This window comes from Protopterus annectens, chromosome 1.part2, assembly GCF_019279795.1.
Source record: "Protopterus annectens isolate FY-2018-M chromosome 1.part2, PAN1.0, whole genome shotgun sequence".
Lineage (NCBI taxonomy): Eukaryota > Metazoa > Chordata > Ceratodontiformes > Protopteridae > Protopterus > Protopterus annectens.
Window position 1 is genome coordinate 1,116,480,799 of NC_056727.1, and position 144,179 is coordinate 1,116,624,977.

Here is a 144,179-nt window from a genome sequence, read left to right on the forward strand (position 1 = left end):
AACAAAATAAAGTTAAGTCATCAGCATATTGTATTATGTTGGTGAGTTGACAGTCACTAATGAATATTTTGAAATGTATTCACCCAGGTATGGAGCCTTGGGAGATTCCTATAGAGATTTGAAAGTAGGGGGAGTGGGAGTCATTCCATTTTACAGACTGTGTGTGTTTGTTTAGGTAGTTAGTGAACCAGCTAGTTTAGGGAAATGTGAGGCCTGTAAGATGTAGTCTTTTGAGGAGTAGTTGATGTGAGTTTATGTCAAAAGATTTTGACAAGTCTTGGAAAATGGTGAAGACAAAATTACCTGAGTTTTTACTTTGTTTAATGATATCTAGGACAAACAGCAGGGCAGTTTCAGTGCTGTGGTGGAGTCAAAAGTCATGACAGGTAGGAGAAAGTATTTGGGTATTAAGTAGAAAGGCTACAAATGCAGATCTATGCATTTTTCCTTGGAGAGGGGAGAAAGGATAACTATAGGGTAAGAGTTTGACAGTTCAGTCGATGTGCCACCTTTGTGTAATGGGATTATGAAGGGAGTTTTCCCTAGGGCTGGGATGTAGCTTACTATAAAAGATCCATTAATTAGGATAGATACAGAGTAGCAAATGGTGTCAGTGGTTATACTGAGGTATTCAGATGGAAGGTTGTCAGGAGATAGTGTTGTGGGTTTCAGACTTTCTAATGGATTTTTTGATGGTATTTGTTTGGATAGTTGTTAGGTTGAATTAGGGTGTGGAGCTATGGTCTGAGGGGATTAGATGGGGTGGGCATAGATTATTATTGTTTAAGTGTAGTACTTGATGTGAAGTGTTTGTTGAATTTGTCTGCAATGTCTTTGCTGGTTTCATACGGGAAATGATTTGCGGTGGGTTTTAGGCCTGGTTTTAGGAAGTTGTTTCAATTTGACAAATCCTTTTGGGCTTCTTTGCATATGTAGTGTGGTTTGTGCAGAAGAAGTTCTTTTTGTCATAACAATCTTGTACCTTTGTGCTGTTTCTGAGGCACCGATATGTATCCCAGTATCCTGGGTCCTAGGTTTGTGCCATTGTTCCCAGGTGTTGTCTTTGTCTCTCATGAGTTGTTTAGTTTGGCAGGATAGCCATGGGTCCAAATTTATTTTCACTCTTTTATATCTCAGTGAGTCCTGTTGGTTTAGTATGGTTAAGAAGGACTTATTGAAGTAACACGACAGATTCATCTAGAAGCAGACATTTGTATGATTCCCAGTCACATTGTTTAAGTGTGTCATTAAATATGGATTTATCAAAAGTAGTTGTGTTTCTCACAGACCTGACGTATAAGGGGTTTGGGGGCTTGTGGTATTATTCTCTGTTGATGTAGGTGGGGATGATTGCTGAGAAAGTCTGGAAGGGTGCTGACTAGGTTATTTTTTTCAGTACTGGATAAGAGCATGCAGCCTAGTATGGATTTTTTTTGGATACTTTGTCAAATTGGGTTGGCTGTTGGATCAGCTGAGTGAAATGATAGAGGTTAATATTATGGGGATCGGACTTTGAGTTGTTAGAAGTCAGATGGTTTCCTGGTTGAAAGCAGATAAATAGCTAAGTATGATTTTGATAGTCATGGTATTTTTTGGGGGGTAGAGGTGTAGTTGGCTGTAAGGATTTATGATTGTTTAGATGGAGTTTGGCTATTAGTATTTCTTCATTGCTGTGTTGTGTAATAGTTGGGAGGTGGGTATAGATGTGTAATTTGGCATAAAAGATGATGCCCATGGCTTCAGCCCATTTACCTTTGTGGTCTTTCCTAATGATGGTGTAACTAGGAAAAAATTATTTCTTCATCTTTAATTTCAGATCTTAACCAGGTTTCAGTGATTACTAGGATGTGGGGTTGATGGAAGTCAATCAATGCATGAAGGTCAGATATCTTATTGAAGATCCTGTGGGTGTTGAGATTATATATTTGTAGACTGGAGGAAGAATATGTTTTAGAGGATTGCTGAGTTTTTATGTAGGAGGTTTGGGTGGGTTGAGTATTGGGTTTGTTCACATGGGTCTAGTATTGGGCCAGGGTTGGGGCTTACATATCTGCTCTCTATTAGTTTATTGGGGTGGGTTATGGAGTTTATGAGATTATGGAGAATTAGTTTTGGTACTTTTGCACTGGAATGTGGGGTTTTGCATTTGATACAGTTTAGTAGTGTATGTTTTTTTAGTAGGATTTTGACTATGCTGAAGATGGATGGCAAGATTAGGGAGCTGTATCTGTGGACAGCGGGTAAGCATTTTTTGGGGGAGGAATTGGTTTGACTGTAGATAGGGCATGCCTAATTTGTAGTCAATAGGCTTAGGATGGCTAAAGTTCCTATTATGGGAAGTAGCTGTATATGCTTGTTGGGAGGTGTGGTATAGTTGTATAGAAGAGTATAGAGAATAAATGGGTGGATATGGATAGTGGAGAGTTAGGTCATATATTTTAGCCAATAACTTTAATGATATGGGGGGTGGAGAGCATTGCAAAGCTGTTTATAATGAGAGGGAGTGGAGTGTACCTAGTCCCATGAGAAAAGAATCGGGTCGTGAGCTATGGTAACGTACAAAAAAAATCTGTTTATTCAGCAGTGGTGTCATCAAAATCTAGAATTCATTATTTTTTAATCTTTTGGTTGTTTTTATCAGACTGGTTACAGGGTTGCTGCTTGCTATGTTTCTGCTTAGTTTTAATGAGAAATAGATTGAAATGCAGTGTATGCCTTGAGGTTGATGATGGAGAATAGCTGTGGGAGACAGCTGCTCAACTGAAGACAGGGCAGCCTATTGCAAGATGCAGCAGAATGTATTTAATGTATTGTTTAGCTGTAATTTAAGACCAGCTGGGTGTGGGCAGTCCTAACTTACCTAATAGCGATTGGATATCAGACATTATTTTCTTGCTGTATTAATGTCTAGTCTTGGTTTAAACCTTTTCAAGAGGTGCAATAATTGGATTGGACAAATCTTGTCTGGGAGGTGGCTGGGAGGGATATTCAGACCCCTAGCAGTAGTTGGAGATGGCTAGTTCTTAGAACAGTTGGACTTTAGCCAGCATTTTCTTGCACTATTAAAGTCTTTTTCATTTTCTTTTGGATGGTCCCATTAGGGGTTGCCATAGCGGATCATCTGTTTCTATTTCTTCCTGTCCTCTGCATCTTGCTCTGTCACACCAACCACCTGCATGTCCTCTTTCACCGGGTCTATATTAGATGAACGAAAGTTCATCTTAGCAAACGCTCACATGAGTGAATATCCAGGTACTCGAAACTGCAATTGTGGAGGGCTGTACCCCCCCACCCCCAAATATATATTCCAACTCTGAGATCGCACTACAGTGAGGAAAGGGCAAATATTCCCATCTTCACTGTACCGCGATCTCACAATTGCAGTTTCGAGTTCCGCAGTATTCGCTCATGTGAGCGTTCATTAAGATGAACTTTCTTTCATCTAATATAGACTACATCCATAAAGCTTATCTTAGGCCTTCCTCTTTTCCTCTTATCTGGCCGCTCCATCCTTAGCATCCTTCTCCCAAAATACCCAACATCCCTCCTCAGCACATGTCCAAACCAAAGCGATCTTGCCTCTCTGGCTTTGTCTCCAAACCATCCAACCTGAGCTGACCCTGTAATATACTCATTTCTAATCCTGCCTATCCTCGTCACACCCAGTGCAAATCTTAACATCTTTAACTCTGCCACCTCCAGCTCTGACTCCTGTCTTTTAGTCAGTGCCACCATCTCCAAGGTCATATAACAAAGCTTGTGTCACTACCATCTTGTAGACTTTCCCTTTCACTCTTACTGGTACCCGTCTGTCACAAATCTCTCCTGACACTCTTTTCCACCCACTCCACCCGGCCTGCACTCTCTTCTTCACATCTCTTCCTACTCACCATTAGTGCGAACTGTTGATCCTAAGTGTTTAAACACATCCACCTTGGCCAGCTGTACTCCCTGCATCCTCACCATTCCTCTATCCTCCCTCTCAGTCACACACATATATTCTGTCTTAGTCCTGCTGACCCTCATTCTTCTCCTCTCTAGAGCATATCTCCACCTCACCAGGGTCTCCTCTACCTGTTCCCTATACACTTCTTCTCCCCTTCTCAGGCATCCACTCTCTTTCCAAGATTCTCTTAAACAATCTGGTTAAAACCCCCAATGCCATCTCTCTTAAACACCTCCATGCTTCCACAGGTATGTCATCTGGACCTAAAGCCTTTCCATTTTTCATCCTCTTCATAGCTGTCCTTACTTCCTCCTTGTTAATCCATTGCACTTCCTGTTTCTCTATCCCCACATCATCCAACCTTCTCTCTCTCTCATTCTCTTCATTCATCAGCCCTCAAAGTACTCTTTTCATCTGCTCAACACACTCTCCTCACTTGTGAGTGTTTGCCTTGTTATCCTTTATCACCCTAACATGCTGCACATCTTTCCCAGCTTGATCCCTCTGTCTAGCTAATTGGTACAGTTCCTTTTCTCCCTCTTTAGTGTCCAGCCTTTCATACAACTCACCATGTGCCTTATCCTTAGACTTCACCACCTATCTCTTCACCATACACCTAATCTCCTTGTACTCCTGTCTACTTTCTTCATCTCTCTGACAATCCCACTTCTTCACCAACCTCTTCCTCTGTATACTCTCCTGCACTTCCTCATTCCACCTGCAGGTCTCCTTGTCCTCCTTCCTCTGTCCAGATGTCACACCCAGCACCTTTCTAGCTGTTTCCCTTACCACCTCTGTTGTGGCTGTCCAGATATCTGGTAACTTCGCTGCCACCCAGTGCCGGTCTTAACTCTTCCCTGAACTCCACCTTACAGTTATCCTTTTTCACCTTCCACCATTTGATCCTTGGCACTGCCCTCAGTCTCCTCCTCTTCTTCTTGATCACCAGTGTCATCCTACAGACCACCATCCTATGTTACCTAACTACACTTTGCCCTGTCACCACTTTGCAGTCTCCAGTCTCCTTCAGACTGGCTCTCCTGCTTAGGATATAACCCACCTGTGTGCATCTTCCTCCACTACTGTATGTTACCCTATGCTCCTCCCTCTTCTTAAAATACATATTCACTGTAACCATGTCAACCCTTTTCACAAAATCCACTAGCATCTGACCTTCTGCATTCCTCTCCTTAACACCATACCTACCCATCGCCTCATCATCCTTTCAGTTCCCTTCACCAACATGCCCATTGAAATTCGCTCCAAACACCACTCTCTCACCCTTGGGTGCACTCTTCATCTAACTCACTTCAAAAGTTTTCTTTCTCATCCAATGGACATCCAACTTAAGGAGCATATGCACTAACAATATTCATCATCACACCATCAGTTTCCAGCTTCATAAACATCACTCTATCAAACACTCTTTTCACCTCCAAAACACTCTTGACATACTGCTCCTTCTCTTCCCATCAACACCATGGCAGAACAATTTGAGCCCACCTCCGATACACCTATCCTTACTCCCCTTCCATCTGGTCTCTTGCATGCACAATACATCAACCTTCGTCTCTCTACCATATCAGCTAGCTCTCTCCCTTTACCAGTCATACTGCCAACATTCAGAGTTCATGCCCTCACTTCTACACTCCTAACTTTACTCCACTCCTTCTGCCTCCGGGCATGCTCTCCCCCTTTTCTTCTCCTTCAGCCAACAGTAGCCATATTTCCACCACCACCCTGCTGGCTAACAATGCTGGAGATGGCCATTATTAACCCAGGCATCGACCAATCTGGTATGGAAATCTGTCTTGCTGTCCGCATATTTGCTCTGGCAAACATTTTACACTGGATGCCCTTCCTGATGTAACCCTCCCCTTTTATCTGGGCTTGGGACTGGCATGAAGAAATACACTGGCTTGAGGATCCCCCAGTGACTCTATTAAAGTCTTCTCCTGGTTTAAACCTTACTGACAGATGCAATAATTGTGATGGGTAAATCTTGTCAAACCTGGCTGGAAAGGATATTCAGTCTTCTAGCAGTAGTGGGAGATGGCTAGTTCTCCTATGTTGAGTAGTTGTTTTCTGGGGGGGGGCTTAGATGAGTAATCTGCAAGGTATGATAGTGAGTGATATGGTTTTTAAGCAGGTAATACTGTCATAATGGATGTTATGGGGGTGGCTGAATGTGTGGAAATTGCCCTGATATGTAGTTGTGTCTTTAAACAGGCTTGTGATGCCATTAAAAAGTGAGAGGATAGGAGTGGGATTAAATGTTTGTGGATATGGGGGATGGTTGGGGAACCAGGGGTGGAAAGGCAGCAAAGCAGGCCACACCTCCCACATTAGTGGGAGGCAATCAGTCTGGGACTTAAACCCACTTATTCTGCACACTCAACCCAACAAAGGTAAACAAATGGCCTGAAGCAGTTTTGCTGTGCCTGCTAAAAGACAAAATCTAAAAGTGAGGAAACATCACTGTAAACTTGTGATAAGGCAAACCAGGCAGAACAACTGCAATGATGTACCACTGAGTGTGCAGGGATGCTTAAACATGAAAGCAGCCCAAACAGGGGAAGATTACATCAGTGAAAACAGAGGTAACCAATGTATGCATTATGTACATGCAGTCCTAGCTGGGGCCATGTTCTTATTACTCAAGCTCCGTGAAACAAGACCAAAACAGCTGCTACAATTATGTAAAGTATTTAAAATAGTATACCTGCCCTAATGCAAAAATGCATGTTTAGGATACAAATACTAACAAACAAGAACACACTATGCAATTATGTGTTCTTGTTTATGGACTCTGGATACAGAACATTGTGTGCAGCGATCCCATTCCAAAATAATAGTGCACCTCAAGAACTATGTTGCTCATGCACGTTTTCACATTCAGGATTATAGTTTTAAGAGGAACAGACTCCCCATCCACAAAAAAGTTCAGGTTTGTCCTTATTCAGCAGCAACTTAGATCTATGGATAGGAAACAGAAAAGTTACCCCAGGACTGTCCCCTGTACTACTAATGGACAGGGACAGCTCCTAAATGCTTTATCCAATGTGTGGGTTCCCTCAAATTATTTATGGTATGATCCCAGTTATTCTCATTAGGGACAATATATAATTATTGACCATGAGATTGGTAAGGCCAAATGGGATAGGGTATTTTGAGCAAAGAAGGGAAATTGGCTAGGCTTAAAATAGCCTACAAGGGCATCTAGTCTAGTACTTCATTATGACCCTATGAACCTGTAGAACTGTACAAGCCCATTTAAACAAGTCTCCTCATTCAAACTTAATATCAAATGTTCAGCCTCTCTCTCTGTCTCTCTCTCGCTCTCTCTCTCTCACTCTCTGTAGAATCATTAATTCACATTTTAATGACAGAACTGTACACTAAAACTTACACAACTGCATCTTTGTATTCATTAATTTTGTGGTACATGAGTTACTCTATTCAGGTGTGTGGAGAAGCCAGATCCTCCTGCAGCAAGTGATAAGGGATATGGCAGATAACCAGTACAGGAAGGGATGAATGTCCACTGTAGGATGCATGTGCATTTGCAGGTACACATGCATGCACACACAAATACACACACACACACACACACACACACACACATACACACACACACACACACACACACACACACACACACACACACACACACACACACACACACACATAAAAGGCCAGTTCACCAATTCAGCTACCTGCATATCATTGGAATAAAATCCTTGTAGACAATGGGAAAATTGTAAACGTTTGGCAGAGAAGGCACCCTAGCCAGGAAATGAACTGCAGAACCAAATGTTGTGAGCTAATATGCTGCTCTGACTACAATCCAGTTGACCCAGATTTGATTAACAGCTCAGGTAATTGACACAGCAGCAGGGAGGGATATGTGTTTCCATTCCTGGGAGGGTGGGTGGTCATAGGAGCATCTCAGTGGTGATCCCTGGTGGAGGCTAAGGTTGTAACTGGTGGAGCATGATCTAAAAGAGGAATAAGGATGGGGTAATGTCTGAGCTGCATATCCCCACTGCATGCCTGGCCTCTTAGCTGTCACCACATAATCCACTTGGTCGGGAGGGAGAAACAGGATAGGTCATACAAGAAAACCTTACAGTCTTTCATATGGACAGCACAATTGCTCAAGATGCTCTTATTCTCCTTGCTGGCCCTGCTGCCAATTTGGGCACCGCATGGGGGGGGTTGACTGGAGTGTTGCTAGAGCCAGCAAAGGATGTGGGGCACTGGGACCACTGTCAGAGTGACAGAAGGGGAGTAAAAGGAAACAAAAAAGTGCTGTGCGCTAATAATGCTAATTACTCTCATATTTTGGCTATAAATGTGATAACATTGACTTAATATTCAAAATGGCACCAAAGAAAATTATGCTGCTATCTAGTATCAAAAATGCATGTCATAACTGTACAGTAGACTCCATGGAATAATAATGCTTCATGGTCCTTTGCTGTATTCCTTACCACCTATCCAACATTTTGTTTTAGTTCACCACATATGCTCATAGCCATTACAGTATTCTTAGACATATCGTGTCATCATTTGATTGAACAACATGTCTTCTTACCAACACACTGTGTTACCACACTGTCTGTGAACATTCACATGAATCCTTCCAATCCTTCTCCTCCTGTTTTTACTAATTTCCATCAGTATTCCATCATGTTTGATTGTCATGTACCATAAAATCATCCCCCAATCAAAAATGGCTTTTACCATGATGGACAGTATCTTACATTGACTAGATCTCTGCCTTACATCTGCTGCTTGCTATGACAGGATCCTGTGCACCCTTGAATAGCATAATTTGGCTATAAGAGGATATATAAATGAATAAATATGTTTTATTGGAATTGCATGTTTTTTTCTGACTCTATATCTGTTTGGCTTTCATTAATCCTCTCTCTTGCTGTCCTCTTTCTCTCTTTCTCTTTTTAGGAATCACATGGTCAGGATACTCAAGTTTTCTGTTTTTTTTTTTTTACTCTAATAGTATCTTTGTAGACCTACTCTGAGCCACATTCTTGCAATCTAAGGGACAAATCTGGTACTTTGCAGTCTAGATGCTTCCCACCAAGTTATATGTGTAAGGACACAATAATCTCACCTCTGTCTTGACATCTGGTTTACCTTTCCTGTTGCATTCCAGCACCCAAGAAAATGGTACAGGAGATTTCTATAAGTGTTTGCTGCAGTCCCATACTGAATTACTCTCTGCTCATTCCAGGCCCTCACTTACACAACACTGTTACATACCAAAGCATCTGTTAAGTTTTATAGAGTCTGTCTTTAGACCACAAGCTTCTAGGGTTCGGGAATATGAGACAGAGATGCATGCAAGCTTGCAATCTTATTCTGGAAACTCAATAAATGCCATGCTCTATTTATAATGTGTTTAGTTCTGCATCAGTCACCTTACACAGGTTGTGAGTTTAGTTCATTTAAAGCTAGTGGCTATGTCTATGTTCTGATCTACTATGATTTCTTGCACATTGTCAATATACACCTGACTTGTTTCACTTTGTATGTCAGGATAACAAAATACAGAATGAAGATTTTTGTGTATTTGTTTATCAAGTATCTGAAGCATCTAAGTCTTGTATTTCAGACAATAAATGAAAATACGCAATAAAAGTCCACCAGAAGATGTCACTGTTTCCCACAGGAAACTTTTTTTTTTTATACAGAAAACTGGAACAAATCAAAATTCAGTTATAGCAGATCACACACAGTGAAATAAGACAGCCTTCAACCTGTACATATGAAGACATCTGTGAGTTTTCATATAGATAAACGTATAGTTTAAAATGATTATTACTAGAGTATAAAATTATACAGCGAAGTAAATACAGAGCATCCTTTACAGGAGACACTGAAAAGTTTGGATTACAACAATGTTCATTTTCTCTGTTCACGTCTATGATGTACAGAATGTTCTGTAATACGGTAGCGATGCCAGGTACTCTGACAAAGACGATTGTCAATCATGTCCCAAACAGACCAGGCTAATCCAGGGTTGCATGACACGAATCCCTGGGATGAAAATGTTTTTTGAGCAATGGCAAATGAAGGACCAATATGAAAGCAGATTTGCTGTTCTTGACAGTCTCTGCTGCTGAGCAAAAAAATGGCACTGAAATGCAAGATACAAGCAGCCTGTCCTTCTCCAGTACTTCTTGATAAAAGGGCACTGCCCTCAGTTGACTGACATGTAATATTCAATAAAATCAATTAAATATCATTAAAACACAGTTCAGAATATTAAATGACAGTTTGCTTTACTTCCAGCCAGTACAATTTCATCAGCTTCTCCCTTACAAGTTGTTACCTGAAGCTGTCCTACTGTGTCAAGGAACCATTTATGGTTCCTGCTTTACAATCTACTGAAGCTCATAAAATATGAATTCTTATACCAAATGTTTGCATTCTAAGCAGCTGCAGTAATTTGTGGGGGAGGACTTGAGGGGATATTTGATTATATCATACACAAACCTAGCACATAAACAGCAGGCCAATAATTGATATCAGGTCATTTCAAAACATCCAAAGGTAGACTAGAATTACCAATATATCAGAAACAAACCAGGCATCAAAGGAGCTTCTAGAATCATATTTGAGCACTGTCAACTAACTATAATTATCAGAAGTTGGAAAGAGGGCTATAGAGAGGAATATATATATTCCTTATTGAGCAGCATTTTGCAATACCCTCATAAACTCTTTCATTTGACATAAACATTAAGAATCAGAAATTAAAGTTGATTAAAGAGTGCAACTAGGTTTTATGCAAGAGCTAAATGATTTAATCAAATGACTTAATTAAGGCTACAAAATAAGTATGCTGTGGAAATAGTGGTTGGGCTTCAAACCTGAGTAGGTGTTCCTAGTTATGAGCATTGAAGTTGCAATTGCTTAGTCCCACTGATACTTATGAGTGGTCATCCTTTCCATTATACACGTTCAAGACCAGTGCCATTACTGCTATTATTATTGTTTTATTGTTACTACTGCTACCATCAACTTATTATGCTACATTCTAGATCTCAGTAAGTTCAAGCTTAGCACATACATCTGAACTTCTTTGCTCAAGAATTCTGTATAGAGCCAAAAATAATGAGACAAATGTCCAAAATTAGGGACAATTTTTAAACGTTACTCTAGCTTGCTTAATAAGTTAATGGGCTTTGCATCAACATGTATTTTCTGAACAATAACAAGTATGAAACCCTAATGTCTAGCCAGAGGTATAGCTAGGGCAGGGGGAGGGGAGTGGCTATTCCAGGCACAAGGAGCTAAGCAGTAAGATCCACAGATGATTATGGTGGGTAAGTACATACTGGATTTCAGAAATAAATGCTGATAATGTATTTGTGGGATACTTTATCTGTTGCAAGCTGCTTATTACATTTGCAGCTAGCAGCTTTCTAAATGTTTATAGCAAAAGAGCTTTTTTGGGGTACTCATATTTACGAAAACCTTTCACCATTTTTTGCTCCTTAACTTAGTGTTGAGAGGGGCAACAGATCAGAGAACTGCTCAGGGTACCAGTAACCTGGCTCTGGTTCTGTGCCTGTCATAACTGACTGGCCATAATCCTCAGTAATGTTCTAGAAAAATCAAAAAATTTTATGGAGAACAATGAAAAAAATAAGAGGTAAAATCAAGGGTGCTCTTCCAAACCAGGGCAGTTGAGGGTAAGGTTTAGCATTGCTGAGCTCTAATCAGAAGTGTAGCTGGGCAGGTGAGAAGTAGGGAGCTACCCCAGGTGCAAGTTGTTAGGGGACACATTCGGGAGATGTCGATTGTTCAATAGAGCACTAATGCCATTCATAAATTAATGCTGATAATGCAATTACAGTCAGTACTGAAGTGCTTTATCACTTCTTGTGTGGTAAAAGATGTACACTTCATACTCATTTGTACATCTGACAATGTGGCACTCCTCCAAAAATTACTTTAACAGCAGCTGAAACGTGGCTTCATAACTCACAACTCATGCACAACCCTATATAAAACAAACTACTACTGTTTTTGTTCAAATCCCTCTTCCATGAAAAACAAAACTTAAAGACTTCTCTCTTGATAATATAACCATTGAAGCCACTTCTCAAAGCAAATTATTAGGGGTGATAATAGATAATAATCTTAAATTCAATCTGCATGTACAATTGCATAAGAAAAACTTGAGATGCTTTACAGAGCCAAAAACCTTCTCACCGACACAACTAAAGCTACACTTGCCACTACGTATCTCCTCCCCACACTTCTTTATACTGCGCCCATCCTTACTAATCTCCAAGCATCACAGCAATCAAATCCTGAGCAAGACTATAACAAACCTGCTAAAATTGCAGCAAATACCCCTTTCACCACCTACTACTTTATAGCACTAAAAAGCCTAAATTGGTTAGAACTACCCAGTCAACTAACACATACACTTCTTACCACCTATACAATTATCCAAAATCCATCTGTTTGTCCAGCACTAAATAACATTCTACACAACTATGTTCCCATTTGGTTATTAGGATCCAGTGAACAACACTCCTGTCTGTCCACAAACATCAAATCTGCTAGGCATAGTCTGTACTCATACTATGCTGCTAAGGCCTGGAACTCCTTATCTCTATCCATCAGTTCAATACCCCCCACCCCCCAGCCTGGAAAATCATTCTGAAAGACTTCCTAGGCAAAAGCTAGCTCTGTTCTTTCTCAACACTATGATAACCTATATTTCTAAATGTGAGCTAAGACCCATTCATACCTTACATCTCCTTACTCTCACGTCTTCACTCACTTCCTTACTTCTATCAACTTCTCTCCCTGGCTTTGTCTCTAAATAAACCATAAGCCTGCTTTTCTCTCACTTTGTATTAACGTTCCTATTTGTATTATACTATCTTAACTTTAATTTCTCTATAACTGGCTAAAATGTATCTAACTATTAGATCATTGTCATATAACTCGTATCTATTCTTAACCAATGTTTTCATATTAAGTTTAATTTGGTATAATTATTTAAATGGTATTTTTAAAGACTGAAAAATTATTGCTCTTAAAATGTTTTGTAATACTCTGGAGCTTTTCTATGTGGGCCTCCACTGAAAATGGGCTTCTACCCAGTCAGACTTTCCCAGTAATCAAATGTCAATAAATAAATAAATTAATAAATATAACAAGTAATTTGCTACATGATTGTAAGAGAGCTTTATTTATTTGTTTATTGGTATGAGAGACTCTTTTTTTTTTTAATTGCCAAAATTTAAAAGTTGAGGGATTGCTAGATTGGGGATCAGCATGGGGCACCATAATAAGTAGGTATGCCTCTGACTTTAATCACAGCGGTGAAAGAACTAAGATATATTGTGGTGGTCTTCAAACCATGCTAGATGTGGCCAATACTATTACAATACCTTTGGGCTCAGTGATCTGGAAGAGAGCTAGGTTTAAGTAATCACATATTACTGGTTATTTTGTGTTATTGGTACTTCACATAACTTTTCTGAGATTCGTCCTCAATGGTATACAGCTATCCATTCCCTTACTATGGGAATTCTACAGTAAAGTGCTTCCTATTTGAGAACAGATTTAGATGCACTGTCTGATCACCACCATCATTGCTCACCACTGAACGATACACCCTCTCACATATCTTAATGAATAATCTTTGCAACATCAAATGTGCCCTATTAGAGCTTGTACTCACATTTCCTAAAAAGCCTGGGATATGCTCCAGAGTTTGCTCTTCAGGGATGTTATCACTTTACACACAGCTGTTCCAGACATCCATAGGCACACAAGTGGCCACCTTTCCTCTTTCCAAAATGAGTGATGTGCCCCAGCTTCAGTCAGGATCCCTGCTTCTGTTGAGTACTGTAGCGAGTTGATGTGTTTTTATCAACATAAAGCATGTCAACATCATATGGATCAACTATTATAAGACCTGCCACTCTGCTTCATTCCTTTAAAAATTAGATCTTCTATTGAGTCAGTGACTTATACAGTGTTTAGCATAGCTTTTTACTCCTGTGTTACAATTTTTGAAACAGCTTTCAGCATCATCATGGGTGCAGCAATCAACCACAATTGCTGCATGCAAGGGGTTGCCACTTCAGCTACTGCCTTTTGTGCATCCTACTCTCTCTATGCATACCTGAATGCAGGCCCTGTGTTACATCAGATGAGTCCTGAACATCCTCCAAAACAGTTATGTTTTCCTATGGTTTTGTAACAGCTATCTGGTGCATACTGAGTACACTTTTTTCCTGATAGTTTTCCCTGATCTGTTAGCTGTAACTTGCCTGTGGGTAGGTGTCAGGCTGTGGTCTGTAATCCTCCTTTCTTTTTGGGTGGCTGGATTCATTGATCATCTTTAATCACTGGTGGCTTGGCCAGCTTCTTTCTCATGGTCCTGCTGCAATATTTTTGTTCTAGGAGCAAATAGTGGTTATCTTGACTGCCTCAATCTCTACAAAATAGAGACTGTTACTCAGTTCTCTTGAATTAAGAAACAACTTTATTTGGTAGATGATCTCTGCTTGCATTGTCAACGTAAAGCATGTTTCAAGCATCTTACTTTTATTATTGGCATAGACTGCCCCTTAAAAAGCCTAGCTTCTTTGTAGCTTTATGTAGAACAAGAACAGGGATAAATAGTTTAGTAAAAGTCGAGCATGACCTGTGCTGCAGCCTCATTCATTTCCATACTGACCATGTAAATAACTTACAAGAGCTTGACATATCTGCCCATAAGCATAGCTGTTTCAACCAGAGCCATGGGCCAGTGCTCTGAACCAGCATCCCACCTCCCCTTCCCTTAGCTCTTCAAATAAAGAGTAAAAAAAAACTCCTTACAGGTAGATCTATGCCCTAACCCAAGCTCTTCCATTAAACAGCACAAAAAAAAGACATTCCTTCTACTGGCACACTAATCAGGTGGCCAGATGCGTGACACACACCCCTCCTGCCCCAGCCATTCAGGTTTCAGGTCCCATTTCTTTACTCTGCCCTCAAACTCTTCCTTCAACTTATTTTATGAATAAAAGTCTTCTTTTAAACTGCAGTAAACTGCTACAAATGCAGCAACCAGTTGCTACAGTTTATACCATGCCTGCACAGAGAGCTACAGCCCTCATGTTTTAGTTTTAAAAAAAATCTTCTTTTTAAACTGTAGCAAACAGTTGCTATAGTTTATACTCTGCCTGCACAGAGCGCTATGGCACTCTGTTTTAATTTAAAAAATGTCTTCTTTGTAAACTGTAGCAAACTGCTTGTTCAAGTTTTGATTTTTTGTGATGCCTGTTTGCTAGAAATGTATCAAGCAGTTGCAACAGTTTACATCCTGCCTGCAAGAGTCACTATGGTGCACATGTTTTAATAAAAAAAAAATCTTCTTTTTAAACTGTAGCAATCTTCTTGCTACAAATGTAGCAAACAGTTGTTGAAGTTTATAACTTGTCTGTACGGAGTGCTATAGTGCTGAGGTTTTAAGTCAAAAAACAAAAACACCGTAGCAGACTAGACCACACAAAGCACTAGAGCGCTCAGGTTTGACTGCAAATGTAATACAGACTTTTAAAAGCTGGTATTGCATTAAAGACAAATTGTGATTGGCTGATTGTGCCCCCAAAAATTTGCACCTGGGGCAATTGCCCCACTTATTCCCCCCAGCTATGCTACTGTCTGTCCACAATTTAATTCATGCAAACTTAGATTTTGAACCCTTTCAAACTGACATGTGCCAGTGATCTCTTCAGTTCTGACTGTTACACATGCACTAATGATGTTAAAACAACTGCTTATGGTTCTCTCTACCTGAATATTATTTAATTTTGAGCCCATATATTGCATCCATTAGTCCTCTGGAAATCCTATTAAGGTCACTGAGTTATGAATGTAGGGCTTCAGACAGTATCATCATAGACCCCTTCAGTGACTTGTCCTACATCATTCCAATTTTCCTGCTATTCCCATAGGCACCCTCATTCACTTGTATCCTGAGCCATAGCTGGAACTTTATGCCACTGTCTGATTTTAGCACCTCTCAACACTAGAAAAGGTCCCTTTTCTGATGAGGTCCTCCTCTTCTCCTAGGGAGGAGTGCCAGATTCTAATTGACTATATCCTCACATTCTACATGACAGCAAAAAAAAAGTCACTTCTACAATCTGCCACTCCTTCCTTCTAGGAGGAATACTAGGTTCTAACATTCTCATGCTTTACTGTAGTTGGAGGGTGGCATAATGATTAAGGTGTTTACCTTACCAGACACAAGGTGGAGGGTTTGATTGACTATATCCTCACACTCTACATGACAGCAAAAAAAAAAGTCACTTCTACAATCTGCCACTCCTTCCTTCTAGGAGGAATACTAGGTCCTAACATTCTCATGCTTTACTGTAGTTGGAGGGTGGCATAATGATTAAGGTGTTTACCTTACCAGACACAAGGTGGAGGGTTTGATTCTCACATAGCCTAATTGGCTCAGCTTAAAATGGCTCCCAAGAGCAGTTAGCCTAGTACCAATCTATGAATGAATGAGTCTTGCATGCTTAAGTGTGAAGAAACAGATCTATCAATCGTGCCCTGTATCACATTATGCTCAGAGCTGCTGCTCCCTTCATCCCACCCTCACTTCATTTCTGCCCTATATTGCAGTGCTTTTATAGTTTGGTGTGGTGCAATGAAGTCTGCATATGGTACAAATGTGCAAGTTGATATGCACAGAGGATAATACTGTATGATATTTATATGGAGCAAGTAATGACTGTAATACCATGTACATGGAGGTGCTTTCTATCCACTAACATGGACATAAATAATTGCATAAAAATACACAATTGAGAACATGTGTTTAAATGTGTGTACTATTTGCACATATAACAAAAGCCTTTCTCCTAAGTACACTACAGTTATTGCATTCAGTGTTTATGACATTTATCTCACATTTCCTACTTCATACCACAGTTTATAAAATCCATTATTCAGATGACACTTTAAAATAAGATTCCATCTACTTGATTTGGTGGTAGCTTATGTGGATGTTGATAACATGATATTTACTGAATGTAATGCAATAGCTGGTTCATTTGGCATCTGGTGCCACTCTCTGATAGTAGGGCCCCATCAACTAATGCCATCACAGTCTACTGTCCCTCATGTTTATGTGTGGAGAAATAATAAAAAAAAAAATGCATCGGATAATCACACACCCTAACATTCTGCACCCAGAATGCTTGATCCCTCTTCCCACCCTAGCCAGGCTTCTGCTTGTACCTATTTAAATCCAACAGCATTCCAGTTTGCCAGCTTCTAATTTACTCTAACATGATTTCTCTTCTGAAAGAACGTGTATGCTATTGTTTTATCTGTACTATCCTTTGCGTTGGTAAAAAAAGATTTCTAAACTTAAATGCAGCTCTTTATTCAGATTTGTACTGCACTGGCTTTCTGTCATTTTAACATCATAGTAATTTTATCTGAAGCAGACAAAACAGATATTGCACTTGTAATTATCATTTGGGCAATTAACTCAGTGTTCCACATTTTATTCCATTCTTTTATACTCTTCCTTGACCTCTTCTCACTGCACACTTTCATGCTTTATAAGTGCTGCTCTTCTGGAATTACATAATTTATAAACCATTACAATTTATCTTGCATGTTTTCACTTTCTCTTGTTAAATCAATGTTCTGCTGTCATGATGTCAGTATCACTGCACCTCCACCAGCAATATCATATCAGATCTTAACTCAAGCTTAAGTCAAGTAGTGACATTCAGTTTGAAAACTGGTTCATTCCTGCTGCCAGTCATGCAGCAAACTACCCAGGGTGGGAACTCCTAATCCCCTAACAGGCTGTCAGTCTGATGTCTGTCATGTTGTGCCAGTCTGAACAGATTCAGGTTGGGAAGGGTCTGAATAACAAGGTCCCTATTAAGCCTATATTAAAGAGTAGACCCCTAAAGCACTAACATATATTAGTATACTTTTTGGTATAGTTGCATTCAACACATATACAAAAAAGGGGTGGGGTGCGAGATATACTCCTCTTTTCATGTTCTATAGGTTTTTAGACTTATGTATAACATACATTTTTTTAGGTATATTTTATGTGGTATATGTATTGTGTTGTGTCATGTTTTTAAATAATATTTTCTTATATATAATATGGAAGTGCTTTTATTATAGTAGCTGTATCTTTTGTTAGAATACATGTGATCTAACATGATGTCTTTGATCATGCACTATATGACTTTAAGAAGCGAGTGCATGGGGCAGGTGCTTTAAATTAGTGATCGATGGTAATAGTATATAAGTGTAAACACTATTTTAAATATGTATATGTCTGAGGAAGCAGTGGGATACACTGCAAAAGCGCTTATGTTTTATTCCTATTCTTTGCTGAATAAAAAGAGTTTTTGTGGAAGCCATTGGTTGGACTTGCATTCCGCCTGTTTGTCTTTGATATATATTAATATGCTTTTTCCAAAACCAAGTGACTTACAAACTATTAGATGGAATCAGGTGAAACCTTAGGTGATGGTACAGACAACTGTTATATCAATGTTTTGCACTATACGTTGCACATCATGAGAGATATTTTGTGTTATGTTGTCAATTATACATATAAGTGTATTTTTTCATATTTCTGTAAATATATCAGTAAACAAGCATCCATAAAGGAACTTCTTGCTGTCATGAGAAAGCTCAAGATCTGCTGAACAACTTGCCCTGTCAATATATGTCTAGGTTATACAGTTTCCTTGATGCAAAAGTTCTTTGTGAAATATTATTTACTATTTATTTATTTTACATTTGTTTACCAGGAGTGTCCATTGTGCCAGAATGAGCCCATTTTCAGTGGAGGCCTAGGGAGAAAATCTCCAAGAAAACATGAGTACAACATACAGTAAGACTGACATTAATACAGCATGCAATTAAGTTACAAGTTGGAGTAAACTACTATTAGCTACAGTGAGTTAATATTAGTGAGACATATAATTATTGGCTTATATGTATCTAATATTTCATTACTTATGTACAGACTGTGAATGCCCTATTATCATTGTAGAAGAACACTTTTTTTTTTTTTGCTGGTAACACTGCTGTTTTGACCTTTTTAATAGCTTTTAATGTTCACAAGATATTTATTAGTTGTTGGCTTATTTTTTTAGTTTAACTTCATTTTTCAGAAAATGCTCTGGAATGCAAAGATGTATGTAGGCTGCAAAATGTGTTATAATATTCCACAAATCAGTGGTATTAATAAGATGATAAAAAGTCTGAAAGATGCTCATTGGATTTAAATCTTCGATTGCTTTCATTCTTCCTTTAATACCCAGTGCGTGACAAACACTAAAATGTGTTTTTTCATGGAATATCATGGTCAATGCACACAGGCTCATTTTTATACATTTTACTATAATTCGGTAAACAGTACCTGCAGAAAATGGTGCTCGTTTTCAAACAAAATGTATAGTTGAATCCATGCTTTGCTTTGGCAAGAAGCTGTCTTAGCTGATAGTTCCTTTTAAAGAACTGGTCTACCATATATTATCTAATTATCTGAAAAGCCTAATAGAGCTAAAAGTATCTCACTTTTTATTTATTTGTTTACTTACCATTTCTGTCTATCCTTTCATCATATCCCCTTCTTCCAACATCAACCCCAGATACTCAATTATACCCCACATTGACACAATGAATACAACTATGATTGTTCCCTAAGAAGTCTTATACTACCTTCCTACTCAATCTCCTATCCTTCCCCTGATTCATTTTACTTATATCTTCACTAGTTTTAATTTCTGTTACTCACCCTGACATCCTATACTTACATAGCCTACACATGTCCTGTACTTACATAGCCTACACATGTCCTGTACTTACATAGCCTACACATGTCCTGTATGTACATAGCCTACACATGTCCTGTACTTACATAGCCTACACATGCCGTACCTTCTCTGCCTGCAATTTCTAGGCAAAACTATTCTGATTACTTCCTGTGAAATACTGTATGAGGTACTACATGTTATATTTTTACCTGTATGTTAAACTACATGATAACTAATAGATATACATTTTTCTATTTTTTCTTTTGCAGTATTGTACACACTAAATACTTGTTTGTATCACATCTGGACCCATATGATAATTTATATTTAAGTTATTACAGTATATCTGTGTTCTGCATAAACTTGTACCACTGGAGCTTTTCTCCCCAAGCCTCCGCTGAAAATGGGTTTCAGAACCAGTCAGATTTTCCCAGTCACCAAATGTCAATAAATAAATAAATAAATAAATTTGGTGATTGAGCTGAGCATCACATTTTTAATGTTTATTAAGTGACAAACTTTGAGCATTATACTACAAAATTTGACTTGAGTAACAACATTTATCAAGAAAGCAGTTGGCATATCAATATTTAGTTTACCATACCCTGTGATTATGGCTGTGATTTCATGAAGTTAACAAGGTAAACTCTTTTCACCCCAGTAAACAGAACACATGCAGTATAACACTGGTAGAGAAGTATTTATCCATCTTGTTTGCGAAATTAGACAATAAAAGGATGTTAACTCTGACTGATGTCTCCAGAGGATTAATTCTAATTTTGTTTCTTTGTGTTTTTGGTGTCTTATCTTCTATTTTTACTGCAATTGTTCTACATTGACTAGTGTTAAGATCTATGTTGGTTTAACAATAAACTATCAAATTAAAGCAAGCAAAGGTGTAAAGAACCAGGGAACACCCTCTCACAGTTTGTATAACTTCTTGATATGAGAAAGATGCATATTCTTACTGAACAATGGAAAAGGTAAAGGTGAGTACTTCTGAAATAATAATAATTAAAAAAAACTTCTATCTTCTGCTTGCTGCTTCTAGTAGTAACTTTAAAGCCTATCACAGTATTACCTAGTGGAAAATCAACAATGGAGGCATAAACACAATTTTTTTCATTCGTTGGCCCCGGGTTTTGAAATCAAAAGTAGAGATGAACATATACACGCACACTAATACAAGTAATAGAGCAGTAGGGTGCCCTTGTCAAGAACTCTACAGCAGACCTGCATCCATACATATGGTTTTTGATAATGTGATTTCTTATTCACTCATAGCAAGAAAAAATGAAATTCTATATTTAAAAAATCCCTATAATATCAAAAAGAATACTTTGGTCACATCATCTATTGACTAGCTCTGCACTAGTGGGTGTAGTCTATGACTGGAATGTCTGTTTAATGAGTTTGCCCTACTACTTTATGTGCTGGGCAAAAGTTACTTCTCTTTTACCTCAAACACCCTGTCACTCCTTAGATGGTTATGTCCCTTGTTGGCTGGAGACTCTTCACAGAAAGCAGTTTCTGACATCACCTCAGAGTTATTCAGTACCTTCTGACATACCATGCTACACATAATTAGATCACCGCTATTGCCTTTATCAACTCTTCTCAGAAGGAACCAGAGCACAGAGTTCTGTTCGAAGAACATTACAAAAATGAATGTCATGTTTCCGTTTGCAAAGTAAAACAGGACAGTAAAATCACAGAAATTAAAGCAACCTAGTTAGTCTTCAGATGATAACGTGTTTCATTTTTTTTAACCCTAGTCACTGCCGGAATGTTTCTCTGAGTTCTGTAATCGGACTAATTGTAATTAAATTTTGAAAATGTTTCCTCTGCTCCTTTTTCATTTCCTCACTCTGCTACTTGAGATGTTGTCTGCATATCTCAAGGAAACTCAGCAACTCTAGGTCACATGATCAAAGCTGCTTCGACACTAGGCAGTCCCTCCACTTTTGGCCAGAAAAGAAACGCATCATGTCCAGGCAGATTAAGAAGCATCTTTTAAGTCCGGACTTCCTACAGGTTCCTGTGGGTTTTCAGCTGTTGGTGACTGCATATCTGACTCTTCTACAAAGAAAGCAATAGGAAAAGACATGTTAACAACAAAATATTTATGGGCAATTTATTATATTCCACACAAGACCATCATCATACACAGTGGAGATTTTTTAAAAACAACATGCCACACTCATTAATACTAAGCACATTCTCTTTAAATTGTCTCCTGCATTGCCGTCTCCAAGTAGTTGAGTTGAATATGTTAGACCAAACATACCTAGACTATGTGACATTTTTTAAGAAAGTGTATGGACTCATTGCATTTTCAACTAAGTAGTTGGGAGCAGACATGTACATCCATCCCAGAATACTTCCTACTCAAACAGTACACACTCCACATTCTTAGTGTGTGTGTGTGTGTGTGTGTGTGTGTGTGTGTGTGTGTGTGTGTGTGTGTGTGTGTGTGTGTGTGTGTGTGTGTATCAGATGAACGAACGTTCACTTACCTGAATTTCATTTACTTGAGATGACAACACCGAACATTCAGTTCATCGAAGTTTTAATCTGGGAAAGAGGCAGATGGCCAGCATTTTAAAAAAACATACTGAAACACGTCAAACCCACACAAGTGGAGGCTTCAACCCCCCCCCCCCACCCCCTAACTAAATATACAAACTCTGAGATCACACTATAGTGGAGAAAAGAGCAAATTTTCCCATGTTGGCCAACTGCCTCTTTTCCCGGACTAAACTTGAGTGATGTAAATGTTCGTTGAATTAAATGTTTGGTGTTGTTGTGTCACATAAGTGAAATTCGATTAAGTAAAATTTCAATCTACACAAGTCAACCCAAATATCTATATCTATATATATATATATATATATATATATGGGTCCCCTATGAAATACCAAATGCTCAGAATCCCGACGCCCAAATTACTGAGACCAGAAGCCCAATACCCCACATTACCGAAAGACCAGAAGCATGAAATTCAAAATCCCGATGTTAAGGGATATTGATTTAGCGCTTCTTCAGTTGCGGTTCAGGTAAGTATCTGTGTGTAAGTGTGTTTGTGAGGGGCTTTAGTGCGTGTTAGTGTGTGTTGTGACTGTGGTATGTGTGTGTGAGGGACTGTAATGTGTGGGTGTGAGTCTGCCTTGTGTGTGTGTTTGTGCAATCTCTGAGTTAGAATATTAAAGTAGGGGGAGTGCAGGAGGGGCTTGCCCCCCTGTTTAACTATAGTGTAGGATTAATTGTTTGGGTTTGGGGGGACACTGTGTGTATGTGTAAGTGTGTACTGCATGTGTGCTGATCATTCGCGATTTTGAATTTCGCGCTTATGGTCCATTAGTCTTCTCGTCTTTCGGGTATTTGGTCTCGGGATTACGGGCATCGGTATTGTCAGTTTTCGGTCTTTCGTAGTGAACCTACATATATATATATATATATATATATATATATATATATATATATATATATATATATATATATGCACACACACACACACACACACACACACACATATATGTATGTGTGTGTATATATATATATATATATATATATATATATATATATAAATTGATATATATATGTATATATATATATATATATATATATATATATATATATATATATATATATATATATATATATGAATATATGATACTTCAACTTTTGTAGAAGCCGTACAGAAGACCTCTTTATAGAAAGTGCCTAACATTTCATATAGTCCCCCGTTCTGCTGAATCATAGCATTTTAATGAAATATTCAGATATCAGAATAGAAACCGTAGCTTCATATCAGTATTGAGAAAGAAAAACATACTTATGGCTACAGAACATAAGTTGCTCTAGTAAGCAAGGGATATCACATAGTTTTTATTCTTTCTGCCTTTAAAAACAATTAGAATCTATAACTTTCTGGATTTTTGGAACAGCTTTTTCCATAACTTTATGACAAGGCTGTACAAGGACTGTTATGTATGTGTTGAGCTTTTTGTGTAAGTTTGCCTTAATAGATGAATACCATTTAAAAAGCACTTCAAAAAAGTGGAAAAATATTTATAATCAAAGAGCTGTGGAGGATAAAGATGAGATAAAGAGACTGTGAGTTGTTGAGTTGTGTGAAGGAAAGCTTTGTACTTTGGGGTCACGATTGGAAATATTGCTTTTGCTAACACTCTTAGCTCTAAAAATCTTAAAGATTGTGGACAGAAGTCAAATGAGTGATTTATTTTAAACAGGAGCTGAGAGTGAAAGCTTGCAAGCAAGTTTGTGCTTTTTGACTGTTATATAAAAGCCGAAAAGGATTGTGCTTTTGGCTGTCATTTAAAAGCTTACAAGTTAAGTTCATACTTTCTTGTTATTTTAAGCATGTACTAAATTATGCATAGTAGCTAGAAGCATGAATGAGCTGCTGCCTATAGTCAAGGGTAAAGAGTTTGAGTCCTTCCACCTCTTTTATGGCTACTAGACAGTGTTTTTGGGTCACCCCTGAAAGGTGGCACTTGTGCTAGTGAGCTTAATCAGTTACCAAACTTTTTTTTTTATTAATCGACACTCTTGGCTCCTCATGTGCACTTTGTGTCTACACACACACACACACACACACACACACACAAACAGAAACACACACACACACACACACACACACACACACACACACACACACACACACACACACACACACACACACACACACACACACACACACACACACACACACACACACACACACACAGAAACACAAACACACACACACACACACATACACACACAAACAGAAACACAAACATACACACACACACACACACACACACACACACACACACACACACACACACACACACACACACACACACACACACACACATATGAAAACTTGAAGCATTATATGGTGATTGCAATACAGTGGGGATTCGGGAATTTATCCTTCTTCCCTCTGTACTATGATCTCAAAGTTAGTATATATAATTTCCAGGAGGTGTGGGGGTGCATGGGGTCTTGCCCCCTGAAAAATGTAGATTTTTGTTATTTTGTTTTGTTTCATTTGAGTTTTTGGAAAGTCAAACATATGGTCTCAACCACATTAAGTTCGACCCTCCAAAAACTCAGTCATCTGACATAAACCCATATAGACACACACACACACACACACACACACACACACACACACACACACACACACACACACACACACACACACACACACACAAACCATTGAGAACACAGAAAGTGCAGCATATTTATTCACATTTTCGCTATTTATTTTTACCAAGTATAGGAACTTTTCCACAGACATTTTCTTATCAACCATGACAAGGGCTCAGTACATTGCTCATTCAGAGTAAGTGCAGAAACACCTTCCTCCCCCAACATGATATGGATGATTAACAATTAGAATGCATCAACAAAAGCACTCACATAAACTGTTTTATCAGGTAGCGGCACAGACTCTGGGTACGACCTATGAGCACAACACTACAGAATGCATAGTCAAACTCAGACCTGGTCTCCCCAGATCACCATTCTATCTACTCTTAGCATTAAGCTAGTGAAACAGCTGGAAACTGTCCAGCAGTTTTAAGTGACATCTCTCCCTCATGCAGACGTGATTTATACACCAACAGACAAATGAACCTAGAGGAAACACAGCTACACATGTATATTTATTTATTCACACTTTATTTTTTCCTAAGTAAGTGGGCTGGTTCTAAGACCCTTTTTTTACCCACAACTAAGACTCATTATGGACCTTAGACAAAAGTGTCCTTTTAGGAGGCCTGGTTCAAGGAGTTTAATGACTCACTTTTTCCTTTCCTCTTTTTTATTTGATTTATATTGTATTGTGATGGAGAGGAGGGGTTGTAAGATGTTTCTGCACTTAATACTGTAGTGAGCCTTGATTGTGAATAAAAAAAAATCTAGGGACCAACCTACTTTGTAAAAATAAGTAGTGAAAATGTAAGTAAATGTATACACAAATGAATAGTTGTACTTCCTCTATGATGACCACAAGGGCCTTTTTAAGCCTAGCCATGCATCCAAAATCTCTGACAACTTCTGGTACCCTTGGTAGGATCAGCAGGGGCTTTTGTGATTAAAAACATACAAACAGGGACCTGGGAGATGAATCATTTACAGGCTGCCTGTGTCCATTAGAGTCATAGGTGCTAAACCAGGGGTAAATTTCCAGCTCTCCATCCAGTTGTCCAAGTTACATTTGAACTGGGATAGGAAGAAAGGGTATGTGTCTGTCTCTCCAGCAGGTCTAATGTATATCTATGATAAAGTTTAGGTGTTTAGAATAGTTAATTCTAGTGTTGTTTGTTTTGCAGAAATGAAGGAGGTCCATCAGAGTGGGGTTCCAAAGAAGCCTTGTATCCAGGAATAAATCTCCTGCAACAGCCTGTTAGAGGCAGAATACAAGATGGGCTTTGAGGCAGTCTTCAAAGGACATGTTATTTATGCCCTGTATTCTTTTAGTGCAAAATCTCTTTGGATATTCCGATTGTTGGATGTGCCTAGTTAGGTACATACCAAAGAGGGACTGTACTCAATGATAGGTCTGATGAATGCTGAATACAGTGGTACAATGACCTCCTTGGACCTAGATGCCATATCTTTGTTTATAAATCACACAGCATTGAATGATTTCCTCACTACCATAGACATGTGATGGTTGAAGGCTATATTACTATTTATGTGTGTTAGGGGTGTGTTGTCAATATGGAAGTTACCGAGGTGTCCAACTTCCTGAAGGATACTATTATGCATTTCTTAGCATTTAGTTTTAGTCTGTGGTTCTGATACCAGTAATTTGTCAGTATCAGCTCTTTTTAAGGAAATTTAATGTTGGTGGGGGGAGTCTATGACTGCTCTTAATTTGCAGTCATTTGCGAATTTGGCCTGAAAAAGGCACTTGACATTGGCCTTAACTTCAGAGAATTAGATGCCGAAAAGAAGCAGTCCCAGGACCAATCCTTGAGGGACTCTGCTGATGACTGGCATCTTTGTACAGGTGGATTCCTTAATTCTAACTTCCTGAGTCCAGTCTATGAGCCTGCTGGCACTCTTCCAGGTGACAGAAGGTTTGATACCGAAGCTCTTGATTTTGTCAACAATGCCTGAGGGTGGGATATGTTGTCAAATGCCTCGGCCAGGTCAGCATAGGCATCAATTGCTTTGGTGACTTTCTGAAAAAAGTCCACCAGGCTAAATAGGCATGACCTCCCCTTAAAGAAACCCAAACTGGGCTAAGTCCAGTGTCTGAAAGTTTCATATGTCATTATCAATCATTTACATGATAATTCTTTCCATGACTTTGCATATGAAACTAGTGAGACTTACAGGTCTGTAGTTTCCCGGGTGCATAGATGACACACCTTTGTGTTTGGAGGCTATGGTTAAATAGTTATTTCAGACTCCCTGATATGTCATGTTTCATGCCATTTAGAAATCAGCCAGGGATATCATCACGGCCCATCAATGCAGTATTCTTGGCCTTAGATAGAGCATCAAGGACCTGTTCCCTGACAGTTGGGGGAGCTACATTTAAAAATGAGCTCAGCACACAATTGAATTACCTCAAATTTGGCTTTGGTAGACTTTATTTTTTCTCTGAGTTGTTTGTTTAGTTTGATGAGTGCTTTTATCCTGCTAGATGCAACACCTCCTACTTTTTCCCATGATTTTCTTCTTTCTGTTATATGATCTATTGATGCTGTGATTCCACAAAGGTGGCTTGTTTTCTGAGTTAGTTCTGTACTTATTCCTGATGTGCACAGTGGCATCTATGCAGCTATTAGCATACCTGCATAAGGTTTCTATGAATAGTTCTGCAAAGGCAGTAGTGTTCTCAGGGTTTGGGAATGGGCTTGAAATTGTGCCAGGTTATCACTTAATAGTAGGAAGTTAGCCTTAGAGTAGTTCTTGAATGTTCCATTGCTGGTTGGGGTTCTGGGTTTTATTTGCACTTCAAAGGAGGCTGTTTTGTGGTCTGACCTTATCAGATAGGACATCACACCAGTAACTGTCTAGTACTCTCTTGTACTAGTGAGGACTAAATCCAGTATATTTGTGACCCTAATTGGAGTACTGACATCTGGTCCAGGGAGTTTGTGTTTACAAAGTCCAGGAATCTCTGTGCCTATACTTTTAGTGTCATATATAATGGGTGTATATCAGAACATCGAACACCCATAATCTCGAATCACACAACATCTAACACCAAATCTCGAACGCAAACAATGCAGAAAGCTCAAAATTCAGAAAACAGAAATCCCGGACTCCCATAGTCAGCCCATGCAAAGTTACACACCCTGACGTCACTGGGAAATGTGAAATGTGAAGAACGTCTGCTACGAACCACTGTTCAATAGCAGGGTAAGAAAGACACATAACATCGGAATGTTACATGTGAATGTATTACCTCTACTGTGGTGCGATCTCGGAGTTGGTATATTTAAGTAGGGTGTGTGTAGGGGGTGTGGGAGGCAAAGCCCCCCACATAATAGTTTGTAGCTTGTTTGTGTATTTTAGTAGTAAATAGTGTAAATATTTTGTTGTTTGTACATAGTGTGTATGTAGTGTGGTAATTGTTGTGTGCTATTATGCTGGTTTTGTTTTTAATATTTACTTTCTGTTGAGTGGAGTAGAGTACTGAATGTTTATGTTTGTAGGGTACTTGCATTAGGTGGCTGGGTTGTGTTTTGATGGTTTAAGAGGTGTGGTGTTTGGTGTGTTACGGTTAGGTGAGTGTTTTTGTTTGTACATTCCATTTTCAAAATTTTGAGCTTTCGGGGTTGTTTGCGTTCGATGTTCCATGTTTGATGCTGTGTGATTCGGAATTTTAGTCTTTCAATGTTCCGATATAAACCCTATATAATTACCAGTTAATACCGGGTAAATAAATTCACCCAATAACATGGTATTGGTTTGGATAGCGAGAGACTCCAGTAAGCTTAAATATGTGTTATGGATTTCCTGGGTCATGAAGGGGGACATATAGCTTTCAAGGAAGTACAATGGGAATTTTTCTATGGTGATTTGAACATGGAGAGCCTCAACTGCATTGCTCTGTTTGACTAGTCTGGAGGTACATTTATTTTTGATGTAAATCAAGACACCTCCACCATTAATCCCTGCTGTGTTGTAGCTGTTCTAAATGTGTGGAAGGCGTTATAGTGTTGTCTTGCTGAGGTGCGCTCTGAAGGGTTCCTATTACCTGATCAAATGCTTAGGTTAGCGAATACGTAAACGTCGATCTGGTAACAGCGAAAGCAAAAAAACACGAAAATTCTCTTGGCCGTTATGTGGATTTTGCCCCTTTCCCCACTGTAGAGTGATCTTGGAGTTGGTATATTTAGTTGGGGGTGGGGGGCATAGCCCCCCCCCCCTTAATTTTGGTTTAAATTTTTTTTTTTGTGGCCGAGGGAATTCATTCCCTACATTAAATCGGCCGTTGGCTGTTTTAATTTTTCGATATTACCAAGTCGATGTTTAGGTATTCACTAACCTAAACATTTGATCAGGTAATATAGACTGCTCTGAGCTTTAAACCACGTCTCAGTAACTACACAAATGTCACTATTTTCTAGGGTGAGGAGACCTTGTAGAGAGTTTTCTTGTTTAGACTCAAACTCATGACCTCTAGTTTACAAAACCAAATTTTTAACCACTGCGCTATAGAACTTCATAAGCTTCCTTCCCTTTGCAAAGCAGAGGATACATGAGAGAGAGAGTGCATGCTCACTGATGCTTCAGTGCCTTGGTCAGCTCCCAGTTCCTTAAAAAACCATAGAGGGCCCAGACAGCGTTTGAGTCTTAGTTGAAGTACAAAGTAGTTTAGTACTGGTAATCCTAGACTTTAGCCAGGGCCTTTGCTTCCAATTGACATGGCAATTTACTTGAGTCCTTTTTCAGGCAACTTGTTGATGAATTACCTCATTTTCATGCCTTTGTCTGCTAATACATATGTATTATCTAACTGGAGAATTTAATGGCCAGCAATCTTATGATTCACACAGATACTAAACAGATTAAAATATACAAACTGCACAGAATCACTAAACTGCTCAACTGACAAAATTATTTGAGTGCATTATCTCATGACCACTAAGGGTATAGTCTTTTGAATCACATCTCTGATACTAAGCAGGCTAAACATACAAAAGGTACACAATATAAATCCCTAAACTACTCTCCTAAAATACAGTGGTTGAATTTTCAGATTACAACATAGGCAGAGAAAATGAACTGACATTTCTGTTCATCACAAGCTTCAGTGTAGCTTTTTCTCTCTTATTCTTTGTTCATTCAGCTATTCAGCTTGCATAGTTTTTTTCAAAGAGCAACAACAGATACAGGTAAATTGAGGGTTCACTTTTACCTGATAATGAGCATGCTTTTCTATTCTTGGCAGTCGGCATACAATTTTTTTAAATTTTTCTTTAACAGCTTTAGCTTCCTGGCCTTGGAATAGTTACAGATATTGCAATTTCAAGGCAGAATAACTCTAGTTTCTGTTTCATATATCTGCTATATGTTTTACAAATATGTCTAACTATTGTTTTTTTCCAACCAGAATGTGTTTATAGACTTCAGTTACAACTTTTACATACTCGTTTATGACTTCTTGTTCAGTGTTGGGCTTCACAATGCCGAGAGCTGCATGCCAAAAAAAGACCTAAAATGCAGCAGAAGAGTAAACATCAAACATGCTTTTTAAACTTGTTTTTAAAGGAGTCTAATTTTCCAAAAAACAGACACTGCTCAACCACACGAGAAGGTATGTAAAAATATTTAATGTCAGCTGCTAAAAGACAAAATGAGTTTTTACATATGCTTCTTCAGGTCTAAACGTTTTGTGTGACTCTCAACAATTACTTTTAAAGGCTGTTAGATGGTCACATGACATATAACAAAACTTCCAATTAAAATAAATACATGTAAAACAAGTATAGACATCTTCTGACATAAAATTCTATAAATAAAACAACTGAAAAAAATACCAAATATGGTTTTAAACCTGCAAATTCATGTTTTAAACCTCTTTGTTTAAGGACAGGTTTTAAAGAGGTTGCACTGTTTAATCCTATCCATCCAATTCTAAGATCTACTTCTGCTCTCTTACTTCAGTATTATTTTGAATGTCTCCACGTTGTAAACTGGGGCATATTAAGTCAACAAACACTTAAATTTATGATTTCTCCCTTTCTGTATCACATGTTTGGCTTGAGCATTTGTTCATATTTCTTTCTCTGTATCACATCTATGTCCATATATCCTATTTTTTAACATTCTCTTTATTGATTTTAAGAAAAAAACCACACTTACAATTCTTAGTCACTAAACATAAATACAAACTACATATCAAAATAACTATGTACAATTCTCATCTATATCATAATGAATAAAACTCATGCAAATTCCATAACATCATGTCATAATCAGGTCTAATACAGATTTCCAAAAATCCTCCTGTGAAGGTTGTTGCTTCATGGAATACCACAAATATTTGTGTGCAAGTAATTGCTTACTAGCTACTTGCTTAAAACCATCCCATGATAGTAAATTTCTATTTTTCCAATTTAATGTGATGTAGCATTTTATTAGCATAAAAATAGGTATTAGCAGATGTATATGTTTCTTTCTAATTCCTGGTGGGGGAATATGTAGGAGCGCAAATTTCCATGATAATTTTGTTTTTTCATATCCCATTTTTTCTAACTTAACCCTTAAAGCACACCAAAGTTTGTATGAACATTTACAACTCCAGAATATGTGAATGATATCTACCTCTTGAAATGGGCAAAATTGGCAGTTTACTGGAATATCCTGGTACAACTTACTTAAAATATGGGGTGTGTAGTAAGCATTGTTGAGAATCATAAGTTGCGTATATCTTAGTTTGTGAAGGGGAAAGAATTTGGAGAACTTTTAAATAGCCTGTGCAATTTTAGTGGATGTAATCGTAGGGTCCTGTTGACTCCAATAACTAGAGTGAATAGCTTCTTTGTTGCATTTCATAGAAATGATGACTTTATATACATTCAAAATAATTTTTTTTCCATTGCAACAAATCCCATATGGTTTTACATGTAGAGATATCTGAATCTAAGATATTACTGCCATCCCAGAATTTATTACACAACTCCTTCAGTTGCCTTATAATAACTGTGTATTTATGTGGGAAATTTAATTTGTCCCTCATACTGATTGCTGAATCAAATTTAAATGGAAGAAAATCTAACACAGCTTTATCCCTCAATAATAGGTAGGAATTTAGATCAATCACCCTATCATTTAATTTAAGATTGGGGTTGAGGTGAATCGGCTGGAGTGTCATGTATGTGGAGTATAAATTCAGGGACTCAAACAGATTCTGAGTAATTATAATTTGCTCCTTTAGATCCTTATTCACTTTATAGATCCTCCTATTTTTCTTATTTAAAAAAGGTAGAGCCCTGGGGTTAAGCTGTAATGATTTAGCATAATTGTAATATAGTTTCACCCATATCGGGCACCACTTATTTGGATCCTCCTTATATTCTGCAATGGTAATTAATCTACTACATTTGTTAATTTCATAATATAACCTGAGGTCTGGAAGTCCCACACCTCCTTTATCCTTACGATAAATTAGTTTCTGATAACTTATCCTGGTAGGTTTTGGGTGCCATAAGAATTTCGATAAAACAGTTTGGTTGTTTTTGAAAATTTTCTTTTGAATGCATGTGTTAGATGCATTAAATATATAAAGTAACCTCAGAAGTACATTCATTTTTATAATAGCCACTTTGGATAGGAAAGGAAGCATAAGTTGTGTCCATCTGTCCAGGTCTTTTTGTATGTTAGACCACACACTACTCGAATTCTCTCGATAATATTTATGAGCATCCTGGAAAAAAGAAATTCCAAGATAGTGTAGATGGTCTTTAATTTTAATATATTGTGGGGTAAAAACACTTGGGTATTGTGAATAATTATTTAAAGGGAAAATTATCGATTTATCCATATTCACCTTATAATGAGAGAACTTAGAGAATGTATCTATTGATTTTATTATTTTATTAAAATCTGCGTTAGGAAGAGAATAATAGATATTTAAATCATCTGCATAAGCTGAAAATGGAATTTTTGTATTAAATAAAATCGGGATCTTATGAAAAGTTTTTTGTTTTATTAGTAAAAACAGAGGCTCAATAAATATATTAAATAAGAGGGGTGAAAGGGGACAGCCTTGTCTTACCCCATTATTAATTTCAATTCTCTTTGAATTACATTTATTTATTTGCAAAGTGGTGTATGCCCTCAAATGAAGGGTGTTAATATACTGAATAAATTGTTTAGGCATGTTAAAATGCGGGAAGATTGCTGCTAAAAACTCCTTATTAATTTGATCTAAAGCTTTAGAGGCATCAATAGCTAATGTGTATATAGGAGTTTGTTTAACCAAAGAAAGCAAAATCATTGCCTCAAGAGTAAGTGTTTGATCCATAGTCTGCCTCTGATTAATAAACCCCGATTGTTCTGGAGATATAATATATGTAATAACAGATCTAAGTCTATTAGCCAATATAGTCGCCATAATTCTCATATCTAAATTAATAATAGAGATGGGCCTATAGTTATGAGGATTAGTCGTGTCCAAATTTGGTTTAGGAAGTAAAATAGTTCTAGATGCGTTTAAATGTGGGTCCGTAATACCAAAATGTGTAATGTATGCAAAAAGATGCCATAATATAACTGAAATTTTTGTAATAAAACATTTATAAAATTCGGCTGAAAAAAACATCTGGGCCTGGTGCCTTATTAGATTTCAAACTGTTAATTGCTACTTTGATTTCCGCTTGGGTAAAGTCAGCCAATAATAGGTCTTGTTGCTGTTCACTGATTTTGGGGAATGTTAATTGTTTGAGAAATAGATGCAAATCCTGTTCCTTGTATGACAGAGGAAGGGGATTATAAACATTTTTATAAATTTCTTCAAAAAATCGCAATTATATCTTGTACATTTCTATAATTTTTATTTTGAAAAGTAATTTCTGAAATATTGGGTATAGGTTTATGATGATTAAGTAGTCTTGCTAAAAATCTGGAAGGTAGTTGGACCCAGTGTGAGTAATTGGCTATACATTTTGTCTCCTGAAACAACAAGTTCTCTGCTTGCAGTGATAGGAGTTGCCGTTGAAGTTGAGATATATTATTTTCTAAGTTCGATGAGTAATTCTTTTGAAGTTCCAAGTCAAGTTTGGTTATTTCTTCCTTGATATTATTCTCTTTATTAAGGGTATTTTTCTTATGAAATGAGGATTTATTAATTAACACCCCTCTAATCATTGCTTTTGTGATATCCCAGATTATATCTATCGGTGTATTTTTCTCTGAGATAGAAAGTATACATTTATCAAGAAGATTGTCAATTTCTTGTTTAATATCATTTTTTTAAGTAGATTAGGATTAAAGCACCACGAAATAGTCCTGTTTTTTAGGGAATGATTGTATAGCCAGTCAATAACCAAAGTGATTCTAGAATGGTCTGAAAAAAACCTAGGTTCAGTAATAAATGAAAGTACATAAGGGAAAAAAACATCAGAAATCAAAAAGAAGTCCAACCTGGACCAACACTTATAACATTGTGAGAAAAAAGTAAACCCTTTATTAGGCCGCTGTGAAGAGAAGTTAAAATATGGGTCAAATAGATTGAAATCACTTTTAATTTCACTAATTGCAGTAGAGGCTTGCATATTAAACTTAGATTTCGTGTTGGTTCTATCTGACTTAGGGTCTTGAATTGAATTCCAATCACCCCCCAAAATGTAGTAATGATTAGGGAAGGACTTACAAATATTCATCAAAAAATTTTGTTGAAAGGAGCACAGGGTATAAATATTGACAACTAAAATTGGTTTATTTAGATGAGCAACTTTAGTTACGAAATAACACCATCTACCTTCTGGGTCTGAGTCTTGCTTTATAATATCGTGTTGAAAAGAATTTTTAGCAATGATAGCAACTCCTACCTTGTTAGTTTTATTTCCCACCACAATAATAGTTTGAATCCATTTTTTTCAAAGAGGGATACCACTGCTCCTTTACTAGATGTGTTTCTTGTACCATTACAAAGTCCAGATTCGCCTTAAGGACCAAATGTAGAAAGAGTTTTCTTTTATTATCTGCTTGCAACCCCTTTACATTCCATGAAGCTAAAGACCACATAGAGTAATTAAAACATGTAATCTTACGTTAACTCTATTAGATGTGTTGGAAAATGAAAACCATAAAGAAGGATACCATGAATGACACAAAAAATTTGGACATAGATGAGAAACTCTCCCACACGCAACCCTGTGCCTACCCACTATAACTCCTAACGTGGAAGAGTGAGGGATACGTCTACGTCTTTGAAAAATACCCATTAGGTTAAAAAAGTAGTCTAACTTTTTTATTTTTGTTACATTGAAAACATACCTTGCTAAGTATCCCAATTCTAAAAGCCTATCATTATAGAGCATAGAAAACTGAACTATCCTTAACATCTAACCCTATTCCACAGAAAAAGCATAAAACAAGGAAATAGTGAGAATCCCGTAACATTCAGATATAACAGTACCAACCATCATTAAAAAGATCTGTCCTATTTATACTTTTAATATATGACATTACTATTAGATGTAGCTTAAACTGTTGGGATTACGATAGTTATGTCTAAGAAGCAATAGAGTCTAAAATGCATTCTTAGCCAGATAAATAATATCTATATGTAAAAAAAAAAAACATATGAGACTCTATGTATAATAGTTATGTGTTACATTAAAAGACTTAACTTTGACCATACACTTCAAGGATATGCCTCACAATGTAGTAAAAATGCAATAGCATAATAGAACTCACAAGTAAATAGTTAGAGATCTAAATAAATATTTCCTGCAAGGTCACCATATAACAAATGACATTCTTGTAGATTGCATATACATGTCTCATCACAAACCATAAACAAATTGGCTTTCATATAATAGTATCCAGTCCATTTACGAATATGGCCATTTTCCTTTTGAACTAAGCTTAAACAAATCCAGCCAGATCACACTGAATATTCCCTTCGTTCGCAGTCCAGCCTCCTCTACCTTTAAATAGCATAAGAATAACAATGATCCAGTCAATGTAACTGAAAACTCAGCATGAGAATTCTTGATGCGATGTAGCGCTCTATCTATAATGTCTAAAAAAGAGATGCAGCATAGTTCGCGATGTACAACTAGTACCAAAGACACAGCAGTAGCTACAGCATTACAGCGCTCTTAAAAAAGACACCTTTACTCACCAACAGATCAATTAAACAGCAAAGAATAAAAAAAAAAAAAAAAAAAAAAAAAAAAAAAGACGTAATAAGGGTCCTCCATCTGTTATACCTCTTAAAATAACGACAATAGTGAACCTTTAAATATCGATCAGTTATTTTGCTCCACTGAAGAATTGTTCCCATTCCTTCGAATGTTCGTAAATTGAGATGAATTCCTGCCCTTTAAGCTGCCTTGCCTTTAAGAACCTGGTGCAGCCTGGGAAAAAGGTCATACGTGCGTAGAGGTCGCGCAGCAGCACAGAACCATTGGGAGCTGTAGTCTATCAGCCTGCCAGTCGCTCACGAAGAAGCCAGGCCTGTATAACCGTCACCTACGATGGGTCAAGACTCACTGGACCACTTTTGAGAGAAAAAACCACGAAGGTATGTGTAATCGCGACGATAAACTGCAATATAAAATGTTTCTGGCTATGTTTATGGTGTCAAGCAGGAACAATTAATATCATACGACTTAGGCAATCCTACTGGCTTAATCCGGATGAAATTTGAAAAGTTTAATAAACAATGTCGTTGCTTCGCTTTTGTTATTTATTTGGTATTTAGTTCCTTGAAATGAGAACTGTAATATATTGGGGAATCTCATTTGAAATTGAATTTGTTTATTAATCAAATAAGCACAGAAGGGGGCTAACTTTTGTCTTTCTAATTTAATTTGAGGTGGCAGGTCTTGGGAAAGGCTGATCTTATACCCATTCCATTCAATAACTTTTTTAGATTTTGCAGCAAATAATAGTCACATGCTGAAAGTTCAATAGTTTCACATAGATAATTCTTGGATTATTTAGTACTGGAGAAGGTCTAAGTGCCCTATGAGCTCTTTCGATGGTAATTTGTTTTGCTTCTAAGTCGCTTCCTAAGAACAGAGAGAATATTATAGTTATTGTTTCCAACAACTTGTTTTGCTCTATAGTTTCAGGGATGCCTCTTAACACGATATTATTGCGTCTGGATCTGGCTTCAAGGCCTAATACTTTCTTTTGCAAATCTTGAATAGAATTTGTATTGGCATCAGAAGATTTTTGTATGTTCTCTATTTTGATATCTTGATCCATAATTTTAGACTCTATTTTATCCATCCTGGTAAGAATCTTGTCTATCGAAGATCCAACTGTTTGTAACTGGGTAGATAGGTTTTGAATAGCCTCCTGAATAGGCTGCAGAGCTGTTTTCAGATCCTCTAGGTTGGAAGTCTCAGTTCTAGTCTTTGGAGTATTTTTATTAGTTTCTTGAGATTTATTTGTTCTGGCTCTTTTTGAAGTACTGTCCTTTTCCGGTGAAACTAATGAAGAAAATTTTGTTTTTGTAACTTGACTCTCCATGGAATCCAACTTGAATGACATCTTCTTTCTTTTCTTTTGAGATATTATAGTAGTTGTTTTTCTGTATTGTGTTTAGATTTAATCCGGCCTGAATGTTTTCAGCACCAGAGTTTCACATGTGGTACACACTCCACATCCAATCGTCAGCAATCTCAACAATCAGTTGAAGCCAAGATGTTTTTAACCCCACAGGTAAGTAGATCAGATTAAATGCTTCCCGAAATGTGTTAGTTTGATTGTAAATTATCGATTCTCACTATCATTTGATAAGAAAATATTTTGAGAGATAGCGCTTCTGTGGATCAGCACCACCTACAGGACAGCAGCCATCTTGAACTCTTGTCATATCCTATTTTTTAACTGTCAATTAGTTTTGCCTGTATAAAATGCATCACATTCATAGGCAGCCAAGCTTGTTTGTTTTACAATCTGCATAATGACTAAAAACATATTTCTTCCCTGTTCTGAAAATGTAACTGGAAATCTAAATCCTTTAAGTACATTTGCATTTTTACTTATATTTTCATCCCCTTTACTCTCAGTCTGCTCTATTTTTTGGTTTACCTTTTCTGCTACTTGACTGCTTCTAGAACCAAAATAATATATCATTTTTCTCCACTCTTTAGCAATGTTTCCAATTTCTCTCAAATGCTCAGGTTTTTAAAACCATTTTCTAAATTTTTAATGTATCCTGTAACTTACTCTGTTCACTAATGAGCATTTAAAGTTTTAACATCTGTACTTTCACTGTATTGATAAAATCATAAGGGAATATTCATGTTTTGTCTATGTAGAAACATTTCCTTCATACAATCTTTTCTATATACACTTGCCTTAAGTTGTCCATTGGATTCCTTAGCTATATTCACCTCTAGAAAGCAAGCTATATTACTGTAGGTACTTAGAGCAAGGCTCAAAAAGATGTTTCTAAAAAGTCTTTAAATTAGCAAGTGGAGTAATATTTTGAACAGTGTTTTTCCTGATGTACCTTTTCAGAACATTTCATGTCATTTTATATTTATTGGTATTTTCTTGTTTTAATATTACATTTGCCTGTATTTTGTAATACTGTTTTTTTTTTATTTGATTTTTAACATGTTTTTAAACTTGTTTCCCTGTATTCTTTTTGGCCTTCAAACGTTAATTTTCAGTTGATATTACTTTTTTAAATTTTTTATTAACATATTTATGTGGCGTATTCTCAGACATCTGCAGTGTGCTCATGTCCTAAAAATGAGATTATGCAGCTAGATGGAGATTCATAGAGAACCACATACTGCTATGGGGCAATGGGTCAAAACAGGCAGAAAAAGGGGGTGCACAAATAATGAAATGCAATCTAATGAGTGTGTAATTACATGCAAATGAGGATAGGCAAAGCAAGTCATGGATTAATCATTAGGTGTAAAATGGTGTGAGTGTTTCCAAGAATAAAGGCAATCAGCACTCCAAAATGTTTTTGCATTCTAACCAGAATACTGGAAGCTGTAGCAATGTATGTAAACAGTGTTTGCTTAGCTTAAGTAGTGGTTTCCCAGTTGCATAATGTGGCCACTGTCACAGAAGAAAGTGGTGCCATCAGAAGATAATCTGGCAAAATCTAGAAGACTGTCTGACAATATCTGACAGACCTACAGGTCTGCGACTGGCTGTACATTGCTAGAGACATTATATGGGTAGGACCCAGAGACTGGAACTGGTGGAATGCATGGATTTCCTATATTCATGGATACCAAGGAACATGTAACTCTTACATTCCTTAATACATTCCTAGATATTTTGCTTCCATATGTAAATGACTGGCTTTGCCGATACATCAGGGGAGAAAGCACCACCATGTGTGGCTTCTGTGATATCACTCAATACTCTGAGGTTTTAGGTTACATTGTACCTATGTGGCAGCATTATGTCAACATGCAGGGTTATGATTCCATCAACTTCCAGGCAGTGAGAAATACAGAAAGGCTAATAACACATGTCCACACAGCATCCTGGCAGTGTTTATGATTCCCACATATGGCATCCAAGTAATCTATACCACACTTCACACACAGAGATGCCCTGCAGGGCTACCTAATAGAAAAGATCAGGCAAAGTTTGGGACAGGCTGTGCTTTGGGACAACAACCTATCTTCCCATCTCCCTGTTACACTGGGAGTCACTCAGGGCTCTATTCTTGGCCCCCTCCAATTCTCAATTTATATAAATGACCTTCACCTAGCAATTACTCAAGCTACCTGTATTCAATCCACAGATGATTCTACAATAATCTGCTCATCTAAATCCTCATCTGAACTGCAGTCCTTAACCCAAAAAATGTTTACCATAGTAGAAAAACTGTTTTTTACGTCGCCTCCTCTTGAACAAGACAAAACTTTTACTCTTCACACCCACCCGCAAATCCACCCCAATAGACTTCTCAGTCCTATCCAATAATGGTACTCTTATATCTCCAGATCTTACCACTAAACTTCTAGGAATAACAATAGATAACAACCTTACCTATGAAACTCACATTAACAACACTATAAAAACTGTTAATAGGAAACTGGGCTACCTTTATAGGATTAAACCATTCCTTACTCCACAAGCCAAAACTTCTATTGCCCACACCCGTTTAATCTCCACACTCCTCTATGCTTCATCCATATACACAAATCTGACAAAAAGCAACCTCAACAAGCTGTCAAACTCTTATAATAGCATTGCCAGATTTGACACAGCCTCCTCTTTCAGGACCCACCACTGTCATAATCTGAAACAGCTAGGCTGGTTAGAGCTACAAAATCAGCTCCAATATAACCAACTCACCATTGCCCATAAAACCTTCTTTCAACCGACTAAAACTCCAAAACTTTCAAGCCTTTTTACCCCATATAAAAACCTTAAGACCTTACGCTCATCTAATAAATTACTAGTATCCACAAGTAAAACCAACAATATCGCTGGAGACTCTCTGTTCTCTAATGCTGTTGGATAACACTGGAACCAACTTCCAAATGAATTGACATCACTGCCCTCTTTATCACTATTCAAACAAAAACTGAAACTTTACCTAAAAATACACTGGTTATGCCCCTGTACAAACCCAGACTAATCCAAAATGTCATTACTATCATCCTCTGATGACCTATTACTTCTTATCTACTACTTTTACTATCAAGGACTGGTCCATATCAGTTCCTTATTCTATCCTAAATGAGCATGTTTTTTTTTTAAAAAAATCCTTGGGAATAGAGTTTCTAACAAACTTATCTAATGTTCTGTAATATTTTTCTGTATTCAACTGTTGAAATGTTATGTAATTATCTGTAAAACAACTTCTGTACATGCATTTTACATGTTAATTATTTTACATGTTAATCATTTTTATTTGAAGCTTATCTCCCTGGGCCTCTACTGAAAACGGACATATATCCAGATATACTAGCCTGGTCAACAAATGTAAAATAAAATAAAATAAATAAAATAAGTAAAATAAATGAAATAAATAAAGTTATGCCTGCATGGAATCCACAAGACATGGTTTAACAGAACTATGGCTTCAAACATGCTTAAACCAAAAACATGGTAAAGCATATTTGCTTGACCTGAAGCTGCAGCCCCATGCACGAGTGCATTTAGGCTGCAAAGCAAGAATGCATTTGGCACAGCTTGCCATTTACTCATGGCATGCTGCATGCTGCATAACATGATTCAGTATCAGCAAACAAGCTAGGCATCATCTCCATGACTATTCAACAATGGAGAAGCAGCTGGACATATGCAACCACCTCAGCATCCACAGATGGCAGCTCGCAACAGCAGTAGCTGTACATCACTCCTTCAGATGGAGTTGTGCATAGTATGTTCAGCACAGACAAAGCAGTAGCATCAAAGCCACCTTTATAAGCTCTGCCATGTACACAGTGGCAGTATAATATCAGATGTTGATGCTTGCAGTGTTATCTAATTACTAGGTTTGGAAATGTATGGTTGGATTGCGCTGTAAATCAGGCATCTCCACTTATACCATACAACAAAAGGTGTGTGGTGAGGGTCACAGTTATCATTTTCACAAGTGCCTAGGCACTCATGGCAGTCTATACTGCACAATACAGTGGGATGACTGCAATGGGAATTTGAGGGAGAGGCATTAAGGGGCCATCCTGTGTAGACCCAATACTGTGAAGGCTGTACAGGCCCAGCTGCCTTCCTGTGTATGGATGTGGTAAACCCGGAGAAGCAAGGCCTGTATGGTGTTCATAGCAGTATGTGGGGTGATGATACCTGAGCTGTACACCTTCTGATAGTCTTTATAAGGGACCGTCATGAGTATTATAGTCTTTATAAGGGACTATCACAAGTATGCATACAAAAACAGCCATTGGCCATAATTGGATGCATTGCATCAATGGTGGGAATGACTGATATTCTCATGGGGGGGGACATTGTAGGAATGTGTCCCACCATGCAGCACAGAAGGATCATGCCCAGTCTCCACTGACTCCATTTCCATGTGTGTAGCTGTGGACTGTATCCAGATTACACCCCTGCACATCTGTTGGATGAGATGAGATTTATGTGCATGTCAGGGGCTGTCTGCAGCAATGGAAGAGGTTATGCTGCACTGTTGGCTCACTGTACAATGGGCATTTGTATGTCAGAGCCAGTGCACTCATAAGCCTCTACTAGGCCACCACTAGCTGTAGACTTGACACTGAATAAAGCAGAGGTCCCTCTGGGTGGGTAGTCAGTATGCTACACCATGCAATTTATTGGGAAGTGTGTGAGGGGAGGCTACAGTGTTGTCTTGGCAAATGGGTGTATGCTCACCCATGAGACAAAAAGAGGGAGACAATGTCAATGTATCATGAAAACGTGCAAGGATTGGCCTTAGCTTGCTCTTGCCCTGAGCTCTGTCAATACAACTACTCAGCCACCATGTCATAATGGTTGCCTTACAACTCCCCATGCCCTGTGGCACACATGCTACTGACAGTTGTTGTCCCACAGCCAGATATGAAATACCTACCTACAACAGTGGTTTCCTGTGTCTACATGACTGATGTTCCTTTGAAAGACAGAGTGAGTGGTTACTGCCAGCACCATTGAATGAGTAAGCTCACGATGTTAGTAAACCTCTAGTAGTCTGGGTACATACCTGACTAATCTTCAAGAGAGCTTGCAATATCTGGCCATCTCCATAGCCTGTGTCAGTATGTTTGTAAATGATGCCCGTCCCCTTAGCATCACCATATATTGATACCAAAAATGATTCCTCCTCGGTGAGTCCTGTCACTTTCCATTCTGCTTCTATGTTGTTGAAGACCTTTATATCACATCATTTACATGCTTCCAGAATTGATGTATATTGCAGTTCCTCTCACCCACAACATTAACATTATGCACCACAGTTTCCACATAACATCACACAGAGGCAGGTGGGTACCCTGTTTCCTAAACAGTAGCTACCCATATGTGCTGAGTGTTGTAACAAGACATCATTCTATTCAGGACAGAACTTGTCCAGCCTCTGCTGTATGTCACTTTTGGATGGCATGTGTACACCCACAAAGATAAGATGAATAGATCAAAGAGGCTTGTGTGGGTACACAGAGGTGGCTTTGTCTTAGAAAAATTTGGCTGGTACATTATGACATGGCTGCATACAAAAGGATGGGCATACTGTGGGGCCCTCACATTCTGCACACTTCCTAACTCTACGCTACTGGAGAGTGGGTGGCTGTCTAATGCCAGTGGACTACCATTCTGTTCTATGTTTACATGTGAACAGGTATATGAGGCTATGGCTAGAAATGCTAGTGTTACAAAGGTTATGGCAACCTGGATGGGGGTATGTGTAGCTGTCCTATGGCAGTGGTACTATCCCCTACTATGTTTGCATGTGAACAGGCACACAAGTTCTATGAGTTACAAAATGCTGGTAATACAGAGGGCTGCCTTGACGGAGACAGTTGGATGTTCTGTGTTAAGGAGCTGTCCTGCCCTACTAGGTTTATATGTGAACAGGGGCATCAGTGGAGTAGGGCATGATTGTAGATGTCTGTTATAAAATAAGTAAACCTGACTAATATTGTTATCCTAACAACAATTTGGTTACTAGCATTCAAATTGGAGATATTCTCTTACCTGTGACTTTGCACATGTATCTGTTACCACACTAATAGAGATTCCCGCGAGCCTCTTGTGGAATATTTCGTATGTTGTGCTGCTTCTGTGTTAGTAGAATATGATTTTAATTGCTAAAATAAGTCTGATGCTTGTTCTTGATGCAAAATTTGGCATCCAAAAATGGAGGAGTGCCTATAAATGTCATTAATAAGTGCTAGTTTGCACCTTATTTATGGTAATGAGGCCAGGTTCCACCTCTGTTTATGAATCTCTATGTTTCACAGATAAGTACACCTGCAACATGAGGCATAGGTACATTCAGCTGCATATCAACAGCATACCATACATGACTGCTCATTCATGAAAGCACTTTATGTACACAAGTCACGGATCTATAAGGGCAGACTACCAGTGGTTTATGGTGGTTATGTGGGTCATAAATCTCATACTGCCATACTGGCTTGCTATGCATTCATACAGATGGCTAACAATGGTAGTGTCCCATGCACAGCACCTCCCTGATGTACAAAGGAGAAGGAAACAATGCACTGTCTCCCCAACAACTAGTTCAGGTAATAGCTGTTGGAGCCTTGTGCAGATCCTTTCAGGAAGGTGGATGTTTGGTATGACTTGACAGCTCTGTTGCATATCTCTCAGCTGTCCAGAGTTTTGTAGAATATCCAGATTTTTGGTTCATATTTTGGTCTGTGGTTTTCTGGCAAATCACTGGGATGATCTGAGGACTGAAGTCACTAAATAATGACGTACATTTCAGTTTCAGACTTTAAATCCTTCAGAAAATGTATGTTAAAACAAATCCTGTTACTCTAGCAATTTTATACATTTATAAGAGCAATATTTAAAACATTCCCTATTTTTGTGCCTTTGTCCCCCCATTTTGTCGGGCTTTGTCCAGACTTCTTGCATTAAGAGGTTGAGAGGTATGCCCTGTTGTCTGTCTTAAATGGCATCCTTCATATCAGTGAGCAGTGCAGGTACTGGTATAATGACTTAAACTGCTCTCACCCTGAAGATTTCTGTTTGTGAAAAGTATATTTTAGGCAAGTATGCCCCAAATGGTATAGCAAGCATTTCATGTCTAATGTGTACAGTTGTGCATTTAGAGAACATAATTTTTCTGGTCTTATCAGCTGTACTACCAATTCTCAGCTTTTATTTAATTCATCAGATTTCAAGATATTCCAGACTGACTGCTGTGGGTGAATGTATGTCTGCTGTTTGTGCAGTTTGTGGCAGCTGTTATGTTTTAGTACTGGGATGTTTGTTGGACTGTGTACAGAGTTGTGACCATGGAGTATATTGCACTCCATTTCATGTTTCTGTATTATCACACATAGGTGTCACTGGTGTACTTAGTGTAGCTGCATCTGCTTCCGTGCAGCTAACTACATTACTACAGCTGCTTCTGATCATTTGTTAATATCTATAATAATGAAGACTGCTGCCATGCATTGGAATCTCAATGCTTGTTGCTGCTGTGTATATGCACATCCTGTTTTGTTCTGTACTGGGTTGTGGGAATAATTTTAGGTGTCTGCTTACACAAATGTGAGGAGAATTACTGTTCTGTCTTTTGTGTACCTCCATGCTCATGCATTTGCTTGCCTATCCCTTTTGTCTTTCAACACAGCTAGAGTGTCTGAGCGGAGGTGCTTCATGCCTGAGCTGATTTTAGTTGGATTGGAGTACTGCTGATCCCACTACCACTAAGAAAGTGACTATTTAAATTAGACTTGAGCACTTTCAAGCTGGTTGTGTTACAGTGCTGCTGGTTAAGGTATTTTGCAAAGCTTTAGAACCATTTCTGCATTTTAACTTGTGCTCTCTGCTTCTCTAAGGCTTATTTATTTGTTAACCATGTGTAGATCAATGTGTGTGTATGTACCTTTAAGAAGTTATCCAAGGGCTTGCACGAGTGTATAAATACTGAGCATGTGTGAGCCTGACTGCCATTTTGTAGTAAGCTGTTGAGATGTAAGCATGTGTGTATGTAAGGTCTGTCTGTTAATCAGTTCATTTATATTTTATGATGCTATTATCCATCCTGATGTGTTTCTGTGTATTAAAGCATCTAAATGAACTACCCCACCTGCTTCTCATCTATGTTAGAGAGGGATGAATGACATGGTGTCAGAAGTGGCATGTCTAAAAGGGCATGGTGTTAAAGGAAGTATGACTAAAATGACATGTTGCCAGAAAGGGCTCCAGTTTCTTCAATTTAAGTCCAAGAGCACCTGGTTGATATTGGAGGAATATATAGGAGTGGATCATCCCTACTGCATGTTTAATTCGCAAACAGGTCAGAAATGAATTTCAGATGTTAAAACTTGCTCAAGCTACTTCTCATTCACAAAATATAAAACGAGGCATACAGAATGCTCTAAATGATATTCTAATAAAATGATATGTCCGATACTGATAAAAAATTCAAATTACTATGGAAAATGTTTGAAAAGTCCAAATTGCATAAAATTAATAAAATGAAAGAAACGGCCACATTTTCACTAAGTAAGTATTTTTCATATTAATTAAAGATATCCGAGTTATCAGAAGTGTATAAAGTGTTCACATGTTTGTGCAGTTTTACAGTAAAGTTATTTCACAAAATTTATGGTGCATCTGAACAGTTTGTATGTAGATAATTACAAGGGCCATATTCTCAGTGTGTTTGTGCATACTTTGTTGGCACGGCAGTCAGATTTAGAAAACCCAGTGCACTTGTGTTTGACAATAATATTGCAGAGAACTGGAGAGTGTTTGAGAAAAAGTGCAATATTTTCATACAGGCTGCAGTTTATGATAGAGATGACTGTACAAACGCATTTATTCTAATTAATTTAGCTCGGTCAGAAGCCATAGAAAGGGAGCATTTTTTTGCATATGCACCTGCTATCATTGCAGGAGAGGGAGAAACCATCATATTGTTGGACCAGCTGAGTTAAGGGAGGACCCTGAGTGCTTAAAATATAAATTTAGAGAAATGTGTAACCCCCCCAGACAAATGTTACAATGTAAAGGCACTTAGTTTGCACAAGGGATCAAAAGCCTGGTGCAACATTTGCAGCATATATAGAAAACTTGAGAAATAAGGCTAAAACATGCAGGTTTGGTGATTTAAGGGATGAGTTGATAAAAGACAGAATTCTGTGTGGTATTAAAAATGATGCTGAGAAAGATTTTGCTTCATGACAGTGATTTAACTTTGAATAAGGCCATTGAGATTTGTCAGATAAACAAGCTCACAGAAAAGCACACAAATATGCTTACAAATGAGCGATGTATACTTCCAGTAATTTCTAGAGCTCATGTTGATAGTATGCAGTGTGTGGTTAAAAGAAACAGGCCTAAGAACATGGCAGACACTGTAGCCCCTGCAGCACCCAGTGGTAAACCCCAGAGCTTTCCAGCAAATTCTAGAGTTTGCCCAGTCTCAGTGAAGCATAAGAGTGAGTCAGCAAACTCAAAGCTTGGGCCTCCACATAGTTTCATTGCCAACTGTCATAATTGTGGTGGAAATCATGAATCTAAAAGGGAGAAATGTTTATCTTTTGGTCAGCAATGCCACAAATGCAATAAATGGAATCATTTCAAAAGGTTTTGTAACTCAAAAGGCCCACATTATTTTATTAAAAGGGAACATTTTAAGAAATGCGTTGATCAATTAAAAAGCTGCAACCCTACTCTTTATGTTGGTGGTGCGTCACTGCTTCATGAAGCAGTCAATATAGTAGATTTAAGGGCAAAGAATGAAGTATTTTGTACTGTTTGGATAAATGGCAAACCCAGAGAGATCAAAGCTGATACAGGTTCCAAGTGCAATGTTATGTCAGCAGCAATATTTACTAGAGTTTGTCATGGTGAAAGGCTTGATTTAGCAAAGTGTGCAAAGCTTGGTGCTTATGGTGGTGAAGAAATTCAAACTGAAGCCTCAGTAGTGCTTTCATGTTACTCTGTTGGGAGATGTCACGACTTGTCATTTTATGAGGTCATGTGGCATGTCCAGTCATTATTAGGGCTTAGAGACACTGCTTTCATTAATAAGGACGTCCATCATGTTAGCTTAAAAGATCAGAACTCTAATTTCACCCAGTATATTTTTTCTACCTATGCTGATCAGAAACATCTCATGTGATAAACATATTGGTTCACCTGCTCAGAGACTTCTATCGAGACAAACCAGAACCACAGTGTGAAGATAGGTGAAGGCTTCCAGCCTAGCCAGATAGCATTCTGTAGATAATTCTGTCATTTGTACATATTAATATAAGCCACAGGCTTCTTCTCTTAAATGGGGAAAAATGTTGATAAATGTTAAACTTCAAAAATGTAACAACAGTGCACTCTGCTGTAAGAAAGCTAAGTCATGCATTTTATGACTGTCTTTCATCTTTAAAGTCAGCTCTGATATTTCTAGATGAAGGAATTATGCCTATTGTTTTGTGGCCAGAGTTAATGGCTAGAATTTACATGTATAAATGTCCTTTATTGCTCTTGTTTCTGACCAGGTGTAAAGAATGTAAATGTAGTTTCTGTTAGCCTGTGACCACCAGAGAAGTGTGAAGAATAATGTCATGTGAAGCAGCTCTGTTATCAATTTAAAATGAGAGAATCAGAGAGCTCAGAGCATTTGTCTTGAGAACATTCAACTCACCACTCTGCCTGTTCTATACGTAAGTTATTTAGAACTGTGTTTCCCTTAGAAATGGCTAGGAATTAGAAAGATTAGACTAAGTGTTTTTCTGTGTGATGTCAGAACTTTTCTACGTTATTATTTTAAGTATTTCTCTGTGATCTCTGAACTCTTGACTGGCACTGTGTAGTAAGAAGTATTGCCTTGTGTTTTTATTATTTATTATTAAATATTTTTAAACCTTTCAACTGTGGCTGTTTTGCGTAGAGATCATTTAAACTCTAAGAGTACATTGCATATATACAGTGATACAGTAACAAGCCACTCTAGTAAGTCTTGACTGTTCAGTCACACTTACCATTTGGATAATAATATTGCACACTAATAACTGGACACCTTTTAAGGGCCTTTGAGTAGCGGATAAATATTAGCTGGGTGGTGACAGTGATTTCTACCGTATAGTCTGGGTAAAAGGGGCACAGCTGGAGGACCTGTGCCAGCCTTCCCCAGGAGTGTCTGTGTGGTTGTATAAACTCTTATCTCAAAGTGTGTGTGTGTGTGTGTGTGTGTGTGTGTGTGTGTGTGTGTGTGTGTGTGTGTGTGTGTGAGCTACTTAGGAAGGGACACAAAGCACTGGTTGGATAGAGAGGGTGCTGGAGGTTTTAGCTTGCCCAGCTGACTGAGATCTTGACACTATAGCTGTGCCAGTGGGGAGTCTTATTGGGGACCTGGAGAGGAAGGGAGAAACCAGCCCCAGACTGACTGTGATCTCTGCGTGCTCTTAAGGGAAATTGTACTTTACTGTGTGTGTATTTATTATGCTTTCCCTATATGGACACCCCTCTCTTGTGTTAGTGGTGAGGACTGAGGCTCCTTGATTGCTGGGCCAGTGCATGGGCATCACATTATAATTGTTTGGCAGTGGTGGGATATCCACACCACACATTAATTGGTTGGCAAATACTAACTGGCTTGTAGTGGTGTGGGTAGAGTGAATTCTTGTAGCTTTTGTACATTGATCACTGAAGGGGTTTTGTGCTCTAAATCAGCCACACAGTGAATACTCAGAGTTCAGATCACAATTGTTTTATTTCTTTTGCTAGCTTAGTTAGTCAGGGAGAGCAGGCAGCATGTAAGCAGAGGAGTATGGAAAGCTGACAAGGAGCCAGCTGGCTGAGATGTGCCAGGCTAGGGGACTGGTGCATATAAACTTGACTAAGGCAGACATGATCGCAGCTTTGGTCACAGTTGCATCAGAAAACAGCAACTAGGAGGATTATCCAAGTGGCAGTGGAGATTTACCATCCTCAGAGAATGGACAGCTCAACCTTTCTGGAGCTAAAGAGACTTGAGTTGGAGGCCAGGCATTTGGAAATAGAAGCAGCTGAGAGACTGACATGTCTGCATGCTGAGGAGAATGACAAAATGCTGAAGCTGAGGAAAAGGAGAGGCAGAGGTAGCATGAGAAGGAGATGCTGACTCTTTGCCCAGAGTCATGGAGGTAATGAGGAAGGGAGTAACTGGACCCCAGAAGCACAAAAGGTCAGTAATTTTCTTCTGCAGTTTAAATAGGGAGATAATTTTGATAGTTTCATTCATATGTTTGAGAGGGTATGTAAACAGTACGATGTTGACCAAAGGCTCTGGGGACGGTTCCTGATCGACTTACTCCATGGAAAAGCTGTAACTGTGTTGTCTTAACATGCTGATTTGTGAATATTTTGATTATACTGCTGTTAAAAAATTACTTGTTAGAATGTTTTAACCTAGCACCTGAAACGTATAGGAAAAAGTTTCATGAGCATAGACGCAAGGCAGATGAAAGTGTGTGTGAATATGTTGCTGAACTGAGCACTTATTTTCATAGGTGGGTGAGTGGATGTCAGGTCACCACTTCTGAAGGGCTGGTAGACCTTTTGGTGAGGGAACAAGCCCTTAGCACTTTGCCTAAGGACATGAGGATCTGGTTAGCTGACAGACAGTGTGCTACTTCAAATGAGTTGGGGAAGAAGGGATACCTATACCTAGCAAGCAGGGCATCCCTGCTCAGGAAAGGGACTTCCAGTACTGCACTGGGTCTAAAGGAACACATGGTGGGTAGCACAGACTGCCACAACAGAATCTGCCAGTAGCAGGGGAAGCCACTAGTCCAGGCACACGTTCAGGACTTAGGGTTAAATGTTTTGAATGCAACCTGTGGGCCATGTGGCATACAGATGTCCATGGAGGCAAGGTGGGGAACTAAAGGTGAATGAGCCAGTAAGTGGGGAAGACAAAATGCCAATAGTAGGTTGTCTTGAGATAACAGGGGTACTGAACTATCATCCTGCAGATGTCCTGATAGGGAAGGATTTGGATGAGACAGTAACATGTGTTTATGCAGTAACATGCAGTCAAGCTAGGAGACAAGCAAGTGGGTCTGGTAGCCTGGGGGAGACCCAGACAGACTGCATACTTGTAGCCAGGACTGGTGAGGTGGTTACTTTGGGGAGGCAGCTATTCTGTAGCAGTGAAACTGAAGGTGAGCCACAGCTGCTTGTGGGTACTAATGTTCCCTTGGACAGAGTGACTACAAAGGTAGAGGTGAGTAGTAGTATCCAGGCTGACAGTGAGGTACCACTGTCAGAGGATGCCAGACTTCCTGTGGAAGGGGAGCTGGGAAGGGTTACAAAGAGAGAGTTGTGACAGGCTCAGCTCTCAGACCCTACATTGCTAGGCCTGAGACAGGTAGCTAGTGGGCACCTGATTCTCAAGGGAAGGGGATTCTGTGTACTGGGACAAAGGGTTACTGTATAGAGAGTGGACCCCTGAGGGAGGGCTAGAAGGTGAGAGGGTACAGCAGCTGATAGTGCCTAGAGCCTACCATCTGGCACTTCTAGCCATATCCCATGATATTTCCTTTGCAGGTCATATGGGCATAAAACATACAAAGAGACGTATTATACAGAACTTCTGTTGGCCTGGAATTTCCAGAGATGTAACAGGGTACTGCAGGACCTGTAAGCAGTGCCAAAAGGTAGGCAGGTCAGGAGACAAGGTGAGAGCTCCTTTGATGCCTTTGCCTGTGATTGAGGAGCCATTTTAGAGGGTAGCTATGGATATTGTGGGGCCTCTGAATACCCCAAGTTCCACAGGGAAAAAGTATATCCTAGTGGTAGTGGATTATGCTATACGATACCCTGAGACAGTGGCTCTGTCCTCCACTGAGGCAGAAAAGGTGGCAAATGTTTTGTTAGAGATTTTCAGCAGGGTATGTTTCCCAAATGAAATACTGACTGACAGAGGTGCCAATTTCATGTAAGACCTGCTGGCTCGTCTGTTGAAGTACTGTGGGTAAAGCACCTGAAGACCACCCCCTATCATCCTCATACAAATGGTCTTGTTCAGAGGTTAACTCTACAATCAAGTCCATGCTACGGGCATTTGCAGACCAGTTCAAGAGGGAGTGGGACAAATATTTGCCCCATCTGTTTGCTTACAGAGAGGTTCCCCAGGAAACTACAGGTTTTTCACCCTTTGAGTTGTTGTATGGGCATAGGGTGAGGGGACTTCTAGATTTAATTTGAGATGAGTGGGAAGGTGAGTGTGAACCTCACAAGGTGACTGTTGTGGCATATGTCCTAAACCTCAGGACAAGGCTTAGGGGAACTCATGGGATTGGTCTAGGAGAAGCCCAACAACAGAAAAAGGTGTGGTATGACAGGAATGCTCGAGCTAGAGAGTATGCTGTGGTGCAGCAGGTAATGGTTCTCATTCCTGTCAGACACAACAAGCTGCAAGCAACTTGGGAGGGACCCTACAAGGTGGTAAAAAGGTAAGTGATGTTAACTACACGGTGGAACTGCTAGATGGAAGGCAGGGGCACAAACTGTACCATGTACAGCATCCAAGCATCCATGGGACCGGACAACATCCCAGGCTGCATTTTACATGAACTTCAGAATGAACTGGCTCCCCACTTAAACACCATGTTCAATAATAGCCTTGCATCAGGCTTTGTGCCCACTGAATGGTGCACAGCAACAGTTATCCCACTCCATAAAGAAAGGGGGAGCCACCACTGATCCCGGGAACTATTGACCTATTAGCCTGATGATCCTGATCTGCAAGTCCATTGAACATATCATCATGGAACTCATAAACAAAGACATTGGTAACCTCCAATCTCTGGATCCCACCCAGTTCTGGTTTGTGAAAGGCAGATCATGCCTCCTGAACCTGATCGAATTCTTTGAGGCAGTCACCAAAGCTGTAGATGAGGCTAAGGTGGTTCACACAGCCTATCTTGACCTCACCAAAGCTTTCGACACCATCTGCCATTCTGGAATTATAGCTAAACTCACTAAATTAGGTATAACTCAACACATCACAAGATGGGTTGCCAACTGGCTCACTGACAGAACCCACACTGTAAAAGTTGCAGACTCCAAATCTGATCTCAAAGCAGTGACAAGTGGAGTACCACAGGATTCCATCCTGGGACCTCTCCTGTTTGGTATCTACTTCTCTGATGTACAGGCTAACACAGAAGACCTTTGGCTAATGAAGTTCGCAGATGACTGCAAACTAGGAGCTATAGTCAAGTCCCCAAATGATGTGGACATCCTACAGAAGAGCCTCGCTGAGACAGATGCCTGGTGTCAGAGCCATGGCCTCAAGCTCAATGCCAAAAAGTGCAGTGTCATCCCCTTTGGTAAAAACTCTGTACCCTTGTACTACCACATAGGCAGCAATCTATTTAACACCGAATGTGTGATAAGAGACCTTGGGACCCAGGTGGACAGTAGTCTCTCCTTTGATAATCACATCACCACAGTAGTCAGGAAGTCCTTCTATGTGGCACACCTCATCATAAAAGGGTTCTCATCCAGGAAAAAAGAGGTCATTGTTCCCCTCTACTCAACACTCATTAGACCCATTATAGAGTACAACGCCCCTTTTGGAATGTACCTCACAAGACATCTGCAGCAGCTGGAAAGGCCACAGAAGTACCTTACAAAGAGGATTACTGGCCTCAAACAAATGCCGTACACTGACCGCCTCAAAAAACTCCAGCTTTACTCCGTATCATATTGCCTACTCTGAGGTGATCTCTGCCTAACATATAAACCTATGTCAAACCCAGAGCTGTTGGACATGCTACACCTAAAGAAATCCCAATCCTTCCGAGCTACATGCTCTAGGGACCTAAACCTTGTCACCACAATAAACAGAACATGCTGGTGGGATAGATTCCTGTCCCAGAGACTTCCCATTCTCTGGAATAGGCTACCCATCTATGTCAAGCAAAGTTCTTCATTAACACTCTTCAAGAAAAATCTTGATGAGTGGATGGGAAATAGGAAATACAGCCCAGGGATCACATCTGTGTCTCTGCTCAACAGTGGCACAGGAAAATAACTTTCTTGGGTGGCGTAAGCCAGGGAACCTTGTTGGCTAGGCTTACGTAGGCCATTGGGCTGATAGCCTAGTACCTACCTATGAACCTATGCTAACATGATGAAACCTTATCATGATAGGTAGGCCCTTGTGCTGAGCATTTGCAGTGTATTGCAGGAGGAGTCTGAGGGAGATCTGGTGACTGATCTCCACAGTGAGGCTCGGACTGACACCTCAGTGGAAGGGGTAGCAATGTCCCAGCAGCCATCTCCTACCCAAGTTCGAGAAATCTGAGCAGTGGTACAGGAGTTTGGAGAAATGTTCACTGGGAAACCAGGGTGCACCCACCTGGTGTAGCACCAGGTGGATACAGGACTCAAAAGGCCTATTAGGCAGGTCCCTTATAGGGTGCCTGAGAGAGTCAGACTCTGAGGGAGGAGATACAGGAGATGTTTGAACTAGGGGTGATCCAAGAGTCCAACAGTCCCTGGGCCTCCCCAGTGATGCTGGTGCCAAAGAAGGATGGCAGCACCAGGTTCTGTGTGGACTACAGGAAATTAAATAGTGACACAGAGTCAGATGCTTACTCTATGCCTAGAACAGATGAGGCCCTTGAGCAGCTGGGTGGGGCTAAGTATCTTACAACCATTGATCTTACCAAGGGTTACCGGGAGGTACCCTTGACTCCCAGTGCTAGAGAGAGGTCAGCCTTTGTGACTCTTTTTGGCTTGTATGAGTTCACAAAGATGCCCCTTGTGATGTAAAATGCCCCATCAACTTTCCAGAGGCTGGTAGATCATATCCTAGCAGGAGCAGGAGGGTTTTCCCTTGCTTACCTAGATGATATTGCCATCTACATCCATTCCTGGCAAGAGCACCTTCAACATGTCAGGGAGATGCTGGGTAGACTCCAGAGGGCAAGGTTGACCATTAAGCCGAGGAAATGTCAGGTGGGTATGGCAGAGGTCTCCTACCTAGGACATAGAATGGGTAGTGGTAAGATCAGGCCAGAACCTGCCAAAGTGGAAGCCATTCAAGCATGGCCTGCACCTGTTAACAAAAAGCAGGTGAGGGCTTTCTTAGGGACAGCAGAGTACTACAGAAAGTTCGCCCCCAGTTGCAGTACCATAGCTGCTCCCCTCACAAACCTGACAAGGAAGAACAGGCCAGATAAGGTAGTGTGGACCACAGCAAGTGAGTAGGCATTTCAGAAGCTTAAAGAAGCTTTGGGAGGACCCCCTGTGTTAGCCAGTCCAGATTACAGCAAATAATTTATTGTGCAAGTGGATGCTTCAAACCATGGGTTGGGGCTGTACTTAGCCAGACTTCTTCAGAGGGAGAAGAGCACCCAATGGTTTATCTCAGTCGTAGACTCCAACACAGGGAGGAATGCTATGCAGCTGTAGAAAAGGAATATCTAGCTATAGTATGGGCACTGCAGAAACTTCAGCCTTATCTGCATGGAAGAAAATTAATTGTAGTGACAGATCAAACCCCCTAACATTGTTACTCAGAGCCAGCCAGCAAAATGTCAAGTTGCTAAGATGGAGCCTAGGGTTTCAAGCATATGTGTCAGTGCAGCACCACAGTGGGATTAGCAATGCCAATGCAGATGGGCTCCCAAGACAGGGAATGGGGCAAGGTATACTCAGATAGACCTAACCCTCTCAAGCAACGTTTTTCAAAGGTCACTTGAAAAACTAGTCTGAGTTCTCCAGGGAGGGGGATATGTGAAGATAGGTGAAGGCTACCAGCCTAGCCAGATAGAATTCTGCAGATAATTCTGTCATTTGTAAATATTAATATAAGCCACAGGCTTGTTCTCTTAAATGGGGAAAAAATGTTGGTAAATGTTAAACTTCAAAAATGTAACAACAGTGCACTCTGCTGTAAGAAAGCTAAGCTAAGCATTTTATGACTGTCTTTGATCTTTAAAGAAGGCTCTGATATGTCTGGATGAAGGAATTCTGCCTACTGTTTTGAGGCCAGAGTTAATGGCTAGAATTTGCATGTATAAATGTCCTTTATTTCTCTGGTTTCTGACCAGGTGTAAAGAATGTAAATGTAGTTTCTGTTAGCCTGGGAATACCAGAGAATTGTGAAGAATGATGTCATGTGAAGCAGCTCTGTGTTTTCAATTTAAAGACAGAGAATCAGAGAGCTCAGAGCATTTGTCTTGAGAACATTTAACTCACCACTCTGCCTGTTCTATATGTAAGTTATTTAGAACTGTGTTTTCTCTTAGAAATAGCTAGGAATTAGGAAGATTAGACTAACTGCTTTTCTGTGTGATGTCAGAACTTTTTTATGGTATTGTTTTAAGTATTTCTCTGTGATCTCTGACCTCTTCACTGGCACTGTGTAGTAAGTAGTATTGCCTTGTGCTTTTATTATTTATTATTAAACATTTTTAAACTTTCAACTGTGGCTGTTTTGTGTAGGGATAATTTAAGCTCTAAGAGTGCATTGCATGTATATAGTGAAATTGTACCAAGTCACTCCAAATAAGTCTTGACTGTTAGGTTTACTTACCATTTGGATAATGATATTGCACAGTAATAATTGGACACCCTTTTAAGGGCCTTTCAGTAGCTGATAAATATTAGCTGGGTGGTAGCAGTGATTTCTACCGTATAGTCTGGGTAAAAGGGGCACAGCTGGAGAACCTGTGCCAGCCTTCCCCAGGAGCGTCTGTGTGGTTGTATAATCTCTTATTTCAAAGTGTATGTGTGTCAGCTACTTGGGCAGGGACACAAAGCACTGGTTGGACAGAGGGGGTGCTGGAGGTTTTAGCTTGCCCAGCTGGCTGAGATCTGGACCCTATTGCTGTGCCAGTGGGGTGTCTTATTGGGGATGTGGACAGAAAGGGAGAAACCAGCCCCAGACTGACTGTGATCACTGTGTGCTCTTAAGGGAAATTGTACTTTACTGTGTGTATTTATTATCCTTTCCCTATATGGAAGCCCCTTACTGGTGTTAGTGGTGAGGATAAAGGATCCTTGATTGCTGGGCCAGTGCACGGGCATCACACACAGTACCAATCAGTAGTCAACTATTGATTCCATGTGTCAAGAAAAACAGGTCAGTAAAAACCAATCTGTTGAAGAAGTGGTTAATCCAGAAGTCCTACGATGATAAGACCAGCAAACTGCTCAATCCATTATGAGAAGGAGAAGTGGTAAGGATGCAAATGTCCAAAGGTTATGATCAGATTGAAGTCGTGAAGAACATTTGCCCAGAGCTGAGATCGTACATTGTGGAATCTCGAGGAGCAGAGTTTAGGCAGAATTGGAAACATTTGATGCTGGTGTCCGAGCCAATACCACAGCACATAGCCTGTGAGAGAGACTCTTTATCTCAGAGTGAGTTGTCTGGCGTTCCAATTCCAGAGGAAGTTCCAGAGAATATTCCCATTCCTGTGATGAATCCAGAAGTTCCTGATACAAGTTGTTCACTGAAGACTGTCCCTGTTGCTAAATTCAGTTCAGATTGTTATGCTACCAGATCTAGTCCTATCTCCAGACCATGATAAATACATGGCAACTTGGACATGAACATTGTGTTTGTTTCCAATGTCGATAATATGCATGCCTAACTCCAATGTTATTTTTACTAACGGCAATCTTTTTAAGAGGGAGGATGTAGATCAATGTGTGTGTATGTACCTTTTAGAAGCTGTCCGAGACTTGCACAAGTGTATAAATATTGAGCACATGCAAGCTTAACTCCCATTTTGTAGTAAGCTGTTGATATGTAAGCATGTATGTATGTAAGGTCTGTCTGTTAATCAGTGCATTTATATATTATGATGCTGCTATCCATCTTGATGTGTTTCTCTGTATTAAAGCATCTAAACAAACTACCCCGTCTGCTTGTCATCTATGTCAGAGAGTGAAGAGCGACACAATGTAAGCACATTTGGCACAAATGCATCATTACAGGTATGACCAAGTAGTTTTACCCAATTAAGTGACTTGCTCAAGGTCAGTCAATAAACAAAATGAGGCTGCAACAATCAGAGCTAAGACTAAACAAATAATCTTATCACCTCATAACTTTACTTATTTCTGATAAAATCCCAAACAAACTTGCATCAGGCAGGTTCCTTCTCCATTATATTTCCTGCACTGTGCAGTTGCTACTTTTACACAGACATCATGGCAGACATACTTATGAAGCATACAAGCAAGGGAGATGAGGAAGTGCTTAAGATGAAACAATGCAGCTGATAATGTAATCATAACAACATTGTGGAGTGTCTGACTATAGGTTCTAGTCAAATCACTGCTGTTTTTCCTTTCTTTGTTAACACATTTTCTACCCTGCCTACACTTCATTAGATATTGTATTCAAATCTTTTCAAAAACAAAAGCAGTGATACAGGCTGGTTTCCTGTAATCAGTACCACAGTAACCACAAGTCCTCTCACGGTCCACTTTCTTTGACTGCAAATTGGTTTTCTATTATAAGTGCCACAGTAACCACTAAATAATCCTTTCTTTTTTAAATATAGTCAAACTTTATTGCACAAAACACATTTACATATCATCTCTGTTGAAATATTCATGTATGGTGCACTTTATCAACTCCAGTGGCTGACCCACTTCTGTTTATATCCTTGACTATAGGTATCTTATCTTTTTCTTTAGACAAAGCCCAAAACTGGTGTTTACATTTGATTTAAGTTAAATCCATATAGTATATTATGTTCACATGCAATAGTCATGCATGGTACACCATATTTCATCAGCAGTTTGCTACGTCCAGGGCCAGCCTTAGGATGATTGGGCCAATTAGACACAATAGGGCCCTGGACCCTAAGGGACCCTGCACTTGTCAGAATCACAGCTAAAAAAGTTTTCCCTTTGAAGACAAAAAAAAATCTACCAGCATTACAGGAATGAAAGAATGCAGAAGCATATAACAACAACATTCCCTACCCACACTTCCTGGCCTTGGTCAATGAGACAGACTTTCCAGCAGCGTGAGCTCTTCCAATGTGAGAAACTTACCAGTCACACAAAAAGCATGGCCTTTTTTAACCTCAAAGAAGATGAAGCTGACTGATCTAAGAGCACAGTCTTTTCACTGAATGTATAGTGCAGTGCAAATAGGGAAGCCATTACAAAGTAGACTTGGAGGAAGCTGGTAGCAGTCTTTCCATTTTTCAGAAATGCCTGCAGGCAGAGGTAGGTAGCTAGGTGTGTGTGTGTGTGTGTGTGTGTGTGTGTGTGTGTGTGTGTGTGTGTGTGTGTGTGTGTGTGTGTGTGTGTATGTGTGTGTAAATATTCTGTTTCTAGATCACAAATTATTTATGGTGTAAACCAAATGTTTGATTTATTTGGTATGAGCACTGGTTTTCTTGTTTTCTTTACTATTGACAACATGTTTATTGTTTGGCTGTGAATAAACTGGACAGCATGACATCTGTGGTTAAGGTTAAAATTTTAATTATAAATACATTTACTTTACTGTGTGTTTTACAACCACAGAGGTGTGAAATGCATCACATTTTGGTTACATCAGCTTATCTGGCAGTTAGTGCAGATGCGTAAGGCTATGAGCTATTAATCATCTGCTTCCTGTAATGCAAGGTTTGATTCCTCCAGCCTTTGTTTGTCTTTTGTGTGACTCACCAAGTCACTTCACCAGGCAGCATTCCTAGACTGCTCTTGAAAAGTAATGCTTGTGCTCAGTGGGCTGTCCCAAACTGCTAGCAAATGTGTTACACATTTTGGAGGAATTTAATAAAGCATACATGGAATTATTTTCCATGTAGGGCATAGTGGGACACTACTTACAAGAAATAAGCAGATATGCGATCCAGTAAAGGAGCTGAGGAGCGTGCACAAGTGTACAAACACGGAAGTGTCCATGGCATGCAAATCACTTCATAAGCAGGTGAAATGCATGCAAATGAGGGTGGTGGAGCAATCCAGCAAGCAAATAGGCAGTCCTGCAGACCCCATATTGCTGTCCATAATGTACACAGAAAAATTCAGTGTACAGGATGTTAAAATGACAACAGGGGCAGTAAAAGTTACTTAAAGTGTCAGAAATAGCATAGTGGACACAGATACGTGAAAACTATCCACGGCATTCCCAAAACTGTATGGAAAATAATGTAGAATAGTTTTTTTTTTTAATACCTTGGGTATATTAGCGAGGCATGCCACAGTGCGCAAACATGCCTTTATGGAAAGAAAATATATAAAATGAGTGTAAAAACCAGAATTTGTGAGTGTGTAACAGTAATGCATTTTAGGACCCTGTGTGGAGTATGTACAATGTTACACAGCTGCGGTTGCTAACAAGTCAGGGCCTGGAACCATGTAGTTTTTAGGTTCTGTGCATGGATCTGTATGCAAATGAGCTGGGGCTACTGAATAGCACAAATGGGTATCTGTGTCTGCAGATCCCATCTGTGTAGACACAGAACCGAGTTGATGTCTACAGAAGAGGTAGCTGACATCAAAGGGGTGTGTATCCGATTGCTTGCAAGCTCATTGGAGCTCAGCAGTGCCTGTTTGCACAGTGCACCACTGAGCTAAGCAGGGGGTGTGTACACTGACTGCTAAGATGTGTTTATATCTGAGGCATGTGTTTCATTGTGTTTGCATGACGCACCACTGTGCTGAGCATGACTTTCCATGGAGGTGTGTCTACGGACTGCTAAGCTCTATTTATCTTTGTTGAGCGGGTTTGTGTGATGTGCCACAGTGCCCAGCAAGGAAGGCTATCAAAAAAAAAAATTGGCTGAGAAAGCGAATAATATATTAATTATTGATGAGCCCTGTTTCACTTAAACTAGGGCCATTAAAACCCGTTAATGATGTACTTGGCAGGTGGAATGCATCATAGGTAGCCAATTACATAGGCTACTCATACAGTAGAGCACTATAAAGTATGCATACACCCTACAATCTGATTTCTCCCTCATACTCTGCACTATTGCAGTACAGACTTGGGAATTTTAACTGAGAGAATGCTAGAGGCTGCTGCAGGTCTGCTAAATACATATGCACTAGATGCTGAGAACAATGCAGCTGCTGCTGATGCTGACCATAAGCCTAGACTGAGAAGGAGAAGGGTGTTCAGGCCCAGGGTAACCCACCAGGAGACACATGAGCTGGAGATTGTAGAGCGCTACAGGGTGGACAGGAGCATACTACAATAACTCACTGAGCTCTGCCAACCTCAACTGAGACCCAGAGCCATCAGAGGGGAACTCATCCCATTGGAAACAAAGGTATGTATAGCCCTTAGGATACTAGCTACAGGTACTTTCCAAAAACCAACTGGGGACATGATGGGAGTCTTACAAGCATCTGCTTCCAGGGTACTCCATCAGTTCCTGGATGCCATACTACCACATGCCAGTGAGCACATTTATTTCCCCAACCCTTCTGAGGAGGACAGCAGTATGCAACTCTTCTACCATGTAGCGCACTAACTTGAGGTATTGGGTGCCACAGACTGCACTCATGTACACATCAAGACACCACCCATTGAGGAGGGGAGAATCTATGTCAACAGCAAGGGGTACTACTCCATCAACTGCCAGGTCATGTGCAATGCCCGGGGCATTATCCTGAATGTGTGTGCTGACAGCCCTGGCAGTTATCACAACTCCCATATCTGGCATGCATCACAACTGTACCAGATGTTTGCTAGCGGGGGCATCCCACATGGCCATTTACTGGGGGATGCTGGCTACGCATGGGAACCCTAAATGATGACACCCATCAGAAATGCAAAAACACCCACTGAACAACACCATAATGAGGCACACACACAAACTAGGAACATCACAGAGCATATGTTTGGGCTGTTTAAATCATGGTTCTGGTGCCTCGATATATCTGGTGGAGCCCTCCGGCCAAATGTGCACAGATGTTCACAGTATGTGCCATGCTATACAACACAATCCTGTGGAAACAGCCGCAGCAGGATCAGCAAAGGGAAGGGATACACAGCCCCCCAGCAGTGCCTATGTCACCACAGCTGCACCCACAGTGGGACTCAGAGGAGGAACCCCCTGAGGCTGTCCCTGTAGGCAAACATAGGCATGCCCAATATGCCCTGGCCTTGGCCAAGAGACAATGCATAGCATATGCACTGACAATCTAGAACCCTAGAGACTGACACCTTACTCTGACTCACATACATATTAGTAAAAATGATGTCAGCTAGACCACGCAACATGTACCTCACCATGTATTGGCTGTGGACTGCATGCATCAGACAGAGGTAGCCCAGAACTACAGGTCTGTCACCTGCTGCATTCACAAGGTAAGTCACTCTCCTATACACCACATGTAAGGGGTACTACAATATGGTAGCATACATATGGACCTGCTGCATGTATGCAAGGGAATATAGTGGGCTATCTATAGTGTGCTACTGGGCTACTTGCAGAGATCTATAGTGGGCTATTGGGCTGCTTTTGCAGATCTAACAGCCACTTGGGACAACAGGTACTCTGTTCACCAGTATGTGCCCCATGATATCCACTAGGCCACATGGCTGTAAACTCCATGACAGTATTCAAGGGAGATACCAAACAGTGGGGTCACAGGACAGTTGCATGACTGTTTGTGCCAGCAGAGCATGGGCTGGTCATCCCCCACCCAAACACATCAGTGCTCCCATACAACTGCTGTAACAGTACATCTGCAATGATATACCAGCAGACCAGACAATTTCTAAATGTTGGTCATACTGTGAGGAATGAAATATCTCTGTTTGATGGCTGGCGTGGCTCACTGGGCCAGGGACAATAGCATGGGTGATGATGATAATAGTTCGAATCTGGCCGTATCCAAGATCTTTTGCATGTGAGGTACTCATATAGTGGTATTCCCACTGACTGTCATAATTCCTCAGTCTGTTACTGCAACAAAGGTGGTCAAAGCCAGAGTGCATGGGGGGACAAAGGGCCATACCTACAGACAGACATTATACACGCTTTGAGTAACCTAGCAGGTGGCTAGTATAACAGCAGGCTGCAACAGGTCTGATTAGCTGCAGGATATAAAGGCCATCACTGAAATCTGTCAGTAGTTACAGCAATTCAGTGACTGCTGTTTACACTATAGTACCAGAAAACCACAAATGTATGAGGAACAGAGCAGACATATGGGGCAAATGCTGGACATTCTGCAAAAACATGTACAAAAAGAGGTATGCAGACTGTCACCCTGTGTGTGGTGTAACATCATGTACCCCAGTCACAGCATACCTCTCAACCTCTTAGAGCAGGAAATCTGGCCAACGGAACAAATAAAATTGGGACCAAGGCCCACATATAGGGACAGGTTTTAAATATTTGCTGTTGCAAATGTAGAATGTCATTAGAATAACAGGTCTTGCATTAGCATGAACCTCCTGATGTGTATGGAGTCTGAAACTCAAATGTCTGTCACTATTTACTGATGTCAATCTTCACAGATTTGCCACTAATTTGCCAGAAAACTACAATGTTACATAAAATGGATCAAACATATGAAGCAAAATGCTGGACAGTCTGTGAAGCTTTGTACAGTTGTGAGGTATGAGTCACATATTAAGGTCAGCAAACAGGCGGGGAATGCCTTGGACAATGTCAGGGAAGTGCAGTACTGTGATAACAGGTGCAGCAGCCAATGGCCTGCGGCACACATAATCGTGGACTGGAGTACAGGTAGCTCTGGCTTGCAGTCACCTTGTAAGTACTGACACTCACACTGGGCAAGCTCCTACACTTAGGTAACTTGAGCCCAAGTCTGTCACCTCTACCGCCCAAAGACCTATGTGAAAATATGTCTGTATTTACATACAGCTACTTATACATATTTGTTTCTCCCTATCCCCCTCATGGTTGATGAGTGTATCTATCAGTATGTGACACACACACACACACACACACACACACATATATATATATATATATATATATATATATATATATGGTTTACTATCAATTTGTCGATCACAACTTGTGCGATTTACAAAATGTCGAGAGAGCCGTATGTCGACTCAAAACATCGACCCAAAAAATGTCGGAACTTACATCAGCGAATGCTATACAGCATTCGCTGTTGTGAATTCTGACATTCCAAGCCAGATTGCACTATAGTGGGGATCGGGAAATGTACCCTTACCCTCACTGTAGTGTGGTCTCAGAGTTTGTATACATAAGTGGGGTGGGTGGGGGGGGTGCAGGTGGGCTTGCACCCCCCTGGAAATATGTAATGCAGTGTGGCAACTTTGACAGGCAGACAGTCTGGGAGTCTGCTTCTTGTTTGAAAATGTTGATATCGACATTTTCAGACATCTGGTTCGACATTTACGTTAGTCGATGTTATGGGAACCGACATTTTGGTTCGACAACATGACTATTCGACTGTGTTACAGTCGACAAATTTATAGTAAACCATATATATATATATATGAATATGATAACAAGATATATGTTGTGGCACCCGTGCCCTGGCCCAGCAATCAAGGAGCCTCAATCCTCACCACTAACAGCAGTGAGGGGTGTCTCATATAGGAGGAAAGGATAACAAATAAACACAGTAAAGTGCACTTTCCCTTAAGAGCACACAGAGATCACAGTCAGTCCAGGGCTGGTCGCTCCCTTGCTCTCCAGGTCCCCAAATAGGACTCCCCACTGGCACAGATATAGGGTCCAGATCTCAGCCTAGTGGGCAAGCTAAAACCTCCAGCACCCTCTCTGTCCAACCAGTGCTTCGTGTCCCTGCCCAAGTAGCTGACACACATACACACACACACACACACACACACACACACACACACACACACACACACACACACACACACATATATACACACACACACACACAAACTTTGAGAAGTGTTTATACAACCACACAGACACTCCTGGGGAAGGCTGGCACAGGTTCTCCAGCTGTGCTCCTTTTTCTCAGACTATATGGTAGTACCAGCTGCCAGCACCCACTAATATTTATCAGCTACTCAAAGGCCCTTAAAAGGGTGTTCAATTATTACTGTGCAATATTATTATCCAATTGGTAGTATAGCCCAGGGCTAAAGCTATTGAAGTGGCTTTGTACAAAAGGCATGCAAGTACTCTAAAAAACTTAAATTATCTCTACAAAAACAGCCACAGTTAGAAGGGTTTAAAAATATTTAATAACAAATAGCCAAAACAAAAGACAATACTTTTTACTACACAGTGCTAGTTAAGAGTTCAGAGATCACAGAGAAATACTTAAAATAATTCAGTAGTACAGTTCTGACATCAAAGAAAAACACTTAGTCTAACCTTTCTAGTTTCTGGCTATTTTTAAGAGAAAACACAAGTCTAAGATAACTTACATCTAGAAAAAGACAGTGCTGGTGAGTTGGATGGTCAAGACAAAAATGCTTAATAATCTCTGATTCTCTCTGTTTTTAAAATCACATTCCTGGTTCCCATTACATTATTCTTCACACTTCCCTGGGTTCCCAGGTTAACAGAAACTACATTTACATTCTTAACATCTCCTTGTGTTATCTTGCAGCTGGTCAGGAAGCAGAGCAATAAAAATACACTTGCATGTTTAAATCTAGCATTTTAACTCTTGGTTAAAACAATAGAAAGAATGTCTTCACCTAGACCGTCCGGAGACAATTTTAAAGATCAAAGATAGTCATAAAATACTTGACTTAGCTTCCTTCCAGCAGATTGCACTGTTGTTACATTTTTTTCAGTTCCATGTGTAACTCTATTTTTACCATTTAATACAACAAGCCTGTGGTTTACATTAATATTTACAAATGACATAATTATCTATAAAATTCTATCTGGCTAGGCTGGCAGCCTTCACATATGTGCAGCTATAGAAACTACAGTGATAAATTTAAGGAGACATCCCTAATTTATACATTTATATAAATATGGGTTGGGATGTACGAATGCCACTGCATACCGTGGAATGCTGAGGTTATCCACACTTACACATCACAACAATTGCCTGACGGAACCAGACTAAGGCTGCAACAGTACCTAAACCACTTACCCACAGACCCCTTATCCTGAAGACTGTCACCCTATAGACAGACAAAGGTACACAGGTGGTGTAATGTACAATGGCTGCAACACATGCTTGGACAGGCCATATTGTCCCTGGCCACATGTCCGACTATCAAACTGCAAACAGCCACATATGGCCAGAATGGCAAGTGTACACACATAGCAGGGATATTACCAGGTATCCTACCCATAGTACACCAGATGCAATAACAGTACCAAGCAGCATCACTCTGAGGCCACTTTACATACTCCACAAATACTGTGACTGCATCAACATGTACAACAGACATAACCTGTGGCACATGTGAGAAGTACTGCGAGCTGTAATGTGTAATCCTAGATAGGTACATCATCCAGCTCTGTGCTGTGTATCAATATATCCCCCACAACACTATGGACATGCCCATATGGGCTATCTCCGTTCAATGGTATGCATTTTATGGCTCTGTGACTAGCTGCTGGCCTCTAAACTCCTCCTCTACAAGCCCTGCTGATGTCATCCACCTTAAGGGCACTGGCTGACAATCTAATAATAGATATACTCCATGGTGCATGTGATAAGTACTGCAAGCTATAGTGTGTATTACTAGATAGGTAGGGGTTCTACTCTCACATCATCCAACTGTGTGTGTATGTGTGTGTGTGTGTGTGTGTGTGTGTGTGTGTGTGTGTGTGTGTGTGTGTGTGTGTGTGTGTGTATCAATATATCCCCCACAGCACTATGGACATACCCACATGGGCTATCTCTGAGCAATGGCATGCATTCTATGGCCCTGCGAGTGGCTGCTGGCCTCTACATACCATCCTCTACAAAGGCCTGCTGATGCCTGATGAGCACTGCCTGACAATCTAATATCAGATAAACTCAGTGGAGCATGTGATAAGTACTGTAAGCTTGAGTGTGTAACAGTAGATAAGTAGGGATTCTAATTTCACATCATTCAACATTCAGGACAGGGAAAAATAAGAGGATGCATCAGAGACATTCTGTAAACTTAGGAACAGGTAAGATGTGCGTGTGTGTGTGTGTGTGTGTGTGTGTGTGTGTGTGTGTGTGTGTGTATGTGTGTGTGTGTGTGTGTGTGTGTGTGTGTGTGTGTGTGTGTGTGTGTGTGTATAAATATATCCCCTTGCAGCACTAGAGACATGCCCATCTGGCTATCTCTGTGCAATGGTTATGTATTTTATGGCCCTGTGACTAGCCACTGGCCCTAAATTGCCCTCATCTACATATGCATAATAGATGTCCCCCACCATCTAGATTTGTACGTGTAGAATATCCAGGAAACATATACAAGGGTAGCAGACCTTATCACAGGGTATGAAAGCATGGTGATGCTGACACACTGTCCTACACATATGCACCTAGGGAGCCATGCACGTATACTGGAATACCTTGCTGATGTCATATATCCGCTGTGCTGCCTTGCCATCCTGTGCCACCACGTGTTCATAGTTGAACCACTCAGACTCCTGGGACAAAAACATACACAAGTCCGTGACACACTTGTCATTCTGCAACAGTACCACCAGGGTACCATTAGGCAATAAAGATACACAGTGTTTGATGTGTAGTCATGACACATGCCAGCATACAGTACCTGTATCGGCCCAGAACAACTGCCATGACATAACACTACAGCACTACACAAACACGTGTAAAGTAGTATAGTCACTCTGTGCATCAGACACATATTTGCAGGTCCCTGCATCAGTGGCATGGATGTGGCACAGGTACCATTACATGCACAGGGTGTGGTGTGGGGTTGCCAGAGGCCTAGGCTGTGCCAAACAGTTGACAGCATGTATTTGAGTCAGGAAGGAGTGCTGCTAAGATGGGCCATGAAGAGGTGCCATGTGTGTCTGTTGGTAACCTGCATGTGACAGTGGTGTTGGAGTGTGTGCCTATACACAGTCAAGCCCAGTGCAAGCCCTTCATGTGTGTGTATGGTGGACAGATGTGGACCTTATATGGTAGAGCGGACAGTTTATCATCTCTGGCCATGAACACGGGAAATGGCTTCAACAGGAGTAGCATGGACACTACCATGCTCAAGGTCAGATGAGATGCTAGTACCTGAGGGTGACTGCTGTCTGCTGGGCCTGTGTCCCCCATGGGACCACCAAGGACTATGTGCCCATGGCCTGCCATGTAGTGGCGTGGACACCAAACTTCCCTCTGTAGTGCTGGAGGTATTGCCACTACGAGAGTGTAAGTGTGCACAGCCACATGGGCTCTCAGCAGATGGTTTTGCTGGCCTACGTCCACATGTCTGACACCCAACTCCAACCAGATGTCCCAGCACAGACAATGTGTGGTCAAAGACAGACATTGTCTCAGCCCATCGTCTGTCCACTACATCAGTGAAACTATCCACAGCATCACCAATGCAGTGGAGACAGTCACGGATGTCAGACTGTGCTGCATCCATAAGAATAAGTATCCATCTGGTGCTGTGTTCAGAACATGCCTTTGCCTCCATGACAGTCTGAAACATGCTTCAAGTGACCCGTGATGTGACACCTGCAACAGAAGGTGGATGGGCAGCACTCCTCCTTCAAGCACCCCTGTCAATCTGCCTGTGTGGAACCTCTCCAGCTCTCTGGCTATGGCCAGTATCTACACTCACTGACACCATAGTTCTCCCACTGTCCTGTAATATGTCGCCACCCTCTGACTGTTCAATATCTGTGGCCTCTGGTAACTGAATATGTATAGGCATACTGAGTGTGTGCAGGGACAATGGGGGTAGAAGAGGGATGTCAACCGCTGGGACAGATTCAGCCCTCAACAACCCGATCTTTGCCTCACTATGGCCACCATCATCATCAGAGTCTGATGAGACACTGACATCAGGTTGGGAGAGGGACAGACTCCAACCCCACTGTTCAACTGTGAGAAGCAAGGCAAAAGCAGTACATTACCACCTGCACTATTATGTATGGTAATCCACACTCATATAGATGAGGATCCACAACTGCATTACACGTCCCACATGTTCTCATTTCTGATTCCATGCACAACACACAAACTCACAACAACATGCAGGCCCTTTATAACATGCACGTCACCAACATCCAGTTAACATTGCCAGTACAATACACCTGTGAGGTATGCAATATGACAGTCTGTATGTGATAGAACTACACATAACACCCAATACACCTATCTTGAGAATGATATGCCAGTTGTAGTATCATTGCCTCAGGTATGTACCATCACCCTATTGTGTTTGAATGGGAATCTTGCAGTAATTGCCATAGGTATAGCAGGCTGCATTTGCTCATAACTATAAGTGCAAACAAGTTAATATTTGTACAAATACACACCTGTCATTCCCTAGGCTATGCACTGTGGTTAACTGCTCCGAAATGGAACATACAACTATTCTACTCTGGCTAAGCATAACAGTTGTGCATAAGGCAAAATAGCAGCCGTTAACTTTCATAAAGTATATATGATCTGTAAACAACAGTATTACACTTACCAGGTACAGGACCACAGCCTCTGGCCACACCTGATGGATCTATGAAAAGGTGAGGGAGAGGTATTGCCAACAACACCAAATGTTGCAGTGCTACAAGGTAATATGTGCGTATATCCACATGTATTGCTGACATTCTGAGTATGTATGCACAACTGTGCATAAAAGCCAACCCCCTCCCCAATGCAGATAGACCTAACACCCATATAGTGGTATAGAGAGCCTGCCAAAATGACTGATACAGTATTATACTGGTGAACATAGTAAGCTTACCAGGATGCTCCTCTGATGTGGACACTGTTACACCCACCTCCAGGATGTATAGCATGATGGATGTCTGGGAGCTGTTGGTTGATCCTAGGTTCACCAGGAATTCCTCTGTGGCCGAGAGTGGTTATTCTCTCTCATGCCCTCGACCGGAGGCAGGGTAATCCCTGGCAACAGCAGCTACCCTTTGACATGCAGCATTGACCATATCCATGGCCCACTGTCGGACCTGCTCGTAGGTCCTATCCTGTTGGGCAATCTGATTAACAGTCCTCACAAGGTCACCCCACAAGGCCGCCTGCTGTTCGTGATTGTGGTGACCCCTGGAAAGCAGGATGTGATGGTGGCGTCTGACGGCATTCAGTATAGCATCATTCTCTGCAGATGAAAATGGTGGATGTCTCCATCAGTACATCATTCCTGCAAGACAACAAGAGAGGAGCACATTACAGGACCAGATACATGGATGTCCACTATGTACACACCCATAATGGTTTGCATTATCCACTGCTCCCTCACATGTCATATCCCGCAGTCTGGCAACAGACTACATGTGTGGCTATCACCAAAACAGTAGCAATACTGCGTAATGTCTCTGTGTCCCATAACAGATTCTGCAGTATGTATGTACATCCGTCACTGCAGTCTATTGTGATGTGTACCCTATGGGAAGATCCCCACTAATATGTCATACTGCCACTGTCGGACAAATAGCAGTGTGCTATTACAACAACTATATGGGGACAGTCCAGCAACACCAGTGTGCCACAATGACAGAAAGCAATGCAAACCTGTTGTAGTATATGTTCCCTGTAGGCATCATACCTCTCAGCTATACAGATGTTTGCAGAATATCAACATGTTTGCCTCACCGATGTGGTCCTTTTTGCACAAACTTGTGGATGTCTGACAAATGGTTGCCCAATCATTAATGGTTGCTGTCAGAAAATTAAAACAGAATCTGACTATCATACGTCAGACCCCTCAAAAAACACTTATGCTACAGTAATATCTGTTAGTCTATTCACATTCTTACTTTGTATGGCCAATATGTATACTCGGTCACTGAGTTTGGGCCTTTGTCCGCCCCATTAATTATGGCTTTAACCTGGTTTCTTGCTGTAGGAGGTTGAGAGGTATGTTAGGCATAGCTCTCAACCAAACAGGGATGAATGTCCACGAAATAGGAAATTAGCCAGAGTACATCAGGGATATTCAGGGACACTTTTACAATCTTAGAACTATTTATGTGTGACATTGACAGATTGAGAGGAGGTGAATTACAGTACATCATTTGATGTTACAGAAGTGTACATCCTTACTTAGTGTCACTATGTCTTACATGTAATCCACTATCTTTACTACAACAGCTGACCATTGTAGGAGGGATTGACAGGGGAAGAGTGGAGATGTAATTCAAAGCAGGCACAGTTGAGAGGCATGCCTGTAGATATTGGACAGCATAGTATCACTGACATGTCAATATCACAGATCTAATACAAGCTTACTGTTTTAATCCCTATTCCCCCATACTTCCATCCTCTCAACTGTATCCCGTTTTATGGGCAAATCTAGTACATACTTGGAAAAGTGATGTATTCCCTTTTTTGAAGCATTCCTCTGCAAATGCTTTGCACATATGCTGTCTGTGTGAGTAAAACCACATGCAGACCCGTTCCCCATAAGCAGTTGCTTGTCTTTTGTTGGTAATGCTCATTAACAGGTAATTGCCTCTGCACTAATCTGTGGCTCAGAATTGCTAATTGCATCCAAAACAGCTGAACTGCACTATCATTAGCCAATGACATGGCATCACAGTGCAATACATAAGGCCTTTATGTAGGTCTTGGCCCCTTTCTTAGTTTTTGAGATGGCTATTTATTACTGAGGTGTGGAGACTACAGCATCGCTGAGGGTAGATACAAATACTGTCCACTGTAGAGATGTATGAAGTATGTCCACATTTTTGCCTCATATGTTTGGTCAGTGTCCCAAAACATTGTGGTCATCTGGCAGTTCACTGGCAAACATTGTGGGTTGAGGTCAGTAAGGGGAAAGATACATGTGAGTTTCACACTTCATACCCATCAGAATATGCATGCTAATGCAGTAGCTGATATTCTATCAACTATCTTTGTAGGGGCAAACTGTTAAACATGTCCCTATCTTTGGACCTCTGCCCCCTCTTTACATATGGTTGTGTCCAGATCCCTTGCTATACAAGGTTGGGAGTTATGGTCAGTCTGTAGCAGCTGCCATAACATACAGCTGTGTATGCTCCATGATGTAGCTGCTGCTGCAGCCTAGGACATATAGGAAGGAGTGTGAACACTTTGGAGGACAGCAAGTTGTACATGTAACTATGGCAGCAGTGGCAGCCTTGTCGTTACAGTAGAGCCAGGGTATGGGTACCCTTTACAGTCCAATCAAGGCATGTGCTCAAGGTATATCTGTTATGCAACAGTGCCAATAGCAGAGTACTGGTGACATATTGGTAGGCTATAAGAATATGTGCAGTGTGCCCCTACCTGCAGGCCTTTGCCTTGCAAAACTGGGTAGCAGGTAATTCAGCAGCAGTAACATATGGGGATTAAAACTGCATGACTCAGTCAATACTTACTGTCTTCACAACAATGTAATTGAAGTGCAACACACTTGATTTGAACCCAAGACTGTGTGTGGCAAAATGTACTGTATGTAAGGCATTTAACAGACTGAGCTGAGTCAGTGCTGCAGCAGGTGTATTTGAAAGATATATGTGCAGACATACAGGCGGTGACAGATGTCTGAATCCATCAGTATGTGCGTGGCTTTCAAAGGCAGTTTTTCTGCAACAGGGTCCCAGCTGAACATATGTACTTTGCCAGTGATGCCTCAGCAGGTGTGTTTAAAGATTTTGTTGATAAAAGGGAACATTTACCTGCTATTCCAGGCCTCACATACTGCCATTATTATATATTTGGCTGTCTACTAGTGTAGTTTTGCATCAGAGTCACAGGTACACTCCCATTTTTCCCATTAGGTTTAGTTACAGTCTGTCAGTGGCATTCAGTATGTTTTGCTGGAAACAGCTGTTTTAATTAAGAGCTGTGTGGTGTAGTGGGTTAATGCAGTAGGCTATAGTTGACAGGGGCCAACTTCAAAACCTGGCAGAGGTGATTATTTTGTACATGTGCCTAACAATGTGAGAAATGCATAAGATCATTAAGGCTCATTAAAGCTCATTTAAGTGGATTTCCGTGGTGTGGGACTTTGCACCGCATCCTGGTACTTTGCTTAGCTTCACGCAAATCCACGTTAAAAAATTAAAAAAAGAAAAGAAAAAGGGGGTGATAGGACAGTGGTGAAATGGTGGAAGCAGGGGAAAAACATAGTGAAAGCAGGTAGGGATGTGCAGGAATGATGTAGGAAAGAACCATAGCTATTTCTTGTACAGCAATAGCTGTGCATTTTGACAGATTTTATGGATGAATTTGGACTCTCAAACCCTAGAGAAAGGGGTGAGGACAACATAAATGTGTTGTCAAGCCAATTGGACCACATTAGCTGTGTCCAGTGGAGACATGTGCGAAATGGAGAGCTATGTATGGGGCAATATTTTATTTTTGGGAGACAGGTGCCCATTTTTTTTTTAAGGAGAGAGTTGAATATTGGGGAAGTGACTAAGTATGTGTGGGAAGGTAAGTTGGGTAGGAGAGGATGCAATTGCAGATAGACAAGACAGACAAGACAGCAGACAGGTGGTGTGTGACATATGAGGGGGTAAACACCTTGGATAGGGAGGGTGTTGTGAAATCGTAGACACATGTGCCTCCAGACAGCAGCAGCATGAATGACATCCACACCCATGGGTAGTTGACACTGCTCCCTTACTGCCCTGAAGGTGGCTGTCCTGCAGCCTAGGTGCCAGGGCTAGCCTTCCCCATCAGATTGGCCAGTGTGCCCTCAATCTGTCACAGGTGATGTTCATAGCTCTGATGAATGATCCTGTGTACCATGGCTGGTAGTTGCTGTTGGGTGACTACTGCCCCTCTGCCACCACTCCCAGGAAGAAGCCAGGCCCCATCACCTGAGGCAGTTCCACCTGATGATGGTGCAGGGGCAGTGGAGGGGCACCACCAGCCTAGGTCCCAGACATGCCAGGACCCGGTGCAAAGGCCAGCTGAGGTAGGGCAGGCAGATCATTGGGAAACCTACCTTGTCATGCTGTGGTGATGGAAGTATAGCAATAAGTATATGTTAGTTATGAAGAAAACCATTGTTAGTAATAACAGCATGCTAGAACATTGGAAATAGTCCCATTACATTTTAATGCATATTATGTGAAACACAACAATAAATAACAGAACAGTCAGTATATTAACAGCATGCCAGTAACAGTTACGGCATAAAGCCAACAAAATAGGTAATTCAACAAGATATGTTAATATGCAACCATTTTAATATATAACAATAATAGAACACATGCCCCAAAATAAAGTTTAATGTAACAACATATGTTAATAGTAAACCATAACCAATAAATAACAATAATGAATAAATGAAGATAAGGGGTGGGGAGAGAAAGAAATACAGTCCATTAATACCATTATAGGCTATACAGTTGACAACAGTACTGCTGTCTACTCTACAGGTCTGTCCTTCCTTTATGTATAACAGTGCCCAATAGCTGCTGTAGCATGTACATACCTCTCAAGCTATCCACATGGAACAGTATGGGCCAAGCAGTAACAACTGCAGGTACACAACTTCACAGAACACTTGTACATCAGGTGGATCTACATAACTACTAAGGTGTTCTGTGGGTTGATATGGTAATACTTTGCTATTTACATAATCATGTTGATGATAAATCTGTGACAGAGAGATTATGCACTACTAATTACATTACATGACAGCGTGATACTTGAGAGACATGTCATGCCTTGCTTGGCAGGCATGGAGATAGAACCCAATAACAGTGACTGCAGAGGACATTTGCATCAAAAGTATTAACTGACTGCAGCAACCTTTGACAGGCACTCCAGGCATATAGCCATACCAAAGATAACACATTTTATTTCTTTTCTTTTATTTTATTATTATACTTATTTCCTTTATTTTATGCTGTATTTTCACATTTCTGGTAATGATTATAACAGTCTGTGACATCTGAACACACATATTATTTACTCATAATATTGGCTACCTCACCATTTACCTGTAGTTCCTGTGGAGAGAAAATCTGTAATAATTACGTGACTGATACTGTAATATTTAGTGCTACACAACACTGGATTCAAACCCTGGCCTGTGTGTGGCAAAATGTACTTCATATAGAGCATTTAACAAACTGAGCTACTGAGTCACTGCATTCAGATTATGTCTTGGTGAAACAAAGGTAAATTATTTACAAACTTGTGGGGCATTCACTGCCTGAGCTTCTTGGACCCAGGTGTCCAAGAGATCCTCCTTTCTATGCTTGAGGTCATCATGGTGGTGATGAACCTGCTCACCTGTGTGGGGGATACCTGTTACACTGGTGAGTTCATGGCCAGCTGGTCCCAGGCGTCTGCCTTGCACTCTGAGCTCTGGAACCCTCCCTGCAGCAGCCAGTCCTCATGGTTTTTCACCAGGAGTCCAATCATGACCTTGGACTCCTGAATGCCCCAGCGCTGTACCTGGAAGTGCGTACCCTCTCCAAAGCTACCCATAGTCACTACACAGGTAGAACTCCAACAGAGTATGCTGTATCCCCACCTAGTCAGCTTAATATAGCCTGTATAACCACCATTAAATGCCATTGGGCAACATTTAAAAATGTGGAGCATCACGTAGCACCATTCAAACCAGATCAGCTCAGACACACAGTGCTTAGCAGTGCTTCATGATGCACAAATCAGCCAAGCAGTGCATAAACATTATCAGCCATTATTCTGTTTATGCAATAATTAGCAGGTCTTAGCAGAGCTTAGCTGCAGCAGGCCATAATTTCAGAATAATTTGCATGATCTGTATTTCAAAAATAAATGCTTACTTGCCCTTCCATGTATTCAAACCCTACACCTACTGCACATGAGGCCATAACTCTACCCATTTAGCTACCTGGATATATGGAATTTTGCTATACCTTTACATATACCTCTGAGCTACATTTCAGTATTTTCAATTGGTTGTAGTGTATCCAGTCTATATGTTATCCATGAAACAATGCAAAAGAGATTTGATTATGATTATATCTGAGAAGCGCATACAATATATTTTCATTCTATGTGAAGGATGATTTACACATGGGATCTATGTATTATATTTATATTTATGATAATTTTCTATGATTGATAGGCTACTGGAAACCTGATATGTGATTATTGAATGACAGAAGACTGTAGAAACTGAATGGGCGTTCCGATGGGCGCATTGAGCTTGTATAGCCAATGTATGGAACGGAACAAACAACTGTTTAGCATAAATTTGGCACCAAACCTTTAATCACAGAATTACTTTGACTCTATGTGATAGGCTACAAGTGGTCTTTTCAATAAGATGACTGGATACACTACAACCAATTGAAAATGTGAACTAGTGAAGCTATGATGCAAATTATCCCTTAATGCTGTGATTTTATTGGTCATTTCTTTTTATAAAATCATAAGTACTAGTCCTAAAAATTTCACGATCTGAAGAAGGCTAGAAGCCAAAAGCGCTTATCCAGTTTGTAAGGACTATTTTGCTAAGACTCTTAGACCATTTTATTTCATTTTTATTTTAATTACAGTTCAATAAATTTTGAACTTTTATTTGCTGTTTCGCATTGGATTATTTGCTGTCTACACAAGATTTTTGTCGTGGTGGTTTACTGGAGGTTCATCTTGCTTTTTTTCTCTCTTTCCACTGATAAACCTTTAACAGTGTAAGAAGAGTTTTTTCCTTCAATGATTCTATAACCGTTTTCCATCGCTCTCCCTTGGCAACGTTGCATGATTAATATACATGATGTGCTGCCGAGGGGGAACCATGTACATGGATACAGTAACATTCCATGTAGGCTCTATGCTATGCCTACATGGATTTTATTAAATTCTAGGGATTTATCTTTTTAATTCCTTCACCTTCACGTAATATTAATTAATGCTTCACTATATGTCATTTGACTGTGTATCCCAGCATATCTGTTTTAATTCAATGGGTTGTCAGATCTATTTTCAATAAACGTGAGTTTACTGTTTCTCACGTTAAGTTTGATTTCAACATGAGAGTGTACTGTTTGGCAAATGGGTGTCAGTGTTTTTTTTTGTAAAATTTGAAATAAAATTTGTAAATTAAATCTATAGCTCTTTGATTATTATAAAAAGTAAAGAAGAAAAAAGTATGCACCCTGACAAGCTTGAACAGCATTGTATGGTAACTGGGGAGATACAGCCAAGTAATGTGATACATATGGATGGGGTGATTCATTATACTGCATATGGCCCCCTTTGACCATTATATATATCAACTGTCCAGAATCTTGCAAACTGTCCCCAACTTTGCCTCAACACAATAATACCAGACTTTCATATTTCTTATAGATCTAAAAATGAATGTTGACTCAAAACATGATGTTCTATTAACTGTTTAAGTGAATAAGAGTAATATATAAATATTTTACCTAATTTTAAGGCTTGGTCCAGAATTATTGAGCAAAAAAGTTGAAAGGTATGATCAAACATGTCCCAAACTGGGCCTTTCAGTTGCTAAAGCCAGCACTAGCTGCTTAATTTTCTACCCTATCCATTTCCCCACATCGGTTTCCATTTAGGCTTACCCTCTTCTTCCTCCTAATATGATGCCCACTCTTGTAGTTTTCTAATACTTTCCATTGTGTTTTCTTTTTCCTTCTCTGCCCTCCTCTCTTTTCCTCATTATTAGCAATATCTATTTTCTATTTTTAGCAGTTAGCACACTTGCCTTTGGTGCAAAAGGTTGTGTGTTCTATTCCCACACCATTACTGATACTGCAGTGCAGCATAAGGGGGGTGCTGCACTCCTGAGTGTGTCACCTTTCAGATGAGATGTTAAATCAAGGCCTTATCTTTTTGAGTTTGTGGTAGCTCAGGTGGATGTAAAAGATCCCAAAAAGAGTAGTCCTTTATTGATATATCTATCTATCTATATATCTATCTATCTATCTATATATATATATATATATATATATATATATATATATATATATATATATATATATATATATATATATATATATATATATGGGTCCCTATCAAATGATAGAAAACTCATTTGATGGAAAATCATTTGGCTGAAACCAAAACATAGAAAGCTCAAAACACTGAAAACTCATTTGACTGAAACTCAAAACACTGAAAATGCTATATGCCCTTTTCCCCATGGTGGTGCGATCCTGGAGTTAGTGTATATAGATGGGGGGTGAGGGCATAGCCCCCCACATACTTCATACATTTTAAACCCTACACATGGATACTTATAACTACAATGAATAACTGTTTGGAGAAAACAATATTTACATAAACTATGTGGGGGGCTATACCCCACATCCCCTATTGTGGGGGGCTGTGCCCCCCACCCCAACTATATATACTAACTCCAGGACTGCACTACCGTGGGGAAAAGGGCATATAGCATTTTCAGTGTTTTGAGTTTCAGTCAAATGAGTTTTCAGTGTTTTGAGCTTTCTATTTTATGGTGTCAGGGAAGTGAATTTCTATCAAATGAGCTTTCTATCATTTGATAGGCACCCATATATATATATATATATATATATATATATATATATATATATATATATATATATATTTACAAATTAATACAATATTTTATATAATTTTCATTTTCATTTTTAACACATCAAACTACCATTCATATACTTTTATATCACCCATACTCCTTTTTCCATAACCATAATCTAATTTTCTTTAATATAAGTGACAACAGCCAGTTTCCATTAACATGATTTCATTAAGTCTTTCATTCCATAATACTCAAACTATATAAGACACTTTCTTATTTAAATCTACTTTCAGCTTTTATTTGTGTTTTATTAATATCCCTTTTCAATCATAACCATATTTATATCCTCATTATTTTTGAAATAAAAAAAAAAATCTATTTATAATTTATTGCTCAACTTTTTAACTCTCTCAAATTTTTTAAGAAAATGCTTTCTATTGTTTCTGCCTCTCCACAAAACAAGAATATTCTTTCACTTTTCTTTTTGTAAGGCATATTTGCTGTTACTGGTATTTTCCGTATTTCCAATCTCCACAGAAAATAATTTTCAGCAACATTGTCTACACAATTTCTTTCTTTATTTACTTGCTTTACTTCTGGAATATTTTCCCATAGTTTAATACAATAATGTTTCCTCATGTTATTACACCATGTTTTTTCCATTTCATCAATCATTATTTTTTGTTCTTATCTTTTGTTGGTAATTCTTTATTTCTTCATTAAAACATTCCTTTTTTCTTTCATTACTTCTTATATTTTCCCACAGATTTTTTTTTATTCTTATACATAAGTAAATCTGTCTCTAAGTTCTCATTTTTCATTTTTTCATTTAACCACTTCAATACCTTATACAGTTTAATGAAGCAGCAAACTATTGGGTTTATCATACATAATGCTAATCTGTATGTTTATAATGTGAACATATCTTTTATTTCCTTCATTATTATATCCCATCCCTTCTTATTTTCTTATTTATCAAGATGTATCTCTAAAATAGATATTTCTATCATAGAGAATCATATATCTGATATTTTTTATGTCACCCATTCCTTTACTCTTTTTTATTAAGGGTCATATCTCTTTCCTTTAAACTTTTAACTAATTATATAGCTTATCTCATCTAGTCTCTGCCTTTAGTTGTTACAATAATAATATCTGCATATGACATTATAACTGGGATTTCAACTTCTGTTTAATTTTTATAATTTGCATTCTTCATTTTTTGATTTACTTCTCTAACTTTTGCATTCATGAGTAAAACAAATAATATACTACTCATAGGACACCCCTGTCTTATACCATTCTCCACATCTATTTCTTTACTTAGCAATCCATTGACTAACACTCTTATTTTATTATTCTTATAAGCTGTTCTACATACTTGCTCGATATTATTGTTAGCCTTACATATATCAGGGCCAGCCACCCGGCAGTGTCAACCTTGGCTCTAGATGATTGTCACTGTTGAAGTGACACCCTGACTCAATGTAAAAAAAATGAGAAAGGGATTGTGGGTGGATGGATTATACATATCCATTATTTTCCAGAATATATCATTCTTTATTAATATCAGTTACCATAATTGTTATATCTTTTTTCTTTCTATTTATATAATCTATAATTTCTCTGACTATAATTGGTAATTATTGGCATCCTTTTTCTTTTATACTATCTATGCTTTTCTACAGTATATATTGCATCTTGTTCTCAAATCTCTTTTGCATTGTTTTCATAGATAACATATAGTCTGTATTATTTAGAACTACTGGTCTCCAGTTTGTTATATCTTCCTTTTCTCCCTTTTCCATATGATGTTTAATACACCACTACACAACTCCTTACATTTCAAACCTTCATTTAACAATTCATTGAATACACATATTAAATATTTTTCTGTCATCTTTCTAGATTTTTATATATTTCAAACCCATTACCATCTGGCTCAGATGATGATTCAACTTTTCTAATTCATATACTATTATTTCTTTTTTAAATTCCTTATTAATTTGTTCAGATTTTTTTTTTTGCTTTCCATATCTTTATAATCTCTCTTTTTTGGTAAACATTTCTTCTACATATCTTACAACAATTTCCACAATTTGTTATTGACCTTTCCTTATACTGACTTCTTTATTTTTCATTTCTTTCAGTATACTACTGTTCTCTGTCACTATCTTACTTAAATAAGGTGAAACATCTTCTTTTCTTCATTGTAAACATACCTTATTTTATACAATAATGCTTTTTGTTATACATTTATTTTTCCTTTTCATAATAATCTCTATTATTATTTTCTAAGTTATTACATTTCTATGTATTTTAGCATAATCATGCTTTTCTTTTTTCTTTCTTTATTCTGCCAAAACAGTTAGCTTTTTTATATTTTCTTTTAAAAACATCCACCATTCTGACCAATTAACATAAAATGCTTTCATAGTAATATGATCCTTCCATAACTGATTAACATCTTTCTTTCCTTTTTCATACCATTCCTTTTCGTTTATTCTTTTTATACCTTTTCCTATAATTTATATGCTCTTTATTATGGTATATTTTCAAGCATATTGCCAACAGATCTGAGACACCTGTTGCAACATTTTCTTCTTCCTTTATACATACTCCTAATACTAAAAATATCCTATTTAAAAATTTAAAGTACTTCTCCTGTAAGTGCTTATTTTATTATTCCATATAACTATTTTTCCATATTTTATTACTGCCATCATCTTTTTTTTATATCTTTTCCTCTTTTCTTTCTATTTCCCATTAAGTCACAATTGCAATCTCTTATAATTATTACAAATACATGCTCCAATATTTTCTGAAATAGATTCTTTCTTTCTTTAATATTCACATACTTATATAAATCAATAATTCTATACACTTTTTCTTGCCATCTTATATCTGTAATTGTCAAGCTTCCCATTTTAACTAATATAACATCCAATATTTTTACTACTCTTCTACATAAAACTGCGCTTCCTGAACACTGTTCATTCCCTATGTTCCATATCATTTCCCCATCCCATATATTTTGTGGTTGTAATCTTTCTTCATATGTCAGAATTCATCTGTCTTCCAGAATAATCACATCAGCATCACATTTGTTATACAGTTCTAAGACTTTTATCCTTCTAGTGATATTTTTCATACTATCAACATTTACTGAAAGAATTCTTAAACTATTCCTTTCCCAATTTCTTACTTTAGGAGATATAATCCTATACTAATTTCTTATAAGAAATTATTTATATATTGTCTTTCTTCTTTTCCTTTATATTAATGACTTTAAATTTTATTTTTCTATCCTTTTGTCTTCCAATGGAATTACATTTTCATGTTACCATTCTCTAACTTATATCTTCTTCATTGCTAACTTTGGTTTCTATCTTTAATTTGTCTCTTTCATTATTTTTCTCAGTATCTTACTTTTTTCTGAAATGTATTTATTTCTATCTCATCGTCATTCCTTTCTTGTTCTTTCTCTTTACTTTGATTTATAATACTGAACTCATTCTCTTTTTCTTTACAATCCATCCATAACTGACCCATTGTTACATTCATAACATTCAAGTTTACATTTTGTTTTTGCTTCATGTCCAGTTTTACCACATATATAGCATTTCTTTTTGTCACAGCTATTAACTAAATGCCGTTATTTTTCACAAAAATAATACATTTTTGGTTGTACCTTATATTTTACAACAAACTTGTTACCATCAACATTTACAACACTTGGAATATTTACAATCTTTTCCATTTCTGTTTTCAGAATACCATTACAATTCCATACCCCAGTCCATAAACCCCTATTGTTATAAACTTCTGAAATGTGTATTATTTCTTTACATATATTTGTAAATGTTCTTTTAAAGTCTATCTTTTCACTTTGGTTTGAAACTGTATGTGAACTTTCATTTTAGTTTCCCAACAAGATGGTTTTATTACACATTTATTCCAAATATTGTTATTTTGTCATTTTTCATATTCACACAAAAATCTCTCAATACCTTGTACAGTCTCAAAAAAGTCACAAAATGTCTCTTTGTTAATCAAAATAAAAGCTCTTAGCTCTTGTGCTTTTATACCAAAAGGTAAAATTACATTGTCCCATACCTTATATCTGTTTAATTCCTGATTTTTTTTTGCTTTGTATTCTTACCATGAACATTGTTTATATACTGTCCTCTTTTCTTTTTTCTCTTGCTCCTTCTAATGTAAGTGTTACTGTGTCTACATACATTTTCTTTATCCGTTGCGGCCTCCTTCTGGCATTCCCTCTATGTTGCCTTCATGTATTTTCTTCATAATGTCCACCCATGAAACTTCATTCTCTGGTTTGCTTTGATTTAACATTTCTTGCAGTACATTATCCTGTGATCCTCCCAATAAGAAGGTTGTAAATGTATACTCTTCTCCAACTGTCTCCTTGGTCTGATCAAACAACTTTCTTTGAAATGCTTCTTCTGAGTCTTCTACTGCTACATTATTTTCTCCCTACTGTTGGTTTTCCATCTTGTGCACCATTGTCCCAGCCTCCTCGCTGCTAGGAATGGGACGTGCACACATACTCGCATACACTAACACCATGACTGCCAATCACAAGTAGGGGAAGTTCCCTGATGCCCTGGCCACATTTCCCCTAATAGTATAACTACCACCTCAGGTCTCCCCCGAAAAGAGGTTACTAGCCTAGTGGGACTAACCTGGCCAACAAAGAATAAATGAATAAATTCTAGTCAGTTTCTGCCATCTTCTCTTCCTGGCCATGAACCTCTTGCTCAAGTACTGTTTTTGTCCCCTCCCAGTTTTGAGTGATGATGGTTTAAACTACAGTACTCAGTAGTCTGATAATGTTCATTTCACTATCTTTCCAAATGCTGTCTTCTTTCTTTATGCCCCATATACAGAATTCCTAGATATCCTCTGCTTCCTTTTGAAATATGTCTCCCCAAATCCTGTGTGCCTGCTTTCAGATTTCTTGTTCCCACTTAAACATGTGCATCATTACTGTCTCTTCATTGTGACACCTCTAGCATCTATTATCCTCTTTTCCACATTCCTTTACCAATTTCTTGGGGGTTAGATGTCTTCTATGAAGTATTCTTAGGCTTTGATCTCCCACTCTGTGTACTTTCTGAATCTGCCCTGTTTTGTTTTTAGTTACTGTCCTGTAATTCCCTTCCATCCTTCCTTCCTCCCCAATTCATTCTCATTCTCTCTTCTTTGACTTTGTCCCTTTTCCCCTTAATACTTCATAGATCCATTTGGTCCTTTTTTCCCTAAATTCTTCCATTTCCTCTAGAATGTCATTCTAGCTAATTTTGCCCTCCCTTCCTGGATTTTCCTTTCTCCTGTTTCCTTCTCTGTATTATTATTCCAGGTCTCCCTGAATACAATGCAGTTCCACCATTTGGCTTTTGGTATTCTTTATATCTGTATTAACTCCTACACTGTTTTAAAATTTTCAAAACTTTAAAATACCACCTCTATGGCCTCTGATATACCTGTCTGCTTAATCAACAGTGCTAATCATGCCCTCTTTGACCCCCCCAAAAAAGAACTCTTCAACTTAAGCATGACCACAGTGTATGCACATGAGGTATGAGAAATGGCTATGCTTATCCCATGCTTATATCCATTCCATACAAAGGTCTCCATTTTAGATCCCAGGAAGTACTGACCATCAGCCTAACAAACCTAATTTGCAAAACCATGTCTATACTACATCTGATTTCTTAAACTCTGATATACAACAAAATCTTAATTCTTCAGACCTGCAGCAGTATAATTTTGTCAAAAGGAGATGATGTATACTTAAAATTTCTTCAAGAAAGTCACTGAAGCTGTAGACAGCAGACATATACAGTTCATGCAATGCAACCAGATCTGGCCAAAGCCTTTGATAATATTCCCCATGCTAGAACTACAAATAAGATTCAATGCCTGAATGTAGTCCCTTATGTTGTAAGATGGATGGCAAATTGGCTTGTAGAACCTATGTAGTTAAAATAGCAGGTACCTCCTCAGAAAGAAAAAAAAAAGGTGGCTAGATGCATTCCTCGGGACCCCTTCTGCTTAGTATCTGCTTGTTGAATCTGCAACCATTACTCGAGATCTATGACTAACTAAATATAACAATGGCTATAAGCTGGGTATTGTCATTCACTCACCAGCTAATACCATGTTAGTACAGCAAGGGCTAAACCATGCAAATCAATGTCATGTAAGAAACAGGCAAGTTAGATGAAAATAAGTGTAACATTATCACCTTTGGTAAACAACTCATAATAGTAGCTTACATTATAGGTATCATCCCAATCCATCATCATAATGGTATTCAGACATCTCCGTACCTTTGCAGGCAACTCATAATTTTTTAACCAAAACGTACCAGAAGTACTTAAGAAATCATTCTGTTTAGACCAGTTAATAAGTACAGGTATGTCATCCAAGTCAAAATAAGTTATTGTTCCTCTATACTGTACCCAGATTAAACCTATTGTACAATATAATGCCCCTCTTAATAGGTATCTGTAGCTAGAAAGACTACAAAGGTTCCTAACTGAAATGATCACTGGACTAAAGACCATCAGCTAAAAAGACAGCCTTGGAGTTCTGCCCCTGTATGCTGTCCCTTAAAGACTCCTGTGCAGTGATTTATATTAAGCAATATCTGCTATTAGTGACCCAACCATCTTTACTCTCCTACACCACCACAAAACAAATGGTTCCATGAGCACTCAAAGTAAAGACCTGAGTCTTCATCAAAACACAAATAAGACAAACTGGAGAGATACATTTATTACACAACCCATCTGTGTTATAATCTCCTGGTACATAAAAAACAGAGAGATGCCCTTGATTCCTTTAATGCAAACCTTGACAATTGGATGGGAGCCCATAAATTCATCCCTGTCCTGATTTGTTTTGCTTAGCTATAGGCAGGAAGTGCAATATGAGAACAGATATTGAGAAGGACTGACTCTCTCTTGTAAACTCTGTGAATCTATAAATGTGTGTGGTCGCGGGTAACTTGATCATAGAAATATGTTACTCGAAAAAAGTTATCTAGTAAACCTCAAGATAGGACATGGAGAAAAATCTATGTGAATCGAAGTCAGAGCACAATTTACATCTCAAAAATACACTTCTGCCATATGATAACACTCAACATACCAGCATTTAAACACACTACATGTAGATTAGTGTTTTCTTTGTAGTGAATGGGCATTTGAAGAGTAGAAGCATCTTAGCATTTCCCAGTACAAAGAGCACATATAACTACAAAGAACTCCACGTTCCAAGAAAGAGTACATTATTAATAGGGGGTTACAATATTTAAGACCTAAACCTATGTAGTCAAGATCAAAACAAAGCTGATTCTGGATTTACTTATGTTAACTGATTGTGTAAATGACTGTAACTTTATTATCTGGTTAAAATTCAAAATGGTTACAACATTCAGAATAAAGCTGAAGTTGGCCATGAGGTCAATCTTATCCATATAGAAAGTAAAAGCAGAAAGAGACTACAGCTCTGAGATTCTTCTAGATGAAATAATGGCTGCTGGAAATGAAGTATTTCATGAAAGCCATTTCATATCACAAGTAGATGTGGATCAAACAATCTGTAAATCAAGTGTTTCTTTAGTGAAATTAACGTCCCAAGGCAGAAACAGATTACACACTGGAAGCTTAAACTGAAAGAAAAGTCCTCTTTGAAAGAGCTTGACAGGCACAACCATATCAAACGACAAAATACTTCACTCACCATAAAACTATAAGTGCACATCAAATGCACTCACAATGTGACCTAAATTATTCGCAAGAAAGAAAAGGCGAGCAACCATGCCAGGTACATTCCACAAAGTGTTCCCATATAAATAGTACATATTTTCAAAGGAAGGTTTCTTAATAGCCTTCAGCTACAAATTTATTAACATGATTATTACTAAGCACAATGCAATTAAATAAAAAAACAAATAAAATAAATATGTCAAAATTCAAGTGAAATACACATGAATAAAAATGAAATAAAAAGCAAAGGATAATCATAATAGTGCAATAAACATGGTTTAAAGATATTAAATCCAAACTATCATATATAAATGCACAACTGTCAGCTCCTATATCTTTAATGATCAGAGTAGCATAAACCCATGAGATATACAGAAATGTAAGGCCCAGTGCCAAAGATAGGGTAACAGCTGCAGTTAGTCATTTGCAATCAGACTAGCGCTGACAACAAGAGTAGTGACACAATGGTAAAGTAAAACGGTTTGAACTAGTCAGTTCTCTGCTTTTGGTTACTCTTAAAAACCAGTCCCTCACCTAGAAAAAGTACATCATGACCATCCATAGCCATGGGGCTAAATATGTCCTTCAAAGTCATAAAGAAAAGAGACAAAGTCCTTGGTGGACGAAACAATGAAAATGCTACTAAGGCCTCCAGGTCAACAGACCCCTAAGAAATTATAAAAATTGACAGCTGTCAGCCAGCAGTTCTTATGTGTCAATTAATGAAGCCAGAAAGGCAACAACACAGGCAGATAACAGTACAAGTTAACCATCAAACAAAATGAAAAACAAAACGTTTTTAAATCAAGTTACAGACCCTAAGGCAGAAAGATCCAAGGAAGGGATGAAAGGTAGACTATCAGGTTTGAGGTTTCAAAAAAACCTGACAGCTGTCAAATCACAACATTATTTCTTCAAGCTAATATAAAAGAATGATTTTTATTTGCTGTTTTAATGTAATGACAGAGGGAAACTGGGAAGCTGAGGAATGATTGCACAGATCTACTAGGCATGTATGAAAGTCCAACATCACTGGGTTAAGATGAAACATTGACTCTTTTTGTCAACCACTTCAGATGGAATGTAAACTTTATTGAATGTACTTTTGTTAGAGATTAATGAAGTGGAAAATAATATTACCTGGTCTTGAAAGGGCAATTATAATCAAGATCAGTCTGTCCCTTCTTACTTTCAGTGGCACTTTCTGGAGCAGTTGAAACTGGAGAAAAGGTATACAGAAGAGGTTAAATCAATTGATTGAGGATTACAAGTCCTGAACTATCAGACTTTGATTTGAGGATGCAATACTCCGGGAACTAGGTGTTGGCTAAAAGGTAAAATGGTCACCACACACTGGTTTCTTTCAAAGGAGGAAGAGTGAATGAAAACTGCCAGAAATATTCCCCACATTGCAACCCTAGTAGAATTTCCTACTGAGACGATCCATGTCCGAAATGACATGATATATATACACACACACACACACATATATATATATATATATATATATATATATATATATATATATATATATATATATATATATATATATATATAGGAAGAATTTGAAGAGGTTGTTATGCCAAGGTAGGGATTTGGGTACCAATGCCATGAGGACAGGAGTGACCCGCCACTGTGGCACTTGTAACTTTTGTGGTCTGATTAATACTTCTGAGACCTTTAACCATCCTGATTTAAACAGAGCATTTACTTTTCATGTAGATGCCAGCTGTATATCCACAAATGTGGTTTATTTAGCTGAGTGTGTTCACTGTAAGTCCTTTTATGTAGGGAAGACCAACAGGTCCTTACGTGAGAGGATGAGGGAACAAATGTACAGTATTCGGGTACATTCTGATCATAACGCTCTATCGAAACATGTTGCAGAGTGTGGTGAGACACACAGCTTCATGTTTAGGGCATTGACATCATAACACCCACTATCAGAGCAGGAGATATTCGCAATCATACGGAGTATAAGGAGATCAACTGGATGATTATTTTGAGAGCCGATAGGGGAAGTGGCCTGAATGAACGGGCTTCTTTGAAGCCGTTGTTAAAAAAGTATAGGGTCAGGAAACAGTATTTGATTTTATTGTGTATATATTGTATTGTTAGGTTTTAAATGTTTATTCCTTTATATTTATGTATAGATGTTTATATGTCCCCTATGGTCTCTGTTCATACTGCCTTGTATTGTGTGTTTGATATTATGGTAGTATGTTTTTAAGGGCTGATTGGTGACTAATTGGTACTCATCCATGACTGGAGGACCTGATGTTCAAATTCTTTTATATAAGATGTTTTTACTCTTGTGTTTATTGTTGGTCTGAGGTAGTTCCATGCGAAAGTGCTTACCACTTTATATGGTTCATTCTGCTTCAATAAATCATTTTATGGTAAAGGATTCAGTGACTTTGTTTATCTCAGTGACTGTTTTTGCCTTGGTCGCTCCTTTGTTGCTTTTACACTTTCCACATTTTATTCTTTTTGAGAGCAACGGAGCATTTACCCGGTGGATTATTATATTTCTTTTGGTATTATATTTTTTTTGTATATATATATATATATATATATATATATATATATATATATATATGAGTCTACTTTTTAATTTCAAAATTTCAAAACCTTGAACATCAGAATCCCGATGTTCAGATGTTAGAACAGTACAGAGTGGAACGGTATCTCTGCCGTTTTCCTCGGTGTAGTGTAATCTTGGAGTTGGTATACTTATTTATCAGGGGTGTGGGGTGCGTGCAGGGGAGCATGCCTCCCTGCAAAAATGTAAAAAAAAACGATTTTTATTTTTATTTACATTTCAAAGTTCAAAACGTATATGTATATACATATATGTATATACATTCAGGAAAGTGTCCTGACACTCTAGTTCAAGAAAACTAAAACTCCCTTTGTAGTGACTTGGATTTTATCTCTGCATTTTAAGTTGTATCACAGCTGTAATGCGGTGATTATGATTTGGATTTTGCACAGCAGCAGTAATGCTTCAAAATGCTAGAATGTTAGGAGGACTGTCCAAAGTCCAAGCATATGCAGAAGAGTTTCTGTTGGTGATTATTTTCTTTTGCAGGCTGTGCAACTAAGAATTGTCCATACTGATGATATTATACAGGCCTGGAGAACAAAGCAGACTGATGCCACAAGTCACTTTACAATTCTAAGGTTTAACATAACCTTGGAGTTGTGGTTGCTGTCACAGTCATTTATTGAGACAAGTAAGACTATAGAGACTGAAAGCAGCACTAGAGGGTATTATACAAAGTGTTTCTAAAGGCATTATGGCTACTGAGGCAATGATTAGCAAAAGAACTTGAAGGATGCAAATGTGGAGGTACAGTACTTTTAAAAGAAGTATATGCCTTCACATTGGAGAGATGATGCTTCCTCCAAGAGCAAGAAAACACTTACTTATATAGAGTACAAAAAAAAAAAAAAAAACGCAACGGAGTAGCCAACAAACTGCTAGGTGAAATGTAATAATGGTCTGGTACCTCAGCTTCAGTGCCTTCAGAGGAATAATTCTTCTTGTAAACCAAAAAAAGGCCCTTAAAAGCAAGTTGCTACAAAAACGCTTAACCTCAAACATTACATCAGCATAAGAGGGAAGTTTAGTGGGAACAAATTTACTTCCCCTTCGTAACACCTTTTCCATAACAGGTGTTAAGCTCAAATCACTCAAATTAACAATAAATAAGTCACTAGAAGTAGATGTAATATAATTACCAAGTCCACATACACACAGTCCTTTAGCAGATCACTTTTATAAGATGTATGGGGGCCAGGATGACAGTTTATTTTTCAGTGTGCTAGCCAATCCTTATATGTGTAATGGTGGGAATTTTTTTCATAAATTCTTGCAACTAGAAAGTAGGTTCATTTTGAATTACAAAACTTTATTACCTATGGGTTTAAATTTGGAAATTAAGTTCAATGTATGATTTATGTGAATATTAATTTGTATGACCATGGTTGTGACTCTTTTAAGGGCTAATTGTTTTTGTAATTGTGATTGATTATTCAAATGAAAAATTTTGTATATTAATGGTGTGGTAGTGTTGTTAATTATTCCTCTGAAGGCACTGAAGCCATACTAGAACACTATTAAATTTCACCCTGCACACTCCGTTGTTTTTTTTTTTTTTCAGTTTTTATATAGAGTACAGTCAACTCTACAATAAGCTCTCCAAACTGCAGTGGCAAATGATTTGATCTCCCAAGATCTAACATATCAACATCATGAAACACTGTTAAAATGGTACTGTTGTATGACAGAAGCTATCCTTGGAAAAGCCACAAAAAGGCAGCCATCAAAGTAAATGAAACAATGAATTCCCTGTCAGTAGAGACAGAGCTGGTTCTGAATATTACATTGGGGCTGTCATTGGTTCAACTTCCACAACTGATAATACTATGACAGGTGACAGTGCCACCACTGAGAAATAAATCACAGATACCTTTGTATGATGTGGGCTGCAGACAGACAAAGTAGTGCTATGGAAGATTCCAGTACTGATACATATGTAAGAGGCAATATTGGGACTGTTTACAAGATGTCTGAATTGGTCCATCTACCCTGTCCTGAACTTCTTGGTCAATAACTATAGCAACAACCTGAGTAATTACACCAGTGCTAAGAGTGATGATAGTCAGTAGCTGGGTAGTAGTGTAGTGCAATGGACACTGGTATATAAACAGCAAAAGTAAACAGTGAATACATGCTATGCATGTACAAATTATTATACTACCACCACAAAATGGCAACAGTAAGGTACCTTATGGCAAGACTTGTGTAATGTGTTAGGCTAGCTTGATCAATACACTCGAGAATAGACAACCTAAGTTCTTTGAGCACAAGCTTATTAGGACTCTCTGTCTCAAAATTATACAGTTCTACTCCCAGAACTGAGCTGATTCTTTGTGAGTGGTCTTTCCATTTTAGTTTCCCATAATTCACCTGCTCACACAAGGTAAATTTTTTCTGCTGTTTCCCAGATTTGCAGAAACAGATTCCTGAACTTTTTTTTTTTGTTAATCATTTAAGCATCAGTTGTGTGCATTTGGGCTGTAGGTTGTGTTTCTGTGGTAAAGAAAATTTACAAAATGGCAATTGGTTTGCATTGAGAACTTATAGACTGATAGGTACTTTCATACAATAATGCCAGAGAGGAACCAGTTCTATAACACTGTGAGGCATTCCACAACTATGTGTTTACAGACTGTGCATTACTACATGGCTAAGATTTGTTGACTGCCTTTTCTACATTTATTACAAGGGCCTTTGCTTAAGAGCTGTGTTGTGTCTTCAGAAATTTGTGATATCTTTCAAACTGTCATTTGCTATACTAACCACTCGAATTAATGCATGCGAGTACTATAAACAGACCTTCAGCAGAACTATACCTGTAGATTAAATGATAAAATTGGTGTGGGATTACAGCAAATTAAACTACAGTAGGAATCATATGACACTTTTATGATGAAAACGGAATCAATCAAAAGTTTGCACAACTATGCAAAGAATTTTATGATGTAACCTACATGGTGCATTATAGTACCACCACCATATCTACCATTCCAAATATGGAGATTGGATACATCTTTACAAGAATGATGCAAATGACCAAGAAAATGGTAAGGAAATAACTTGTTTTTTCCAAATAGTATACATTTTGAGGCATCCAGCAATTTTCAAAGTTTGGAACTTTTTCCTCCTTTCTTTTATTTTATTGCTGTCATTTGGGAAGACAAAAACATAGATCTTTACTGGCAGTGTTCTTCCAGTGCCTCTTCCAGTCTCACAATACTTTTAGGCTGCTGAGAGACTGATGCAGAGGCAATTTGGTTTTGCATCTTGGCCATGAGCAGGTGGGTTTCAAGATGGACTTGTCTTAATGTGGCACAGCTGAACTTTGAGCTATAACAGCAACAGCCAGTGCTATGCTCCAGGCATAGCAAATTTTGAATTTTTACTGCAATCTTTGGGGGGAGGGGGAGTCTTGAGTTGACTGGCATGGTCAGCCACCAGTAACTTCACACCTCCTTATGTTCTATTACTCTATCCTCCTTGAGGGTCACTGCTTGTTGGGCACACACCATATGCAACTCTTCATCAGATAGGCATTGTTTGTTTGTTTCAGACAGGGATGGCCTTTTAGCTCTCTGGTCCATGAAAACACCACAACCGTGTATGGGAGTAGACACTGACCATACTACTGTGGTCAGCTGAGTGGGGCCAACATTCTGTAGTCATCTGTTAAAGTGCATGTTAGAGTTACCTTTCCCTGTTTGATGGGAATGTCATCACATGATAAATGTACAATGACTTTTTGCTCGTGGACATACCTGCATCTGTGGTAATGTGCTGCTCAGATAGCTCCACTCATTAATACCATCCCTCTCAATGATCCCAGTCTCTACCAGCAATCATGATGCCCAGGATACACCCTACTATAGCCAGTCCCACAATTCACCATCACAGAGAATTAAGCAGGCTGAACCTCTTCACCCCTCTGTTTTAAAAAGGCATTTCCTCTAGTGTCAAAGCCACTAACTGAACCAGGACAGGCTGAGTAACAGTCGGGCCTTTATCCCTTTATGCCCCAAAGTTGGCCTAACAATAACAAGATTTGGAGTGGGTGTCTAGGATGCAATCTGGTGTCTACACAATCAAGTAGTGCATTGTGTGCTTGGGTAATGATGACTGGGAGTAATCCAGAGCTGTTGAAAGGGTGGGTCATCAAAGTAACTGCCCCATGGATCAACTTGTAGGAGGCACAAAACAGTTAATAAGCTGTTAGTAGGAGATCACAATCAGTGAGATTCAGATGTCTAACAGAGGATGCAATACAGTTCTTACACAAATGACAAATCACAACTATTCAAGGAAAAACACAGAGAAGGCAGTTATATATTGTGTGTACCTACAGATAGATGTCAGTGAGAAGTTGCTATGAAACTATTTACACTGCAGTGTAGCCCACTGCAACAGAAGGCCAAATGTTACAGGGAAAGATCAATTCTAAAAACTATTTACAAGAATTACTGGTTTTGGTTAAATACATAGTTTACACTCAAAGCAGTTAACATTCTAAGTTATTTGTATAACATTATATGGTTGATAGCAGTAACTGGTTTTAGGCACCAAAAATCAGATTTCTGTGCATTCTAGACACACTTCTTTCTATTAACAATGCCTTGTTTACTCATATTTCATTAAATCTAGGCAGGCACATGGTGGTAGATGCAAAATATCTGTATATACTGCAGGTGGTATTGGCTTACTGCTCTTTTTAATGCACCCCACTTTTCCCATTGCATGTCTTATACATGGGCATGCAATGGCTATAGTAACGGGAAGTTACACTCATGCTTTTTCTAGCAGGGCTGCTGCTCATACAGGTTAAGGCACACTGTCAAATCCTCAGCCTTAACTGGAGACTGACTGATGAGATGTGGTACTCAAGGCACCATAGAAAAGTGAACAGATGAAAGTCTCATTAAGTCATCCCCTGGGTTATTTCCAATGGAGGTTGATTCCTTGTGGGATTGCCTGAAGGTCAGCTCTTCACTCATGGAAGACATGTTTGGTGATTATTTCCACTAGATGATCTGTAGTGAAGGACATAGATTAACTTTTGGAAAATAAAATAAACCTGATATGCATGAATCAATAGTTTTCCTCCCACATATGAACATATGTAAAAGAAGAGCTAAATTGATGCCTAGATGTCCTGCTGTACATGCTATTGAGGAACATTAAATTATTAATGCCCTCTATGTCTGCAGTAGTATTACAGATGACCTTGTTCATAGGTTCATATGTGTTTACTAGGCTAATGACCACAAGGGCCTTTTTAAGCCTAGCCATGCATCCCAAATCTCTGACAAGTTCTGATACTCTTGATAAGTGTAAGCATGGGCCTGGGAGATGAACTATTTACAGGTTACCTGTGTCCAGTTGAGGCATAGGTGGCAAACCAGGGAAGAATTTCTGGATTCCCATCCAATTGTCCAAGTTGCACTTGAATTGGGGTTAGGGAGGAACTCTGCTTCATATGGATGATGAGCCTGTTCCATAGACAAGGTAGTCTCTGGGATACATACCTATCACTCCAGAGGTCCTATTTATATCATAGGCAAGGTTTAAGTTTTTAGAATGGGTAATTCTGGTGTTGTTTGTTTCGTGGATATGCAGGAGGTCCATCAGAGTGGGGTCTGACAATGTCCTGTATGCCAGGCAAAGATCTCCCCTCAAAACCCTGTAGGAGACAGAATACAGGGATAGGGCCTTGAGGTGGTCTGCATAGGACATTTTACTTACTCCCTGTATTCTTTTACTAAGGAACCTCTGTGGATGTTCCAGTTGTTGGATATACCTGGACAGGTACAAACCAAAGGGGGCATTGTACTCAATGGTAAGTCTGATGAATACCGAATACAGTGGAACAATGACTTCCTTGGACTTAGATGCCATACCTTTGTTTATAAGTTGCACAACATAGAATGATTTCCTCACCACTGTAGACACATGATGGTCAAAGGCTAGATTACTATCTATGTGTGTCCCTAAGTCAACTCTAAGGGGTGTGTTGTCAATATGATAGTTACCAGGGATGGATGACTTCCCAAAGGATTCTACTATGCATTTCTTGGCATTTAATTTTAGTCCATGGCTCAGGCACCAGTTGTTTGTCTGTGTTAGCCCCTCCTGGACAACAATTGTGTCAGTGTGAGATTCAATGACGGCTCCTAATTTGCAATCATCTGCAGATTTAGTCAGCCAGAGATCACTAACATTGGCCTTGAATTCTGTGAATTAAATACCAAAAAGGAGTGGTCCAAGGACTGATGCCTTTGGGACTCCACTTGTGAATGGCCTCTTTGTAGAGGTGGACTCCCCAATTCTAACTTGCTGGGTCCTGTCTGTTAGCCAGTTGGCTATCCACCGGGTGTCATACGGGTTTGTACCTAACCTCTTCAGTTTGTCAACAATGCCTGAGTGGGATATTGTGTCAAATGCCTTGGCCAGGTCAAGGTAGGCAGTGTGAATGATTTTGCCCTTATCCATTGCTTTGATGACCTTCTCAAAGAAGTCCACCAGGTTGAGTAGGCATGATCTGCTCTTGACGAAACCAAACTGGGTTGGGCCCAGGGTCTGAAGGTTTACTATATCTCTGTTGATCATCTCCATGATAATTCTTTCCATAACTTTGCATACAAGACTGGTGAGACTTATGCTTCTGTAGCAGGGTCTGTAGATGGCCTACCTTTGTGCAGAGGGATGATTGTTGCCTTTTCCCATTCATGAGGCATGAAGCCTGTTTGGAGGCTACAGTTAAACAGTAATTCCAGAGGCCCTGATAGATTATGTTTCATGCTATTTAGAAGGCACCCTGCGATATTGTCTGGATCCATTGATGCAGTGTTCTTGGTCTTAGAGAGAGAGCATTAAGGACCTGTCCCCTAGTGATACTAGGGGGAGTTATATTTGATGATATTTCCTGAGGAAGGATGGGAGAGAGAGAGGGTAAAGTTGGAGCTGAGTCCTTGTACTCTTCCTCTGTACCCATCCAAGGAGGATGCAGGGGAATATGTTGTTAGGGGCTTTAGAAAGGTATCTTAAGGGACAAAAAAAATGCGCGTGAAAAGAAAAGGAACAAAAATAAATGTAAAAATGTAATTTTTGTTGCAAAAATAGTCTAGCCTGACTGCTCACGGTATTGATTGTATATGATAAACAAACATTTCCTCGGCATCTACAAGAACACATTAATGTCTGCTAGCTCTTCTTGAATATTCTCCTCCATTTTTTTTCTAAAATTTGTGTGCATGTGGTTTTAAATGCAGTATACATGTATCACAAGAAATGCATAAATCTAAGTCACCATCTATGTTCTCAGTTTTTTATTATCTTTCTAACTTTTTAAACACACACACACACACACACACACACACACACACACACACACACACACACACACACACACACACACACACACACACATATATTTTCCTTTTTTGCATGTTCTTCTTCACTTTACTCCTGCCAGCCATCACCCCCATATTCCATTTGTTCCTCTTGACAGGGCAAGAACTGACTGGAATGGTCACTATCCAGGCAGCCATAAAGGGCTTTTTGTTTCCTTCAACTGCATTTTCTTTACAGCAAATTCACAGGTCATAGCACTCCCTTATCTCAATGACTTGAGGGTGTGGCCTTACCCTGCAGACCAGGGCCACCAACATTTAAGCAAGGAGTTTAAATGTCTCCAGGCCAGGAACATATTCTGTGGCCCCACTTCACAGAGCGAAGTCATCCCAACACAGAGATCAGGGTGTTTAATTTATGGCTTAAACTCACCATGGGTGACTGTTTTACACTTGTGTATGAGGACCCTACATCATTCCAAAACTGCTCACTTTGTTTACTTTATTGCCTAATCCTCACCATTGATGGTTGACACACTCATGTCACTGAGAGGACCCAATGTCATTCACAACACAGAATGAATGGTGTGCATTTTATCACCTAACTCCCACTACTAGGGAAAGATATACATTCATGTAACTGCAAGGACCCTACAGTATTCACAACACACAGCTTACAATGTTTACTTTAATACTTAACTCCACAACTGCTGACAAACTCTGACATCACTGTTAGGGCTCTATGCACTAGCAGCACGGAACTGAAGGTGTTTACTTTAATTCCTAACCACATCTTGGGTAATGACATCACTGCTAAGACCATGCATCACCTGCAGCACAGAACTCATTGTGTTATGGCCTAAATGCCATCCACTGTTGACCAACGTACACTCCTGTCTGTGTGAGGACCCTGCAACTCTCCCTTCACAGAGCACAGAGTGTTTACTTTAGGGTCTAAGCCCCATCATCAGTGACTGATGTACACTTGCATCACTGCAAGTACCTGCTATAGCTTCTCTTTGCTGCATGTGCACTCTGACAGACAAACATCCCTGTGAACGCTACAGTGAGAGATTTGACAGAGACAAGCACATGTCCCTTGTCTACAGCTCTGCTTATCATTCACCTACTCCTCCGACAGGGTGTCCATAGTCCAGAGGACCAAACTGCCTCCCTCCCCCAGGATGAGTCGGGTCTATATTAAATCAGCATAAAATAGCAAACAGTGATTTATCGACTCTTTAAAAGCGAAAGCTTGAAATCCCGAAGACATGCCATTTTTGGGACTTTGCCATTTCCTCCACTGTGGTGTGATCTCAGAGTTGGTATATTTAAGAAGGAGGGTGTTTTGAAGGTTTTTTTTTTTTTTTTTTTTTTGTGGAACAGAGATTTTTTTCTTTGTGAAAACATCACTGTTCCGTGTCTTCGGGATTTCAAGCTTTCGCTTTTAAAGGGTCGATAAATCAGCGTTTGCTATTTTAAGTTTTTGCTGATTTAATATAAACCAAATGAGTCAGCAGGGTCTGGCTACTCATTTCCAAGCCTCCCTCATTGGGTCTTCCACATCCAGATGGCTACTCATTCTTGGGCCATCTGGTCATATTCAGAGGTTTATCAATTGCCACAGATCCAGCTACTTTGTCAAAGGTATTATGAAGGAAGTAGAGCCTTTGTGTAATCTTAGCCATATATCCGATTTTGTATTGTAGAATACAGTTGAGCACTATACATGCTGCTTTTCTCTAAACTAGGAAAAGAGTAACCTACATTTTGAAGAGGAAATTCTATGACAAGAATAGCACTAGGACTAAGCAGGATCCACCTGTCTCAGACACATTTAATGGATTTTTGGAACTGCATTCTTTAATTCTAGATTTTTAAATCAGAATACTAAAGCCCCTGTCCACATGACGATGTTTTATTAAATTTAAAAACAGCTTTGTATCTATTTGAAGATCCTTCTACGACATGTCAAGAACCCAATTTCAATTTGGAATGTCTTTAACAAGCCAAATAGAATGAAGCTGACCAGAATTAAGCATCATAAAGTGATTTTCTGAAAACCAGGATGTGTGTCTCTGAATGCTGTTTTAACTACTAGATGAAATTCATGAGCAAGTTATTCACTCTGCAGAGAACTTAGACAATGAATAGCTGTTAAAAATGGCAAACTGCCTTACAAACGTCAATGCAATAACTCCACTACTCAAACTGCTGCCCATAAAAAGTGCATTAGCAGAAACACATGTAGATTGTCTTTCAGCTGACTCTATGTATTGATCATGGTCTTGCAGCTTTTGTGGATGCACCCAACAAAATCTATACATTGTGTGCATCTGACCTCTGCAATTCCAGTAACCACAGACAGGGTTTGTGATGTTTGAGTCAACAATAGCATGTCAGTGGCATAGTGTGGCAGGGGGAGTAGTCAAATCAATTGATGGCAAAGTGTTAAAATCCTACTTTTTGCACATTTCAGGAGAAGATCAAATGAGCTTTGTAAAGTTAGTCTGCTGTGTGAAGGCACAGTGGAAGGACAAATTCTTATACCACCACTCTACACATATCATAATTACTGTATTAAATGTGGAATAAGAGCAACTTAACTGTATCTCACATGTCAAGCTATGGAGCAGCTGTGCAAGTTAAGGCACCTAGCAGAAAAATGTGTTAGACGTGGTTCACAGTATGTAAAATGATCAGTTAAAGTATGAAATCTGACCCATGCAGCATACAAAATCATTCAAAATGCTCCATGAACAAAGGCCACAGAAATTGTTTGCATAGGAGCACTGATCAACACATATACAACATAACACCCATAACATTGTGGAAAAAATAAATGTTCCCTTACTGCAGCAGGCAGCACTATCTGACTACACAGTGAATATAATACACACTGTTAGTGAGTGCAGGTATTACAACCATGGATTAATGTTAGATAGGACTCTTACACCAGTCACATCTCACCCATTCAAAATGAGATGGAAATAATAGTGGTATGTCTGTATGTGCAGTGAGGCAGAAACCTTTACAAACATGCATTACACATAGTGCATAACAGCATTGTAGTACCTTTGTTCTTTGATTGGTGCTATGTACACTGCATGCCTATCAAATGCTATAACACTAAAGCAGCACTGATGTAGAAATCACAGTATGGTCACTACCGCAAATGACAGCTATACAAAGTACACAGTAGGGGCATATAGTCCACCATAAAGTAGTGTAATATACCCTAAAATGTACATGTAGTACAAGTTAACTGTAAAGAGCAGGGTACTGCATTGTGCATATCTATATAGCTGGGTCTACTTCTGTTTGTACAACCCCATTTACGCAAAAGTGCACTTTCGTGAATACTGATTCACCGAACCAGAAACAAAAAACACTGCATCACCAGAGCAAGGAAATATACTTGTTTCCCCACTGTAGTGCAATCTCAGAGTTAGTATATATAAAATAGTGGGGGTGTGGGGTGCAGGGGGACTTGTCCTTCTGCAAAACTGCCTTTGTAGTGTTTCGTGTTTGTGTGTGTGTGTGTGTGTGTGTGTGTGTGTGTGTGTGTGTGTGTGTGTGTGTGTGTGTGTGTGTGTGGGTGGGTGTGTGGGTGTGTGGGTGTGTGCGCGTGTGTGTGTGTGTGTGAGTGTGCGTGTGTGCTGTCCATGTGTGTTGCAAGTGTGTGTATGCATGTATATGTATATAACACCATGTGCTTATACAAAAACTTCCTCTCACTTTTTGCATTCACATCTTTGATCTATGAGTTTTCAACTTCCCCTCTTACATTTCATCATTACCCTCATTTGGCCCCAACCCCATTTTGAACATTTCTAACTGATCTCCCAATGAGAAATGTAGTGATAAGCTGTGTTTCTTGCAGGACACACAGTAAGCCATACTATGCACTCTGTAGCTCTTGCACTGGAGGTCTGCTTCAGTGTAAGTGCCTGGTATGCTGGTGGAAGGTATGGTGCACCAAGCATGCTCAGTATGTTCTATGTTTCCCCGAGGTGTCCAGAATTTGAGGAATGTCATTAAAAAAATGTTGTTAATGATTCATTTTCCTGACTGAGTGGTTTCACTATGGTTATTGCACAGGGGACAATATCTGTGAGTATCAGTATCAGTGTGTGAAAGAAACTGTGGTAAACAGGAGTATCATTATACACCACAGTGCAGTGAGCCAGAGTTCATTATAATAACACTGTAGGGTGTTTGTGGGAGACATTTAATATAAGAAAAAGCATATGATTTGATAATTTATGAAAATAATTTGAATCCCTTTTTATCAAAAGTCCATTCAGTCAGTGAACTAGCTTTCAGCCAGCCACTATGGAATCCTGATAGGAAACATTATGCCACAAAAAAGGTATGATATGTACCATCCACTTCATTCCTTCTTATCGCCAACAAAGTACTTTTAAAGTAGTGTGACATTAAAACATGTTTGGGAGACAAAGTCTTGTTAATACTCCAATAATATTAAAGTGGAGTTTAACTGCATCTCTTATCTTACGTCATTTACTTCTTCTGTGTCAAACACTGTGTGTAAATGAGTAAGTTGATACAGCACAGAAAGTGCTGCGTGTAACAGTCTAGGACCTATCAGCACTGTTTGAAGATGGGAAAGGGTTGTTGTACAGCACAGAAAGTGCTGCATGTAACAGTCTATGACCTATCAGCACTGTGTGAAGATGGGAAAGGGTTGTTGTACAGTACAGAAAGTGCTGTATATAACAGTCTAGGACCTATCAGCACTGTGTGAAGGTGGGAAAGGGTTGCTGTACAGCACAGAAAGTGCTGTGTATAACAGTCTAGGACCTATCAGCACTGTGTGAAGATGGGAAAGGGTTGCTGTACAGCAAAGAAAGTGCTGCGTGTAACAGTCTAGGACCTATCAGCACTGTGTGAAGATGGGAAAGGGTTGCTGTACAGCACAGAAAGTGCTGCATGTAACAGTCTAGGACCTATCAGCACTGTGTGAAGATGGGAAAGGGTTGTTGTACAGCACAGAAAGTGCTGCGTGTAACAGTCTAGGACCTATCAGCACTGTGTGAAGATGGGAAAGGGTTGTTATACAGCACAGAAAGTGCTGCGTGTAACAGTCTAGGACCTATCAGCACTGTGTGAAGATGGGAAAGGGTTGTTATACAGCACAAAGAGTGCTGTGTATAACAGTCTAGGACCTATCAGCACTGTGTGAAGATGGGAAAGGGTTGTTGTACAGCACAGAAAGTGCTGTGTGTAACAGTCTAGGACCTATTAGCACTGTGTGAAGGTGGGAAAGGGTTGCTGTACAGTACAGAAAGTGCTGTGTATAACAGTCTAGGACCTATCAGCACTGTGTGAAGGTGGGAAAGAGTTGCTGTAAAAGTACTGCTGTTAACCCAATAACCACATAAGGAAATTGTCTGTAAAATGTACAGAAAGCAGGTCAGGACAAACATTTGGGGCATGGAATGGGGATTAGTCAAGAATATGAAAACTGGAGAATCAGGACAGTCGTGATCTATGAAAACCACAGTGACTTGAATATGACAGCATGGGTATAAGGGGTTACCTCGACCAGATGAGGGAGGTAGAAGTACTTTTTTTCATAGTGAATTCCAGCAGTCAGGGAGAAGGCAGCAAGGAAGGTGGGATAGGACTTGTCTATGAAAAGTACAGGAACAAGGAACATGGCAACACAGGAGAGGAATGTTTGCCTGGGTGTTCATTTTTAGAATGATCAGGAATACCATAGTTGGGTGGGCAGTTACACATATGTGCCGTTACAAGCATAAAAATGCTCTAGTAGTCAATTATTCTGAATGGAAATGTAGCAAAGGCCTCCATGGAAAATGTTAACTTATCCACTGAGCACTTAGTAGTCTAATTCTTAGGGGATCCCAGCAATGTGATGTTGGCCTGTGCAATCCAAAAAGTAACCATATATAAATGTGGTCTGTCCATCTATCTACCTATTAATCTATCTGTCTGTCTATCTAGCCTTATAATGGTCTGTTAATAGTATTTGAACCTCTCTGATGAAAATTACAGCAGCAGTCTATGTTGGTTGTAATTCTGGCATACTATGAGATACAAATTACAAGAGTAAGTCATACAAAATACATACAACCCAGATGTATTCTGATCAATACATACCTGCTGCCTTTAGAGTCATTTCTGCTAATTTTAAAGGTAGGTCACCTGGGCTGACCCCTGAAGGTGACCCTAGTATATCAGGCAAAGCATTTCTTCGTCCAGTCCGTGCTGATGATGCAAAATCCAACATCGGCTCCACCTCAGTCATGTTGCTATACCTTTAAAAAAAAAAGAGTTCATAAAACACAAATTAAACTGTACATGTAGATGTGTGTTTGTGTGTGTGTTTGTGTGTGTGTGCGCGCGTGTGTGGGTGCCTGTTTGTGTGTGTACATGTGTGTGTTTGTGATAAGGAAGATGTGTTTACAGCAGAATGAATAATAGACTTCTTTAGTTAAAATTACATTTTCAAATTATGTCAGTGCCCTGTCAATGTGTACCAGTTAAAACACTACTGTCTAGCTCTAAGTTCATGCATGCTTCCTTAGCTTAACTGCTCTCCCCAGATCCCTAAAAGAAGGATAATGAATAGTTAGTAGAATATAATGAACAGTAGATTGTCTCATGTGATCTTATATATACTTGAAAACTCCAAGAGTACCTCATTACATCTTCCTTCAAGTGAGAAACCACACAGATTATGAAAGCACACAACTGTAAGTGCTTAACTGGTTAAACTATCATAGCAGAACACATCAAAAATACTCTTCAGATAGACTAGCAACACTAACCAAAACCTTGTGCCCAGTAATGATGTAGTATGAGCAGTTTCTGAGCAAAAAATGACATAAGGCCAGGATGTTTTATTTTACTTAATGAATGATCTCCTCTCAAGGGTGTAGCTAGAAACAGTGCAGTCACATGAATACATTTATTTTTTCACCATCTGTCAGAAATATGGTTTGTTTCAGTCAGAATACAGCTATGGTTATGTATACAATGTAGATTTATACATGCATAACTTGCTTTCAGATAGAAACATTCATTCAACTTTATTCCCAGTATAGAAGGAAACAGCTGCAATTAACGGAGACTCATTAACCACATAAAGGACAATATCGAGAGGGTAGCAAAATAAGATACCAAGTTTAAAATGAAATTTCATAGCCATGCTCCAGTTTCCTGTCATTTAAATGTACTTGGCACAACATTTTTAAAATATCACATAAATGAACAGGGCAAAAAGAAAATTGCAATGTCTGTAAAACACTGATTACCAACTAGCAAATTATGTTCTTATCAACAGGTCCCACACCTCTGAACTGTGGAGTTTAGGGATATGAAAAAGTATCATTCAATGCCACGGAACACTGACTTATATTTGTGGTTACATTAAGGAATAGTAAGAAGTAAAATAAGAACCACATATAAAAACTGCAGTCAGTGGCATAGCTGGGTTGGGGTGAAGGGAGCAGCTGCCCTGGGAGCAAGGTTTCAGGAAACACAATTGGCAGTATCAGCATTCATTTCTTGAATGGTGATACCACATTTGTGGTTAGGCCTGAAATCTATCAGTGGTCAGTGTGTGGCACAGAGTAATACTGGCACTCAGAGCTGAGTAGTGATATTGCAGTAGAGATAGAAATATGGCATGATAACATTGGCACCAGATGATTGTTGATGTGACACCCTGACCCCAATTACAAAAATGGGAAAAAAGGGGTTGTGGATGTATTGATGGACTGATGGACAGACTGCAGTAGGACTGAAGCACTCAGTGCATGTGTGTCATGTTCCTCTGTAGCAAGCCATTTGTTGCAATCAGATTATGTTACATCATGTTAACCAGTTAAAAGAAGGGCTCTACAGCTTTAACTTCTGTTATGTTTGCAAGGCATGAAGTCCTGAGGATGCTGAAAAACTAGCATTGTGAAGGAGAAATAGTAAGACTGTGACACCTTATAGGAAGAAACTGAAAATTAATTTTGAAAGAAGCTGCAGGCTGCATGGGGTGTCTAGGTCCATTGTGTTGAGTTTTGATACACATTTTCTCTAAGCCAGGAAATGAGCTTGCATCCTGGTGGCCCCATAAGGAATAAAGCATGTTATCAAAAAAACAAAAGGATAGATGGATGGACAGATGAACATATGGACAGGCAGATGAATGGATGGATGGATGGATGGATGGATGGATGGATGGATGGATGGATGGATGGATGGATGGATGGAGGGATCATGTGTCAGGGTCTGTAAAGAATGTACAGAGATTTAAAGATACAAAAGGCTCAGTTAAATGTTGCTGAGTGGCAGGACTTAGAACCAAAGGAAGAGCTTCAAGTTCTACTCTCAATGAGGGAACAGCTTACATCTTCATTTCATGCTTTTTGCTTCAGTTAACATCTTTAGTCACCATGTTTTACCCCCTTTGGCAACCTCATGGCTTACTCTTTATGCCACCTAAAACATTGCAAAGTAAACTCTGGCTAAAGTATGGAAATTATTAGGCTAATTTTCATCTCTGTCTTGACACCAGTGTGAAAGTGAATCCATCTGCTTGTCGAGATTTCCCAGTGACAACAGCTGCTACACTTGCACCACCTAAGGACTCATCCTCTGGTATGGAGCAGTGAATTGCATCTAATCTGCAGTTAGCAGTATCGCTGGATATGTTCCAGGCCTTTTTGAAATGTCAGCTTTCTGAAACAAAAGCTGTGGTTTCCAAAGTTAAGGAGCAGGCTGTCACTGACACACTCACAGTGCTGTACTAGCAGCAATGAGTTGGAAATCACAGTTTTATTTATCTTTGTTAACTTTGCTCAAATTATCTTTTCAAGGGTTGAGGACCTAGTAAATTGCAACCACTAGAACAGCATATTGAGTTTTAGTCTTCAAGAAGTCTTTTCTTAAGACTTGGATTCCCACATTTCTTAAGTTGGACCAGAGCACATCTCTTTCAACTGAATGTGCCCAACATTCTTTGGCAGTAACTTCTCCCCCTCCCCCTTGCACTGGTTAGCAAACTACAGTCCATGATTGTATTGGCATGCAGAAAAAGCTGGTTCTGTGCAATACATGGTGTTTTCCTAATATTCAGAACCTGGAGTGCATTAAACACTTTGATAATGATGCTACTGCTGATTTGATACAGAAATGTAAATTGTGGTGGCCTCTTATTTAGCATCCACTTGCCTTTTGCCAACCTTCCACCCCTGCACTAAAGTTCCCATCGAAACACAATTCAACTCCCACTTTGTGAACTCAATTCTATCCTTAGTATCACAGGACAGTTCCTTCCTCACTATCCCCCCAACACAAATAACACTAATACAAGCTTTACCCTCAAAACAGTTTCCAGCACTTCAATCAAAGGCATGCTCTCCAAACTAAAAACCTCATCAACAGCAGCCGACCTACTCCCCAGCTATTTCTTGAAACTCACAGCAGATGCTATTGCTATCCCAGTCTCCACTCTCATAAACAGATCAATTGTTGAAAACTATGTGCCCAAACTCTGGAAAATATCCTATACTACACCCATACATAAAGGTGGGACCTCCACTGAACTTAATAACTACAGACCCATTGCTTTACTCTCCCCCCTGGCCAAAATCCTAGAAAAATGCATCCATACCCAGATGCTAAACTATCTCCTAGACAGCAACATCATGTCACCTACTCAGCATGGTTTCAGACCTGCCCATAGTACCACAACAGCCCTCCTCTGCTTCACAGACACAGTAAACCATCTCAAAAATAAAGGCCTGCAGGTGTCAACTCTTTTTTTGGATATGTCCAGAGCATTTGACACAAGTCTCGCACCAAATCCTGCTAAACAAACAATCAATATCACCTATCAAATTCCACTCTTACCTGGTTCCAAAGCTACTTAACTGACAGGTACCAAGCTGTGAAATGGGAAAATTCTCTCTCTCTTCAGCTGCCTATAACTATAGGAGTCCCACAGGGTTCTGTCTTAGGACCACTACTATTCACAATCTTCACAAATGACCTCTATACCTCCACACAGCATGCATCTATCATTCAGTATGCAAATGACACTAACTTAATCTGTGCTGCACAAAACATTCCCACCCTCCTGCAAACAACTCAACTAGCATTCTCTGATGTTGAAAACTACTTTACCAAAGTCCAACTTATCCTCAGTCCAAAGAAAACTTAGCTTTTATTACACGACAAGAAATTAAAGTTTTATAAAGTACATGCAGGTCTCTGCTAACTATTAAACCATATTGCAACCATACTGTAGGGAGAAAAGAAAGCTAAGGGTTGAGTTAAACTGCAGGAGAGGGAGGAGTTTTCCTGTAAGTCTGTACCTAGCTCCACTGGCATACATAAATACAGATATGATGATGGCCCAGGTGACGTGAGTTCAGTTACTAGCTCTGGCATATCTTGAAATTGGTGTGCAGGTGAGGGGATGAATGACAAGGCTTTGCTTGTTCACCACTCTTGAAAAGGAGGGAGGAGGTAACATGATAGGTGAGAAAGGAATATTCTTTAAAGCCCCAGTGGAGACCAAAGCTCACCAACACAAGTGGAGGTAGGGCTTCTATTGCAGGGAAATGCCTCTTCTTTGTACAGCTATGAAGCTTCCTGACCCTCTCACCTTCCAGTGTCATGCATTGCCAGTATAGAGTATTGGTGATTTTGACCAAAGTGACTGAAACTTGGAGCCAGGACTAGGGTCATGGTTTGCATATGAGTGGAGTTCTTGAGGGACAGTAAGAGGATGCATACGGCTAATGGGGAAGCAACATTCTGCATTAGATGTTCAGACCGATCTCATCAAGAATTTGAAATGCCTTTATGTCCAGCTATAAGTTCCCTGCAGGGACACTGTCTGACATCAGTGTTATTATTCATCTCAGGCCCCACCATGATCACTGTCACATAAAAATGTCGAGCCTTTAGTTTGCTGGAGTGTAAATTAACATTATATATTTTCTATGTTGGTGCATTTTTGGAGGGTTTCTTGCAGTTGGTATTGTTTTCCATCTGGAATACCCTTTGAGTTTTAATGCAAAGTTGCACTGATGGGATAAAGTCAGTATTTATGTTTGTTATGTTCGTATGTTTCTTTTACCTGCCACACACTATTGTTGCAATGATTAAGACATTGTAAGAAATGTTAAGGAGCCATATTGATTCAACTATGTTGTTTTGTTTCTCCTTAAGCACATGACTGAATTGGTTTTGATGATTTTTATATGTTGATAAAGGGATGTTATAGGAATCAAAGGCAGGATATGCCTCTCATATAGAAGGTACAGGGTTTGATCTTGACCACTGGCCAATGCCTGTGTGAAATTTGCCAAAAACTGACATGGGTATTTACCAGTGATAAATCGATTGAGGACCTGATCTATGCCAGGGGCCCATACCAATGGTGGAAAAGGTTTATGTGCCCCTGTTAAGCAGTGTATATGTGCCTGGTGGTTAACCTGGGATAGATCTATTAAGTGAAAGCTGGATGTAGAACTCATCAATCTACCAAACATAAACTAATTATTGCTACACCAAATATAGGTTCAGTGAAACTGCTACTATAAATGTACACTGTAACAAGTGCTTTGATGCAGCTTAAACCTTAAATCTGTTTTTGTGCTACTAACTGAGAAGTGTAGTTCAGGAAGAATAGGTCCATACCTTGCTCCTCAGTAGAGGAGTATAAGGGAAAATGCGCCTAGGAGCACTGACAGATGATCAGAGAATGGAGAAAAGGACTTTTTTCCTCCTCAACTTAGAGGAATTGAAGGCTGCCAGATCAGGGATTGATAGTAAGCTTTAGAAGAGAATGCTATAGCTCTGATTCAACAAGAGCGACAAGCATAAATTCACAAACAAGAGTGAACGATGTGCAACTCAAGTAGACTTCTTCCTAACAGTGCATTAGGGTAGAATCAGAGATGGCAAAGTCATCCCCAATGAAACAATCAGCCCACAGCATAAACCACTGGTGATCTCAAAAGGCTGCAAGTAGTGGTCAACAGAGTCTAGGCTGATGACCTGAAAGCTGACTGGAGTGAAAGCATGAGTTCAAGGACATACTCAGGGGATCTCTCTCAGGTTGCAAGACAAAGTCAGAAAGATAAGGAAGATTGTCATCAGACATCATTTATAAGGGATGCCAGTAACAACTTGCTCACTAGTTCATATAAAATCAGAGCAGATGGAAGGAGTACTTCCTGCAGTTTCTGAATAAATAACCCCTCAATAGAAGCTGTATTTCCCCAGCCACAGCAAACAGTGAAAGAAGAAGGGGAGCCCACCCTACAAAAAGTAAGAACAGCACTAAGGAGAATAAATCAGGGAAAGCAGTGGGCACAGAGGAGGTCACAGCAGATATCATGGAGATGTTGACTGAGTTAGAGGAGAAATGACTCCTGAGGTACTCATAGTAGTATGGAGAAAAAGGCATATCACGGATAACAGAAGAGTAAGCATCCTAGTGTCAGCGTTTAAGAATAAAAGGGAACATTCACAATTGTGGGCAGTACAGAGGTATCAAACTCCTGTTACACCGCATGAAAGCTCCAGAGAGGGTGACTGATAAACAAAGAGGTAGGAAATAACATGGGAGATGAGCATTTTAGATTCCGATTAGGACGTAGTACAACTGAGTTGATGTTTGCAGTGAGACAGAGAGTGAAGAAGAAGCTAAAGGCGAGGAAAGAATTGAACGGGGCATTCCTAGCCTTGGAAAAAAGCATATGACAAGGTTCCTAGAAAGCTGATTTGGGCAGTCCACTAATGGTTTGGTAGCATTGTTGCCTCACAGCAAGAGGTTCTCCTGTTCGATTCTCGGTTGGAGTGCAGGAAGTGCCTTCTGTGTGGAGTCTGCATGTCCTCCCCATGGTTGGGTGGGCGTCCGAAAGACATGCGTAAATGGACATGACTTTGTTGAAAGTTGAATGTCAAGCTGGCACCTCGGCGTTCATGAAAATCTACTGCCAATCATTAGCGGACCGGAGTTCCGCTGTGGTGACCCCTAACTGGGAAAAGCTGAAAGACAAAACAACAACTAATGGTTTGAAGTTCCAGAAACACTGATATAATATTAGTAGAGGCTATGTACAAGTATCCAATGACATGAGTACGAATAGTGTTCAGACTCACAGATGGGTTCCCAGTGGGGGTACATCTGCATAAGGGTACAGTTCTGAGCCCACTGCTGTTCATACTGGTGATAGACTACATTAGCAAACAGGTCAGAGGGGACAGATCAACAAAGCTGCTATATGCAGGCAATGTAGCATTTCAAGCAGGATCTGAAAAAAAAAATGTCAGCAAATGGGAGGGTGAATGGAATGGAATGCAAACCTGAAAGCACATGGAATGAGAATGAGTAAAAGCAAGATAGCAAGTGATGGTATCAGAAGAAGCTACAAACTAAGATAGAAGGGGAAGTTGTGAAAGAGATCTGTAGTTCAAGTACATGGGAGAAGTGGCTGGGGAGAATGGATATCTAAATGAGGAGTCAAAGGTAGCATCAGAGGGGCTGCATCCAACTGGTACAGTGTGTCAGGTGTAGTTTAGGACAGAAGAATGATCAAGAAGCTGAAAAGTGAGGTGTACAAAACAGTGGTGCATCCAGTACTTCTCTATGATACAGAAAACTGAGTAGTGAGGACAGAGCAGCTGAGGAAGCTAGAGATGATGGAGATGAAGTGCCTGAGACAGGTGGTAAGATGCAGAAATAATAACACCAGTGCAGAAGGTAAAGTAGCTACAGTTATAGAGGAAGTCAAATAGAACAGATTACAGTGCTTCAGGCACATGTACAGGAAAGCAGCAGAAGACAAATTGGTTTAGAAGATTTAGAAGAGACAGGGAAAAGTCAACAGGAAATGAGGACACCCAGAAAAAAAAATGGATGGATTACATTTGAGAAAATCTGCAACAGAATCAAGAGATGTGGTAAAAGGTAACCCAACACCCCAAACTCATGCAGAAATTCCGAAAAAGGGGTTTGCTGAAAATGTAGATAGGAATCAAAGAAAATTCAAGGAAAATGAGTCTTGTGACCATTAAGCCTTGCCAATACCCACCTGCAGTCCTTATCTTCTCTCTCTTGAAGAAGAAGATGGTTAAGATAGTCATCGATTTTGAGTGAAGTTATGAATACCCATCCAATCATCTGGGTGCCATATGTAGGAAGATAGTGTAATGCAGTGCCTGATCTGGAGAAAGTCTATTCCAGAGGTGCTAAGTAATAAACCTGTCTCTCCACCATTTTTTTATAAATCTGTTGATGAAGATTTAGTTCCCTGCTTCTGGTATATGTCAGACTGCTTGACGTATGCAGGTACAAGAGGTCTAGGACCACTGGATCCCTAGTAGGACAGAAGGGAAAGCGTAGATGTCCTCTCCAGAGTCTATATAATATTGAATAAATGGACAGTACTTTTAGTCTTTACTGGTAGCTCAGAGCTTTGAAGCAGGGATCTTCTTTGCTAGGAATCTCAGGAGTATTTTTATTTGTTTAATATGTCTAGACAGGCACATTCCAAAGGAGGCACTGAATTCAATAATTGGCCCAATCAATGCTGAATATAAGGGGACAATGTCCTCTTTAGATATGGATGATATTCTTTTGGCAATCAGCTGCACTAAGTAGGAAGATATTCTTTACAACTATCATAATATGTTGATCAGAACAGACAGAATTATCAACCCAGTTTCAAATGTCCTTAACAACATTCTCATTTTGAAGTGGATATTATCTGTGATGTATGCTGGAGAGGAGTTGTTTACCAAATGTGAAAATGTTGCACTGCTTAGGACTTATGATAAGCCCATTTTCATACACTAGACATTTATGAGTGTAAGTTCTTGCTGAAGAGCATGGGTATTAGAGTGGTATTTAACACTGACTCCCAGATTGCAGTCATCTGCAAATATAACTAGCCAGAGGTCCTGGTCCTTGGTCTGGATGTCAGGAAAGTAAATAAATAAAAGAGTGGAATACTACTGGTTACCTTCAAGCTCGCTGATGCTGTACCTGCCACCTACATCATGTGGGCTTTGTCTTTTAGCCAATTGGCTGGTCTTATCACCACATAGGTATCTATTTGTAACTCATTTAGTTTACTGACTATGCTGTCATGGGGGGGTGGCATAAAATGCCTTAGCCAGATCAAGGTACACCATGTGGCATCATGACTGTTGTCAACAACTTGTGTTGCCCTTTTGAAGAAATTCACCACATGTGTTAAACAGGATCTACACTTTACTAACCCAAATTGCTGCAGCTCTAGCCTGATGGGATTTTTAATACCAGCATTTATCATAGGTGCATAGGTTACTAGTCTAATGGTCCTAGAGCCCTTACAAGCCTAGTCATATTTATCCAAGTTGCCCCAATTGCTGGTAGTTAGGTGAGTGAAGTTCGCAGAGATAGGGTTCTATGCTAGTTAACACTGACTTCCTCTGTCCAGGAGAGACACGGGTGCCACCCCAGGAGTGAATTTGCTGTCATTGATCTATTGCTCTAGGTTGAGTTTAAAGTGGTTCAGGGAGGGGCTCTGTTTCACATGAACTGGAAGCTTGTTCCAGAGAAGTGGCAGTCTCTGGGAGATGTATATATCTGATGTATATATCTCTTCAATATGACCTGTTCATGTCAGAGACTAGGTTAGGATCCATGGAGTGAGTGACCCTCCTGCAGTTTGATTTATGAATGTGTAGCATTTCCATTAGGGCCGGGTCAGAGACTGCCCTGTAAACCAGCACAGGTCATCCCTTAACAACCTGTAGGACATAGAATACAGTGACAGGGCTTTCAGTCTTTCCACAGAAGACTTGTTTTGTTTACCCTGTACTTTCTTGGTTAGGGCCAAGTATAATAGAATTATAGCATTGTTAGATCTAGATGCAATGTCTTTACTTATAAGATGTGCCATATAGAAGGATTTCCTTACTACTGTGGATTTGTGGTGGTCAAAGTTCAGATTGCTATCAACCTGAGTACCCACATCATGTACCACTGGCTCTACAATTGGGGGGGGGGGGGCACTGTCTATAATGTAACTAGCAAGGATGTCAGCTTTCCCAAAGGTTATTTTTGCATTTACCTTTAATCCGTGGCTTTAGCACCAATCATTTGTCTGCGTTAACCCTGCATGCAGTATATTAACATTGCTGGGGGACTCAATGATTGCTCCCAATTTGCAATTGTCAGTTAACTTGCTCAGCCACAGGTCATCCTAATTTTCCTGAACTTCTGAGAAATAAATTCTGAATGTAAGGGACCCAGCACAGCACCCTGTGGTACATCACTGGTGTCTGGTCTTTTGCTAAAGGTGAAGTCACTCACTTTGACAGTATGTGTCCTGTTGGTGTGCCAGTTGGCTACCCATCTGGTAGTGTAGGGGTTAATTCCCAATTGGGAGAGTTTCTCTATAATATCTGAGTTTGAGATTGTGTCAGATGTCTTGTTTTGGTCAAGAACTACCAATGGAGATACAACACCAGGGGGAACATGGCCAGGAAGGATGTGAAGAACTACAACAGGTAGTAGTAAAGCCTACCATTTTAGTTAATCCATGTGGTGATTTCAAAATGTATAAGTTCTCAAGTTTTGAAATTGATATTGAACTTTGTGACATTTTTAGCAGAGGTTTAAATTTTGTTCCAGCAGAACATTTTAGGTTGGCAGAAACCTTAGTCGACCTAAGACTTTATACACGGAAGTTAAACCTCACCTTATTGTTTGGGGGTGATGGTCAACTGACTGATTGGTTGAGAGTAGCAAGTACTTTCAATCCACCTATGCACCCGATGCTGACTTTATTTGAGCATATGTGTGAGTTTGATATTAGAAACTTACACAAAAATTGTAAAGGGCAGAAAACAAGTAACTTATCTACCAGAGAAATGGAAGCCTTGAATGCACTGAAGGCTCTACCGATCTGAGTTATTAAACCGGATAAAGGAGGTGGACTGGTGATTATGGACAAGCGTGATTACATTGATAGAATGGATGTAGTCCCAAATGGTGGGACTTACGAAACATCAAGTATTAATGAGATGAATGTAGCTTATAGAAAGATTAATTCTTTCATTAATGACTTGTTTATTGAAGGAATGGTTGATCTGAATGATTTTAATTATTTATCCAACCTTAATCCTAGCATTCCCTTGTTATTCAGCCAACCCAAAATACATAAAAACCTCCACAACCCTCCTATGAGACCTTTAGTCAACGCCAAGTCCTCCATTATGTACGCATATTCTGAGTATGTAGATTCCTTTTTGAAAAAGTATGTGGTTATGGAGGAACAGATTTGTAAAGATTCTTGGGCCTTCTTAGCTTTAATTGAGAACTTTGGTTATCATGAAAATATCATGTTTTTAACTATTGATGTAGTTGATCTGTATTTCTCCATACCACATGAGAGTGGCATTGATTGGGTGGCTGAAAGGTTGTTACATCATGGTGCTGATCGCAAGGAGATTAGACTATTTCAAGAGTTAATGGACATCATATTAAATAACAACTATGTTATGTTCAATAACAGTATCTATAGACAAATTGTGGGGGTAGCTATGGGTTCACCGTGCGGAGGGAGCTATGCTAATTTAGTGATGGCTCAATGGGAACATCAGACAATCTTTTGTAACAATAGGTTGATGGAGAAGGTTAAATTATATACCAGCTTTTTGGATGATGCCTTTATTATGTTTAAAGGATCTGAGGATGATGCTAAAGAGTTTATACAACACTTGAACAGTAGTACATCATTTCTGAACTTTACCTATGTATTCCACGAGAAAGCCATCACTTATTTAAATGTGGATTTAAGGAGAGATGAGGTTGAGAATCGGTATTTAGTGAGAATTCATCCTAAGAACACTTACTCGAACACCATGTTACATTACACTAGTTGCCACCCTCTTCACCAGAAGAGATCTGTGTTCAAAGGCCAACTTGATAGGGCTGCAAGAATGACCACTGACATTAATAATATTTTGGATGAATGTGAGATTTTGAAAAACATGTTCATCAGTCATGGGTATCCTGAAAATCAAGTACTTGAATTAATAGATGAGTTGCAGATTAAAAGAAGCACAGGAATGTATGAACCTATCCTTTCTGGTGAACAGAGAGTCAACCATGCACATTTAAGCCCTATTAATATACCGTCGCCCCTTGTTAATGTAGAACTAGGTGAGGTTGAGGCCAGTTCCTCTGCTACTAATGTATGTAAAGAGATTAAAAGGAGTTTCATTACAGTGTACAACTTAGAAGCTAGTGATTTGAGAAGTATATTGGATAGAAACTGGAACCTTTTGCTATTTGAGAAGGGGTTGGTAGAGAAGTTGGGCAATTGCCCGACTGTGATTTTTAGGAGAGGTAGGAATTTAAAGAATTTTATAGAAACAGAAATAAGTAATTCACATAGAATAAATGGCACTTATAAATGTGAACCATGTAACTATTGTAAATTCATTTCAACAGGATCCAATTTTAGTGTGGGTAAGAATAAATACAAGACGAGAAGTTGGTTTAATTGTAATTCCAAAGCAGTAGTGTACCTGGCCTCCTGCCAAGTGTGCCCTGCGTTTTACATAGGGAAGACTGGCAGGAAGCTTACAGATAGGATTTATGAGCATGTATATAACATTAGGAAGAAAAATAGTTTAAATGCTTTGGCAAGGCACTGTAACGAAAACCCTACCCACAGTTCTTTGTTTTGGGTAATAGATCAGGTTACCCCTATTTTAAAAGAGGCCCTTATCAACTTTTATTAGAGAGGTGTGAATTAATTTGGCAGCTGAGGCTAAATTCTTATACAGTTCCAGATTTGAATGAAATAACTTCACTGTCATGTATTTTAAAATTGAAAAGCCTCCTGTGTTGAATTTGCTTATGCTAAGTTATTTATAATACTTTTATATTATTTCACTTGAGTGTCATAGATGAATTATGTTATTTTATTCTAACTCCATCTACTTATATTTCTTTTATCAAAATGTAAGTTGTTTAGAATGAAAAAATAAGTGAGAAGTTTTTTAGGGTTAAAGTTTTGGAGGAGACTTCCTGAGATTACCTGTGGCGTTAGTATTGGTTATGTATTTATGTATCTTTTGTACCTTGATGCTACTATTGGTTAATTTTAATGTCAATCTTGTTTATAAAAATATTTCATTCACTTGCATTCAACAGCTTTTTTGTCTGAGGAAGTCTACCCATTTGTTAAGGTAGACAAAAAGCGCTTCACATCTATTTGGAATAAAATTTGTGGTTTATCTCATATATCCAACCGAGCCTTTATTTTATTTATTTGCTAGGTGGTATACACTGTCTTTCCCTCGTCCAGGGCCTTGGTAACTTTCTTGAAGAAGTCAACCATGTTTAACAGGCATGATCTACATTTAACGAATATGAATTGGGTTGGGTCCAGAGTCTGGAGATTATCTATGTACTTGTTAATAAGGTCCATAATGGTTCTTTCCATGGCATTGCAGATGAGGCAAGTCAAGCTTATGGGCCTATAATTCCCAGGGTCGACTGATGGTCCCCTTTTGTGCAGAGGGATTACTGTTGCTGTCCTCCATTCTGCCAGAACATAGCCAGTTCATAGACTGTGGTTAAACAGGGACCCAAGTGGGTCTGCCTAGTCATGTTTTAAGTTGTTTAAAAGGCAACCTGGGATGTTGTCTGGTCTTATTGATGCTGTGTTTTTGGCCTTGGAGAGTGCTGAGATGACCTGCTCTCTTCAGATAATAGGCTAAGGAATGGTGGCAGGTAGACTTTGGGGGGGTGGCTGGAGGGGACAAGGGGGTAAAGTTTGCTCCAAATCTGTCAACTAGCAGGCTGGCTATTACATCTGGTTGAGTATGCATGGTGCCATTCACAACTAGTTCAGTCCATAGCTGGGTTTTCCCTTTTATATTCTGGACATATATAAATAATGCCTTGTGATTACTCTTAGCTAGGGAGCCTATTTTTACTTCTTAATTAGCTTTGGAGGACTTGATGTTCTCTAATTTGTTTGCTTAAGCTAGAGAGGGATTTCTTCCTCTGCTGAACCACTTTCCTTTTGATCTTGGAGATTAGTTTCTTTCTGTTGTTGTACAGCCTGTTTATACTAGGGGTCCACCGTGGTGGCTTGCTTTTTTGTTAAGACCTGATTTAATCTAGTCAGGTACAGTTGATTCTATACAACTGCTTAAGTGGTTATACAGGGCATCAGTGTACACCTCTGCAAAGGAGTCTGTGTTACCTGCATTTGAGGAGGATTTGAAACTACTTATACCATCACTTAGTAAGAAGTAATTTGTCTTTGAAAAATTCTTAAAGCATTTTTGAGCTTGATAGGGTATCTGGCCTTATGATTACATCAAAAGAGACTGATTTATGGTCCAATCTTACCTGGGGGAACATTACACATGGAAGGGTTCAATGCTCTCCCATGTTAGTGAGTACTATGTCCAGAACATTTGAGCATCTTGTGGGTGTGTTGACTAGCTGTTCCAGAGCATTTGCAATGACAAGGTCCAAGAATCTCTGAGCCAGCAAGTTTCTGGTCATGCGTGTTTCCAAGATGATGGTAGGACAGTTACATTCACCCATGAGTAGGGTGTTGGTCTGTATGGAAAGTGACTCCAGTAAATCCAGGTATGTGGTATACTTTTCCTGTTTCATGGTGGAGACCTATAGCAAGCTATGATGTGGTAGGGGGTTTTGCCTATAATTAATTGGACATGGAGTAGCCCAAGACAGTTATACTTTTTGACCAATATAGAGGTGTATTTATCTTTAATGAAGATGGATACACCTCCTCCTTTGGTTAATTCATGCTCATTTTGTGGTCTGAGCTTATGGAAGACATTGTAGCCCTGCACGGCCGGGGTGCTTTCTGCACCTTTGAACCATGTCTCAGTGACTATACAGATGCCAGTATCTTACAAAGTAAGGAGTGCTTCCAGGGAGTGCAGTTTCTTGTTTAGACTCCTAGCAATAAGCAGCAGTGCCTTGAGTTTATCTGGAGAAGATTTTGTTATGTTGGGAGATTGGTTATTTTGATACTGCCTAAAAAGGGCACAATAGAGGTGGCTAATGTCTTTGCCAGTATCTGAAAGCCTAGAGGAGACAGGTATTGGTCATCTCTGACACAGCAGCATGGCCAGTTGACCATGTCTTCCCAGGCTGACAGATATTGGATCCCCTTGGACTGACAGCAAAAACTAAGCCAATTGTTAAAGTCAGTCATTTTTGTTTGTATTGTGGCATCATCTTTGGAGAAGGTAGAATGCTGCTTAAGGCTAGGCTTATACCTGCCTGTGACACATAATCTGAGAGATCAGTCATGTCTCTCTTCATATAGTCCAGTGAGTTATGTCTTAAGTCATTCACTCCCACATGGAGTAAGATGAAGTCATACTGATTCTTGTGGTTGACTGACTTGAGTGCTTGAGTGACTTGACAGATCCTGGCATCTGACAGGCAGCTAACTATAACCTGCTCTTTATCCAGCCTAGAGAGGGGAACATCTGTGTGTCTCACAATGGAGTCACCTATGACCAATACATTAGGTTTTGTGGTTTTATGCCTTATGGGCTTATTTGTTGAGGCACTGGTGTGTGTGTGTGTTATTATGGGTTGTGGTTGTTTTTTGTACTGTTATGTGTGTGTTTTCTGTTTGGGAGGCCTCTGATCTTTTAGTATGTTACTAGTGACTACCTCCACATATGAGGGTTTATGTGTCATGTCATGTCATGTTATGTCATAACATATGTCATAAGAAGTGTGTGTGTGTGTGTGTGTGTGTGTGTGTGTGTGTGTGTGTGTGTGTGTGTATGTGTGTATGTGTGTGTGTGTGTGTGTGTGTGTGTGTGTGTGTGTGTGTGTGTTTGTGTATCTGTGTGCTGACAACCTGTTTGGCATTTGATATGTGCTTATGTGAGAGTCTTGCCTCCAATTTCATAGTGTAACTACATCTTTTACATAAAGTATTTGTTTTAGGAGTTAGTGTTGGCTTGTATATATGAGACAATTGCTACATTGCCTCAGGATGCCCATGTCTATCAGGCTGCCAGAGAGATGATGGGAAACTGCCCATCCATGATAGCAGGCTCTTACTGCATGTTTTATTAGGGATGAGCATGAGTTAATTTTAACGGACTGTCGTAGCGCCGGGAGTACAAGAGGGAGCTATACTTTGTGTAGGTTAAGGAAGACCAATAAGGCAATGCTGCTCAATGCTCAACTGAGCTGCTAGTAGAGCAACAGAAAAGCCTGGAAAGGTGTCAGTGACAGCTGTTTAGGAAAAAAACTGAACTTCTAGGCTTTTGTGTCTGTACTTCATGTAAAAGCATAGTATAAGGAATAATCTGTAGGAAGAGTTAGGACAAGTACACTTAGCTAATGAAGAAAATCAGATACTCTGTCCTTTATGTAATGAACTACATGAATAATAATAATAAATAATGAATAATAAATTCAAGCCTTAAGTGCTTTCAGGTGCGAAGAGCAGCACCTCACAAATGCGAGGCTTAAATATAAGCAAAGAGAAACAAGTTTTATGATAACTACTAATCATGAAAGCACACAATAAGCTTTCCATCAGCAATCCTCAACTCAGGCTGGTTAGATCAGCACACCTTTTACCTCAATGGTGCAGAAAATCACCTTCTTAATGTGGAATAGCTGGTATGGAGCACAAGTGTACCAAGACCACACAAACTTCTTACTGCAGCCCCAAAACTAACAGATACAATGTAATACAGTCCAATAAACTATTTAAAGGAGCAGCAGACAGTACATTTTTTTGAAACTGCTAAAATACAGCCACATTATATAAAAGAAGTGCAAAAAAATACTCAGAGCCCTTTTGTGTGCTTCCTAGCTCAGATAGACAAGGTAAACACCTACTGTCACTAGATGAATAATCACAGTCCTCCTAATGTAAAGGCACAGTAAAGGAGTGCCGGATAGAAATGCTATCACAAACAGATTTAAAAGATATGAAAGTGCTACCACAAACAAACATAAAGATACAGATACAGCAGTGTACTTTAAACAGCTTATAAGTGTGATTATTCAACAAAAGTACTTTGCTTTGTATAAATTAGCCAAGAGCCACTCAACTGTACAGAATTTATAAAGGCACTAAAAACAAGATAAGCTGATTAATAAGCCCTTCAGTCAATAAAACTATGTGCAGAAATCTCAAGAGTTTCTCCAACCTAAACAGATCAGGTTACCTCCCAGTGCACTAGATGGAAAACCCTCTGACCTCTTGATGTAAAACAAGTCCTTAATAGAATGTAAAAATACACTACTTTATCAGGTCAGTTATAATATGTTCCATTGCCTTGCAAATGGGGTCTGTGGTGGGGTCACCCTTATGGAGTGGTCTCATCACTGCTGTGTGCCATACCTCTAGGGCAAAGCCTTCTGACAGGCTTAGGTTAAATAGTTTACAGAGTGACTTTGCTAAGACATTATTGATAATAGTTATTAAACAGACCAATATATTATCAAGACTCACTGAGGAAGTGTTTTTGGTCTCGGACAGCACTTTCAGTACATGTTCTTTAGAGATGATGGGGGTGCAGGGAGTTGAGAGATTCAGGGATAGGATAATCAGATAGTTGGCTACAGAGTAAAATTTGCACTGAATTTGTTTGCTAGTACATTGGCAATGTTCACTGAATCATAATAGGTTGCATCATTTTGTATGCATTTGGTGCAAGGTTGGGTGTTGTTTCTTAGTTTTCTGATGTAAATAAAGAAGGATTTAAAGTTGTCTTTGTCTTAAGATGCTAACCTCAATCATGGGCTGCTTTAAGTATACTTAATAGTGTTTTTCAAGTTTTTAGTCAAATGTCTGATATTTTACTTGATCTGAGGGTATTTTGATCTGCTGTATACTTTAATGAGCATTTTTTTGTAGATTTTAATTATGCTGCTAGAACACCAGGGTGATTTGTTTTTAAATTTCTCACTATATTTTGATCAGGACTGGACTGCCAGTTCTATACATGAATTTAAGTGGGTACAGAACTACTTTGTGAAACTACCTGCTGTGCAGTGTCTGTGCTGGTGATGATGCTGTAAGTGAATTTTGACACTTCATAATAGAATTTGGTAAGATGTACACATTTGAAGTCCTTGAATTTGTATATATTGGTTTGAGTGGGTTTTGGGATTTTGAGTGAGAAAGTTATTAGCTTATGATCTGACTTAACTGGAGAAGGAGATACAAGAGAATTTGTGTGCAATAATGCTACATCTGTTAAGTACTAGATCAAGAATGTTATGTCCTCTAGTAGGGTTGATAACAATGTGATCCACTGAGTTTTTATTTATTAGATTCTGAAACTTTGGGAATATCCTTTGTTAAGAGTACACCAGCTTATTGGAGGGCAGTTAAAATTTCCAAGAGTGATGAAAATGATTGAGTTCTTGCTTGTAGGGAGTTCGTCATGTACATTTAAGAACATTACACGAACTTCAGGGGACACGGGGAGGGCTCCTGTAACAGGCAGCAAAATGATACTTGGTCTTATTCAGTTAATTTGGAGGTCAATATGTTCAGTGTGCTGTTCTCTGGGAATATGACTGGGGATGATATACCATCACAGCTGGCATCAGGTGTGAAGGTGCAGGAGGCACAAGGCCCAGGTATGGAGGGAATGCTTTGTAGACATTTAAACTTAGTTTCGGGGATTACACAAACATACTCTCTAAATGCAGGAGGACCTCAAGGTCAGCCAATTTGTTGTTGAGATTTCTGGCATTAAGTAAAGCCACCGTTTGCAAATTTATTGCAAGACTGCCCAGGTTTAGCTAGCTGACGGGACTGTAGGGTACTGAAAATTGTTGAGGTATACAGAAGACTAAGGAATATATATCATAGATATTAGCAGAAAGGGTAATATCATTAATAGACTAAACATTTGGGAGCAGTTGCTTAACAAAACTGATATAAAATCAGTCTATTTTTTAAAACAAGCAAAAAAGAAAGAATAGATAAACACATTGCAAGTAGAAATATCAACAATTAGGTGTAGTGGAACAGAGTTCAGGAAGACCTCAAAAAACAGAAAGAGACATGAAATTAAAATAGTACTTCATGTAAAAGTGGAGTATAAGGAATAATCTGTAGGAAGAGTTAAGGCAAGTACATAAATAATAATAAATAATAAATTCAAGCCTTAAGTGCTTTCAGGTTGCTGATGAGTTAGCTATTTCTTCTGAAAAATAAAAGAAAAAATGGAAAAACCTGGAACCATGAACAAACTTTTAATAAAACTTTGAGAAGTATAAAACAGATAAAATGCAGGTGTCAGAATTGACATTCACCATAAAGGCTTCATCAGGCAGATGCAAACAACCAAAGCTAAGTCCATTTATACTGATAGTAAATAAGTCACATGATGTTATTTAACTTGATTATGCAAAAGTCTCAAATAAGGCTTTAAAGTTACCATGTCAGAGGTAATATGAGCTATGAACCTGAAAATCCATTTGATTTCTTCATATTCAGTGAGGTCTTTCATGCTGCCCCCTCTTAAAGGTGTCGGTAGTGTTTTCAGAATTGCAAACTTAAAAGTGTGAGTAGTACTATCAGTGTCCTTTATGTGTTTACATAAAGCATTGGTCAGGATGTTCCTGTTTATATCCTAGAGATGTTGCCCTATTCTCTCATTTAATTTCCTGTTGGCCTTCCCTATATAATATGCATTACATCTGCAACATGTAGCATAAAAAGTGAGATTAGTAGAGTTACAATTACCATAAGCATATAGAGTGAAATCCTTTCCACTCATAGCATGCTGGTTGTGTTTGTCAGTGTAGGTGCTATAAACACAACTGTTGCATGTAAAAGTCCCTTTCTTGTTGCTACAAAACTCCACTAATCTCATTTATTATGCTGCAGGTGTGAACTGCTTGTCTTGGATGAGCCAGAACTGCTGCTCCTAATGGCACTCAACACCCAAGAAGGCAGAGGTATTAGCAAAGAATAACACACTATAATTTTGATAATCAGTAGATACTTGATATGTTTGTAATGGTCAGGGTTATTATAAGAGTCTAAGTGAGTATTTATGACCCCCATAGAGGCACTGGAGGAATGTGTGGGCTTCCTATCCCTTGGAATACTAGGGTATATAGCCACATACAGTATAACTGATACATGCAGTGATATCTGTGGGCTATGCTATGTAGTGCATGGTCTACTGTCACATTCATCTCAAATTCTTTGTCATTTTTTAATAATATATATATTTTTTATTTCAGAACAGGTATTAATATTATTGTTGGTAAAAGTCATGCCTGACTACTCAGTGACTTCTATTCGTTGATATCATCATATAATGAATAATCACATTTTTAACTGTTTTCAACAACAAATTCTAGTCAAGTGGTGTACCTACCTCTTCACATACTGAATGTCCTGAAGTGGTACAATTAGTAGAAAGTGTTACTTAGTAATTCACATGAGTTCATACCTTCTAATTGTATGAAAATGTATCAATTTTTTGACTATTATGCAGTGTTTACTCAGTTTGACCTATGTTGTCTGTTGTGGTACTGCATAACAGATTATTTTATTTTGCCATGCACAAATATTTATGACCTCAGAGACAAAAACATTATAATTTGTGCAGTGATGAAGGTGAAGCGGCAGCAGTGTTTGTTGACATGGCAGGATACTCATTTTACTCTGGAATGTTCTTATTGGTGTTTCCCTGCAAAACTTGTGTATTACTACTTGAATGATGTAGGTAACTGTCAGCTCTAACAATGTCAATGCATACAGCATTAATGATTTTAATCACCACAATCTTATGTTATGACATACAACTTTCTTCTTTGAGCTAAACATTGATGTGTGTGTGTGTGTGTGTGTGTGTGTGTGTGTGTGTGTGTGTGTGTGTGTGTGTGTGTGTGTGTGTATGTCTGTGTGCATGTGTGTGTGTGTGTGTGTGTGTGTGTGTGTGTGTGTGTGTGTGTGTGTGTGTGTATATGTCTGTGTGTGTGTATGTTGTTTAAATTGCAAGCAACAGAAATATCACACTTGAATCACAGTAGTTCAAGGTCAAATGGGTCATACACATCTCTTAACAGTTGGATAGGTGTTGGTAAAATTGATTTTGAAGAAGGGCTGTCATGAGAGCTACATGGTGAATTGGTCTGATGTTGTGACCTACCTGTTTTAGGTGATCCTACAGACACTGATCTGACAGTGCTGTGGGACCGGGACCTCGAATGAGAGGTTGAGCTAAGTGTAGATGAATGTTTACATGACCTGCATGAAATCAGTTGTGCTTGTTCCTCCCAACTAATTACATTACTTTCTTGAGAAGTCTTAGTAATTTCAAGTGATTTGTACCCACAAGTCTGGATACTACCCTATTCGCTTCCCCTTCCAAGAGTAAATTCTACTTGAATCTGGTAAGTCCTAAGTATCTGAAAGAGTGAATAACATTTATAGATGCATATGACATTACTACAGCACTGATATTTTATGCTATCTACTGCATAGTAACGTTGCTACCTTTATACTGATAATTTCCTGTTCCATTGATGTTCTGCTATGTGCCCCAATGTCACTTCATACAACTTACTACAATTTATAGCTTTGAATAATAGTTCCTGTTTATTCTGTTTAATGAATTTTATTATTTTTTGTATACTGAGCAACCATTTGAAATGTTGGGACTTGGTAGAGTGAGTTCTGAAACATGGAGATTAAGTGACTGAAAAAATGGACTAATATATACCAAGTCTGAGATTGCCATTTCCTGGCATACTCCCTTTTCTCTGAGGTATAGTGATCTCAGAGTTGGTATATATAAGTTCGGGGGCTGTTGTAGAGCAAAAAAGAAGTTTAAAGGAGAAGGGTGATGTTTGACATTTACTTTTCTCCTGCATTTTTTTTTCTTTGCTTGAAAATTGCATGGTCCATTTTTTTTGGTCAGTCAGCACTTGGCATTACATGTCCCAACATTTCAGTAAGGAGCCATATACTCTCCTTTCTTTATAGAGTTTATCGAAGCTTTGTTATACATCTACTGTTTCTGGCAGATTTTCTCCTCAGACCTCCAATAAAAATGGGCAATGTAACCCAGCTGGACTTTCCCAGTAAATAAAACAATTAAATAAATAGATCATATAAAATAAATAAGATGTCAGAAGATAAATGAGCATACTCTAGATGCACATCCATGTGCACCACTGATGGGACTAAGTAAAAAGGTTAACGTGCTGTCAGAAGAAAGAAAAATTGATGAAATAATTCACATTGAATATCACAGTACATGCTGCGACAGTCATGTTGTACTGGATTAGCACTTGACTACTGAGGTTTAAACACCATGGAGTGTACCACTTAGACATTATTATGCTTATCGTGCACCAAGCACCATGCTGAAATACTGTTGAGTGTTCTGTTTATCAACCTTTGAAAATAATCAGATGAACAGAACACCGAATGTACATGGGTGAAAGTAAATGTAGGTTTGGGATACTAATACTGATACATTCAGATATAGTGAAGATTTCAGCATTAGTGGTGGGAGAGTTTGTGTGAGTGCATGTGAGTATGGTTAAAGTAAGGACTAAGTAAGTGTGTACATTAAATGCTGTATGTGTGTTGGTGCATCTGTGTCCAACTGCCTCATGTAGTGGTAGTGTTATAGAAACCGTTTTTCTATGGTACCATATAGGGTTTGGGATCTGGTATTGGTAGGACAAGGGTTAAGGTTAGCTCAAAATGCAAACATAACATTGCCTCTGCCCCTAACTCCACACCTTACTGTATAAAACTCCTAATCATGCACCCTAAAAAAAAAAAAAGGAAAAAAATACACTTTCTGTAACATTACAATTCTTGCAAATTATGCATGAATGTGTGGTAGGGTTTTGGTGGTCTTTTTTTTCTGTTTTGTCTTTTTTTCCCTTACATTGATTTTTGAAATGCCTGCATCAATAATTTCATTGTCAGTGCTTGTGCATGAAGCAACATACTCACATCTATACACTAGCAGGTTTCACCAAGTGTCTGTGTTGCCACTTTGTTTAGTAACAGCCACTAAACATTTCTAGCTGTCTACAGCTAATTTTTGTATTCCTCTAATTTATGACCTGCAAAAAGTATTTATGGATATGTTTAATCCCCCTACAAAGACAATGGTCTCAAGAAATTAGTGCTTTACTAAGAATTTGTTAATGTTTGAAGATTGCTTTTACAGCAGTAGAAGCAGGAGCTGATTTTATGAAAATAAATAAAATGGCCCATATGACTTGTAGCACAGACAATACTATAAAGCACTCTGAAGTGTACAGTTGAAACAATGCTACCATCAGTCATCATGAAGAGTTTGCTGCCACCCATTAGCACAGTAAGCCGTGTTCATGATAACAGATAGCAGTGAATCTGTCATGTTAATTGATGTAGCAATGCAGTAGCCACACACTTCACTGTGCTTGTTACTATCATGAAGAGGTTACCTGGAAGGGAATAATGTCCTTAGCTTTAGGGATAGGAGTGTTTCATAGCATGGCCTTTAAATATGAAAGCATTCAGCCTCACTCATATTTCCAAAAGTCTCATCTCTGTTACTTTTGTCTGCCACATACAACACAGTATCCTTACAGAAGAAGTGGCTACCAAGTTTATTACATGCCTCTTAAAAGTTATGCAGTTCCCCAAATGTTACGGACAACATTCCCTCTCTGCATTTATGTTGATATGCACATCTAGACTACAACATAAATGACATTTATATAGCATAGCTGTTTTTAAAGGCTTTTACATATGCGTTTCAAGCTAAATCAAAAGCAGACATTTAAAGCAAGATGCTAGCCACTAAATTGCATTTCTCAAAAAATTAGTCTCACAAATTGAAGCAGAAGATGGAACTTTGTTTCTTGTCTAACCACTTCACTTCAAGCACTTCAACCATGTGAAGAAACCAGTGATTTTAGAAAATAACAGGCTAGCAAGCATGCAATCATTTCTTGCATGGCTTAGCAAACTGACACTGATGAGGAATATGTAGATGTAGAAATTATGCACATTTCTAACTTTGCTTAAATACTGCAACAACTTAAGAACACAGCTGAAGACAACTGCTTATTGTTTAATATTTATCTTTGTTGATGAAACAGTTTTGTTATTATTACTAATTCTGGTACAAGACCATTCTGATGAAAAATAATAAAACCTTACATCACAAAGACTCATCAAGTTCACCTGTGCAAGAATTAATTTGATATAGTTGTTATTTTGTTGCAGGAAGCTTTCACTGATGTTAAAGGTTACACAGAAATTGTATACTCCAACACACATTTGATCTCAACTGAAATAAGTAAAGAATCACAATTCTTCTCCTTGTAAGTGGATGTGACTTCCCAGATTAGGTACATGTTCCTACCACATGCACCAACGGTTGACAGTGCAGCCTACCTCTGTTCAATGCAGAGCTGCTATGGGATAAACAGCTGCGGCCATATATGTACACTCCTGATAAGTGTCAGCAAAGCAGTAATCTGGGCCACCTCACCACCCCACCCCTTGGATGGGTAAGCTAGTATCAGCTGTCCATTCCCATTCTTCCATGCCTGTCTCCTCCAGTGGTCATTTGATTAATCAAACATGGGTCATCTGGCTCATTAGAGTGGTCTTTATGTTTCTATACAAGAGAGACAGGAGAGTAACACAATATACACATACATGCATACATGCATACATACATACATACATACATACATACATACATTGTTGATGTGAAACCCTGGCCCCATATGCAAAAAATGGGTACAGGGGGTTTAAACCTCCTGCTGTAGAGGTCTATAGAATATATGCAAAATGACCCTCTAAGGAAATAACAGTGTTTCAGCTACATTGCTTCTGAATAACCAGGATTATTTACTTTTTAATTCTTTATGGGTATATTCAGGCCAATAAAGCCAAAACCCACTAATTGTAGTCATGCCATGTTTTGGACTTTTTCTGACCTCTTCAGTACAACATAAATGGATTGTTTGGCTGTACTTAAAAGCACAGGGTTTAAAACCTAGCTGATATTCACAAACATTAAGTTACCAGCAAAGTATCCGAAAAAATATCCAAGCAAGGGGTAAAAAATTTACAGAAAAAAATCATTCACTAAAAACTACAAAACAAGACTCAGCCAAGCTAGACTCTTCACTGTGTAATACCTTAAACCTCTTGTAACGGAGGCCCACAGGATATATGCAAATGACCCATAAGGACAAACCAGTGTTTCAGCCTGAATGTAGCTATAAAGACTTAGAAAGTAAAAAGCTATTCAGTACCTATGCAGCTATGTCGTAGCACAAAGTGTATTACACCTTTTAAAAGTGTCTCAGCTTAACAATGCTGCTCTGTGCTGCTGCTGTAGCATGAGATTAGAGCATAACAGCTCTGAAAGATGCATAATAAAAGACTGGTGGAAAATAGATAGATAGAGACAGAAAATTTTCTGATTTATTTTATTTTACATTTGTTGACTAGGATAGTCCGACTGGACACATGTCCATTTTCAGAGGAAGTCCAGAGAGAAAAGCTCCAACATACAATATGAAAACAGTTTAAACATAATAATTAGATATTTAAAGATACTTCTATTTACACAACATAGAGTCTAAACATTGATAGCAGATGAGATTTTGAGAAGAAATTGGTGGAGGTGAGAACTGTAGATTCTATAGAAACAGCTATGGGTAGATAGAGTAGGCCTTTCCTAATAGAGGTTAGATATGGAGTTTACTGGGGAAGTGGTAAAGGTGAGGTGTGGAGGATAATGTTCACCCAGGTTCAGAGCAGGGACATAACCAGTTTACATTGAAGTGGTCTTTTATAATTTTCTTGAAGGAGGGTAGAGATTCTTCAGAGGTAATTCTGGTAGGAGGAGAGTTCCAAATCCTAGCAATATAGTTGTAAAAGAGTGAGTCACCTGCTGAGTTACTGATTTGGTGACTTTGACTTGGAATTTGACACTAGAGCGGAGATTTCCTGAATTGCAGTGAGATTGGAGCAGGTTTGTGAGTCCTGTTATTTTGAGTGGGTTATGAAGGAGTTTATGGGCAAGTATTAGCTGTATAGGTCAGGATGTGGGAAAATTCTTGCCATCCTAGAGATTTGAGGTTTTTGCACTGATGGGTGTAGACCCTGTTGCAAATTTTGCTATTTGATGGTAACATGTGGACAGCTTGCATAACTTTGTTTTGGAGATGTTGGTTAGTATAGGAGGGGCATATGTAAGTGTGGAGAGAAGGTGGGTATGTGCTATTGCAAGTCTAGCTGAGGGGGTTAGGAAGGGTTTATTCCTACAAAGGCTGCCTAGTTTTTTGTGAGTGTTTTTAATGGTTTGGTTAATATGGATATCAAATTTCAAATTACTGTCAATGGTTACTCCTAATAATTTTGTGTGTGAGTCAGAGATAATAATGGTCCCATTCCTGGAGACTATCCTAAAGGAATTTGCTAAAATGGCAGTACGGTACGAAGTGACTACTAGCAGTTTTGTTTTCTTAGGAATGAGGAGTAATTTATGGTTGACAAGCCAGGATTCCACAGAATGAATAGCTTTTTGGGTGTCTGTAAGCAGTTGATTCATAGAGTCTGCTGTGCAGAGTAGTGTGGAATCATCTGCATATTGAAGTATTGAAGCATCATTGGTGGAGCTGTGGAGGGAGTTGGTAAATATGGAAAACAATAAGGGACCCAATATGGACCCATGTGGAATGCCAAGGATGATGGGTAGCAGTGGTGATAGGTTGTTATCCCAATGTATTGCCTGTTTCCTACCCATAAGGTAATTTTGGAACCAGGAAATAGTCATCATTTCACAGCTGAGATTACTGAGGGAATGTATAAGCTTTCCATGGTTGACCATATCAAAGGCCTTTGACAAATCCAAAAATAATGCAGATGTCAGTTTGCCAGTATTTCTGTTGTGGTTCACCATGTTAGTAAAAGCTAGTAAGGCAGTAGTGGTACAGTGGGCAGGCCAGAAACCATGCTGGGTGTGGGAAAGGAGTTGGTGTTTTAATAAGTGTCCCATACGTTGGTGGTGGATGCATCTCTCTACGATTTTTACTAAGGGGGAGAGAATGGCAATGGGATGATAGTTAGATATTTCTGTAGAATTACCACCTTTATATAGGGGAATAATGTAAGCTGTTTTTCAGATTGAAGAAATGGTGGCTTTGGCAATAGACCAATTAATGAGGATGGAGACAGGTATAGCTATTTCTTTTGCTGCTATTTGTAAGTATTTGGCAGGTAGAGAGTCAGAGGCTAAAGTAGTGGGTTTTAATTTAAATAGGAGTTTTTTAATATAGTTGGTGGGGGCTGGGTTGAGATGGAATGTAGTATTTGGTGGGCTAATGTTTTGAGTATTATTAGTTGGGGTATTATCTTGTTGGAGGACCAATGCTTGAATTGATTCGGTAAAGAATTTGTTGAAAGATTCGGCTACATTTGTGACAAGGGTATTGGTATTTGGAGAAGGGGTGCTGGCTTTGCCAGTATGCAGTATCTTATTTATACTAGCCAAAATTTCTTATTAGAAATAATGGCAAGGTGTTTCAAAATAATGCATTTGGTCACATTCTATGTTTTTTTAGATGTTTTCATTCCATGGTCCATGTGTTATGGCTGTAGCCAGAGACATAACATGCATTACTCCATTACCATTACAAATACAAATCAGATTCAAAAATGCATTCAGGCTTAAGCAATTCTTACTTTGGGTAGAAAAACATAAATAAAATTTTGATTCAGCAAGATCTGCCATTCACAAAAAGGCAGAAAAAATGACAAACTTAGGGGGGGGGGTCAAATGTTCTTTATATGGCATAATAATCTGTTTACTTGTTAATTGGTCAGGCATTCTGAAAGAAGTGCAAGCCAGTTAACAACTCACAAAATCCACCTCGGATTCCTAAGCATATTTATATGGTTTATAAGGTTTGTAGAACACAACTGTTAAAGTCAATTTAGGTGTTATCAGTTTTGTCTCAAAGATCCAGCGGTGTGAACACCTGTTCAAAAACTGCCATATTTGAGTTGTGTGAATGTCCATATGTGAATCCAAGTTTCTGTAGACCTTGCAGTTGGGATTCAGGAAATAAAACCTATTGTTTAATTTATGACTTGATTTCATTACTTTTTCACCTTCATGATATAGTCTTTTCTTTCCAATTCCATAAATGTTTTGGTTTTTCAAAAGGAAGCTAAGATGGACCTTAAAACATTTTTGACAGCAGCCCTACATCCATGCAATGATACATCTGTTGAATACTAGAAACATGGAAATTCAAGAGAGTTGAGTCTAAAAGAGAAGCTAAGTTCTTTATCCATGTATGTGACACCACAGAGAAACACAGATAGAGCAATGCTATATTTTACTGAACTTTTAAGATTAGTAAAGATATATGCATATGACTTAAAATGGTTTAAACAGTGATTTACTGACATGTTGGAGAGGGAAGGATATCTGGAATATATATTGTGATAGAAGGTATAATATTCATAAATATTATGAGCTATGGAGTAGGGCTGGTATATAATGATGCCCTTTCCAGTTCGTGAAAGTTCTCACACAATGGAGTAAGACATTGTATGTAATTTTTCCATATTATGTAAGATAAAACTCCACGCATGGAGTAGAAATAAAAATGGCACCGTCCCTTGATCACATACATTTCACAAACATCATTCCAACCACTTGCAGTCCTTGCAATCCACAACATTTGCAATGCCTATGTACAGTTGGGTTACTGCTTTTGGCTATCGCTATATTGGTTAACAAATCAGTGCTATATTTAAAAACAACAACAAAAAAAAAAAAACAAAACAAAAAACAAAAAAAAAACTTTGCATGCTAGGAAGAAAACTATGCTTGATGGAGTTACTTGCAGTGCAAGGAAACCTGCTGCCAAATCCAGATTCTCCTTCTCCAGTAATGATACAATGGTACTCCACCTAATAATGGGGGCATTTGCTGCACTGAATCGCCACACAAGCATAACGTTTTAATCTATGTAGGTTTACAATGAATGCAATGGAGAGCGAAAGTTTTGAAAGTCACTGTCTGCTGTGACAATGGACTAGATAGCAGATTTGTTGCACCGTTGACTTTCTGAAAAATCATACAGTCCTTTTAAGGGATTGTGTGTGATAATGCTTGTCTGCTCTCTAGCAGTAATGTGACTTAGTTTTATGAAACATGTCACTGTCAAAACCATGGATGAGCAATAACACGCACTGTCCCTTTAAGGGAGTGCTCATAATGATGATGTGAATACTAGGGCCAATCACATATGATGTTTGTGAATATTATGGCCTGATCACAGGTTTCAAGCTTGAACTATGTCTGTCTTCAAAGGAATTTTTTGCAAAACAAAAAAAAAGATAGCAATTAAGACACCTTATATGAACTCAAAATGTTAAAACAATATACGTTTTACAACAAAATGTTACATACGGAGCTTGGAAAAAAACAGATATAAAACAGGTCAGAGATGAATCTATTGGAAATTTTGCCAATAAGTTTAAGTTAAAAAGATTTTAAGTGTTACTGACCCTATATGAAAAAGTAGCTCACTGGACACTGTTTTTGCAAGCAACTATATTGATAATGTAATATGGATTTTTGGAATGAATCTCGAATCGTGTGACAGTTGTCTGTTATACAACTATCATGTGATAGTTGTATAAGAGACAATGCACTAACTGATTAGAGTCTTGGATTGCAGTTTTACATCTCTTTGGCTATTTGCTGTTCAACATCCAGTGTACTCTGCAGAATGATTTGCTTTCACAGTCTAGTAAATATATATACTGGTTAACTTAAAACAAGCCAGATATTTGAATGAAAGGATGACATAAGGAAATAAATTGTTTTTTTTTACAGTAGTGCTTTAGAAGGAATGAGGAAGGGTTTGGTGGAAAGGAAGTCAATGAAAGAAATGTTGAGGAAAGTAGATTAAATGGTAGAATTGTTTATGTAGTAATTACACTGGAGGAACTACAAGGAAAATAAAGTATGCACAGGAGTGAGGAAATTGCTGAACACAAAGGAAAGGTTATTTAAAAAGGGAAGAAAAGCACCATACATATATACAGATACACAGATATATATACATACATATATACATGTATACAGATATACATATATACGGATATACATATATGCATATATACATATATACATTTTCATAGAAATATTTCAAGCACACGCAATAATGCCCTTCTAGCCTGCCAGTATAAAAAAATGTTCCCATAATGAGTGTTCAGGCTGTTCTTAAAAATATCTAAACTAGACCTTTGCTTTAATGTAATTTGGTAATCTACTCCATGCATCAACTACTCTTTCAGAGAACCAATTAGTGCACTTCTCATTCCTATAGAACCTTCTACATAGGTTGTCTGATGATTCTCTAGTACTTTTTGATAACCCCAGACATTCCCAAAGATAGTTGTCTCTAAATGCCCAATATACCTGAATAAGGTCTCCTCTTAAAAATCTATATGCGACACTGTACAAGTTCATATATTTTAGTCTTTCATAATAACTTACATTTTCACATCCATGTATGCTCTTGGTATATTTCTGCTGTACTCTTTCCAGGTTACTCATGCTTGCTTTCTTATAAGGTTTCCAAATTAACATACTCAAGTTTGGATCTAATGTAACACGCAAACAATGACTTCATAAATTCTGATTTCCTAGACATTATAAATCTCTTTATACAACCTGTACTTCTATAACTATAATAAACAAATTGTTTGATATGATTAGAAAAACTCAAAGCTGAATCTACCTGTATACCCAAGTCCATAAAAGAATTTACAGTTTCAATCACTGTGTGCTGTATTAAATATTCACCTTTCAATTTATGTCTCCAAAATCTCATATGCTTAGTTTTTGAAGTATTTATTGGCAAATTATTCTGCTGTGCCCAGTAAAAGAAGTTATGTTCTTACCATAACATTCCATCTGTGTTGTCGATCTTCATTCATTCTTGACTGTTGGGTTTCATTTACGACCCTCAGAACCAACTCGGCCGTTATATCAAGTTTGCACCAGGCAGAAACTCTTAAGCCAAGGCTACCCATACTGCCTCTCTTCCCTTCCCCTCAGATTGAGTTTTGCCCATAGAGTAGAAAATCATGGAACCATTGTCTGAGCAACAACCCTACTAGGACCCCAGGTACTAGTTCTGAACCTCCAGGAGTCTTTTGGAGGGGATAGGTGGGTGGGATGTCAAGAATGAATGAAGACTGACAACACAGATGGAACGTTATGGCAAGAACATAACTTTTTTATCTGATGTTATCAATCTTCATTCATTCTGGACTGCTGGGACAGAGTCCCTAGCTACCCTATGCCCTGGTAGGTCCTACAGAAGGATATTCCTGAGCACCATAGAGCCAAAGGATTCTCTTTCCCCGGAGACCATATCCAATTTGTAATGAGTGATAAAAGTATGGGGAGGAGCCCAAGTTGTGGCTGCACATATGTCATCCATAAAAGCATTGGAATGAAAGGCTACTGAAGTGGAAACAGATCTGGTGGAATGAGCCTTAACTTCTGTTGATAAGTCCAGCTTGTTGCGTTGATAAATAAAAGTGGTGCAATATCTCAACCATTTTGACAGAGTAACTTTTTAAACTGATTTGCCTAGTCTAGTACCTGAAAAGGATAGGAACAATTGGTCCAATTTTCTAAAAGATTTTGTTCTCTCCAAATAAAAACATAATTGTCTGTGTACATCCAACAAATGCAAACAATATTCTCCCTTGTTTGAGAAATTTGGGAAGAAAATTGGTAGCTCTATGGACTGATTAATATTGGAATCTGACACTACTTTAGGCAGATAGGAGGGATTAGTTCTGAGTGATACTCTCTGTTTATGAAAAATGATATACAGATGTTTTACACACAGAGCCTGCAACTCTGAGATTCTCCTGGCTGATGTGATGGCTACCAGGAATAGAATTTTCCAAGATAAAAATTTGATATCACAGGTGGGTGCTGGCTCAAAAGGCTGAGGGACCAAACTTTGCAAGACCAACGTTAAATTCCAAGGTGCAATGGCCTCTTTGAAAGGTGGTTTCAAATGTAAAGTGCCCTTAAGAAAGGTTTTGAAGAAACGGTGAAATATCAAGGAAAGGTCATTGAAACCATTATGGAAATTTGAAATGGCAGCTGAATGAGCTCTAATGGTAGAAGTAGAGGCTCCCAATTGAAATAAGGTGGATAAGTATTCCAAGACCGTATTGATCGAGGCTGAAAAAGGATCAATACCCTTTTTATCAGACCAAAGTACAAATTTCTTCCATTTGTTAAGATAAAGATGGCTTATGAGAAGCCAGAAGTATCTTTTGTACTGGTGAAGATAAAGTGTTTTGCCTGGCAATTACTGGAAGTGGAGAAACCAAGCCATCAGCTTGAAATTTAGTAGGTTGGGATGGGCCAGGCCCTGCAGATGAGACAACAGGTCTGGAATTGGATCCAGAATCCACGGACGGTAAACTAAGTGAGGCCAGAGAAAGGGAAACCAGACTTGACGGGGGTATAAGGTGTAATGAGAATCATTTTGCTTCTCAACCATTGGGCTTTCTTCAAAAATTGGGGAATTAGAGGGATTCGTGGAAAGGCATAAAGAAGTTCCGGGGGCCAATCATGGAGAAGAGCATCTCTTGGGGATTCCCCCTAAGGGGGAACTAGGACAAAATAGTTGCTGCATTTGTGGTTTATGGGAGAGGCAAATAGATTGCAGCAAGGCTGACCCGATTGACAAAAAATCTTCGCTGCAACATCAGATTTTAGAGACCACTTGTGAGGTAGGAGAATGCATCTGCTCAGTTTGTCCACAATCTTGCTGGAGTTCCCTGGAATGTGCATTGCTATCATAAAGTGGTTGGAGGTGATCGCTAATTGCCAAACTCTTAGGGCTTCCCAACAAAGAGGGTAGGATGTGGTTCCCCCCTGTTTATGTACTAGACTACTGACATGTTGTCTGACTGAATAGCATTTGTCCCTGAAGGGAGGGCAGATTGGAATGCTTGCAATGCTAAGAGCACTTCCCTCAGTTCTAGGATGTTGATATGCAAACTGGCCTCTAAAGGGGACCAAGTGCCTTGGAATGTCTTTCCCTGAAAGTCCCCCCCCCCCTATCAGGGATGCATCCATGGTCACTATGGCCTTGGGCTCAGAGGGGGGAAAAGGGGCAGCTCCATAATTTGTGTTCTGGCTTCATCCACCAGTATAAATCCTGCTTGTTGGTTATTTGGATTGGGTGGGACATTGGATGAATTAACATTGACCACTGTGATGCCAGGAGCCAGTGAAGCAGCCTCATGTGGTATCTTGCCAGAGGAACTAAGGTGATTGTCGCTGCCATGGACCCAAGAAGCTGTAAGACCTGGCGACTTGGAACTTTGTCTTGAGAGAGTACCACTTGAAGTTGTGACATCAGCTTCTCCAGTCTGTGAAGTGGAAGAGCAGCCATGCAGGATTTTGTGTTTGGTCTTGCTCTGATGAATTCTATGTCCTGTGTGGGGGATAGCTTTGACTTTTCCTTGTTTATCGAGATACCTAAAAAATCTACAAGCCTTAGAATGGAGTCCAAGGTGGAAAGCAGCAGATGTCTGCTGGGGGCAGTGAGGAGACAGTTGTCTAAATATGGAAAAACACAGAATCCCTGTAGCCTTAAGTGGGCTGCTACCACTGCTGTGCGTTTGGTGAACTCCCTGAGGGCTGTGGTGAGGCCAAAGGGCAGTGCTCAAAATTGCTAATGACTGGCTCCTAGCCAGAAGCAGAGGTATCTTCTGGAGCATTTGTCCATTTTTATGTGGTAATACGCATCCTGAAGATCTATGGAGTATTTCCAATCATCTTTCTCCAGAAAGGGAAGGATAGACTGAACCATGACTATCCACAATTTTGACTGTTGAACAAACTTGTTCAGAACACTGAGGTCTAAGATTGGCCTCAAATCCCGTCTTTTTTGGCACTAAAAAGAATCTTGTGTAAAATCCAGATACAATTTGGTCTGGTGGGACTGTTTGGATGACTTTTGAAGCAGCTTTTGGATTTCTAGTTCTGCTACATCCCTCTGACTGGGTGGAACATCGGGGATTCGCCTTTGTGGTATGGGATAAAGATTGAAGGGGATATGGTAATTATTGTCTGCACCCAGGAATCCGATGTTATTGTCTGCCAGGCTGAATGGTGCTGAGAGAATCTTCCCCCGACTGATTCCAGAGGTAATCAATCAGGCTGCTGCTCAGGAGTGCTGGTAGGGTTGTCCAGAGAAGGAATCCCCGGAACCCTGATTATGCGGCCCCCCCCTCTGCCATGGGAGGGGTGTCTTCCCAAAGAGTTTCCCTCTCTGGCTTGGGAGGAATATTCACCACGTGTGTCCCCAAAAAGCCCTTGAGACTTTTTGAACCGCATCTTTTCACTCCTCTAATTCCTGGAGTAAGGTCGTTGAGGAGTGGGAAAACACATGCCCACAGCAGAATGGGTCTTTCTGTTCTTCTCACACCTAGCTAATGTGTCTCAAGGAAAACATGAAGGGGTCCACAAAGTCACATAAGCGCATCCAGGCATGATGCCTAATGGCAAAACTTGTACTCACTGCACTGGATATCCCTTCAGCTGTATGTGCAATAAGCCACATGGATGAGTTGGAGATCGACTCTAGGTGGCAAGCTGGGAGGCAACCTTTCCACGGACCTCATCAGACACTGCTCCTGCTAAGGTGTCTGAAAGCTTAGTTATCAGATCCCTTTGGAGTCACGTGAAATGTGGCAAAAAATTTCAAGGAGTGTATGGCGAAGGTCGATGAAGCAAAGACCCACTTCCCAAATCTGTCCATCATCCGGGACTCTCAATTTGGAGGATGGACAGTTGGACTATCCTTGGCGAGTTCCTTTTTTGTGGCAGCCACCACCACCATGGTATCTACTGCTAGACCTTTCGACCAGTGAGGCTGATCCTTGGGCATGGAAAGAATTTTGTCCTGTCTCTGGGGAATTGGCTCTATAATTTCAGGAGCCTTCCAAGCATGCTGCATGATGAGTTTGACCAGTTCATCAGCAGATGGGATGACCCAAGAAGTAGAAGGCCAGGCACAAAAAGCCTGCAAGAAAACAGATTCCTCAGAGGATGGGTTTGTGGGCTTATGATCACCCCTCTGTTTTAAAATTTCTTTAGGGGATGACCAAAGGGACCCTTCCTCTTCATTGAAATCTGTATTCTCCGTGACCGATTCTTCTGGAGAATCCAGGTGCTTCTTCTTGCATGATCTCTTACAGGGTGGCTCCTCAGGGGGAATATCTAAGGAGGACTCCGAAGAGAGGGGACCCTACAACAGGGTGTTTTGCTGCTCTTGTGCTTGCTGCCCCAAGGTAGCAGACCATGACAGCTGTGAGCCAGAGGATACATAGATGTGACACTCTGACGAAGATGGTACCAACTGTGAGCCTGCTGAGACCAGAGCTCTCTCCATAATCTGAAAGGGAGGCCAGCCTGAAGAGGGATGGGAGCCGATACCGAGAAAGACAACTTTAGAACTGGGGTCACACCCCGCTCTGACGAGCCCACTTCCAGAGTAGGAACCACAAGAGGACTCGTAACATAGACAGCACCATAGAAAAAATCAGAGCCAATCCAGGGATCCAAGAGCAGGCAGCCAAATCATGGTCCCATGAATGGGTTGGCCTTGATGGAGCCATAGGCCACAGAGTTGATTCCAGAAGCAAGGTGAGATCCACCATCAGCACTGAAGTAGCTGGCACCGAGAACGTCAAACGTCAAGGGCTCCAAGACCAGCGGAGAGGCAGAAGGAGGAAGATAAGTGGGTGTCCTAGGAGAGTAGCTCTCAGCTCCAGATGGGAGAGTGGTCCTACAGGGTCCAGGAAGGTCTCTGGCTGCCATCACCTGATCCACTAATCTAACTACATCAAGCTCTGAAAGGCTCCTGGTGGAACGGATGGACACCCCCAAGGGTGATTCTAACCTTTCAAGAAATAGACTTAATTTTTTACCCAAGAAGGGGTCTGTATATGGGGAGTACCTAGTCCTGGGTGTACTCTCAACCTTTGGTACTGTGGTTGACCAATAATTTGCTATGCAGTGGAGGAAGTAACAGGAATGCTTGGGAAGACTATTGTTGGTGGAAATATTCACAAACCAAATAACGAAGGAAGGATGAACAGCCAATTTCACTCGGTGAAACACTACTTTATTAATAAAAAGACAGTTAAGCGCTTTCATCCCTTTCTTAGGGACTTCTTCAGAACAATGTAATCACATTTACCCAGCATTCAAATACAATCAGCAATTAACACTAACACTAATTGATTCCTATTAAATATGCTATTACTCAATTACCCTGTTAAAAAACTTTTTTAAAAAAAACATTTTCTATGTGCAAATTTTAATTTAAATTAACAAACATAATAAAATCATTTTAAAATATATTGAATAACACTATATAAATATGTACCTTGATAATAAATTTAGCCCAAAACATGATTCATTTTTAAAATACATTTCAAATTCACCATCTCACATATACCTGGAAACCTAGTGGCATCCAGGGATAGTTGCCATTTCACTTCACAAACATTTAAAAATTCACCCAATATCCCCCCTTGTTGTTGATCTATTCTTATTTGTTGTATTATCAAAAACTTAAAAGAATGACTTATATATTCTACAAGATGCCTGCTTAATGCATTCGTATTCTTTAAGTGCCTTATATCCAAAAATATGTTCAGAAATCCTGTTCCTAAACCATCTACAAGTTTTTCTTGTGTAGAATGCTGGATATAAGGAACATTTTGCAATGTAAACAACATTTTTACTCTGACAATTATAATAACCTTTTATAGGAATGTGCCTACCATTTAAATTGAAACTATCCCCAGTGACAAGAATGTAAGAACACTGGGAACACATCCCACACTTGAAATTGCCAACCTTTTCAATGGCACCGTGACACCCCAACCTGCTCCCCTGTTCCAACATTTCTTTGAAACATCTGTCTCTTCTGAAAACAAATTTGGGTTTTTTATTAAAATACTTAGACATGTTTTTGTCCATTGACAGTAATTCCCAATTCTTTTCTATAAGTTGACACACCCTATGTGCATCCTTATTATAACTGGTGATAAAACTAGAATTTGCATATAACTTATTGTCAATGCCAGAATTACTTATTTCTACTGTAACTGTTTTGTTTGGAGATCCTGAAATCGGTAAATAAAACCCACTTTTTCACTTGTTCAAAACTTCTTCCTTAACAGTGGTTAACATTTCTACTGGATAACTTCTTTTCTCAAACATGTCTAATATAAAATTAACCTCATCCAAAAATTAATTGTCCAGGGAAATCATTTTTGCAGCACAAACTAATTGCCCTTTTACTATAGATTTATTTTGAAAATCAGGGTGCCAACTATTATATTCCAGATACGAGCTTGAAAAAGTAACTTTTCTATATATTTTTGTAACCAATATCCTCCTTTCTTTACCTTTTCTCAATTCAACATCCAAATAAGTTTATTTTGTTTGACTATATTTATAAGTGAACTTAAAACAATTCAGGATATCATTAATGTATTCCAAAAATTGCACTAAGGTGTCACCTGTTCCAATCCAAATCAAGAACATGTCATCCAAAAATCTGGTGTAATTCTTAACATACTTCATATACTCAGATTTAAAAATGAAACGATCCTCCCAGTATGACATAACATAATTTGCAAAAATGGGGGCACAAGCTTCCCCCATTGCCACACCAGTGCTCTGACAAAAGTATTGACTTTCAAACCTAATGAAATTGTGTTCCAATACCATTTTCACTAAGGTCACAAAAACATTAATTTTATCTTGATCATATATACCTGTTGTTAGCAGTTGGGTTTCAAACCATACTAAATCTTCTTCCTGCGGTATTACAGAGAATAAATTGCAAACATCAATGGTCACTAAATACATATTGTCAGTATACTGAAAATTATTCAAATTAGACAAAAACTGCCAAGAAGAGTCTTTGCATATATATTTGAAATACTGCAAACCTCTTTTTAAATGAAAATCCAAATGTTTACTTATAAAACATGTTTTACTTCTTTTTGCATCCACAATAAGCCTAAACTTTGGATTTTCTAGCCCTTTGTGAATTTTAGGCAGTCCATAGATGTTTGCCACTACTGGATGTTAATTTTTTATAAAATTATATGCATGTATATCTATTTGTCCCTGCAATAATATGTCCTCCAATGTCAGATCCAACCTACTGTATAAAATATTAATTTCATTTAATAAAATTCTCGGTATGTATCATCAATTAAAAGGGCTGACATACAGTTTAAATAATCACTTTTGTCCATCACTACAACTCCATTGCCTTTATCTGGCTTCATTATACCTATTTTTTTGTCCTGAGAAATCTCTGATAATAATGTTTTTTCATCTACTGTCAAATTATCCCATGAAACCTCGCAGGTGTGTTTATATACTTCTCCTATGTCTAATTCACATACTTTTTCAAAAAAACCAACCACATTGCACATAGGGGGATTAAAAATACTTGGTTTACTTAGTTTTGTATTAGTTTCATTATTATTACAATTATCACCAAACCATACTCCTAAATTCAACTTCCTTGTGAAAAGTTTAAGATCTATTAAAGTGTCAGCAACCCTACCCTTTCTACTTGGGACATAAGTAAAGACCTTTGCTAACAGGTTTGCATGTGCTGTTTGAATATCTTTATTCGAGTAATTATACATCTTAAAATCCCCTACTGTGTTAAATATAACTTTTGGCAAATTTTCCACTTCTTCAAAAGTATATAATATGCCCCCCAAGTCCACATACTCATTTTCAACTTCACCAGGTTGTTCTTTGTTTTCAAACCTTTCACTAAAATAAATACCGTCATCACATTCACGCAAATCTGAAACACCATTGGAATCTGACCCTAATTGTTCAAACTGAATACTTTCAATGCTAGGGATGTTACTATAAATGTCCGATTCTTGTGAGGCAAAACAGTCATTACAAAGCACTTCATTAATTACATTACCATTGAAAATATCAATGGCAGCATCCATTTCACTAAGGTAAATACTGTCATCACATTCACGTGAATCTGAAACACCATTGGAATCTAACCCTAATTGTTCAAACTGAATACTTCCAACCCTAGGGTTGTTAATATAAATGTCCGATTCTTGTGAGGCCAAACAGTCATTAACAAGCACTTCATTAATTACATTACCATTAAAAATGTAAATGGCAGCATCCATCATCTCTTCCGCTGATAGGGAGCACCATAAGAGTTCTTTCGTCTTGCTCTCTGTGCTATATCGTCCCTGGTGTTGTTGTTGTCCACCTGATTGAATACACAATTGTTTAAATGTGGCTGTCTGTTCTTTAGTCTCTCTGAATGCCTCGTTCCTTGGTCTAAAGGGGCGTTCTCTATTTTGTGGTTTGATGACATTGATGCTGACCTCATCCCATCGTCTCTGGATTCATGTTGACTGGAAGAAACCTCTGCATTGTTATGGCAACCTGCTGACACCGGATACGCCTTACCCTTGGCATATTCATTGGTGTATCTTTTTATTTTGTTCATTTTCCGATAAAAAATATTATTGCAAACATTTTCAATGTGAGTGAACAAATTCATATAATTCGTTCTATATTGTTCAAACAAAAGATCCAATTGGATCACTGCATTTTGTAAATCCAATTCGGCAGCCATAGTCTCCAATTTCCTGTTGTTATATTTAATCATTAGTTTCAGAATCTCAAAGCCTACATTATCAAAGACTGTATGTAGCTCCTTTATGAAGTTGATATTCCCCTCTACTTCATTTGGGTATCGCCACAGTCGCAAACCATGTGGAACCTGCTCAAGTTCCAATTTTCTCTGCAGGTATCTATTTTCTAGCTGTAGTTTTTTAAAATGCGCATAGCTTTTTCAAAAACATTCAGTCTCTCTGATACTGAAAGGGATTGTACCCTCTCCACTGGCTCCATTTTAGCTGAATTAAAGTTGAAGTTATAATTTTTTCGTAAGTGAAAAGGGTGATTTTCACCCCCATTCACACTGTCTTCACCATTAACATTACCAGTTCTCGATATTTGGGTAGCTTGAGTTAATGTTAGACCTAAACTACTACCTGAATGGCTACTAACACTCTGTATATCCGACAAGCTCTTGATTTGTATAGAATGCTGAGAGAGAGTTGCTGATTAATTTTGTTCAGTAACTCCATAATATCATGGCTAGAGTTCATATTAGTGTTCTCCATCTTTAAATCTGAGTATATGAAGTATGTTAAGAATTACACCAGATTTTTAGACAACATGTTCTTGATTTGTATTGGAACAGGTGACACCTGAGTGCAATTTTTGGAATACATTAATGATACCCTAAACTGTTTTAAGTTCACTTATGAATATAGTCAAACAAAAATAACTTATTTGGATGTTGAATGAAAATAGATAAAGAAAGGAGGATATTGTTTCAGAAATATATAGAAAACCTACTTTTTCAAACTCATATCTGGAATATAATAGTTGGCACCCTGATTTTCAAAAGAAATCTATAGTAAAAGGGCAATTAGTTCGTGCTGCAAAAAATATTTCCCTGGACAATGAATTTTTGTATGAGGTTAATTTTATATTAGACATGTTTGAGAAAATAAGTTATCCAGTAGAAATGTTAACCACTGTTAATGAAGAAGTTTTGAACAAGTGAAAAAGTGGGTTTTCTTTACCCATTTTAGGATCTCCAAACAAAACAGTTACAGTAGAAATAAGTAATTCTGGCATTGACAATAAGTTATATGCAAATTCTAGTTTTATTTCCAGTTATAATAAGGATGCACATAGGGTGTGTCAACTTATAGAAAAGAATTGAGAATTACTGTCAGTGGACAAAAACATGTCTAAGTATTTTAGTAAAAAACACAAATTTGTTTTCAGGAGAGAAAGATGTTTCAAAGAAATTTTGGAACAGGGGACCAGGTTGGGGTGTCATGGTGCCGTTGAAAAGGTTGGCAATTTCAAGTGTGGGATGTGTTCCCAGTGTTCTTACATTCTTGTCACTGAGGATAGTTTCAATTTAAATGGTAGGCACATTCCTATAAAAGGTTATTATAATTGCCAGAGTAAAAATGTTGTTTACATCACAAAATGTTCCTTACGTCTAGTATTCTACATAGGAAACACTTGTAGATGGTTTAGGAACAGGATTTATGAACATTTATTGAATATAAGGCACTTAAAGAATACAATTGCAATAAGTAGGCATCTTGTAGAATACACAAGTCATTCTTTTAAGTTTTTAATAATACAACAAATAAGAACTGATCAACAACAAGGGGGGATATTGAGTGAATTTTTAGATGTCTGTGAATTGAAATGGCAACTATCCCTGGATGCCACTAGATTTCCAGGTATAAATGAGATGGGGAATTTGAATTGAATTTTAAAAATGAATCATGTTTTGGGCTAAATTTATTATCAAGGTACATATTTATATAGTGTCATTCAATATATTTTAAAATGATTTTATTATGTTTGTTTATTTAAAGTAAAAGTTGCACATAGAAAATAAAAAAAAGTTTTTAACAGGGTAATTGAGTAATAGCATATTTAATGAGAATCAATTAGTGTTAGTGTTAATTTCTGGTTGTATTTGAATGCTGGGTAAATGTGATGACATTGTTCTGAAGAAGTCCCTAAGAAAGGGATGAAAGCACTTAATTAACTGTGTTTTTATTAATAAAGTAGTGTTTCACGGAGTGAACTTGGATGCTTGCACTTCCTTCGGTTATTTAGACTATTGTTGGTGCCAAGAGGGTCACTGGTACTGATGATAAGGTCGGTGCCATAAGAGTTTTGGTAGTTTCAGCAGTTGTTGGCACTGTGGGAGACATGACAGGCTTTGGTAGTGGAGCAGAAGTCGGTGTAGATTTTGGTATCTTAGGCCTCAATTCCAAGGGATGAGGCAGAACCTGGGCCTTAGAAGATATAGCTTCATGTACTTTAGGCGATATAGGAACAGAGTGACTCCTTTTCTTGGATTCTTTTCTTGGAGACTTAGATGTCTCTACCTCAGACAAAGACTCCCTAAAAGGCATTTTAGCAGCCCTTTGAGGATAAGTTTGTTATGCCTCTCTGCA

At 39.0% G+C, this 144,179-nt stretch overlaps 1 protein-coding gene across 1 annotated transcript; it reads right to left on the reverse strand.

Moving 5' to 3' along the window:
* Positions 1-20,291: 20,291 nt before the first annotated feature.
* LOC122792257 (cAMP-dependent protein kinase inhibitor beta-like) lies at positions 20,292-102,218 on the reverse strand. Its single transcript, XM_044060007.1, has 2 exons — positions 102,064-102,218; positions 20,292-21,894 (listed from the first exon to the last, which is right to left on the reverse strand). Exons 1-2 carry the CDS (start codon positions 102,209-102,211, stop codon positions 21,815-21,817), a joined length of 228 nt encoding a protein of 75 aa, XP_043915942.1. The 5' UTR covers positions 102,212-102,218; the 3' UTR covers positions 20,292-21,814.
* Between the last annotated feature and the right edge of the window lie 41,961 nt (positions 102,219-144,179).

Excerpts from the sequence above, each read along its gene's own strand:
- LOC122792257 (XM_044060007.1), bottom strand. The coding sequence starts at position 102,211 with ATGACTGAGGTGGAGCCGATGTTGGATTTTGCATCATCAGCACGGACT. Across the intron at positions 21,895-102,063 it reads AATGACTCTAAAGGCAGCAG|AAGAGTCAGATATGCAGTCA; the intron begins GTATGTATTGAT and ends CTTTCTTTGTAG.